Below are 121896 nucleotides of genomic sequence, written 5' to 3'. Positions count from 1 at the left end.
CATAGCTAACTATTCTAAAAATGATGGATATTGCACAATGCCTTCAAGGTGCAGATCAGGGTTGGCAAATACCTCCCAGCTAGAGATGCATCTCAGCCATAACCCAACGCGAAAACATCCCCTGCTCCTAAACCTTACTAAACTTTTAAGATCTCAGTTTTTCAGCTGGCCCCTTAATATCTTGGGTCAAACTAGTAGCCTTGATCTAGCTACACCTGAAGTTTTGATCTGGATTCAAACTTTGTAAGCATTGCTTATCTAGAAAGTTTATCTCTCTCTAAAACTTGTTGCACGCAAAAAGTTCCTTGAAGAATCAAGACCTTTGACCACTCTTAAAACACAGAGGTCATTTTTGGCAAATGGTAATGGCCAAGTACAAAAGGTATAGAGAAGAGGGAAACTGCATTTCTTGGAAAGAGAAGCAGCTAATGAATATTAGAACTGGCATTCAAATGGCTTTTTTGTGCTGCATCTGAATTTTTTTCTGGCTCTCCCTAACCAGGAAACAGCAGGAAGAGATGAGATGTCACATAGCAAAGAATCAACTTCTTGAAGTGATTTTTAGTAAAACGCATGTACACACCCTCATCAGCAAACTCCGCAGGTTTGAGACAGAGTTAACCAGCTAGAAATAGACAAGTATACACATTTTGGAAGGCAGAAAGCTTCCAGACATTTTTTAAAAGTACCAACAAATAATACAGAGCAGACATAAACACTCCATATAGTGATATCTTTACATAGTGTCCTCATGGATACTATATGTTCAGGAAGACATTGCTCATATAGGTGATGATATACCATATTCCAGAGAGTAGAATGCAAGCCCTTTTAGAATATTGAAAGGAGATATGGACATGGCAAGCTCCAGTGCAGAACTAAGCAAAGAGCAGACAGAAATCACTAGATCTGTTTTCATCCCTTTTCTTAGGCTTTTAAGCTGTATAGTTTACAAAGCAAAGAAAGTAATTTATACTTCTTTACAGTATGATTTCTAGTGTCACATAGTGACTGCGGATTTACTGCACTCTCCTGTGAAATTTCAACAGCTGTAACAAAGCTTTATGTTGCAGATGATCAACAGTAAAATATTTAGGAATAATAATAACAAAAACATTTCACTCTCCCCTTCCCACAGGGGACCAATCTGTCTCTTTACAATCAGGAGGTGATTCATCCCCATGCAAACCTGAACAAGGTCTTTTTGTGTGTGGCAGGTGTTTGACTGATGTTTTGCTTAAAGAAAGGGAAAATCCCACTTTCTGCAACATATTGCAAGTACCAGCAAACATATACCTTTGTCCATTGGACCGAACATATAATGATAATACTGTGCAGGTGTTCCAAAGCTGACTCAGCTGTTACATAATCACATTATTCCTGTGATATGCAATCTATCATTACATTTAAAGTGCCTGCTTGATTAATATTCAGTATTTAGTGTCAACACTGAGAAATTAGAATTCACAAGTGTTACACTGCAGGAGCTGCAAATACTGCTGCAGTAGTGATGGCCTTCATTAGTTTTGTGAGATCTGTTATTTCAAGGGGAATTTCACAATTCGAAATTACCAAAAATGTAAGCATGGTGTTAACTACCAGCTGTAACATTGTGGGATAAAAGTCATGTGTTATATTTAAAGAAACTAAATGTTAAATTTCCAAATGGCTATGGTTCTTTCTTCTCTTATATAAGCAGTACTTCTATCCCTAAACAGTGTAACCTTGCCATCCATATTCAAAATAACACTCTAATTGTGGTGTTACAGATATACATGTTATACTATAATTGGGAAGTACTTTGGCTTAGATTGCTTTAAAAGTCTACTTCCCAAGTGCATAGGTTTCATCTCAACAAACTTCTCAAGAAAATAAGAAAAAAAATAGCATGGCATTTTTTTTGTCTTTTTTGGGCTTGTTCCATTTTCTCATTTGAAATGTTTTCAGACAATTTTATCAAACAAATCTGCCTTTTTCTCTACTCTTTACTTAATTGTAACTCTTTTTTTTTTTTTCACCTTTACTTCAGTAGGTCAAGCAATATCCGTTAGAACTACAGTTTGAGATTTAGGAATACTTAATGGCTAACAGACTCTTCCCTGGTGAAGAATGAGGATCCAAAGGAAACATTTGAGATTAATTTTACTTTCATTATTTTTGTTAAAAAAAGTTTGCATCTTGATGTGTCATGAATACCCCTTCTTGATCTTCCTTTGCCTTGTCAGACCTGGCCAGCACAAGCAGCTGAGATCTTTGCTCTATTTTCCCTGCATCTCTGTGCAATGCTTTTTTAAAAAGAGAATATATTATTATTTTTACTAAGCCTTTCAGACTGCTGTAACATGATCAGGATTCTCCTGAATCTCTATGCATTCAATCTCTTCTCGTTCCTTCCTTTTGGCCCGTTTCTTTTTCTTATGGTGCTTTTTGGAAGGTGGGAAAAAGGTTAGAAAGACAGGCAAAATAACAAAACAGTGCAGAAGTGTGCAACTGCCGGCAAGCAGCAAGCATTTAAACAGTGTGAAGGTCAAGTTTGAAGGCACAAAGAGAAGGGGGACCAACCCAATAAGGAAAGAAGAAACGTTCTGCAAAATGGCTGTCCCGTGCTCTTGGAGGGAGTTCTTTATACACTGAGTTCGGGTGTGCTCAGTAGCTAGTACAAATGTATAAAGCAAGGGTGCACAGTGATCTATGGCAAAATTCAAAGTGTAGATAAGGCACAATATAGAAATGCAATCCATGTCTACATTCCATAAAGTCATCAAACCAAGGACACCCAGCTCTATTGAGGTGACACTGAGAATTAACCAGAAATTTCCCAGAGGATGAATAACCAGGAAAAAGGTCAGTATTAACATCAGCAGGATGCCAAAACCAGAAATCAGGACAGGCATAGTTACTGATAAACCGTAATGGTCCATGAAAACAAAAGTAGGATTGAACACAATGAACTTGATGCTCTGTATAAGAGAGAGGGGTCGCAGCTTCTCCAACAATTCTACTGCCTCCCTCTGTGTGTTTTCACTAGTCCTGGCCACAAGGTACAAACGAGAAGCAATTATGTTGTTCTCATCTCCAGCTTTGGAGAAAATAATGTCATTTTTGAAGTGCTGAAATTCTGGCTTTTTTAAAAAGGAGCTCTGAAGAATGCTGATAAAGTCACTTTTATTGGTTGCACTGATGTTACCCACACGAAGGTACTGGTAATACTGTTCAATCCAGGACACTGTATTGAACCCCTGGCTTAGTGTTTTTAGGTCTTCTTGCACAGTGCCATTCCAGTACTCAAGAGGTTCATAAATGTAAAAACCTATCACTGGGCTGTAGTTGCTGAAATACTTTTGCTGTATGAGGGCATAGGAGACGCTTGGAGACTCACTGGCAAGAAGGTTGATAATGTTGGCTCCATCGTTAATCTGTAAGCACCCCATAAAGGAGAAAGAGGCATAGATGAGATAAAGTATCACCACAAATGGCTTGACATATATGTTGGTAATCCACTCATTGTAATGCTCTCGGAGGAAATGCTGGATAAAGTGATGCTGGTACGGGTCAGTCTCATGGTGAGAAGTATGCTGATGGCCATCGTTCATCATGGTCTGGAACCACACAGGTTTTCGGTCCAGGTATTCTGCTGACGGGATTTTGCAGCAGAAGATGCTGTGATAACGGTTCTGCTCCAACTGGCCAGCAAAGACCAGGCAGGAGCCAAAGAAGGAGAAGATATAGAAGTAGTTCAACAGGATGGAGACACACATGTTCTGGCAAAAGATTTTTACAGCTTCGATGTTGGTGAAAGGACTTGCACCCATGCCAAAGGCTATGAAATACAAGGAACTTGTCATTGTGTAGGAGACCATGACATCTGAGTAGGCATCTGCTACTCTGTCCTTGAATGGCAGATTCTCTCTGGTTCGACGCCATCCTGAAAGAAGTTCAAACACTCCCTTGGTTCCATGACCTGGAATGAGAAAACAAAGTACATACATGTACCATATATAAAGGGGGTCCTACCATCCTCCAGATTTTGGCAGGTTTTTCATCCTCCAGGAGTCAAAAAATTTTGTTGGCTAAATTTTGTTATGATTTTGAAACTAGTTAAACAAATGGAAAATTATGAGGTGTCTGTCTAAAGCTAGATATCAGAATTCATATACAGCTGCTTAAACTAATAGCTGATATTCTGAGACTCTCCATGCTCAGAAATAAAATTATGAAATAGCCTTTAAAAGACACTCATTGATTTTAATGGATATTGAATTAGTTCTCATATGCACTGCACGCATAAGACATAAAAGAACATGAAGTTTAGTGCAAGTCTGAGGCTCATTCATGAAATTTCTTGCGGTATTCTACTACATCTTTCAAGAGATTCAATTTCATACACTTGCAAATGCAAGTAACAATAATTTCTTCCAGGGAGTATAAATTGAAGGCATTATCTGAAAAATGAGCAGGTGTGACCAAGAAAGGGGCATCTTGGTTCTTCACGCTAGACAAAGGAAAAGATACACTGCCATTAAGTACAAATAACCAGAATAATTTATGTGATGGTTCTCTACCTGTTGAGTAAAAATGGAACTCCTCAGTGATAGTACACAAGTTTCCATACTCTTTGAAGTTTGACATGCTGGTGGTAAGGATGGAGAGTACAATACTGGCCAAATCATTGGTCTACACTAATTGTCTATAAAACATATCGTTTGGGGTTTTTTTTCATTATTTTGTCTCCATTTGTCTCTCTTTCTCTAAAGTATTCAGAGCTCATTTGGATGAGAAGGAATTCCCTTAGCTCACATGAGAGGACATTCTGAAAAGAGTCAGATGTGATCAGTGCTCCATGACAAGTTCTTACTTTGTATTCCAAACTGAGAAGTATTTTAGGGGTATGATTTTTTAATAAATTAAAGCTTACTACAGACTTACTTTAATTTTACTCATCATAATCACAGTCCTACAGGTATTAAACTTTGGGACAGAATGATAATATTAAAACTAGTCTTACTAGAAAATGTTTAATCAGTAAAGACTATTCATTTATACATTTTAATATAACTTATATGTTGAATATATATACACACAACCATATTCTTTTATTTCCTATCAGAGAATTTCAATTTGGGGGAAAATACAAAAAATAACATTAAAAAACACAGCCAAAAGTATTTGGCTTTCAACTAAAACTCCTGGTAAAAAATGAAAACCACATATTTGGGCTTTGCTGAGAAAGTGGGAAGATCTCTATGATTCTGTCATTCTCTGCACTTTGGATCAAGCCCTGACAAAATTCTGGACAATGTAAGGAAACACAGTATGGAGCAAATAAAGAAGTAGAAGCAGATCACAGATGCCTCTGCCTCTGTGTGCCTTCATTCTCTGCAGTACAAGAAGTGTATGCAACACAGCATGCACAAAGGTAATTTTCTTGTAACATAACCAGAAATATGACAACAGGAGATTTGCAAATAATGAAGCGTATAAGAGTGAACAAAAAGATTGTTGAGCTTGTCTTCTGATTTTAATTCCTTGGATTCCTTCAGCTGCTTCTTTTGCCCAAAGGAGACTCCTGACAGCCATTCTGGACAGGGAAAATTACAGCATAAACTGTCAAGTTCTATGAATATTGCCTGTTTTACTGCAAATCAGTATTCCCAGTGAAAGGCAAGCATACAGTATTACAGAAGTCTTGCAGTTAGCAAAAAGCCTGCTGTCTTATGAATCAGCATGTTGGTTCAGGAGGGACCTTGAACTCCCTGGTAAATTTAGGGTCAGACTGTTCAAATTCTCAAGGCATGACTGTCTTGCACACTGTCACTGTCACACCATCAAGCAGAAAGAATTGGCTCCTTGGGTTGAATAAAGCTGCAGAATCCAGTGATTCGGATGCAGTTTTATATTGTGCTTAAAACAAGTGTGCAAGTATCCTGAGGGGTGCAGACAAGGCTGAGTGGTTACCAACTTCTACTGCCCGTGTCCTGGCATGGTTTAATATAATGGTATAAGAATTATAGAATCAATTAGGTTGGCAAGGACCTTTAAGGTCGTCAAGCCCAACTGCCAAGTCCACCACAAAATCATACCCTAACACCACATATACACAACTTTACCACCAGGGATGGTGACTCAATCACTTTGCTGGACAAAGTGTTCCAGTGCTTGACAACCCTTTTGGTGAAGAAATTTTTCCTAATATCCAATCTAAATGCCCTCAGCCAAATGTCCACCAGCTAGGTGTGTGTTCCTCAGATAAGATGCACATGCTAATTTGCCACCTGGATCTTACCAATAAAATACAAAATAGTTGAGTCCTGCCTTCTACCTCCTAGGTACTAGGAAGCAGATCCTAGATTAGCACTAGGAGGTACTAACCTGGGATTTTTTCTACTGTGTAGACATAAATTTTCACAAAGCTTCCAAGATTGTAGTAGTGTCTGAGATATCTATCCCCATTCTAAATGACACTGAAATGGGTCCATTATTTGCAGGCTGTTGTTATACATGCAAATGTATAGAGAGGACAACTGTCGGAGCCTCTTGTTAGAGATCAAAGCTAAAAATGATTGGCAAACTCAAATAAAAAATAAGAGATTTTGAAAATGTTAAAATAGTGTGGATCATTTTAATGTTTATAGATTGGAAATTTATGAAAATAAGTCCTTTTGCAGAAATGGCTTAAGTTACATTGGACTGTTGTTTTCCAAAGAATCCTTAGGTGAAGCAATGCTCTACCAGCTCTATTATTATTATTATTAATATTAATATTAATATTGTTATCTATACAGTAATATTGACTTTTCTCTTCTTATTCCACAACCTCACTTATCTGCCCACCTGTAAGATTATGTTCATAGTTCCATCTTTGGCATGTTTTTATTGTTATTAATTTATAAGTTTTAGTGAATCACATTCTCAGTGATGAATACTGGGTGCAACTAATTCTATAGTAGGTATGTAATGATTAATACAAAAAAGGTTTTATTGTGAAGATTATTTGTATGCAAAGACTACCCAAGAGTATACATGAATGTGTATACATGAGCTTGTGTTAATACTGAAAATTAAAATGCTGTAATTAAACTCTAGATTTTTTCTAATAGAACACGTTCTTAAAAAAACAAAATTTTGATATTTGTAACTTCTTTGCGGATGAAAATTGACACTGATTTTTTTATGATTGTTATTATTTCACAGATTTAAAATTTCCACTTATCTCCTTTTTACAGATAGCTTCAGCTTTATTACACAAATACAGGAATTAGGAAATACAGAGCAGGAATTCTCTTGCTGCCACAAGAAGAAATGTTTTCCTGACTGGTTTTCCTACATCGTTACTCCAATACCAAGTGTTCCAAACAGTCTTTGTTGTTCTTCCCAGATAAGCAGGTATATTCCCCTTTCCCAACAAGGATACAAATCAATTTTTTTCAGAACATTTTCTGACATTTCTGATGATTCAGACACCACAGACACTCTGTAAAATTCTATTTCTTCAGCTTCATCACTAATGTCACTGACAACATTGAAAGTGGAGTTAAGTTCACTGAGCAGTTCTAGGAAGGTTCATGGGGTCTTTGGCTCTGGGTCAAAACTGCCAATTTCCCTGGTACTAACATGACATGAATGAAGTACAGCAATTTTTTATTTGCCAAACAGGCAATGGCCTATGACTACTTAAGAAGAAAGGAGACAACAGAAATTCTTTTTCTATTACTTGTGAGGTTACAAGAGCAAGTAAGGGAGGCTTCAGAGAAGGTAGAAATATATAATGCTCTTTCTGCTTCACTTTTCAAAACAAAAAGGTAATTATGAGCAGATATTTAAAATAAGTTTGAAGAGGATAGGGACAGAAATGAGAAGAGTGGAAAAACAGATTAAAGACCACTTAATACAGTTAAATTTATTCAAGCTGGAAGAGCCTGGGGAGATGAATGGATTAAAATCTAAGCCAAAGCAATCTCTGAACTATTAACAGTCACCTTAGAGAATGAATGTAGATGGGATGGTCCAAGAACAAGGGAGAACAAGTATAGTATCTATCTTCAAAAAGGAGAAAGAAGATGACTTGCAGAACTTAATATTCACCAGCTTAGTTCTTATCTATCTCAAAAAATAATAGAATACCATCATAGAGAGGATACGAAGGTAGTCAGAAAAAGCTGATATAAACTTATCAAACCAAATAACCTTAAGTCAATCTAATTTCTTGTTTTGAAAAGCAAGTAGTCTAATGGGAATAAGGACAGAAGCTATCTCTTTTAATAAGCCTTCTAATATCTTTCTACTGAACTTAGAAAGTTTTTAATAATATTGTACTTCGTATTCTGACAAGCAAATTAGGGGAATACTGTTTAGAGGAAAACATGGGAAAACATAGGAAATATATATTCAACTGATTGAAAATGTACACATGTAAAGTTCTTTCCAACAGTATATCAATTTTCACAGGGACATTTTCAGAGAGATTACATCAAAGGTCTATCTTGGGCCTGTTTCTTTTTGATATTTTCCACTAACAATATAGAATCATAGAATCATAGAATAGTTAGGGTTGGAAAGGACCTTAAGATCATCTAGTTCCAACCCCCCTGCCATAGGCAGGGACATGGACACTTATGGAACTTGTGTGAGAGGCTATACTAAAGAGGAATTCAAGCCCTCTGTAGACCAGGACTTTAAACTTGGAGAAGTGGCCAGAAAGTGGTAAGATGAAATTTAATGAAGATAAATGCAAGGAACTTTGTGTTAGGAAATCAAATGAAAGAAACGCATAGTAAAAAATAACAAAGGAAGGAGAAGTAAGACAGAAGATTGTTTAGAGGATATGGGGACCTTCAAAGAGAATAAGTAAAATGCATTCTGTTACAACATGTAAGAAGCTGAATTAACAGTAATAACATAAGAATTTACAAGGATGCTGGGGGGGGACTCTTCATCAGGGACTGTAGTGACAGGACAAGGGGTAACGGGTTCAAACTTAAACAGGGGAAGTTTAGATTGGATCTAAGGAAGAAATTCTTTACTGAGAGGGTGGTGAGGCACTGGAATGGGTTGCCCAGGGAGGCTGTGAATGCTCCATCCTTGGCGGTGTTCAAGGCCAGGTTGGATGAGGCCTTGGGTGACATGGTTTAGTGTGAGGTGTCCCTGCCCATGGCGGGGGAGTTGGAACTAGATGATCTTAAGGTCCTTTCCAACCCTAACTATTCTATGATTCTATGATTCTATGAATTTGGAGGCAATAATTTTGCTTACTCTAGTATAATAGAAGCATAAACTGGAGCACTGTTTTAAAATGGGGCATGATATTTTCATAGAACCGTGGTATGATTTGGGTTAAAAGGAACCTTTAAAGATCATCTAGTTCCAGCTCCGTGCTGTGGACAAGGAAATTTGAAAATAAAAATTGGAAAAATTAGAATGAATGCCCTGGGGAATAAAAGCAGCAGAGAATAGCCTGTTTGCATACAAGTATCTTAAGGGTGGGTGTCAAGAGGATGGGGTCAGATATTTCTCAGCGGTGGCCAACAACAGGATAAGGGGCAATGAGCACAAACTGAAAGTTCCATCTGAATATGAGGAAGAACTTCTTTACTTTGAGGGTTGCAGAGCACTGGAGCACGCTGCCTAAAGAGGCTGTGGAGTCTTCCTCCCTGGAAATTTTCAAAATCCACCTGGACTTGTTCCTGTGTAACCAGCTCTATGTGAACCTGCTTCAGCAGGGAGGTTGGACTAGATGGTCCCTTCCAACCTGAACCATTTTGTGAACCATAATGTGATTTTTGCCAGCTTATGGCCGCTCTGCAGGCCTGAACACATCAGTGACATTCAGCTCCCAAGTTTCGGTTCACCCCCATTGCAACATGAACCTCATTAAAAAAGTAACTGCATAATGGGGCACTTCTGTTGAACACACAGACTATTACCAATGCCTTCATGTGTGCGCCAAGAGATGTGCTTGCATGAGCACTTCAAAAGGCCTTTTAAATAATTCTGGGAATTGCTGCTAAGACCAAAATATAAAAGAATTAGTCTTGTTACGGGCTTTTCAGTGCAGCCTGGCAAACAGCAACCCTGTGAGTGTTTGAGGCTGAAAAGCAGTGAGAGAGTGGCAAACATTTGATTCTGTCTGGTGTTTGCTGTATAATGGCATTTCAGGAGAGCTCAGTACCAGCCAGACACTACTCCCATGAAATACTGCCAACTTCTCAAGCACAGCTATAGCTGTGAAAATGCCTCTTTCTTTTCACCTGTTGGAAAGAGAGCTGAGACTCTTAGCCTGGGAGCCTGACTTTTAGACTGCTAAATTAAAAAAGAATAATCATCCATCCGCACATTGTTTTCCTAAATCTTCCCACTGCAGAAAGAAGTCTATACATAAGCCTGTAGAAGAAGAAAATGATGTAGCGATGTAGCAGTCATAGAAGAGTCCCACTGTTAATTTGACTTCTAAGATCCTAAGGAACTGCAATCTGTAAATTACATTATTGCAAGTCTGTTGGAAACACAGATGAAAAGCAATGGTTCACTTGCTCTTTTGGTCTCCTTTCTTTTACATGCTCTCTTCATGTAATGGGGTCCACAGTCCTTGACAGCCCTCTATCTTTACTCTTTCTCATCCACCTCAAAATAATCTTTTTCCCAGGCAAAATAAAAAGCCTAGACATGAGCAAGCAACTAGGGAACTGGGCTAAACTGCATGGTGATCATTTACTTACATGTCACATCCCTTTGGCAGATCCTCAATCTTCCATCAGTTTGTTTTTCATTTTTCAAACTCCAAGGCAAACACTGTTATCCCTGTTTGCACAGAGACCAGTGTAATGGGAACTTGATCTTGATTTGAATTAAGAATAATTAATGCTAATATGAATTTGGCATCTCTGATTTTATATCTTATCGAATTTTGGATCTTTCATATTGACAAGGCCTTTCCAGAGCTTGGCCAGAAGCACCCCTGGGTAGAAGCCCCGGATTAAGCACTGGAGAGAAGCCAAAGGCCTGGTGGTCTAGATGCAAACGTGTTTCTAACTGAACCCTGCTGACACCACTTGAATGCACGTTGTATTCAAGGCTTGTTTGCTACAGTTTATTTCAAGGTCAAATTTTCCAGTTTTTAATGCCTAGAAGCTCCTTTTCTTGTTAGAAGGAACTGAAATATTAAATAGCAGGACCCCTCACCCTATGCATTGAAACAGAGCTGAACACAGAGAATATTTCAATGGATGTCATTAGTCATCAGGCTGCAAACCTCATTATGAGAGATTTATGTTTGAGCTCACATATACTGCTTGCAAATTGTATATAAAGTTGGAATCCTGCTTAGTTTTCTGCTGTGCTTAGCAATGAATTAAAATGCTTTTCACTGTTTCTCATCTAAGCCTTTTAATGAACATTGCAAACAAGGACTGCACACATGGAAATTACTATTCATTGATAGGAGTTAAGTGACATATAGCAGACAAGGAATTAATTTAGATCAAGCTATTAATGAATTGATTATATATTCATTGATGCTAAAAGCATAGGATGGACTTGTGACACTGATCAGAATGCTTTGTTTTTAACCTGGATTTGATAATCCAGTAACATCCAAAGGAAAATCAGATGAATAAGGTACTAGTGAGTCCCAAAAAAAGAAAAACGCTTTTATCAAGTGTGGATTCTGTCATTCAGAAAAAATAATCTATACTTGAATTATTACACAAACAATGAGTTTAGTCATTTGCTGCTTTCTAGCAGAGAGAAACCAACTGTGGATTCTTCACAGAAAACCAATAAAACAGTTAATATTTGGAGGAGAAAATAGAAGTGGAGAAACAAATAAAACGTGTGAAAGCATGTGTGCCTGAAAAATGACTGGTGCATTTGTAAGTCTGAGCAAATGAACACAGCACAAGAGTGTCTGAAGAGAGTGGGACAAGTTTTGAAATAACCCATGATGGAAGCGCACAACATTTTCAGTGGTGGGACCAAGTTATGAAAGGGAAAAACTTTTATCTTGTGGTGAAAAGACACAATTGTCTGCGTAATCTGGGTGCCAGAGTGTAACAAATAATAAGCAGGAAAAAGTTCACCCTTCACTTTGCCAGTGAATCTAGTCATCTGGCCAACCGAACTTCGAGGGCATCTATCTCCCTTTGAAAGGGATATAGTCTGTCTGATATTCCCTGCATATCTCTAAAGCCTAATGAGGCACCATTCTTCCCCAGTGGCTGAAGATCTTGGTTCATGGGGTTTGCACAACTGCTGCATCTTGGCTGAAGCAGCCCATTTTCAATCAGTACCCTAGGGCCAGGTTCTATCTGAGAAAAGCAGGGCTAACTTCTATCTTGATAGTTAATGCACGTCAAATCCATGCCTTCTACAATATTTTCTATCTGGAAATTACTTCAGCTGGTGAGCAGTAAGGTGCAGAGCATAACACGCCTGCTCTTCACACAGCCACTGAGGTTTCCATCTAAACTACATATCTTCATGTAAAACCACGCTTTTTCAGCAATGAAGAGATAGCTCTAGACCAAAGGGAATGGACCCATCTGCTGACACTGTGATATTTTTAAAAGTGCTGTTAATGCAGGACTTGCTGACATCCGTTTACTTCAGAACAGGGGTGGCGAGGCAGAGCAGGAGGCAACATTAGTTTTTGCTTTTGTTAGCTGGGAGTGAAGGAAATAAGGGGGACTCATTCAGCAATTTGAAAAACAGGCATTAAATCTCCTTTTCGTTCCCCAAAAGCCCAGGTTCTGCACTGCACAGGGATGTGGAGGAAGGCTGCTCTGCTGCCCTTGCCAAGCCCAGGAAGGAGGTGTTCTGTGTACTGCAGCGCTGGGCTGCCTGTGCTCCGCTGCAGCACTGCAGCTCTGGTTCAGGTCATCCCACCAGTGGGACTGCTTGAGCTGGGAAGTATCCTCCCTTTCGGCTGCTGCCAAGCAGCTGATGCAGCAACGTGACTGCTGCCCTACGTTGAGATACACAAGCTGTGCTGCTCACTGAGTAATGCTGTGGGGGAGCAACATCCCTTTCCCATATTCCCAGTTTGTCCCTAAAATCTAGCCTGGAGATTGCATGTGGCAGATCCAGGATGTGTAGGTTACATTTATTCCATTTATCAAACAGCAGTGCCAGGGAATGCTGTAGATGCAGATACAATTCAGCCAAGCTGACAAGTGGTTATAATGGTCCTCAGCATGCCTCTGCATGGGCAAAAGGCTATCCTTGGGTCTAAGAGTTTCCTCTCATTAGACAAAGAGTAAAAAGCAATATGAACCAAAGAAAGACGAAATGGCTTATTGAAATGACTGAAATAAACCCCTATTTCTTATGTTTCTTTATGCACCTCTATTAAAACATTAGAACTGAAGCATATTGATGCTGTGCTAGCTGCTCGCAGCTAGACTCGCATGACAATTGTTCAAAGACCTGTAACACTAATATGGACCATTCAGGAGGTTAAGAGGACTTTCATGCATTCATGGAGGAAAACTGCATGGAAAGGGTCATTAAAGTCAGAAGCAACACATTTGGATGAGAGAGCCAGAAAGCCAAGTAGAAAATGGAGCCAAGGGGGATGTTTTGAAAAAGGATGACTTTACAATGTAATTAACCTGTCGAAAGCCTCATTTTTAAAGCACATGCCATTGACTACTACTAGAGATAAGATACTGAAATAGATAAACTCTTTGGCCTGAATCAGTCTGAATGATTTTATGTCCTTCTGTATTATTGGGGCTAACTACATTAAAATCCATATGCATATGAAGAATGAATTAAAACTGTGCAAGTCTTCTGGCCTTTAACTCTCGTACTTGTGGTTTTGACTTTACTAATTTTAATCTTATTGTTATAACATCCAGAAACCTGTCTTTGAACTGATACAAACAATTTTCTCATTCACTGCATGGTCTCAGGTCCTATTTACCCTTATCATTTGTACACAGCACTGATTACAGATTGATTAATTATATTGTCATGGGTCGATATGGCAGTGCCTGCATTCCTTCCTACATCCTCTATGTACACTTATGAATATCATGACCTCTGTGACACTGTTATGGGTATTACACCAATTTTTTTTGCCAGGGAAATCGAGGCAAAAAGAAATCTAGTTTTAAAATATTACTGAGACCCATCAGTGTGCACTTGTCATTGACCAGGCCTTGCTGTTCTCATGTAACCTAGGACTTTTATTGAAATATATACTTAAAGCCTGATATCATCCAATATATGCATATGTCATACTCTGGGGATTCATACCTTGGGCGTTAGACCAAGACACAGAAGTAAACTGTGCAAGCTAATAGGCATCTGTTAAAATATATTGCTTCCCAATTCTGAAGGTAGCATGGCTGCTGCATTTTCTACAAGCCCTAGACTCCTTCCTTTGCTGCTTTTCGGCCTTTTCAAGAGGCAGGACTGTCACCAGAAAAGGCCTCCTTCCCTGCATATCTCCGATTCTCCCTCTGAATCACTGGCCAGGGGACTCCCTGTAGAGCTGGACTTAAACCAACAAGCCCTTTCCTGGTTTTGTGGCGAATGGCCTCATCTTCAAGCAGCTTCTCATAAAACCTGGTGAAATGGTTGAACATAAAGGACAAGATGAGCTTTGTTTTCATGGCAAGACTCCCACAGACATCTGATATGCCCAGTGCTGGCATTAGAAATATGACTGGGCTTGTGCAGGCTTTAAAAAATCGTTTCCCAGTCAGCAGCATTTAGCATCTCATTAATGTATCTGAAACCTGACCTTCAGTAGTCTGTCCCAAGAGGGTATAATTAAGCTTTTCACTTAATTATTACACTGGCTAAACTCACCATAGGCTTAAAACAATACATAAGGAACATTTCGTGTTTTTTCTGGGAGTGTGTTTTTGGCTCAGGAGCAGTGAGCCAGCTGGCTGATCACCCTTTTCCCATTATTATTCTGAATATCCACAATTTCAGATGTAAATAGTTTTGAACATTAAATTGGTTTGCATGTGTATTTTCCTAATGCCTCAAGGAGGGCTGGAGAGGGAGCCCTTTCTCTGATGAACCTTTTGTTGTACAAAGGTTCATACAGAATTCATTGGCGATTCCTAACTTGCATCCATTCTAATGAATTAAATATTTCTAGTATTAATTTTCTGTCACAGAGACCAGCTGGTGTAATCTAAGAATCACCATGGCATTTTACTTTTTTAGCCTCTAAAATAAAATATCCATATCTAAAGCCTAATTTGCCCCTGGGAATTATTTAGGAAAGTGCCATGAACGCAACAAAATCATGATAGTATATCACTAGCGCCAGCTTTAGGATCAAACCCTGTCTGTTCTGAGCCCTTCACTCCCACCTCACTTTCTTGTGTGCATTCACTAATTTCTCTGACCATTAGAAACAAGAGAGTTTTTAATTGTGATAGGAATTGAGGAGATGATCTCTGACTCTCTTGTCCTCTGATATGTTGATTTAGGTATCCTTCATCTTTAAAAAGTCTAACAAACAGAAGATTACCTCTTCTAAGAAGCCCAGTGCTGTGAAAGAAAAAGGAGGAATAAGGAAGCTGCTGAATCAAACTCATTCAAGCTCTCTGTTTCTGGTGATTTTCATACACCTTCAAATGTGGCATTGTCAGCCATTGCAATAGGTGTAAGGCAGAGATAACCTGAATCCAGACTACAGACCACATTTTATTGCTTAGTAGTTATAACTGAGAGAAATCTGGAAAGTGGCATCCTGTTAGTCTGTAACTGAAAGAGGGTTTTGCTTGCTCAGCTCAGAACAAAGTTCTAATCCACACCAGAAGCAAGGTGCTGACTGCTCTCAATGAATCACGGATCTCACAGCATGCTTCTTTTTATTACTTTTATGTCAGCAAAGCTTTGTAAGTAGCACTTCACAATGTGCTCTCAGTACATTGAATTTACTCAGAAAGGCAAATAACGGTAAATGTAAAATGAACAAACTATATCTATATAAATCACTGCAATTTAAACTTGGGACAAAATGCAAAGATATATTTTGTTTTAGAAAGCAATTCTGAGATTGTTTGCCTCCTCCAGCAGCCTATGTATCAGTTTATTTAGATGATTGCTTCTGAGAATGTTGCCCATTCATCCAAACTATGACAATGTGAATTACTGTTTCCACTCAGTTTTAAAGAATTAAAAGTGATTTTAGCAATTGTCATAAGTTATCATTATAAGACTGAGACAGAAACTTGTACAGTTTCTCAAGCTTATAAATGGTGGTTATAATGGTGTTTTCATTCATCAGGCTCCAACTGCACTGTATAAACTTAAAAGATTGCTAAATACAAACCAGATCATTAAGACAAAGTTAAAAATATAACAGCAGGGAGTAGTAAAATGAATTTTCTTACAACATTATCTGTGGCCTGCAAGATGTACCCTGTGTCTTCCAAAGCGTGTTTTTTAAGAGAAGCAGTATATTACTGAAACAGATGTTTACCTATAAAAAAATGACTACATAACCTACTACATAACCATTACCTAGGCAATGTTTAAAAATATTTAATATCTTTTCATTTTAAATGGGAAGATGAAAGCTTCGTGCAGCTGTGCTCTCATTATACATAGAGATCTGCTGCTCTAGCACCTTCTGCAACCCTCTGCTGTTTTCTCAGGGTTTACAGTGGCACCCAGGATTCCTCTACCAGCTCCAGGAGTATGCAAGAATCCTGACCCTCAAATGAGCAACCTGAAGTTTTCTCCAGTTGTAGTCTGCAAAGAAAGCACCCAAATTCTGACATGTGGCTACCAAGAGAGCAGAAAACAGCCACAATATTACTTTCTTTTCCTCTCTTCTCTTCCCCTTTGCCACTCTTAGAAATTTAAAGCCAGTTTCATGGTGAGTTCTGCTACAAAATTTTCAACCTATTCTCATCTTTGCTTCTGCAGCCTGAACAAACACAACTCTCTCACCGTATCGTCATAGGAGAGATGCTCCTGTGAGAACATGCTGATTATTTTTGTGGTCCTCTTCTGGACCCATTCCAACAGGACCATGTCATTCCTGAGCTAAGGATTCCAGAGCTGAATGCAGCATTCCAGGTGGAGTCTCACCAGAATGGAGTAGAGGGGCAGAGTCACCTCTCTCAAGCTGCTGGTCACACTTCTTTGTATGCAGCCCAGGATGATTGGCTTTCTGGGCTGTGAGTGCACACTGCCAGCTGATGTTCAGCTTTTCATCCACCAGGACCCCAAATCCTTCTCCACAGGGTTGCTCCCAATACCTTAAGCCCCCCAACCTGTATTGATATCAGGGATTTCTCAGACCCAAGTGCAAGACTTTGAACTTGTCTGACTGAACTTAATGAAGTTCATACGGGCCCACTTCTCAAGCTTGTCCAGGTCCTTCTGGATGGTATCCCATCCCTCAGGCATGGTCTCTTGCCATCATTTTCTTACACTTGAGGATTAAGGACTTTTGTGCTCTATGGAAAGCATCCTTAAACAGCTGCTAGCTCTGTTCTGCTCTCTTGCCCCTGAAGACAGTTTCCCAGGGGGTGTTATTGACTAACTCCTTAAGCAGCTGGAATTTTGCTTTCTGAAAATTCAGGATCCTGACTTTATTCTTCACCTGACTCATATCCTTTAGGACCGTGAAGTCCGTCATTTCATGATCACTGCAGACCAGGCTGCCTCCAGTCTTGATGTCACCAATTGCGTTTGTGAACATCAGGCCCAGTATAGCATCCCTTCTGGTGGGGCTATTACCTGTCGTAAGAAGTTATCCTCAGTGCATTCCAAGAGTCTCCTTGGATTGCCTACAACTAGCCATGTAACTTTTCAAGTAGATGTCAGGGTGGTTGAAGTCCCACAGCAGGACAAGAGCTGCCAGCACAATGCCTCTTACAGGTGGGGTAAGAAGGTTTCATCAATAGGCTCCCCTTAATCAGCCAGCTTATAGTAGATATCAATCACAGGGTTCTAATTAGTGCCCATAAGCTTTCAAACAACTCATGGCTATTCTTTAGACAGATCTTCACAATCTATCCGTTTCTTGAAGTGGGGCAATCCCTTCACCTCTCCTTCCTCGCCTGTCCTTTCTGAACAGCCTATAGCCATCAATAGCTGAATCCCAGTTGTGGGATTTGTTATATCGAGTTTCAGTAATGGCAACTAGGTTGTAGCTTTTTAGCAGCATGGTGGCTTCCAGCTCCTCCTGTTTGTTGCCTGCTTTGTGTGCATTGGTGTAGAGGCACTTCAGCTGGGTTGTCAATAATGTCACCTTCCTAGAGGAACATTTCTTAATTCCTTTGAAATATTTCACCAGTGTTTTTCTCTTTGCTTCTATTACGCAGGATCCCTGTCTTATCTTTGTAACACTTCAAGTGCTCTCCAGTGTACCCAGCACACCTCAGAGTAACAAGCTGAGGGCCCTTCCTAGCACCCCATCCCACAGCTTGTCATGTTCAGGTCTGCTATTATTCCCCCTCCCCTTCAAGTATAGGATGACCTTGCATGTCTTTCTGGAAATCTACAGGTGTCTGTCTATTTCCATTTACTTAGAGGGAGCTTGAGAAGACAGAGCTTCTCTTGTAGACAACTCAATAATGTCAGGTGGGATGAGTCCAAGTTTGTGTAAATGAAGTTCAAAATTATCTCTTAGGAAGTGGCTCATTTGGTGAGGCACTGGAGTTAAGGAGATGGCTGGAAAAGCTGGATATCCACAACATAAAGTGATCAGGCAGATTGTCACATTTTGGCTGTTATGTGTTGGGGTTGTTTCCACTGAGTATTCTGAGACCTTTTAAAAATATGTGCTGATATGATCTGTTTTATTACTGTTCTGAGATCCGCCTTCTCCATTCCACAAGAGCTAGAAGAGACGACCTTGCATAGTAAAGAGAGCAATATCTGATTAGCAGGGAATAAAACCATGGCGTCAGCAGATCATACAAATGTTATGGTTGCAAACTGCCAAGGATCCTGTTATCAATTAATTTTCTCACAAACCATTCTGCAGAAAACTCTTCTTTGCCTTTGGCATTATCAGGATGATGATGGCAGATTTTATTACTTCTGGAACAGCAAAATGGAAGGTGGTGTGTCCAAGCACACTTGCCAGCAGCCCAGATGAAGGCAGGGTGTGCTCATGTATCTCCTCTCTGTCTGCTTCCTGGGCTTTCAGGTATGAACTAAGTAGAATAGAAAACAAAATACTCATTCTCTTTTTCTTCTTCTCTTTCTTTCAACATAGGTGGTTGAGAGACCTTTTGCGATTGCTTTTTACAGATTTATTTGTTCAGGTGTAACTTCCTTCTTTTCCAGTGTCTATCCACTGGTAGAACGGTGCCCATGTTCCCTGGCACTTGGTGACTTCCACTACAGTGATTCTTGCAGCATGGCAGGAAACCCAGTCCCAGCCTTGCTGTAAATGATTGGACTTTTTCCATGACCCCCACTTTCATCTGTAAATGCAAAAAGCTCAGCCTGAGCTTGCATTAAATAGAAGACAAACCTCTGAGGAAAGTCACAAACTTTTTTCCAAAGGAAGTAATGATGATAAGTTCCTGGGCTACAAGGGTGAAGAACCTAAACTGAAAAACACACATATAAAAGTTAGTTAAGGCAAGGGTCCTATTTTGGCTGCTGTTCCAAGTTTGTTAGCTAGGGAAATTGTTCACACAGTAATTTATCCACAAACATTGTCCTTTGAAGAAGAACCTTGGAGACATATTCTACCCTGCACAAATACAGATTTACTTGAATATCTAGTCGAAGATGCAGTTAATCAAACTAAGTTAGCTGCAAAGCTTTTTATTGTGGCTATACTTGGCAATTTTTATCACTGCTCTTGAAATACCTTATGATGTCTCAATTATCATTTCCATCCATCTCTTACTGTCTTCTAAAGAAAAGGAATTACTTTAGTCTTGTTGGTAAACATTCAGCATCCATAGAAGTGTTTTTAGGCTTATTTGAGAGTAGATTTGGAAAACTGAGGAAACTTGGTGGGAAATTCTTTCTATTGTTATTCTTTCAGGACTGAGTTGTTGTCATTATATCTCACTCTGTTTGTTGTCTTGTACCATAAAGTTTGGTTTTGGCTTGTTATAAATTTACAGAGTACAAATGTAACCAACCAATTTTTTTGGTGATTTTTTTTTTTTAGAAAACATATAGAACTTTCCTCCCCCGTTCTTGCAAGTCAGCTGTAGAAGTGCCCTTTAAATGCATAAACCAAGTGAGGCGAGACAAAATGAGAGAACAGAGAATTTTTTGTTTGGGAATTATGTTACTCATCTGGGACCAAATCCAGTGATACCTGAATTCAGTCACTGATTTAACAAATATTGCCAGGGCAGACTAATGGTGCCTAGACAGGCACTGTCTCACCCCCAGTGCTCCTATTGCGCGGTGATGTGGAGACTGTGCTGGACTGTGAACCGAATGGGCGCTGGTGCTCTCAGGCATACAAGGGAATTAACCCTGAATTCAGCTCTAAAAAAGCGTAAGTGCTTTTTCCATTGGTCTACTGACAGAAAAGAGATACTCTTTATAATTTGTTAATACAGTCTTTTCTGCCTCCTTTTGTTTTTTTCTCAAGGGTCTAAGAAAGTGCTTTGATTTGGTCTGAACTGAACATTTCATGTCAAATCTATTTTTTCCAGCATTTTGGCAAGAAAATGATGGACAGTTAGGTGCAAGTTTTTCAGATTGAGACTCCCCACCTTGAACCTGAGTTTTACAAATCCATGAAGAATTGTCCTATAGAAAATCTTCAGGTGTTTTGATAGACTTCAAAGAAACTTTGAAAATAACTTTGAAGAACTTTTTAGAAGATTGTAAGAAGAACCTAAAAATTTCTCTGTCAGAGAACTAACTTTCATATTAATTTTAGATGCTTTAGTATGTACAGTCCCACTCTAACATGTTACATGCTCAGCTTGTTCACATTCATTTTTCAGTCCATAATTAAGTAAAATGGGAAACAACCATCCCATTGCTCTCTTACTTCCTATCCCTAGGTGTTTTCTCTGCAAGGCTGTACAGGGTATGTCCTGATATTACCTGTTTATTTTTCAAAGACATCAAGACAAAGATAGCCACCTGAGCTTCCCCTTTAGGGAAAAAAAAAAAAAAAAAAAGAAGATTAATTAGATCTTAGAAAAGGTGGGATGGGATGGGTTGTCCTCTCAGGAAACCTGCCTCACATCACTGACTATTGAAGGAGTCTAGAAATCTAATTTTCAGACTGCTAACTGTAAGTGAGCCAACATCGAGATTTTAGGCACTCATAACATTAAAAAGGCAATAAAAAAAGTATGCAGACCTCTAAACTGGCTGATAGATATCTAAATGATTTTTTCAGTTATCTCAAAGGCATTTTTTAAAATCCTGCTATGTATGAATGTGTACACACATTAACATTTGTCATTTTTCCCTTAGACATTTCTGAAATATGAGTTATGCTCAACTTCATGCATGTCACCCTAGCAATTTTCCTGAAAACTATTTTAAACTAAAACATAGCTGAAAAATGTAGACAACCTATATGCAGAGAAAGATAAGTGCACCAAGCTTATTAAGTATTTATACATCTTTCTAGCTGCTGAAATCTTTACTGGAAGCAAACTTACAATTCAGTGCAGGTTTCATGTGATGAAATATGAATAGGAGTCCATTCTAGAAATTCACTGGGTGGGAGGGGGGAAATTTGAACACTATAGACATTTACCTTATAACACCTGTAGCAGAAAAGCATTAAGTAAAGCCTTGGGCTTTCAAAAATTCTAGTCAATAACTTTCATATTAAATCCTAAGGACTTTGAATCTTCATAAGTCATTTTACTGAAACATTTTTGCTCTAAAATGGCTTTTGAATTTAGTTGTTTCTGTAAATCAAGAGCATGATCCATATTCCTTTTACATTACTGTAGTTTAATGATCATGGCATTCTAAGTACCAATGTAAGTATTGGGGAAATCAGGTTGATAACATCAATGAAGCTTGTGATTAACTGAGAAATATTGACCATGGTAGACGTAGATGTAGAACTGTGATTCAAAATGGGGAAACCCCTCAAGGATGTGAGTAATTTCTCATGGTGGCAATACTTCCATCACAAATTCTGGTACATATGCCTTATAGAATTCTTGCCAAGGTATGGCAATTACTGCAGAGTGTCAGTTAACAATATGACATTTTCCTAGCAAATGCATCACGCATTAAACAGAGGCATTTGCTGCATGCAGGATATAAAAAGCACATGAAGAGAGACTAGCAATCTGAAATCCATTATTTAAGGGAAAATGAAAGCAAACAGAAGTATCACTAAAATAAATTGCTTTATATGTCCTTACATTAAACTTTTTGTGTCAACTCCATCAGGGAAAGATAGCAGATTGGTTAGATGTGACCTGTGCTTGACAAATACATGTTAGCTGTTTCTTATCACTGTATCATCCTGTCTTCTTCTCTATCTTTTTGACTTTCACAGTTAGGTTTCCTAGTCTGTAAGTTTCTGTATCCTTCTCTTTTTGACGTCATTTAAAGATAAGTAGTATGTTTCCCTACTCCCACCTTCTGGGGCTTGCCCTGGCTTCTACAATTTCTAACGGAATGATTACTAAAGTTTACAAGATTATTTCAGATAGTTTCTTGAACCTTCAGAAAATAAATTTCATCAGGTTTTGCCACCTTGGAGACATTTATCTTATCTGACAATATACAGTTACCCCGAATCACTAAGGACTCCTCTCAGATGCCTAAATATAGGTGTCAGGACTTGAGTATTCAAGGTACTCAAACATGATTGACTGGATTCATAGTCTTAGAAAATTGAACTGGGTCCTGAAAATGGAATTTATTTGTTGATTCAGACACCCACTGCAAGGGGAAGGATTCAGATACAGATTCAGGAACATAAATATCAGTGTCTGCAGTGTAGGTATTCACCTGGGAGGTAAGTATTAATGATCTCATAGTCAATGGAAGCACATTCAAAAGTCAGTGAAATCTATAAAAATATTCAGCACATCCTGAAGTGGACCAATATAATTGATCAACTGGAAAGCTATCTTTACTATGCTTGTTTACTGGTGATGAAATCCAGTAGCGGAAAAGTAGATATCCACTGACATTTTAGATATTTTTGAGCACCTAACACACAGACAAAGGGAGGGAGAATGACACAGGGTCTCTTCACATCTTAGTGGATTTCTACCTGTGATTTAAGACAAGCATTTGTTTCCCATAGGTCTCTAAAGCAATGTCCCTTAACATGATTCTACTGCTGCCAGCTTTAGACAGCGTTGTTTAAACAATGGAATCAGCTTCTGTGGCAAAAGATATGTAAATAACTATTATTCCTAAGTAAAATAATTTCTTCTTATTTTCTTTTTTCAAATATTGTTTTCACCATATTATTCCTCCATGAAAGCTAATCTTTTGTACTACTCCTGTTGTACCGCTTATTTAAAATTATGGTGATGTTAGGGAAAGCTTGGTGGTTAACTATCTGGGTGTTGTATGTTGTTACCCAAGAGCCCAACCTAGCTTTTAATCACATTTGCACTCTCCTTGAAAGTCTGTGTTTTCAGATTCATCTAGATATCTGTTAGTGTTACGGCTGATGAAGTTTATATTCCACCTGTTCCTACTGAGATCAAGTGTGAGTTGTTTGGACATGCCCACTGTTAGACTAAACCACTCACTTCTCATTTACCAATGTGTAATATTGTGGAACCCCAGATTTGTCCTTTTCTTGACTTAAAAGATAAACTATAAGCTTAACTCTATGTTGTTGTGATTGCTTCATGTCACTATATAAAATGATCAGAAATAAACCATATAGTCATTTTCTATTCTTTTGGTCAACTTAGACTTCAGTTATTTGCCAGTTATCACTTTAATGACCATTTCCCATTGATTGTAAGTCCTATATTCATATATAGTTTGGTTACCCAGCAAATATTCCCCTTTATCGACACCAGCTGTCATTCATTCTCACTGTATTATCACCTTGTTTTGTAGCTTCCAAATTTCTCTTTATATTTTATGCAAAATGGAGACAAGATAATTTGGAGCTGGATCGAGCTGGATCCAGCATGCACTGAGATAATTTTTTGCCACTATCTCTACTGAAGTGTGCTACAGGTTATTGAAGCCCAACTTCTTAAAGCTGTTTTCAGTTGGTACCTCTATATCAGAATGTTAAACAACACCCTGAAACGGGCACTGAAAATCTGTTTACCACATTTATGATTGTTAGAGAGGTCTGTGGCATAAGTTTGGTCTGGGCCAAGTAGCATTCTCACAAGGAGTTCCTAGCAGTTTAGGGTGTAATGTAGGTGACAAACCATTCCCAATAGGAAATTTGGAGATGGCCACTCTCTTCTGAGAGATTTGAAACGTATGAATGTTGTCAGATCATGCCAGCTGGCTTCCAGGAAAAAAAATAACTGTAGCACAATCTTAAGTAAGTGGTATGGATACAGCCATTGCTTCCAGTGTATATCAAATGCATAAATACTTAGGAGAATGGGAATCCAAGCTATAAATAAGTATTTTTTTTTTCTTCCTTGCTACATATAGATTCTACTTAGAATCAAACAGACAAAACGTCTGGAGTGGGGTTCATCTGATCACATGTAAATATGAGCTAGCTGTTTAGACACTCCTTTTAGTCAATGAAAGAGGAATGTGTATAGGGGAAAATTCATTTATTTCTGAGAGGACTTCTAAAGCAGAACGGCCTTTTTCATCCCATTGATTACAAAGGTAACCAGTTCAGACAGCTATATTGTGCATAGCTCACCTTTTACTTCTGGCTTCTGTGAGTTTGAGGATTTCTAAATACATTTTAATTGGATTTTTACAAAGCTTTTGCTGCTCAACTAAAGTTAGTTGGCAACATAATACTGAAACAAGAGACCTAAACTAAATGCTCAAGATTAGTCTGTTGTCTTTATGGATTTCTGTGATAATAATTGTTTTATTCTGTGTAATTGATTTTAGTCTTCACTAGATAAAATATAGTTACATTGTTTCTTTCCTCTTCATCTAGTTTTGCACTTTGCTTAGGAATAATGATCAATGAACAATTTATCTGCTCTCCTTCAGGATTTTCCCTCTAACTTTTTAGCGGTGTAATGATTTTATGATTCAGAGTCTGCCTAACAATTCTAAGGCCCTTCCAAATTATCCTTTTCTGTAAATGGAGACCAAAGAGCTATAATATCCTAATAAACTTCTCCTTGGAGTAGTAAATTCGATCATGTATTAATAAACACTCTCAAGTCACTCCTTTCCTTTTAAGCCTTTGAATATTTCTCCCCTATTAGTCAACTGAGACTCCCAAACTGTCTCAATTCAATTGTTTGTTCAGACTGCCAGAATAAATAGTTAACATAGTTCAGTAATTCTATGCTTTTTCTCCCTGTAACTGATTGGTAGAGGTTTTTTATGAATAAAAAAAGTTTGATCTTTCCTAAATGCACAGTAAATTAACCATCACCTTATCAATGACTGATATCTAAATACTTTTGAGGTTCTGTGTTTTTGTCATATTCAATTATCTTTCCTGGCTTGAGTGTCATTTTCTCTATGACTTGAAGGCCTAGAGAAGATATTTCTTTTATTTATGTGTTTTGATTACATGTTCCTGAATGGACAAACAGGAAACAGCTTTGCAAGCTTAGACATAACTCCTTGGCAGAATTTAAAAAACAGGTGAACTCTTCTGCAGAGAACATTCTGCAATGGACAAACTTGTCCATTATTCTCTAAAATAGAGACAGGGGGATGCAAACCTCTTCTAATAACTGAATTTGCTCTCTCTGGTTCTTTTCCCCCATTTTCTCACTTCCTTCTCCTCCATTGTTGGCCATGATTCTTTTTCAATGTCAAGAAATGGTCTAAGTGATTGCTCTTATACAGCTATTATGGTCTGGCTAGAATGAAATTCTATGTAAATCCTGTTTGGCCATCAAGAATTATTCAAAGAAAGAAAAGCCTTGTTCCAGGAAGATCCCATTTGGAGTATGAGCTTCCTTATCAGGTCTGCCATGACAGACTTGACTGATATAATCTCCACGTACTTACAAAGATGAAAATATGTAAGATGAATATATGACAATGACTAGAGAAAGCTCCAAGAATAGCAGAAGTTAGAGTACATAAGAAGTTATTAATAGTAGTTGTCAAGTAGGAAATAAAGGTAAGTGTGGTTGACTTTTTTGTCTTGTCATGCATTGGTTTATGCCATATTAAACAAATGTGGAGGCAAGAACTAGATATTTTGCTTCCAGAAGACTGGAATAATCCAAAGGCTTACTGGTTTATAGGTACTCTCTGAATATGTTTGGAAATAATTCTCAACATCTCTAGCAGGTACCAAGTTTCCTCAGTGATGTTTCTTTAGTTTATCTACCTATAGGTAGTGTTCCCCACTACTACATGTTTTTCTCTACCATTACAACTGAGGGAAAATTAATATATTTGGCTTATCTTTTTCCTCAAAAGCTAAGAAAGAATGTCTTCCTCCACTTGTTTTTCCCCTGGATCTTGCCCCTCAGCTTTTATAATTAATTATTTACTGCAATACTTTCTTAGAAAAAATAGACTAAGGATAAGCTGTTACTACAAGAAGTTCTTAGTGCAATATGACAATCTCTCAAGATGACTTTTTAAAAAAAGTGTTGTATACCTTATTATAAAGCCATCATCTGTATTAACTAAGACATCTGGAAGTTAAGTTTTTCAATCAATATTCAGCAAGCTTTTTTCTGTGAGGTCAGCAAACATTGGCAGTCTTGCACACATCAAGACCAAAAAGAGTAAATATAAATGGAAAAGTTTAATACATAAAACTCAGGCTTTGCTTGCTTTGTAACTGTGGGAAAGAATAGATCAAACGTGATTTTTCTCCTTCCTATCTTTCCAACGGTCAGGTGGAGATATGAAGGAACACCATTTTTCACATCTGCAATCATTTATCTTGATCTAAATATGTAGTTCAGCTTGGAGACAAATATGCAACATCTTACAGTTGTTGTGTGCTTTAACATGAGTTCAAATCACAAAAAATTCACAGATTTACTAGAGGGGTTGGAGTCTGAGAGAAGGAAAGGTGACAAAGGATGTACTACCAATACTATTGTATTGGTCCTACCTATACATCTTGTATATGTATTGTATGCATTGTGTCACAAGGCAGACAAAGCTTTGCAGCCTCTCTTGTGCTTTTCCCTTTTCCCACTCTACTGGATCAAATTTCCAACATTTTTTAAAAAGATCAGATGAGAAAGCCTCAAAACATTTCTCTTTCAGATATATTACCAACAAGATATATTGCAAGCTTTAATAAAAATGGGTTTGGAAATCACACTTTTTAGATTTAAAAAGCTTTTTATATCTCTGTGTGTTTCTCTTGCAAAAAAAGATCTATTTGTATTGAGCAAGAAAGTGTAAACTTGATACTAAAGCAGGATAGTACTCAATTCATTTTTCTTTCTGATGAGGTTATATTCTTGTACAGTGAAGTGTCCTAAATTCAGAAAGAACTCAAATTATCATGAGATATCATTTTTAACAATGGACCATTAAGTTTGAAAAGCCATTTGGCAGTAAATGTACTTTACTAAAATATTGTCCTGAGACATCTGTTAGGATTAGAAATGAATTAGCATAGGTTCCTTATAACTCGGAAAGTATAATACATGTCATATGAAAGGATTCAAAAGTGGGGGAAGGAAGAAGTTATCTTCTATTACATTAATCTAAACAAAAACCTAATTGCAAAAGTAGCCAAGAACATTCAGCTGCAGTGTTGTGGTAGTGACACCAGTAATGCTATCAGTACAGCAATGTGAGGTTGTAGAGAACACGAAGAGCCTGAAGCGCGAGGAAATATCAGCCCACTTTCTTTTCTTATGCAAGATATCTAAACAGACGTAGGTGAACACAGTAGATACGTTTCTACAAAATTAACCACACACCCATGGCAAATCTAGTTCACACAGCATTTCAAGAAGGTGTGCTTATAAAGAACAGTTCAGAATATCAGAGTCAGTGAGAAAAAACAAGCTATTTTCTACAAAAAAGCTCATCTTTTGGTTAAGCTTTTTCAAGGGATGGCTTAAATTTTTTACTGTTTCCAGTTTCAGGTAGCTGGAACTTTTAACAGGTTTCAGAAACCACCAGATGTTTACCAGTCAAAACATATTGCTTTTTGCATAAAAACAAGTGTTTGCTGAAATGCAGAGTCAATAATTTTCTTTTCCTTTTGTTAAACAAGCATTACCTCAGGAGGAGAGTATCCACTTCCATGGAGAAATTATTTAGCTGAGAATGGTTTCAACAATTTTTTTTCCTGATCAGCTATGCTTTAGAAAGTAAAAGTGAGAAAACATAAATGCAAGTCCTTAAAACTGGCTTGCATGAATGCCATAATTGATGACACATTGTGACTTCCTCAGCTACTGCCTTGTGGCTTCAGAGAATCTAGAAGTGTCTGGAAATGGAGACGCCTTTACTGCGGTAATGGATCAGTCTATAGCGAAGATAACGTTATGGACACCAAGGGTAGTTGGGAGTCATCTGCCCAATCTTTGGTGAAGATAAAAGGAATCTGGTCCAGAATGATCACCTCTGCCCTGTGTTTGGACACTGGAGAGAGAAAGAACACCTTCCAGATGCTTAAGATAGGTACTTCTTTCTACTGAGAAATATTAGGATGTGATTTGATGATCATAATTATGGCTTGTTTATTTTAGAATAATTTCTAAAGACTTAGTCGTGCTAAACAATGCACAGGACATGATGAGATTTTTTCTTTCAAGTTCCTCTTCTTCCTTGTAATGACTGATCTTCTTAAGGAGGTTAGTATTTCAAGAGTCTTTATGAAAACTGCTGGGTGAGCAAAATCCGAAATTTTTAAGTATCACAAATCATGCACTTCAGAGTCTATTGAAAAAGTAAGCATAGGGTGTTTTCCAGAGAAAGCTTTGTCAATGCTTGGATGTGAAACAATAGTGGCTCAACAGTTAACTTTTTTGACTTGTCAGGATTTGCTAACAGAGCTTTGAAATTCCATGTGCATTGCTCATCATATAGTATGTATCACCTGCTTTTCCTTACCATCTTTCATGGTGCTGTCCAGGCCTACTAGGAGTTTGAAACATAATGGTGAAGTAACTGAAGCTCTCTGGAATAAAAATAAGGAACTTATTTTTTTTTTCAGTAGAAAAATAAGTCAAATCAGCCTTAAACACAGAGCCACAAGCCAAGTTTGCATAAAAAACATAAATAAACATCACTATCACTTAGTTTCCCATTCTGGGTGCTCATGAAGTGTGACATTACCTAAATATACTGCACATCATAAAATGTGAACATCACTCCTGACTCTAGGCTGTAATTCAGGAAAGTATTCCATTCAGGAAAATACTTAAGCATGTACTTAAGTGATTGGATTTAAATGCAGGTTTAAAGCTAAGCATGAACAGAGAGGGAGTTATGTCTGTGCTTAAATACTTTTCTGAATTACCATCTCTATTATACTGTCTTAAACCCAAGCACATCTTTTAAAATTTCTTAAATTACTTTGGATTCACTTCTGTAAAATGGAGCTCTATTGGTTTAGCTTCATTTTATTCAAAGTAAATCTCTAGTCATCAAAGAAGTTACACAAAGGATGAGGCTGTCCTGATGGAAATTAAGGAAGGGGTGTTTTTTTATTTTCTATCACAAACTTTAGGAAATCTAAATTCGCTGTATTCGAATTCTGTACAGAATGCATCAAGCATACCTATGGTGGAAACCAGTGGTAAAACATTTATAAAAAACATCCTAGAGGAGACCAAAATGATTTTCAAGCACATTTAAAATGGTTGGTGTTTGTTTTGTTTTAAAGACCCTTGAGAAAAAAAGCTTTCAATATATAGGCTGGCTACTGGGAAAAAGTATCCTTTTGGTTTTTAAATATATTGGATTTAACTTCCTTATGAAATGTTTTTGATGTTCCGTTCTTTTGAGCCCACAGGGATTTTTCAACCTCGTTAAAATGTGCCATCTGTTAGAGGCATCCGTTATAAAACTACAACAACATAAAATTATGGGCCTGTTTTATTCTTAGGAGAAACACCAACACCTTGAAGTTTAAAGAAAGTTGCATGCTTTTACAGACTGCCTTTCTTAATTTTTTTTCATCTATTAAAGCAATATACAAATAAGAGAAGTCCTCACTAGTACAGAAAAGATAGAAAATAATTTCCTTTGTGAAGCCAGTTAGGTGACATGATTAATGCTATAGAATCATAGAATAGTTAAGGTTGGAAAGGACCTTAAGATCATCTAGTTCCAACCCCCCTGACATGGGCAGGGAAACCTCACACTAAACCATGTCTCCCAGGGCTCTGTCCTGCCTGGCCTTCAACACCACCAGGAATGAAGCATTCACAACCTCCCTGGGCAACTCATTCCAGTGCCTCACCACCCTCACAGTAAAGAATTTCTTCCTTAGATCCTATCTAAACTTCCCCTGTTTAAGTTTTAACCCGTTACCCCTTGTCCTATCACTACAGTCCCTAATGAAGAGTCCACCCCCAGCATCCCTATAGCCTCCCTTCATACACTGGAAGGCTGCTCTGAGGTCTCCACGCAGCCTTCTCTTCTCCAGGCTCCACAGCCCCAACTTTCTCAGCCTCTCTCCATACGGGAGGTGCTCCACTCCCCTGATCATCCTCGTGGCCCTCCTCTGGACTTGTTCCAACAGTTCCGTGTCCTTTTTATGTTGAGGACACCAGAACTGCACACAATACTCCAAGTGAGGTCTCACGAGAGCAGAGTAGAGGGGCAGGATCACCTCCTTCGACCTGCTGGTCATGCTCCTTTTGATGCAGCCCAGGATACGGTTGGCTTTCTGGGCTGCGAGCGCACACTGAAGCTGGCTCATGTTAAGTTTCTCATCGACCAGCACCCCTAAGTCCTTCTCTGCAGGGCTGCTCTGAATCTCTTCTCAGGGCTGCTCTATCCCACTTTCCAGTTCAGTAAATGTGAAATTTTTGCTTCGCCCCTTAAAGTATCCAGTGCATCATATTTTTTTTTAATATTTATTTTTTTTATAAAGGAGATTGTAACTTTACTAATATTGTTTTTTGATTATATGATAGTTAAAAGCGTGTGCAATTTTGCACTAAGGAAGACATTTTGCAGAAGCATGGCTCTTACAAAACCACATATGTGTCAACATGTATTTTATTCCATTGCGTTTATACATTCTTCTATGAGACGTAAATAGCACCAGATCCACTGCAGGGTGTTAGACAACATAAGCCTACAGAGTTAACTGGAATATTCCTGTTTGCATCAGTCAAATAGCTAATCCATAGATTTTTCTTTTTTTTATTTTTGGCAAAAACTGACAGCAAAAAAAATAGATTAAACTGATAAATCATGGAATGTTCCCTGGTGGTGGTGAATGACGCTAGTTGCAATTATTACAGAAGTCTTCTGCAAAGCTTAGATGAGATTTTGCTCTCATATTTTAGCCTCTCAGGCTCCAGCTTGATTGCTTACAATTGTACACATGATTCAGCAATTAAGAAGTAAAGCAAGTAAAGTTTTGGAGAGACTGAAGAATAAGACATTATCTTCAGTTTACCAGGAATGGTGGGTGCTTTGCTTCTTTGTAAAGAATATCTGCTCTTTTCAACCTGTTTTACCTTAGCCTGAGCTGATTGTCTCAAAAATGCCATCGACAAAACTCAACAGAATTATTTTCATGGTCAGAAAGAGTCACAATGAAAATTGTTAGGAAAATTACAATCTAATAAAAAAGAGGAAGACAAGATCCAAATACTCATGTGAGTAGTGGTAGAATAAATAGGGATGGTTAATGATGAAAAAGACCAGATAGAGAAGGTGATTTTTGTGTATTGCCTGGTTTAAAGAAAGGTTCATCCACTTTAGGTCAGCAATAGCCTAAGGTATGGGGAAGGTACAATGTCTGCATAGGTTTTTACATGGAATATGGCATTCATTTTTTAGATGCTGCTTTCTGGCTTCATGCCACCTAATTTTTCAAAAATAAGAGATACCTACACTAGCAGTCAGTTGCACTGGCCTTCCTTATAATCACTGGGAAGAGAGGTTGCTAAGATCAGAAACCCCTGCTGGAGATCACTCATTCCCTTTGGTTATTGAGAGTGCCTTGGGAAAGCAGGTATCTTGGATAAGTGCCTGAAGGTAGGAAGAAGCAGAGGGGGCCTCAGGGTGCATTTGTAGGAAACTAATCTTCAGTTGTAGAAAGGGGTCTAATTCAGAAGCAGTTCCTGACAACTTTCTGTCTTCAAGCCCAGTCAAGGAGGAATTTTCTCTTTCATTTTCTGAGGAAAATAAAAAATGAGGCAAAGGCAATATAATAATAAAAAACAGAAGCAACTATATCAGGGAAGCAACTATATCGGGCAATGCCAACTTCACCCTATGGAATTAATGTCACAATTTTCTAACCTGTGCTATAATGGAGTATCTGTTTTAAGAGGGTTTTTTCTGTTTGAGTAAAGACTAGGCAATTATTACAGGAGTGAGGTGCAACACTGTCCCTGTAGGAATGAATGAGAAAAATAAAAAAAAGAAATACACTTCCTAGCAATAACTAGGATGTTATGCATCCTCAGCCATGCTCTCTAGAGTACTGTAAGGGAGATGTTTGTATCAACCGGTGATGAAAGCGGGGAAATATCCAAACAGTGATGACTATCATGGGGTGGGTTTTTTTCAATGTATGGTTCCTTACCAGTTGCTCTTTGCCTATTGCTTGTTTCCCTTGAAGGCATTCTCCTGGAAGACATGCTAAGGCACATGAAAAACAAGGAGGTGGTTGGTGACAGCCAGCATGGCTTCACTAAGGGGAAATCCTGCCTGATCAATTTGGTGGCCTTCTATGATGGGGCTACGGAATGGATGGGCAGGGGTAGAGCAGTTGATGTCATCTACCTGGACTTGTGCAAAACGCTCGACACTGTCCCACACGACATCCTTGTCTCTAAATTGGAGAGACATCAATTTGATGGGTGGACCACTCGGTGGATAAAGAACTGGATGGATGGCTGCACGCAAAGAGTTGTGGTCAATGGCTCAGTGTCCAGCTGGAGACCAGTAACGAGTGGTGTCCCTCAGGGATCGGTGTTGGGACCGGTCTTGTTCAACATCTTTGTCGGTGACATGGACAGTGGGATTGAGTGCGCCCTCAGCAAGTTTGCTGATGACACCAAGCTGTGTGGTTCAGTTGATACACTGGAGGGAAGGGATGCCATCCAGAGGGACCTCGACATGCTTGTGAGGTGGGCTGATGCCAACCTGATGAAGTTTAACCATGCCAAGTGCAAGGTCCTCCACCTGGGTCAGAGCAATCCCAGGCACAAGTACAGGTTGGGCAGAGAAGAGATTCAGAGCAGCCCTGCAGAGAAGGACTTGGGGGTGTTGGTCGATGAGAAAATGAACATGAGCCGGCTTCAGTGTGCGCTCGCAGCCCAGAAAGCCAACCGTATCCTGGGCTGCATCAAAAGGAGCATGACCAGCAGATCGAAGGAGGTGATCCTGCCCCTCTACTCTGCTCTCGTGAGACCTCACTTGGAGTATTGTGTGCAGTTCTGGTGTCCTCAACATAAAAAGGACATGGAACTGTTGGAACAAGTCCAGAGGAGGGCCACGAGGATGATCAGGGGAGTGGAGCACCTCCCGTATGGAGAGAGGCTGAGAAAGTTGGGGCTGTGGAGCCTGGAGAAGAGAAGGCTGCATGGAGACCTCAGAGCAGCCTTCCAGTGTATGAAGGGAGGCTATAGGGATGCTGGGGGTGGACTCTTCATTAGGGACTGTAGTGACAGGACAAGGGGTAATGGGTTAAAACTTAAACAGGGGAAGTTTAGATAGGATCTAAGGAAGAAATTCTTTACTGTGAGGGTGGTGAGGCACTGGAATGGGTTGCCCAGGGAGGTTGTGAATGCTCCATTCCTGGTGGTGTTGAAGGCCAGGCAGGACAGAGCCCTGGGAGACATGGTTTGGTGTGAGGTGTCCCTGCCCATGGCAGGGGGGTTGGAACTAGATGATCTTAAGGTCCTTTCGAACTCTATTCTATGATTCTATGATTCCATGATTCCTTCTGTCTGACCAAAAGCAGTGGTCTTGGGGAATAACAAGATTTCAGCCTACATTTTCAGGTATTTCCACTTATTCTAGGCTACTGTCTTGAGAAAATCTTCTAAGCTTTTCTCAAGGGTCATGAATCTAGGGCTCACACCCAATTCAATGGAGTTAAGGTAAGTAACAGCAGAAGGAGGATGAGAGAACGCTGTCCTTCATTCTTTTCTCCATTTAGTTGGTCCCAAAAATATAAGAATTTCTGTTGTCAGTCCTGGAAGGGAGGTCACATCAGAAAATCACAATGGTCTCCTTTTTTATTCTGTCCTACAAAGAATTTCACTTGAAAACTGCCAATATCAGTTGTTTTTCCTCATGGAGGAAGGATTGACAGACTGAGAGAGCTAGGCTTGCTCAACCTGGAGAAGAAAAGGATCAGGGAGGCCTTGTAACAGTCTTCCAATACCTAAAGGGGCCTACAAGAAATCTGGAGAGGTACTCTTTATAAGGGCATATAGTAGCAGGACAAGTATGAATGGCTTTAAGCAGGCGGAGGGCAGATTTAGATTAAGCATGAGGAAAAAGTCTTCCCTGTGAGGCTAGTGAGGCACTGGCACAGGTTGCCCAGAGAAACTGTGGCTGCCCCATCCCTGGCAGTGTTCAAGGCCAGGTTGCACGGGGCTTTGAGCAACCTGGTCTAGTGGAAGATGTCCCTGCCCATGGCAGGGTATTGGAACTGGATGAGCTTTAAGCTCCCCTCCAACCCAAACCATTATGTGATTCTATGATTCTATCTGTTAACCCAGAGTAATAGAGCAATAAACCCTTCTTAAAAACTCAAGCCTTCAGCAAACCTGAAATAATCCTCTCCCACCTCTTGGGAGTGGAGCATGCACCATTTCTGTCAGGAGAACTTCAACCCTTATTTGCCAAGGCTGTTAAATTAACTTTTTTTTAAACAGCCCAGAAAGAATACTCCTACTTTGTCAGACCTCAGATTCAGCTGCATAAAAAACTGCAAGACTTTCACAAATGAAACAAGACACTTTAATTCTAGCCTTAAAAATACAAACGCATATACTTACTTCTATTTTAAGGTCGTTTTCCAGTCTTATTGGATAGAGTAAGTAAATGCCAGCCTGATTAGGGAATTTAAAATTTTGACATCCAGTTGCACTAAGTGTGCTAGGTTTATGGCAATTAGAAATGAATCACATTATTTTGCTCTCAAGCAGAACTTAAGCTCACGGATGCCTGAACTATTATTCCCAAAGGTGACTTTTGCAGTGATTTTAAGATGCCAGTGAAAGATGTTCTTACCAAAAAAAGAAAAAAAAAAAAAAAAGGAGAGGAAAGGATTTAGGAGATGATTTTCTGTTCCTTTTTGTTCTCATAAATTCGTTTAATGAAAGTAAGTTTCTCAAGTCACCAACTGATTCCTTATAAATTTTGGAACAAACAGGGTTTTATTACCTGTTTTTTCTGTGTAATTTTCCAGCATATTAGTTACAAAATGTAGCCCATCTATATTTCGTTGTCATGCCATCATTCAAATACAGAAACAGTACTGTTATATGTGCTTGTGTCTGTGAGCCTGTGCTGTGTGAAGCAATGGGCACTGCTGGTGCATCGCTCAGGAATGAGAATAATGCTCAGAGAAAAATGCTTGGGTAAAACAGCAGAGTTGAATTCATTGTAAGCTTCATTGGACTGAGAGTGACTTATGCTAGTTCTAAAACACATTTTTGTGCTATTTTGAACTGGAACTTTTAGCCTAATCAAACTGGAAATTTTTATATTTTTCCTTGAGAGAACCAGAATTTAAAATAGGAAGGAGGGTATGGAAACATTGCTGCAGAATTCTGGGTCCCAATGTTGTATTATGTTTTCTATGCTGTGATAATAAAAGTAAGGTTAATACTGAAATCTGTTGGGTTGCATTTTCATTTTTGTCATGATCTAGCCTTACTTAATTGTCTTTCTGACAATTAGGAAATTCGGATCAAAATCTCAAAAGTACCCACAGACAGTTATTGGACTAAGCTCAGGGAGATATTTAGAAAACAGAAGAAGTTGTTGATTACCCTTAGAATGGAGCTGAGACTTTTCTTTTTGCATTACCAGATGGCGTTTTTTCTCCCTTGTACAATGCAAGGGAAACTGAAGCTGCCAGGACATTTTCAGTGAAATCCAGTACTTTTTAAGGCCTGTATTTGGAAGACTTTCTCCCTTATGAATTATGTGCCATCAGGATTACATAGAATGACATGAGAGGATTATCTCATGAGCATGAGAGCTACTCAGATCTCACATTATTCTTAGAGAAGTTGCAGGTGAACAATGGCCTTGTCCACAGCAGGTCATTTAGTCCACACTCTGCCAGAGCTAAAAATCAGAAAAGACACCAGGCAAAAGTATTGAGGAAGGATCTATCCATCCAAACAGGAAAGCATGATAGGGATGTTATCACAAGCACTTTGTAGCTGCCTCTTTCTCCCCACTGACTGTAAAAGCAAGTCTGTATGAGCAGTAGTAGTTCAGACACATACTTGGTGCACTACAACAGCTTTTAATGAGAATGATAGTTTCATCATTCTCCTGTCCTCTGGTGTAATCCAAAATGCCTCAGTTCAGCACAGCCTTTAAGCATGTGCTGGATATATTCTTCTTCAGGATCACAGAATCACAGAATCCCGAGGGTTGGAAGGGACCTCAAAAGATCATCTAGTCCAACTCCCCTGCAAGAGCAGGGTAACCTAGAGTACATCACACAGGAACTTGTCCAGGCAGGCCTTGAATATCTCCAACGTAGGAGACTCCACAACTCCCCTGGGCAACCTGTTCCAGTGCTCTGTCACTCTCACAGTAAAGAAGTTTTTCCTGATGTTCACATGGAAGCTTTTATGCTCCAGTTTACACCCATTACCCCTTGTCCTATCACTGGACATCACTGAGAAAAGCCTAGCTCCATCATCCTGACACTCACCCTTTACATATTTGTAAACATTGATGAGGTCACCGCTCAGTCTCCTCTTCTCCAAGCTAAAGAGACCCAGCTCCCTCAGCCTCTCCTCATAAGGGAGATGTTCCACTCCCTTAATCATCTTTGTGGCTCTGCGCTGGACTCTTTCAAGCAATTCCCTGTCCTTCTTGAACTGAGGGGCCCAGAACTGGACACAATATTCCAGATGTGGCCTCACCAAGGCAGAGTAGAGGGGGAGGAGAACCTCTCTTGACTTACTAACCACATCCTTTCTAATACACCCTAGGATGCCATTGGCCTTCTTGGCCACAAAGGCACAGTGCTGGCTCATGGTCATCCTCCTATCCACCAGGACCCCCAGGTCCCGATCGTTTTACTTTTGTCATATTGAACATCAGTATTAAGTACTTTCATAATCAGACATTTCCTTGGATTATGGCTATTTGGTGCAAATACTAATTGAAGTTAATAGTATTCCTACTGGCTTCCATTGGTATTAAACTGTAGTTTTTTATTTTCAGAAGCCCTTTTAGACAGGTATTATCTTTCAATGGTATATATGTTCAATGTCCAATAAGCTAGAAATTTCATTGTCTTAGCAACTTGTGATTCCATAACTCCCCCTCAGAAACAGATCAAATAAATTAAACCCCTCCCCTTGTCCCCCGGCTTTGAATGGATTGTTGTACAATATCAGGGAAAAATTATGACCTTTGCCTGCTCTAAATGCAATGCAGTTTTAACCTTAGGAGCACATGGAAAATTATCTATCTACTGCACGTGTGAGATTCATCTTTCTAATTTTAGAGATCTGGAAGTTATGCATCTAATATAAACTAGTTGTCAGAGTCCATATACAATCAGTGGAGAGACAGGCACAGATTGCTAAGCAGTAAAATAGGTGGGATTGATACCTTTCTAGGATACCTGCTTGTCACCAGCAATTATAAGAAGTCAAGCAACTGATTAGGCCAGAAGCCTAAGTTTTGAATAGCTAAGATGCAAGGATGAACTTTCAAGTAGGCATCTACCTCTCACTGCTGGGTCCAGAGATAGATAGCCACAGACTTTCTGCCCTGGATAATAAGGACTTCAGACATCAGTTGTTAAACTCCATCTTAGACACAATCGTAAATCACGTGGATAAAACTCCAAATGTATTAAAAATAATGGTGGATGAAAATCAAACATAATTACATTGATTAAATCAAAATCCCATGTAATTTTACATATCTTATTCCCACTGATGGCTTTAAAAACAGAAAACACAGACTTCACCAATTTTGTTTTATAGCACAAACTTTTTCCTCATCACTTTTGGTGACTCAAGACCCAAATTACAGTATTTCAATATATGACCCAGTGTAATTAAGGCAATATATTTTTTTAGCTGGTTGTTACTTATATGCCATTGATGGGAATCCAGAACTAGTAATTTATCTCCAGTGATGACAGTCTGCCCTCTTTTCAGTATTAAATGGCTCATATGTAGCTGTAACTTGAAGCAGCAGAGATTAAAAAACTATAGACTGTTCTTAGGAAAGCTCTTTCCTGCCAAATGCCCTCATTTCTGCAATATCAGATGTTTGCATTTTAAGACTTAGTTTGTTTGATGAGGTTTTGTATTTAATGATACTTCCATTGAGTATGCTTTCAGAAGACCCCAAGGATGAAATGAATATGTCCTATCTTTAGTCATGTATAGTTTTGTGTATGATCTAAATTTGTTGCTCTTGGCTCCCCCTCTTGTCAGCAGAGAGATGAAAAAATCAGTGGGGATTAAAGGTATTTCCCACTCCAACCACAGGATGGGAAGAAGCTTTCCTTGAAGGGACTTTTTGTGTGGCCACCACATGCTCAGCCTGGAAAGCTACCTGGCTTAGAAAAGGTGCTTTGGTTTCAAATAGCTAACGTTAGAGAAGATGCGTTTTCTTAAAGATCATCTTTGCATTGCAAATCAGACCCTCTGCTGCACAGGGTGTAGGCAGGCCTCAGAGAAAATTGAGTAAGTTGTTTCTGATTTTTTTTCTTGAGGCAGAATCTCCTCACAGATATGTGGGGTGCCAAAACATCAAGCACACACTGGCAGGAGTATGGGTAGGTTGAAAAAAAGGCATTCTGATGCAGGGGGACAAAGAAGTGACAGACAAAGTATGGGAAGAAATACCATGGAGCACGGAAGGTGTAATGGAAAAAGAAAGCAAAAGCAGCAGTAGACCTATCACTTTCTGCCTTGATATTGTTGACTCAGCTGTGGCTGGCAGTTTTCAAGTTTATATCTTGCCTCAGAGCAATAATGCAGTGGAATAGGCAGGGAAGAAGGTAAGATGTAGGAAGATATGAGGCACTATACTTCAGTTCCTCCACTCTAGGCCATGGAACAATATTGTGGAACCTCAAGCAGCTTGCTGGTTTGCAAATCTTCTACAGTTACACAACCTTGGCAGTGGAGGAGGAATATTCTTTCCTTCCCCATGTCACAAGCTTGTTTGATCTGTTCCTTAATTGACAAGTTCTCAGTCCAACAGCAGAGAAACATTCGATGATTTGATCTGCAGAGTCAGCACAGCCAACTTCATTACCTTATAAAAAATGGATTGATGCAAAACCTCTCCCCAGTGCTCATCCTAGTATCTATGTGGATGCAAAATATCATGCAAATTAGGTAATTAACTGGGTTTTGCTTCATTAATAGATAAATCAGAGCAATAAGTCTTCCTAAATACTAGCTATGCATTTTTCCAAAAATAAAACATTTAATGTAATTATTTTTATTAGCTCTTTTGTATGTGATCACAGAATAAAAAGTGAATTACAGTTGCATGTTTATTGTTATCAAAGAATCCCCCTAGCCTCTTTATATCATTTGACTCAAAATAGACAGCAGTGTTTCTACTGTAGTTCATTAATTGTCAGACTCATGTTTTAATTGAAAAGTCAGATTCCTACTTTCAGATTGTTCCTAGTTATACTGGAGTATGTTGGGAAGACTGAAAACTAAAGGTAAAATTATATTAAAATATGTATATAGGCAAAGAATCCATGTACTGTATACTAATCTGTATGTTTAAATATTCTACTTAAAACCAATCAGGGAGAGTGAATTGTAGCTTTTAAGCATAGACCCTTCCATGAAGCTGATATGTCAGCTAAAGGAATACCCATTGATATTTTTCAAGATATCTGACTTAAGTTTCATACCAGAACTGCCAGTATAGTATCTGATCACTTCAAAAGTTGCTAGTAATACATTCATAGTTGTACACTTCATCATACAAAACTACTTGTAGAGAGTAATAGCATTTTACTGTAATTTTCAAGATGCTTCTGTATAAAAGTATTTTAGGCTAAAATGCTTTTCTTACCACTTCTATGCCACAAACTGTGCTTTTTAATCATGAAATAGAGAAAAGCATCAATAACTCCTTCAAATAGATGAAATGTCAGTTATGAGAAAATGGATACATGAAAAGTATCTCAAATTTAACTGCAGTTTAGCTATGTTATTGTCTCATCATAGCTACAGTGTAATTGTAGGAGCTGTTCCTGAGAGCATATAACTTATGCCTTTTCTTCTGTCAGAGTAGAAATTTATTTTTATAGAAAGATATTAAAAATATTTTAACTAACACAAAGTAGATACTTAAAGTCATGAAAACATCAGAATAGATAAAAGAGTTGGGATCTGTGTTTGTTTCTTTTGGGGTAAGTTTCTTTTCCCTTTCTTTTTCTTTCTTTTTCTTTTTCTTCTCTCCTGAGCCTAATCTTGAATCTTCATCCATTCAAGGACACCCAATCTTAAATCTCTTCATCCATTCAAGGACACCCTTCAGTCTAAATTGTTTATCTCCATACTTTATACATATTAGATAGATATTCCATTTTTGTACAAGAAGGTATTACTGGTAGAAGACCATAAATGCTTATGGTTGCTTGTTCTGTTCCAGGCTCGGTTCTTAGATCAAAAACCTAGTCAATAATTTTCCAAGTTGTAATCTTCTTATCTTCTTAATAGAATATGTTTAAAGGAGAAAATCTGGCTTTAATCCATATTTTAAGTGGTAACTTTAGTAACTTTAATACTTTTTCTTGCTTAAATACATCACAATGCTGGAGGATGAAATAAGATAAAGCCTTATTGACAGCCTTGCAATGGTGGCTAGTGTTTGTCATCTCAGATGGGCTGGCAGCCACTGAGACAAAAAATAAGACTCTCTTCATAAATCACTACACAATGCAGGAACAGCTGTGCAAGACTGCCTGCTGATGTTCTCTGGGGAGGTAGTGTCTTCTCTTTTGTTAAAGTACATGACAGCTGAACTGGGTATTAAGGAAGAAGACACCAAATCAATAGTATTTTGATAACCGTAGTTAGTTACATAGTTAGTACTTTGGTAACCATGAAAGTATGTACCTGAGCCTCATCCCATTTGTGACTCTGGATGCACTTATTTCTGAGATGCATAAAAAGTTCTCTTACAAAGGCTCAGGCCTCATATCTCACCTTTAGCATAATCATTCCTATAAATGCTCACTTTTGGCTGTGAAATGCCATATGAAAAATTTTTGGTAAGATTTTTGTATGATTTTCCTACTCACATATATAACTATATATTTTTTCAGTGCAAGTCTTTTCAGGATGTGTCTGATCTTACAAACCAGCCAAGGTTAATTATGCTGTGACTTCAGGTAGATACCTGAACAGAAGGATGCTATATGAACTATCAAAATTATTTGCCATTGTTGTTGCTACTTCTCCAGTGAAGCTGACACCTGCAGCGATTCTGCTGGCATTGTGGCTGATACTCTTGCTCTTTACTTTTTGATTGAGCAAAAGAGTTTTCCTCTTTTCTGCTTTATCAGCCAGTGTCTAGTATGACTGAGGTATTTCTAACAAGACTCTGACTTTCCCTATGTCATTATGGCTTTCTTAAGAGGATATGGTTATTATTCTTTACATGTAGTGATTTGGGTGGACATGGCTGGGTGCAGACCAGCAGACGAACAAGCTGCTTCCATTCTTTAACTTAAATGCTAATCTGCACTAAAATAGAGGTCCCAGAGGGTATAGCATGGATATATGTATCATTTCAGCAGCTGTCTCAACCCTATTGATAAAGGTTGGGTGGTCACTCATGGCCAAACATGAAGCAAACACCTATAACCCGGTGCTGCAATGCACCTCCACCTTTTCTGCAATGTCCTTCTTAGCGAAGTAACTCATGGCCCGATTCCAACTGAGTTCAGTTGCATCTATCACAAATCATAGAATCATAGAATAGTTAGGGTTCAAAAGGACCTTAAGATCATCCAGTTCCAACCCCCCTGACATGGGCAGGGAAACCTCACACTAAACCATGTCACCCAGGGCTCTGTCCAACCTGGCCTTGAACACCACCAGGGATGGAGCATTAATAACTTCCTTGAGCAACCCATTCCAGTGCCTTAACACCCTAACAGTAAAGAATTTCTTCCTTATATCCTATCTAAATTTCCCCTGTTTAAGTTTTAAACCATTACTCCTTGTCCTATCACAACAGTCCCTAATGAAGAGTCCATCCCCAGCATCCCTATAGCCTCACTTCAGATACTGGAAGGCTGCTATGTGGTCTCCACACAGCCTTCTCTTCTCCAAGCAGAACAGCAACTTTCTCAGCCTATCTTCATACGGGAGGTGCTCCACTCCCCTGATCATCCTCGTGGCCCTCCTCTGGACATGTTCCAACAGTGCCATGTCCTTTTTATGTTGAGGACACAGAACTGCACACAATACTCCAAGTGAGGTCTCACGAGAGCACAGTAGAGGGGCAGGATCACCCCCTTTGACCTGCTGGTCACGCTCCTCTTGATGCAGCCCAGGATACGGTTGGCTTTCTGGGCTGCGAGTGCACGCTGAAGCTGACTCAAGTTTCTCATCGACCAGCACCCCTAAGTCCTTCTCTGCAGGGCTGCTCTGAATCTCTTCTCTATCCAGCCTATAGCTGTGCCTGGGATTGTTTTATAGTGAGATAAACTATTTTAATCACAAGTATCAAATTAGAAAGTAGTTTGAGTGGCTTGTTCTCTCTTTTCATGTAGTGATGGCAAACTCTGGACATCTTTCCAAGCAGACATTTGGCTTTTTCCATGGAAACTCCCACTTCTGCTTTATATCAGCTGGAGTGGCATGGTCCAAAGTCAGACTATGAAAGGAAGACACGAGGGCCACGTTACTTTTCTAAAACCAGGTCTTTTCTGTAACACTGGTCAAATCTTTCTGTTTTCCTTTCCCTCAGTCTCTGCAGTGAGTTTATGTTGCAGGGTCCTCAGGGCCTAGAATGGATCTCACACAACAGGGCCATGCTACAAGCACAGAAATAATAAAAGTAGAAGCCAAAAGCACATCTGTTGCAAGCTATCCTAGACAAATTAAATTCTGAGGCAATTCCATTGACTTTGATAGACTCATCCTGTGAATTCAGCCATGACAATGAGAAGCCACGTAGAAAAGGGAATGATTTCTGCCATTTCCACACTGATTTACTGAGAAGAGTTTTGGGAAGAGGGAAAATTGAGAAAGAGTGAAGCAGAAAAGCCCCTTCTCTCTGATACACCACGTACATATTTTTGTCTCACTACAAAGCCAACCATTTTTTTTTGTGTGTGTTTGGTTTTTGTTTTTTTGTGGTTTTTTTTTTTTTTTTTTATTTGGTTGGTTTTTTTGGTGGGAGGAGTTGTTTAGGGGTTTTTAGCAGAAAAATACAAACATGTCTTAGTCAAGCATTCTAAAGAATCTGGTACAATGACCTCTCCTGTTTTGATGCTCCTGTTTGTTTGCTCATATCAGGACCAAAACAGCAAGTGCTTGACACAGGCATTTCAGGGCTCTTCAGAGCTCCCTCCAGTCAATGGAAGTTCTTACTCTAGGCACTTGACTGACTCTGATTAAGTAAGATGAGGGTCTGAGAGACAAGTAATACCTAAGAGTTGGACTTGGCCAGAAGGAACGTGAACAGACCCCACTTATGCAATTAGCAACACAGCTACTGTGGATCATGGCAGATTTTCACGCATCAAAATCCAAAAAGTTAATTGCAGACGGACAGTGTAGCCTAGATCATTTTACGAATGCATTTTCTGAAGAGCAATATGATAATTTCAAAACATGTAGGAAAAGCTGCCAGGATGCTGAAAGCCAAGAATCTTCTAATCATTCAGGTCCTTCATTGCTCCTTACTATGGTCCCACTTCCAGCCTCCACAGGAATCTGTGTTTTCCCAGATCCTGGAAGTTGATGTGGGGAGACACTACAAACCAGCACTTGGCTGAGTAGGCAGCACATATTGCAGGGTTGCTAGGATGGGGTTGGAAGCAAATTCCCCTTCTAGCCTTACTTGCTGCTTTGATCCTCTGCCACTACATGCAGATAAGCTGAGGCTTTAGCTGTCACTTGGAAGTTTATTGTGCCTAACTATTAAAAGAAAGGAGTTAGCAAATACGAAGAGGCAACAAGGAGACTGTGCATTATGGTTCAACAGTGTCACATCATCTGAGGATTATTGGCGCCTGCAGCATGCAGCTGGCACAGAGGGATTTACAAGGATGCTGCCCTAAGAAGAAGAGGTAGTGGGAAAACACTGTTATCCTGAATTATTTAGGAATCAAAGAAGAGATTTGCAAAGTGGTTAGATGAGGTTCATGGTCACATGTCATACGCCTGATGCAAATAGGAATCAAATGCTATAACTGGAAACAGAAACAAGAAACACCACAGTTTGATGCTGAAGAGTCAAAGGCGTACAAGGTTATGGGAAGAAAGGATGAAGAAAGAACACTTAATGAACTACATGGACCACCGTAAGTATAGGAGGCAAATATAGACTGGACGAAATATGTATTATTAGATGAATCTGTGGAAACAGGGAACTGATAATGGCAGTGTCTCCAGGAGATGGCCAGCAGCAAGTAAAACTGCCATAACGGGTAAACAGGAAAAAAAAACCAAATCCAAAACCTGCTTCATTTCCATTTCCCTTACAAATTTCTCCCTTTTGCTGTAATTCTAAGCATAGATTGCATAAACCAGCAGTTTCTGATTTCCAGAAAGTGCTAGGTTCCCAAATGGTTTGGATATTGCCTTCATGTATGATACTGGAAATTCAGTATCCAGCACTGATCTGAGGAATGCAAGTTACCAAAAGAAAGCCATAAACAGCTGTTCTGAGAGAAAACTTTAAGTAGTTTATTTTTGCCCTCTGTTACTCTGTGAGACGCTATGGTCTCTACACTGTTGTGAAATCCAGACTGTGATTATCACAGAACCAGATAGTGTGTTAAGAACCGAGCGCTACAACTTGGACCAGGAAGAGCTTGAATTTCAGCTCATACTGAGACTGCTTTTTTCAATGCATTTTATAAAGTCAAAGTACTCTGCCTTCCCATCATACCAGTGTGAAGGGAATGATGGTTGTGACCAGCTTTACTGAATTGCTGCCAATTTGCATTGGAAAGACTTAAAAAAGGATGCCAAAGGACTGAAGACGTGAAGAACTAAACATGATGTAGTACATTATGTAGAGTACAGCAATTGATAACCACGGAAACTAGCTTTCTTGTACAGGCAAAGGAAAGTTAAGCATTAAAGAGGAATACCATTTACAAAGTACCAGATAAGGGAAATAAGTGAAATTAATCTTTGTGCTGAGAGGCAACACACACAGTTTAATAGATATATGAGTGTTTCACTGGCTCTCTGTTGGGACTCCACACTAGCCACAAGGTAGAAGCAGTGGGTGGGTTTATGGAAGAGCAATGTTATTAAGACTAATGCGTAGCTGGAAGTAATAAGAAAACAAAAACTAATAGAAGAGATGCAGTTACGTTTTGCTTAGAGAAAATCCTTGTGATACAACATTTCACACAGTGCTACTAGTATATGAGTACAAGCAAAATGTGATCCAAAGCCAGTGAGCCATAGGAACAATAATAGCTTTCCAGTATATTTTATATATAAATATAATAATATTAATATATAATTATTCATATAATATAATTATTATATATTTATATATATTTATATATATTTTTATATATAATATATATAATATATATAAATATATATAATTATATATATTATATATATTATATATTATATATTATATATTATATAATTATATAATTCTAATTATATAATTTATATATTATAATATATATAATAATTATATATAATATTTAATAATATATAATTAATATATAATATATATAATATAATACATATTTAATAAATATATAATTATATAATATATAATAAATATATATTATATTATATTATATTATATTATATTATATTATATATATTTAATAAATAATATATAATAATTATATAATAATTATATAATTATTATTATATAATTATAATTATAATTAATTAATAATAATTTGAAATTATTGAAATTATAATTAATTAATAATATATATAATATATAATATATATAATATATATAATAATATATAATTAATATAATTATAAAATTATATAATTATATATTATATATTATATATTATATATTATATATATTAATTATATATTATATATTATATATTAATTATATATAATAAATATATATTATATATAATAATATATATAATATATATTATATATAATATATATTATATATATTATATATTTATATATTTATATTAATATTAATATTTATATTTATATTTATATAATATAATTATTAATATATTAATAAATTAATAATAGCTTTCCAGTATATTTTACACATGTTGGACTAACAAGGAAAACGATATGTAGGTCTAGAAGAGTTTGCCTGGTGAGTCACAGCTGCCCTGAAGAGCGTAAAAGCTAGAAATGTTCTAGAACAATTGTAGCAAAAGAGCAAAACATTTATGTACATCAGGTGGGTCAGTGGAGCTTGGGCATTTATTAAAATGTACTAAGAAGAAAGTTTTTGGAAGTGATTTTGGATTTTGGATTTGTTGGTTGTGATATGACAGTCATAAAATACTATTAAATAACACAGTCCTTTTTATTATAAATGTCTTGCAAAATTAAAGGCATGTAACATAAAGATATAAGCATAAGATTATTCTGAGTAATATTTGTAGGAATCTGGTGAATAAAGACAATTATCTGAAGTTCCCTAAAGATGGACATAAAACAGGAAGAGTGTGATAAAGTTGAGAAGGTGGAAATTTAGGGTGAGCAAAAGCAAAACTGATTTGTCGCCCAGACGGAAGACAAAATTTATGTTCTTCTGTAACAGAAACTCCATAGGTTTTAAGATTAGGAATAACTATTGTGATCGCTTGCCAAAACATTGTAACCTATCATTTCTGTATCAAAATCACAGATTTTTGAGGTATAGCCTGTACGCTAAGAAATGCAGTCTTAGTGTGAAAGATTTGAGTCATACAGAGTCCATCAAGACCTGAAAAATTGTCTCAGTGGTTACTTGCTTTCAGTGTAAAAAATGGCACTTTTATTCTGGTATGCATTGTTTTAACTGCATTTTCCAAACATTAGGTCTTGTTAGTTTGTCTCCACCTGCTCTATACAACTGCCTGCTGTTAAAACCAACATGAACACCATATTCATCCCAGCGAAGGACTCCAGTTTTGTGGTGTACCTTAAAATGTACCCCGGGAAGGGCTCAACAGTGCCAAAGTGATATTGCATATGTGATAGACATCTTCATGTTATCAAGTGAATCCCACTCAAAATGCCAATTAACATTTTTCTGAAGTGGTTCACCTAAGTGATGTCACCTTCCTATTTTTTCTCTAGCAGACGTTTGCTAGAGAAAAGGAATTTCATCTTCCCATATTAACAACAGCACACTAGGAATTCACATTCAATGCATTATCTACTGTGATCTCATTGTTTTTGCTTTTGGGGGATGCAATCGCTCATCTTGCAAACATAAGTACATTCTTTGTTTCTAGATGCATAATCTAGCACTTAACTGGGACAAAGCACATGTTGACAAAATGAGCCTTCCTGACGATGTGCTTGGGCTGCATTTTCATTATTTTTATCTGCCAAGCCTTGCATTATCTGAGAATTTTACTGCTGTTGATTTGTTTTTCACTCCAGAACATGGGGAAAGGTGTTTAATGGCTTAGAATAATTTTTTTTTTGCTTGATTATTGATGTCTTCCCAGAAGGAAGAGTGCACGTTTACAAATTAATATTCTGTTATTGCATTTAATATAAGGTACAGTGATTTAATGTAGAACAAATGCAAGTACCTCTCAAAGTGTTGTTCAGGTGTAAATAGAATTACCGTTACCTGAATGTACTACACCAGCATGATTTATTTTCTTGTATAAACTTGAAGAATAATTTTTAAAAAATCAAGTTTATTTAATATGGCCTATTTTCCATGATATCATGGAAATAATTATAGCACCATTTAAAAAAGTAATTTTATGGAATTATATTTACTATTTTTCCCAGATAAATATTTGATGTAGGGTGTTAAACATCTGTTGCTATTATACTTAACATTCAGATTTTCAAAGATAAAGTCATTTGAACTTTTTTACTTAAATCTTTGATCTATTAAAATGGGTTCTTTTTTTTTTTCTTGTGTGTTTAGAATTTAAAATGTAAAAGGAACTCCTGTATATTTTCCTTTATTTCCTCATACCCTGACTTTTTACTTCCCTTTTCTATTTCTTCTTTTTACCTGAGGAAAAATAAAATGAGTTTTAAGAGTGGAAAATAGAGAACTTAAAAATTATGAAAACTAGAAACAGTTATCACTTCTTTTTCTCAGGAAATAAAAAGCTTCCTACATGTGGACCAAAACCTATAATTTTGACAATTTCTTTTCAAAGGCATTTATGAGAAATAACTAACTTTTCTGACTTTTGGTGAAACCTGAACTGAAACTTGAATTGGAAACTTGAAGGTCATTGAATGCATCCAGAGGAAGGCAACAAAGCTGGTGAAAGGGCTGGAAGAAATGTCTTATGATGAGTGGCTAAGGACTTTAGTCTTTTCTAGTTTGAGGGAAAGGAGGAGGAAGGTTAACCCCATTGCTCTCTACAGCTTCCTGAGAAGGGGAAGTGGGGTGGAAGCTACTGAGCTCTTTCGCTTGGGATCCTGAGAAAGGACACATGAATGGTTCAAAGCTGCACCAAAGGAGTTTTCGATTGGACATTAGGAAGCATTTTTTCGCTGAGAGGTTGGTCTGGCACTGGAACAGGCTTCCTAGATGCCCCAAGCCTGAAAGTTTTGTTCTTTCCAAGATATATGCTACCAGGCATTGCCAGAGATAGGCTATTCAGTTGTATGAAACCTTGGCCAGATCTGGCACAGTCATTCTTAGAGTCTTTGTCCTAATGATGTAAGAAATCACCCTAAAGTTTAGAACAGGTGCCCAAATTTTAGGAGGTTAAAGTTAGCTGAAATGATACTTGTCTACTGAGCTTCAGATTTCAGGTATCCTAAGATGAAGATTTTGCAGTCATAAGAATTTGTAACCAATGACCTAAACTTTCTTTTCAATTTCACGTATTACTCAATATGCCAAACTGAGTAGAGGGCTAATAGGCTGAAATGTATCATCCTGAAACATGTCATCTTTGTTTCGTCATGTAAAGTTAAACCAGTACTCTCTATGAGAAGACAAATGTCATTCTTAACTTTGTCACAGACTTGTTGATAATTGACTTCCAATGTGACCTGTGTACTCCATTTGCCTATTTAAGGTATCAGTGGATCAGTGATCTGGTTACACACATTGTTAAGTGAAAAGTCACGAAACAACCTGATCTGAAGGTAAAAAAAAAACCTCTTCATTTTTCAACAATTTCGGTGATGTTTTCTCTTTCTCTTACTAATGTCGGGTCAAACAATCCCTTTTAAAAATTAAAAACCTTGCAATGTTTTGAGTAAAAGTCATTAAATTGAACATTTGTGTCACTGACTAATGAATATAAAGATATCCTCATCTTTTCAAACAAACATTTCAGATAAAACAAGAAGTTTCATAATAAAGGCATCATTTGATATTTTGCAATACAGTGTCAGGTCCTAGGGAAGTGATATGGAAACAAGCAAAGGTCTCCTGGAGCACTGACAGTATTCTTGCAGTTTAAAAGCTGACAAAGAACCTTTTTCATCTTGTGAACAAAAATGCCTATTGGATCAGGTTTAATGATTTCGTTGTTGTGAAAGCTGAACCAAGAGTTCAGTTTACCACATACGCAATTTTTCACTTTTTCTTTTATTCTATATGTAAGAAAAATGAATTGTCATTTTTGCATCCTTTTGCCCAATGTTCTGTGTTTGTATATGCATTTGTGTTTGTCTGCCTGTCTGTGTTTCTCTGACCAAGAACGGTGGCTGAGTAGACAAGATTTCAATTGTAATAAATTTTTATACTTTTTTGAAAAAGACTACGTAAAGAGATTCTATTACGTTATCCTCAGGGAAAGAGTAAGTATATTAGAAGTCAAAATCCACATAATAGACATCTTTTGAGACTTGCTTCACTAACTGCGTTGCTCAGAGCCTGACTTCAAATAGCTTAAGAAAGAGGTAGAACATCTGTATCTATGATTAGCAAATCCTTTTCTCCCTCAATATCCTACCAAGGTTATTCATTTTAAAGCAGGCTAACTGCATGATAAAGTTCTTACAGTTTCTTAACACTGACAGAAGAGATGCTGAAAGCCCACATAAGGAATTACAATAGGCCCTGAGCAGTGCTTCTGCAGAAAGCTGATGACTAGGTGAGTCCAGCAGCTCTCACTCCTAAAAGTAGTGCCTTGAAGTTGACTGAAATGTGGAGGGATATTTGTACTGGATTTTTTTGCCTAATATATTCCTCTCTCGTACAGCCCCAACATTGCACTTTCTGGTAATGCTTTCATTGGTGTAGTTAGCATCAATCCTATGGGGTCAACTTCTCTTTCAGCTACTCCCATGAGAAGATTGTCCATTAGAAAGGTTTTGGCTTTGCTCTTTACTCATTTCCTTTTGCTGTGGTATCTACTCAAAGCACAAACAGGATTTTTTGTTCCCAGGGCTCCCAGTCTAGTTTCAGAAAGTTTAAATTGCCTTAACCAAAAACTTTGTGCTAAACGGTTTCAAGTTCCTCTAGAAGGAAGAAAGTTTTAATTGCTCTGCACTCAGTATGCAGACAATCCCTTTACCTTCAGCTTCTGCAACTCCGTGTACTCCCTGGAGGACCATAATTTCTCAACAGTAATAGTAAAAACATCAGATAGAAACTTAAAGAAACAGAAAACTTCACCTGCTAGGGTCTCACCAGATGTGCAGTAATGCGCTATTTGGCCCTTTAACAGAGGGAGAAAGGTAAGTGCTCTCTCTAAAGGATTATACCTACAGTGCCTGAATTTATGTAAAGTTTGCAAAATTATATAGCACTGATTGGTTTCATGGCCATGCTAGCAAAATAGTTTTCTTTATATGCAGGATATCAACAGCAATGGAGTTCATAACACCAGGAAAAGCTACAGCATTTAAAATTTCTCTGGCAAATTTGCATTAGAATATGCATTGAGATATATGAGTTGGGCAGATATAACTGTCATATGAGGCTGTAAAGTAATGTTTCTTCTTTGGGCTTTAAGAATATAGAGTATGAGAAAAAACTTTCCTACTGCTGAAATGCCACAGATTACTGCAGGAAAAGGCAATGGCAATGTTCCAAGACAGCTACATATTCTCAGGGAATGCAGAATAATTTTAGAGACTGCAGAGTCACATAATTCAATTCACAATCATTGCATTCACCAGTGAAATACAGCCATGTCTGGTTAAAAAACAGCTTTTACTTAAAAGAGCACCACCTGCACACTGCTTTGAGCCAGGCAGTGCTCACCAATACTGTATTTAACCTGCACAGCAAGGGAAATATGATGAAGGTAGAAATGCAATCACCCTAACTGAAATTTAGCCAAGATAGGAGGACAATATGCCCATTCTTTCAGAACAAAAATTAAAGAGCATCTTTAGCGATCCAAAGCTGCAAAGGCCTGAGGTTTTCATCTCATTCTGTTAGTACCATTTGCAGCCCTATGACTGTACCTATTGCTGCTGCAGCTCTCACTACTACTTCCGGCATTCAAAATAGTATGTCCTTCATCTTGCAGTTAGACAAGTGTGAATGAAACATGACCTGCTCTGCCACATCCAGCAGGACTAACACATGGAAACTCACAGCTGGAATACCTGAGTATGCCTTTGAATGCCAGTAACACAGGTCTATGCCAAGGACATGGAAGACACTTCTTGAATAACGTAGGCTGCTGCTGTCATTTGTGATCACTCATTGAGCAGCGAGCCCTGAGCCAGTGTAGCTTCAGTATGCTGTATGTTATTGCAGACAGTTACCCCACCAAAGAGGAGAAGCTACTTCATAGGAAAGAAATGAAGTGAAAAAAAGGATTGGCTCTGGAAGGATAAAACTGAATTATTAAAACCTCAACTGGCTAGTGGTTGCACTAAGGAGGACATATAAATGATAGAATATCAAGTAAGGTTTTTTAGTTGATTTTGTATTTGCAATAGACTCTTTAAGCCTTTGATTCTATGCAAAGTTTTAGATGCTGCAGACCAATATAGTAGATAAATATTGATGTAGGACATTTGGCAAATGGTCTATTGAGTTCAGCATCCTTTACCTAACTCTTTAGGGGAAAATTATCAGGCTCAAAGAGGGCACCTTTGGGAAAATTTCTTGACAAGTGAAATTTCTTTGTACCTATTTTTTGAGCTGGGCTTTTGAACACAGTCGTTATGTTTCTTTCTTACCATAATGTTTTAGCATTGCAGTTTTATTTAAAATAATGAAGATGTTTACCTAGCTGTGCAAAAATCCAACCCTTTCTAAATCAGGTTGAATTTTGAGCCACAATCTTATCTCACAACAATGAGTTCCAGGGCCTATTTGCACCCAAGATGTATTCTAGGAGAAAGGAAATTAATTTTCTGCTTTTAATTTTTGCTTAAAAAACAGAGTCACAACTTTGGATTTCCCTACGGAGGAACACTGTACCTAAGGCAAGGAAGCAGCGTGCTTGACAGAGCATAGGATCATTCACTCTACGCTTCCTCAGGTAGCACAGCCCAACTTTCTTGCCCATCAGAAAAGAAAGGACAATTGAAGATTGTATTTCACCACCACACACCAAAGAGCACAGGACACATGCTCGGACTGCTCCACATCTGTTCTTTCCTGCAGATCCACAGTGCTCCAACAAAGACCAGAAGCCACCATAAATCTTCCTGGTTGTAAGGAGCACACAAGAAAGTGCGAACTACAGTGAAATATCTAGGGAAAGAAAAGATCTGATAGGAAATTATATTCAAGCTGAAGTAAGCACAGGCCTACATAAAAAAATATCCTAAAAGTAAAGTATTTGCAATACATAGATACTGTGAAAAATTACACTCCACAGTCAGGCCAGACAGACTCAGAAGTTATCGGCATAAGCTGTAGCAGTGAAAATATTAAGAAAAACCTTTATAAATGTATGGCTGTTTAAGCACTGGAACAAGCTGTCGAGGCAGGTTATGGAATTGCTAGCAATGGTGCTATTCAAGGCTGGATTTGTCATTGCCCTATTAGGGATGGTATACGTGGAGCTACATCATTTCTGCCATGGTGTAGCTCCTTTCCAGCTGAAATACGCCAAATGTAAATGTAATGTGCATTGATACATAGTAAGTACAAGGAACAAAATTCCTGCTAAAAGAGACCAACACACAGAAAACATCCATCCAATAAAGATCCTGAAATAATACACTCAAAGGTATGAACATTGCCATGAAAGGGTAGAAAAATGAAAGCAAGAGGTGCTCAGACAAATGTGTGAGGCATCAGAAGAGGAAACACCCTTTGCTATCTGAACAGAATTTGTATGTTGATTGAGTACTAAACATACATTTTTAAGTGCAAAAGAAAACCATTCCTTTTAGCCTTTGACTTTTTAGCTCAAAACATGCTCTCTTATCAAACCACTTTTTTCAAAGGATTGTACAAATGGTTGCAGCAAATTTGAAGCAGCTCAAACGACAGTTACCAGTCTGTTAGCTCCAGACAGAGAGCTAAGGAAGCTGTTTTAATAAGAATATAAACAGTAAAAAATCTTCTATATAAAAGGCTTCACATTTGACAAATGGTTTGAGTTCCCACTAGAGTCAGAAGGAGGAGGAGTTTAGTTGACTGTCCTCAAACAACAAACCCAGTCAATGTCTTTAGTATTTGCCCTGTCATTATGGAGGATCTGGTACTGATGGTCTGTGCTTGGGCAATGGTCCAAGGATAAATGCTTCAAACTGATCTGAGCCTCAGAATCACTGACCAGAAGACTTGCAGACCCACCTCCCGGGATTGATCAACTGCTGTAAGGCATAATGATATTTGAGTTGATAAGAGACCTTCTGGTAAGTCTCTCCAGGGAAAGAAGAGCTAGAAATAAATCTGTATGGGATTCAAGTCAGTTTATACTTATATGCGTACATATATATGTATATATATCTGTGAGAGTTTACATATATATAACCTTAGGTGTTAAGGTCTTATGCAGTCTCCCCAGTTTTCTCAAAGATGGATGGGACCTTACAGAGATTAATATAGCTCATCCCAGATATGTGCAAAATGATGATCCAAATGACTTTGGATCTCTCTATTGACTTCAAAAGAAATTGAGATTCTGTCACTTAAGTGAGGACCATTTGGGATACCTGAAATTGAGTGCTACAAACTCTGTTATTAGGACTGGCTGTGTTTCTTCTTACATCTCTGGGCATGCAAATGCTCAAAGGACACAGACAGAAATATCCTCCTCTCGTCTGTTTTGAGGAGGGCAGCCCCAGTCCTGTTGCTTCTTGCTTCTCCCTAATCATGACAGATACCAGGACATAGCTTCAGGGCCAGACTGCATGGTGTAAGGGTATTAGATTATCCAGGAAGACTTTGGTCTTTTACACAAAATCCAGGAAAGACTGTTCTAGGAAGGTTAGCTTTTCCTATGGAAATTTAAAAAAACCAGCCCTCTGCAACTAGAAATAGACTTGCTAGGGTTAACAGGTTATAGGGGAATCAACTTTACAAGCATGGAGAATATCTAAACCAATTCATACTCATATCTGCCCACTCAAACAGGTAATTTTAAATATTTTGTATATCTCCTGCTGCCTCATGGTTTTTTTTGTTATTCCTACTTCCCATTGTAATATTCAAGAATGGACATTTTCTAATTAAGGACAAGGCATTTCCAAGACCTTAATGATCTGCTGCATGGTAGGGACAAGAACTGCTGTAACCTCTAAAATGACAGATCCACTGTATTTGTAAGGCTTGGAGAGGTGAGAATTTATGTCAGTAGGTCTTTATGCTCCAAAGGATCATCCGCTTCTCATACAGATAGAGGATGATCATATAACATGAGATTCATATGGGATTTCCTTTACAGCTGCATCAAAAGGACAAAACCAAAGTCAGAGTCACTCCTGAAATATTTCTAAGTTGCTGTTGTAATCAGACAGTCCATTGCTTGAAGCAAAGGTTAGAAATACTGTGATACTTCATGTACAGGTAAACTAGCGATAGCATGCACTTTAGCACTCATGTTCGTCTTCTGAGGTTTGAAAAAAGGTTTACTTATCTGCACAAGGACTTTTTTTCTGCAATTTCCCACAACTCTACCACTAATGTTAATACTGCCGTCTTAAATTTACTTAAAGGTGATCACCAGCCATTATTTTAACAACTGCCATTGGAAAGAGGTTAGACAGCTTCTGTTTGAAATGCTAATAGCTTCTTGGAGTCTTGCATGCTTTTGCTTTGCTTCCTCCTTCCATTTGAATACCTCAGGAGAAGGAATAACTAGGAATTTTAACACAAAAGTCTGCATTTTAAATAAAGTCTCTGCCATCCATCTTGCACTCTTGCATCAGGCATGAAGTTACTCCTGGAAACAGGTAGTAAGTTTCTTCCTAAAGTTTTTGTATCTCTTTACTACACCGCTAGTAACGGTATTGTTATTGGTAGCAGTAATAACAACAGTACAATGTGTTGTAGGGGATCCATTGATCTTAATGTTCTCTAAAGATTCGAAGACAAACAGCTGTTCTCATGAAGGTCTTCGTGGTCTGGACTTACAAAGGGCAGGAAATATATCTTAAATCCACTGTGAATCCCGCCTTCTAAGAAACACATACACATTATAATACAAAAAGCGTAATTACACTCTAATTACACTGTTTACATTTTTAACACAAGATTTCCACTAATCTATATAATGAAGTACTTCATGGACTGGCCAAAAATAATTACAGTGTAAAATGACATAATTAATGTACCTGTATTTAAAAATACACAGTCAGATCCTCAGCTGAGTTAAATCATTATCTCTCTGATGATATCAGTCTGGCTCCTGTGCATTAAAAAGCAAATCATGGGAGCAATAATACCTCAATTATGTAGTTAACCTTCTGGTTATATTAATTAATGATGATTAGGCATGGGAAACCATAATTATGTCACGTACATAACATCCCTTTGAAACTGCACTGTGAATCCAAACAAAAAAAGCAGATGTGAACATCTAACCGTTTCTGACATCGAAGACAAATCTGAAACTCAATTATTTGACCCTCTATCTCTTGTCTGAAACACATCAGTGGTGATAGCTCTGCTGGTGTCAAACTTGCAGAAAAGACTGCAATTTATATTTGCCCCGGAAAAGAAATGTAAGGTAGAACTGTCCCATATTTTGATTTCACATGGTGGCTACTAAAACCCAACTTAAAAAACCCCCAAACTAAATGTCTAGGTTCAGTTCAGTTGTTAAAGGAGGAAGTCCTGAAACTAAAGAACCTTTTCCCTAACTGGCCACATTTATCCATTTGTATGGGGTACGAACTGCTAAAAATTAACTCCTCTTGCTCCTGTTTGCAGGAGATCCTGGCAGCCAGAGATTTATTTGCACAGGACCTTTCTGAAGAGTTGCTCCTCACTGACTCCAAAAATGCAGTGGTAGATACTGTACTGGAGAAACTGGATTTCCTGAGGCAGGTGTCTGAGAAGACTGTGGTAGTGGGAAGAGGGAGTCAGAACAAGCAGGATTTTCTACCACTGTCCTCATGCCTAACTGAAGACTGAAGTTTTACCCCTTCAGGATAAAGAAGAGAAAAGCCAATGTGAGCTAACACCCAGTATATCAGAGATATACGTTATCCCAGCAAACCATTCCCTCACAGCAGAACTGCAGTAAATACTTAATGTGTAGGTCATTCAGTCCAAATTAATAAAAAAATTAATTATTTCACCTTTATATAGGCTTTTATCACTTACTGAAACCCACAGAATCTTTGCACTTCAAGAGGAATTATGGACCTAAACATTTGTACAATTCAGGGTTATTTCTGTCATTCAGATGGCAGCATCCTGCCATCACTGCAAGAAAAAGGACAAGTGCAGGAGAACATCACAGAATTTGTTTTAAAATTAACCCTTTGAAAAGTGAATGTCAGAGAAAACTATATTTTTGACCAAACAAATATACATTAAATGGACAGTTTGCAAATGTCAGGTTGAAGTGTTCCAAAGCTAGGATCTTCCAGAATTAAGGTTGCCTGTGTATTCTGCGTACATTGCACTTGTAAGCACTTTGTAGCTGTTATTGCCTGGTTTTCCTTTTATTTTTTTTTAGTCCAAGTAACAAGACTTTGAAAGGTTGACTTGCAAGCCTGGCATTTGGAATTCTGGGAAACCCCACTTTGCACACTTTTTAATTTATATTCATTCAATCATTATTTGATGTGTTGTTTGCCTTCTGCTGTGTTAGCAACAAGGTACACTGGTACAATGTGGGCCAGAGTTATGTATTGACTCACAGAATTACAAGCTGTGGGATCTTCATTGGATCTACTCTAAGGTGTCAGATCAGTTCACAGTAAACCAGGTTAAATAGAAATCCCTGCCCTGCAGGGAGCCCAAATCTGTGACGCCCTGGGTATATCACAGGCAGAGCAAGATCTTATTAAGTAGCACAGTCATTTAAGGGACTAAAGACGCATGGAACTTTGCAGAATGTAACCCAGTATGACTTTGGCAAGACATGCTTCCTGGCTTTTAGTTCACCAAACTCTAAAACTGTTGCCTAATATTTACCAGCAGCAGATCCCAGGCATTGCAATCTGTTCTCTAATGATAGCTGGTGGCCAATTTGGTTTGGGATTCCTGACTGAAATTTCTGTAGAAGGGTTACCTAAATGTTTTCTTTTTCAATATATCATTCAATATAATGTTACAGAAGCAATCCTTGCAAATAACTCAGTTCAAGAGAGGTTTTTTGGTTTTTTTCTCTTCTTTTCTTTTGCTTTTGGCAGTGGCTGTGACAAGAATGACAGTGCAAAACACAACAGAAAGTTATAAATATTACTTTTCCTCAGACAGCAAACAAACTCCTGGATTACCACCATCCTAGATGGGAAACTGAGCTATCCTACTTTCAGAAACCCCCAACCTTGTGTCATCCTGGGCTGTAGGGTATAAATAATTTGAGTGCAATATTACTGCCATTGCAATTGATGCTCCTGGCCTGTATGGATTGCATAGGGCTCCCTTGGTTAGTGACATGGATGCATTATCAGCAAACAGACAAAATAGGAAGCAGGATGCGTATATGACAGGAATTTTCTTGAGAGTAAGAGAAAGAATATATAAGGTTTTGGGAAGATGACATTTTTAAGAAAAATATAAGACCCTTCTTCAACCCTTGACTTTAACTTGTGGCTTTGCATTTTCAGTTCTCTCACTGTAAGCACAGGACTTGGGCTTGAGTACTAAAAACATGAATAGAATTTAAGAAAGTAACTGTAAAGATGCAGAGTTCTGTCCACAGGTAAGATTTTCTGCCATCAAAAAGCCAGCATGAAGGGATTTGGGTCTTTGGGCTGCCACTGCTAAGATTTTGCATAGAGTCATTGCTTGGGTTCAGGCTCATGATACGGTGAAACTCTAATAAGCTTGGATGCGATTGCACTGAAAGCGCTGCCTCAGCAAGCTGGTTTGGGCACGTTTTCTTCTTCCTTTCCAACGGACATTCCCAGCAAACTTGTTAACCACACAGATGCACTAAAAGTGCTTGGAACAGAAATATAAACAAAAAGAACAAACCAAATTCTTCTGCTAAAAAAGCTGAAGTTAATGTTTGTTCTTCATCTGCACCTTAACCTGCCCTGCTACAACACATAGAAAATCTCAGCAACTGATCTGAGACTTCACGGACCAAGGAATTATGTGTTACATATACTGACAGCCCCCTCTGCTTACAGCCTGACAAACACTACAACAGTAATCTCATCTCCGAGATAAAGTCCATCAATCTTATTCTTACACCAATCCATTCCCTTCTGCCCCTCTGACAGAGCTGGAAGAGAAGCCCTTCTCAGAAGAGCGCTAAAATCTTTCCTCCTTTGGTACCCTCCTCTTTTAACTTACTCTTTCAGCTGGCCTCCCATCAAAGTCAGGTCAACACGTACCATTTTCTATGCTGAGCTGACTAGTTTTCAATAACAACTTCTCCTTCAATTTGTAAAAGACATCAATAAAACTGCCCCTCTCTCATATTGGCTGAGATTCCAGCAACATCATTTGCTCTTTACTGTTTCTACTGCTTTGCTTTGTTTCCTTTTCCCATTTTTCCCTTTTTTTTTTTTTTTTTTGTTTTGTGTTTTTTTTTTTTTTTTTTTTGTTTTGTTTTTGTTTTTATTTTTTGGCAAGGCACAGAACAATTTAACAAGATGAAAATGACTTAGAATTTCACTCAAGGTAGAATCTGCACTTTATAACCCAGGATGTAATTTATAATCCTGTCATTAAACTCTGTTAATCCTATTATTATGAAGAGAAATAATTACCCATAGCGAAGAAAGGGATTCCCAACAGAGTAGAATTATATTTTCCATCAGTAATGAAAAATATCCCTGCCGCAGTGACACTGGAAATACAGATAGTGAGTACTCCCAAGAGTCCCAGGAAAGGTTTGCTACGCAGGCAGTCCTTCATGGAGCTCGATAGGGTAGCAGTCAGGAGAATCAGCATCAGGCTCACCAAAATCTTGCCCCTGGCCAAGAGACTTGTCTGGTGGAAGTCCTTCCAAAGGCTGAAGGATGCTAGTGAGTAGAGCTGCAGATCTTGGTGATCTAGCTGCATCTTGTGCATCAGTTTACAGAATTCAGTCTCCCACTTCTCCCCAATGAGGTCCTGGGTGACAGAGCCATACGTTTGGAGGTAGTAAGTGATTTGGATGGCTCTGGCTGATTTGACTCTCTGGTCCTTGCTGTTTGGCACTTCCATGACCCCTCCGAGCTGGTGGCCAATAAAACTGCTTCTTCCATCCTGAGAGAGAAAGTGAAAAAGATGAGAAAAGATGAGCATGTGGTTATCCTGCTTGAGATATGATACAGCGATATCGTTTGACTGTACCTTCCTTTCACAGACATGCCAAGAGCTCCACTCAAAGGCCACTGCAGTCAACAGGAGTTGTGCCGTTCACTTCAGTGGGCTTTGGGACACATCCCTGTTCCCTGCCACAGCTCTGTTCCCTACTCATTATAGGTTCACTTGCAATTCTGTGCTGCAGTTCAATGACTGCTCAGACACGCACTGCTGTCCCAGATGTTCAGAAACTGAAATGCAGCATGCAAGCTCCTCACCTGCAGGAGAGGATTGCTTTTCCACCTTTTAATTCTGACAGAAAACAACAAATCTCCAGTTACCGAAGTATGAAATGTTTGAAATGAAGATCAGTTTCTGGAAGGTTTGTGATTTCCTGACACTTTGGAAATGCTTTTAAGAAGTTGGAAATGTACAGAAAATGAGGCCCGGTTCCTCAGGATACAGATGTAAATTTAGACAGATCCAAAAAATTTAATTTCTATTCTGGCTCTATAAAAATGCAATGAAAATCAGACTTTTTGAAGTGTTTATTTGAGATTTCATGGATTTATGTCAGTAGCACAGAGAAAAGAATCCATCTTACATCTCAATTAAGCCAGGATTTGTTTTTTATATTTCAAGAATATAAATCTTGCTCTGGTCTCACTTATTTCAGTGTGTGTTAGGACATAAATGACTCCACTACAACCAGGAAATACCAGGTGCAGGCAGAATCAGCTCCATCTATTTACAAGACCAGACTTTTTTTTTTAGAGTTCTGATACGATTTAGATGATGCTTTTTCTTTTTGTAAGAAAGGTTTAGTAAGAAAAGTCCTATAAGGAGAGTCCTTGCTTTTAATCCACTGGTTATTCAATTTCTCTAGGAGAACTGTGATGTGCCCCTTGCAAGACAGGGAAAGCTTGGTGGCTTAGAAGATCAAACCCAGCTGCAAACTAAGGAAGAAAACTCAGTAGATCTGATAAGAATGTCCTAGCACAAGTAATCTCTTTGATCAGAAGTTTAAACCCATTGATTAAATATTTGTTGCACACCAAGTAACATTTTGCCTTTTTCTTCCCTGTAAATTGTTCTATAAGTTTGCAGATTTCTTTCCTCTTGTAATTAATAAAACCATATAATTCTCAAGCCAGTTACTGTACAAAACATACTGCAGCCTCAAGTTCACAGGAGATCATACTCTTTGCCTAGATGTGTTATGGGAATGAGCTGACTGACAGCTTGAATTTGGGAGATGCTCTGCCCTACACACACACACAGAAATAGTCATCTGTAAAAGGCTAGAAGCATTTGGGGGAGACTCTTTTAACATCTATTATATTCAACATTAACCATTTCTAGAAATACCTATGCTGCACGCAGGCCATTATCTGAAAATGCCAGACCTGTTCATTGCAATGATTCCCATCCTAAGGAAAAATCAATGAAGCAAGGTAGCAGGCTTTATGAAACATAGACGTCTTAAGGCATGTCTGCTCATAGAGCAAATAAACATTAGAAACTGATAGAGAGTGCTGAAAATGTTTTGTATACTCACTTTTTCTTGCCTCTATATGTAAAGGAGGTAATCCTCCCACTGAAAATTTTCTGTCTATGCCTGCTTTCATGGCAGGTGCTCACTGTTTTCAGCCCAGGGAATGTGACAAAGTGTTTTTCAGAAGTTCATTTTTTCCCTATTCCCAGTTGTTATTTCCCACTGAAATAATGGTTTCTGGCAAGGTATCCTGGCACGAGCTGACATGAAAGGTGATTTGTAGTCTAATGCCAACTTCTCAAATCACCTGAAGCCTCATCGCAAATGTCATATAAGCAGAGACAGCTAGCACAGAGGGGCAGCTGGTGCTGTTTGGACTCCAAAAATTCCTTGTGTCTGGTATTTCAGCTTAGAATCCTGTTTGATTTCATTATTTTTATTTTTTTTTTCTTTTTCCTAAGGAGAGGTCACACCTCACACTCACATACTCACAAAAGGTACATTTCTGAGCTGGTAATTAAGGTCTGAGCAATGCAGTTGCTGCTCACACTTCACAGTTAAAAACCCTTTTGGCACTGCTTTGAAATTTTAGGGAGAAATGTCATATTTCCTCAGTAGAGATGCACTGTTGACATTCAAATGTTTTCAGCCACTGCAGGATACTTTAGCAGCACAGCTCCAAACTCTGATAGTGGACTGTAACTCAGGTTTCCTTGATTCACTACGCAGCACTCACAGCAAGGTTATGGGAAACTCTGCGATGACCATCTGCTTTCCTCTACAAAAGGTGCACTGAATGGAGGCAGCATTTCACAAGAGGCACCAGAGCAGGCACAAATAAATCATGTTCTGCTGTAGCTCTCATGAAACAGAAGATAACGGCTATTTGTTACACTGATGTACAATAGGACACCCAGCTCATATGTCAGCAAAATAGAGAGCAAGCTTTCAGATGGAATTTGAGGAAATCACAGATGCTGAATTGCTTTGAGGTCATTTTGTCCATCCTTTGCTTCCCAAAGTCAGATTGCTTCCTATCTATGCAAAGGTTTTGCCTTTGCTACTTCTAGAGCATGCAAACATGAACCTGGTTCGGTGGCATCGGGGAAAATGGGGCTCTTTTCTAATACATCTTGTAGGTTGTCTTTGCCATATACTTTAAGAAAGATAAAGGTGCTAGGCAGTGCTGTCACTGCAATGGTTGCAATCTTAGCAAGGAAGACAGAAAAAAGATGGGGAAAAATATTGCCTTTCATCTCATTTTACAGCTGGAGACCAAAGCGTGGGAAAATGAAGACCCAGTGCTGCAAACATAATTCCCAGCATCTCCTAAGGGCACCTAACCCAGGGACATAACTACCTCTTGGTGTACTTTATGTGCACTTTAGGGAAGTTATCCACCATCCCAAGTTCTCTGTTGTCCTCCAGGACCACATTGGTGAAAGGAGATATGAATGGCTAAGCTCCTGGGCTAACTCTGAGGTTTAGGAATGAGGCCACAGTGACTTGTATAAATGAGATCTGAAGACCAGGAAGGTTTTGAACAAGATCCCTCATTCTGCTTAGTTCCTCAACTAAAAAAAACATGTGCTGTTAACTAACACATCTTTCCTGGTATATGCCTACATGATGATACTTTCAATTTCATAACAATTTCATGTTTCAGACTACAGATTCCTTACATATTTTACTTATATATGTTGCTACTCTGATACAATACACAAAAAAGCAAAGTAAAAACCAGAGTAACAATAATAGTTATTGGTTGTACACCATTTTAAACCCATGTACCTCCGGAGGATCAACAACACAACAACTGTCTTTAGCAAGGTCACTATACGACTGGAGCCTGAGTTTCAATTCCCAGGCTCTATCTATGTGTTTTTCTTTTCCTTTTTTTTTTAATATCTAATGAAAACTTCACAGTGTCTGCTCTCCCAGAGGACAGAAAAGGTCACCGTCCATTCTGATGGCAGCTAATTCTCTCCGGATCTGAGCATCTTTAAAAATGGCATGAAATATAGATCACTTGCTGCGCCATCTGATATTTGATCTGAACAGGGGCCAAGCAAAAATCTTTGCTTTGGTAGAAAACATTAAATTGTTTTTTTGTGTACTCCCTTCTCTTTTCCTATATGCCCTAAGGCTATTTGGTAAATTTAGACTTGGAAAGGAGGAGGATGAGAGCTAAGACTCTCAGAAGAATGAGAGATATGGGGACAACACTGTCCTCCTTTTTCCTTTGTCACCTGAGTTTATGCAGACCTGGCCTTGCATGTGGCTGAAAATCCAAACTCCTTGTCCATTTAACAGTAAAAATCACTAATGGTGAATGGATGGATACAGAATAAACTTGTCCCATATTTCAGGCTACAAACTCTTTAGGATGTTTGGACTCTCCATATCCTAGAAAGATGTGTAAATGACATGGGGTTGTTTGGTTTTCTCCACAGCAGGAACTCTCAGGTTAAACAAAACCAGTTGCCCCTAATGAGCTAAATATTTTTGCTGGTGTTAATGTAGGCATAGATCCTCTCTGCATGCAGCCCAGAGGGATACTAGCAATACTCCTTTACTACTAAATTAGCTGGGACCTTTTTATTTCCTTAATAATTTCAGTGGGGCTGTTTCACCCCCATCTCCCATCCCGGGGCTTCTGTGTGGTCACTGCTCAACTCTCACACCATCCCTGGGCAAGATGCCTTCTCCTCCCTGCTTTGAATGGCACCAGCCTCCACTGACTTCCCTCTCATGGCAAAACCAGAGGGTTTAAGGTATTTTTGAGCTTGCATGGCTCCTGCCTTCCCAGCACCCTGCTCAGGGGAGGTTATAACTGGTGAAGGGTTTATAAGTAATTTCAGATTCTTGGCAAGGAGGAGAGAAGCCCTTGTATCCTATGGCCAGATCACTCTCATTCAAGTACATTTGCAGATCCTTTGTGAGCAAATTTATCTCTATTTTTATTTTTCTCAACTGCTACCTCTTATCAACTGGAGTGATGGATCACCATCAAGCTGCACTATAGAAATGTGAGGATAAAGCATTCAATCCTGGTTAAACTCTATTTTATCTCAAAAATGTTAAAGTGTTCAACAGAGGGCAAACAGGAATATCTGTCAAAATACGTTGTGTGATAAAGATCCTAATGAGATCAATGCAGTTGTTTATCCCTGTGATAAGGACATTCCTACTCTATCAAATGTAGGTCTTAGAAAGTATTACTCTAAAATCTACAGAGGTTAGGGTGCCGTCAGTTGTTTTAGTTCACCTCAAATGTTCAAGGTAAAACAACATTAAAAATTGAAATCCCCTTTCCTTTAAGGTTTAATACATCGAGTTGTGCCTGCCCCCCTTCAGCTTCACAGTAAAACTTCAAAGGGAGATTGTTTTCTCCCCAACTGAACCAATTTCTCTGTGCCTGACCCTCCCGTAGTTATACATGGAGACCTTATACCAGTCAATCCCTATTACACAGCCACCAATTACGAAAAATTCCTGAAGCATCTCTTTCAAATAGTCACACATGACAGCATAGCAGTTTTCCTGCCCTCCGAGATGCATAGGCGCTCTTGCATGCACATTGGACTGTTTGCTGTGCTTGTCCCTATGCAGCTATTCTGTATGGGTCAGCAATGGAGAGAGAATCTGGAACAAATGAGCCCCAGGGGCAACACATTTGAGGTGAAAGTTCACCTCAGCTCTCTGGGAGCAGTGACACAGCAATGGTCATTTGGGCTGTTCACTCAGCAAAAATAAAATGTATGAAAGTGGTCATGAGAAGTATAGAATAGTTAGGGCTCAAAAGGACATTAAGATCATCTAGCTCCAACCCCCGGCCATGGGCAGGGACACCTCACACTAAACCATGTCACCCAAGGCCTCATCCAACCTGACCTTGAACACTGCCAAGGATGGAGCATTCACAACCTCCCTGGGCAACCCATTCCAGTGCCTCACCACCCTCTCAGTAAAGAATTTCTTCCTTAGATCCAATCTAAACTTCCCCTGTTTAAGTTTGAACCCGTTACCCCTTGTCCTGTCACTACAGTCCCTGATGAATAGTCCCTCCCCAGCATCCTTATAGGCCCCCTTCAGATACTGGAAGGCTGCTCTGAGGTCTCCACGCAGCCTTCTCTTCTCCAGGCTCCACAGCCCCAACTTTCTCAGCCTCTCTCCATATGGGAGGTGCTCCAGTCCCCTGATCATCCTCGTGGCCCTCTTCTGGACTTGTTCCAACACTTCCATGTCCTTTTTATGTTGAGGACACCAGAACTGCACACAATACTCCAAGTGAGGTCTCACGAGAGCAGAGTAGAGGGGCAGGATCACCTCCTTCGACCTGCTGGTCACACTCCTCTTGATGCAGCCCAGGATATGGTTGGCTTTCTGGGCTGCGAGCGCACACTGAAGCTGGCTCATGTTAATTTTCTCATTGACCAACACCCCCAAGTCCTTCTCTGCAGGGCTGCTCTGAATCTCTTCTCTGCCCAACCTGTACTTGTGCCTGGGATTGCTCCGACCCAGGTGGAGGACCTTGCACTTGGCATGGTGAAACTTCATCAGGTTGGCATCAGCCCACCTCACAAGCATGTCGAGGTCCCTCTGGATGGCATCCCTTCCCTCTGGCGTATCAACCGAACCACACAGCCTGGTGTCATTGGCAAACTTGCTGAGGGCGCACTCAATCCCACTGTCCATGTCACCGACAAAGATGTTGAACAAGACCGGTCCCAACACCGATCCCTGAGGGACACCACTCGTTACTGGTCTCCAGGTGGACATCGAGCCATTGACCACAACTCTTTGCGTGCGGCCATCCAGCCAGTTCTTTATCCACCGAGTGCTCCACCCATCAAATTGATGTCTTTCCAATTTAGAGACAAGGATGTTTTGCGGGACAGTGTTGAATGCTTTGCATTTCCCATTTCAAGAGACTTATGTAATCTATGATTAATAACAGCGAATAAGAGAAATGCTCTTAACACAGATCTATTCCTTCCAAATAAATCAAATTATGGAGGAATCCATAAGAGTGCAACAGCAAATTGTGATTTCTATTAGAGTGCTCTTCTCTGTGAAGGAGCTGAGTATGCTGTCTTTCTGAGTGTTCCTCCCCACTTTGTTCCTTCATTATTAACCCCTCAGGTTTTCATAAAATCACAGAATGGTTTGGGTTGGAAGGGACCTTTAAACTCCCATCCAACCTGGCCTTGAACACTTCAAGGAATGGGGCTTCTACCACCTTTCTGAGCTCCCTTTCTGGAATAGATTTACTGCCCAGTCCACTCCCAGCACAGCTTTATTCCCAGCTGCCCTAAATGACACCCGAGCACCCAAGGACACAGAGGTATCGTTGAAGCTGCAGAGTAATACCTGTGTTAGCTGTGATTAAACACCTCCCCTGGGTGGGGAAGGGTATTACTGGAAGATAGGGGGGTTACAGACAGCACAAAGAGAGACACTGGGAGGTACGGTTGGGGCACAGCTGGTTCTTCTATCCCTTCTATCAGGAGCAAGGTCACAGGCACAGCAGTAAAATAGCTTTGGCACTGACAGTTCAGGCAGGTGAATTGGTGGCTGCACCCTGCCCTGTGAGATGGGTCCCAGAAAGCAGTTTGCTTCGATGGTTTACTCAGGAGGAGGGGAAGGTGGGTGGCTCAATACAACTTGCTGTTGGTGACACAAGCTCCACAGGAGATTTGTGTCAGCAGGACCTTTCAAGTTGTAGGTAAGCCTGGGTGTATAAATCTGCCAGGTTAGGTTTTAAAATATTGCTGTCCTCTTGTTTCTTGCAGGCACAGAGCTACAGCTCCCTCTCCACCATATATTGTCCTTAGAGTTTGTGCTCTGCCATGTCCAGGATCAAAAGCCCTCAAGGCAGCCACCTTGGCTCAGCCTTTCGCTTTTCACAGCCTGTCCCTGCCAGTAGACATTCCCTGGTTTTCTAGAGCAGAATTTCAGTCAGCATCTAGCCCCTAAATCCTCCAGGATGAAGGACAACAGTGAAAATAGTCACTGAAGACCAGAACAGTTTCCTCTGCCCATCCATGAATGGGCTCCTGTGCAAGGGATGGATGTGGCCAAACTAAGCAAGAAGAAAGTGTACTTTGTGGGGGGATTTGTGTAGCAAGAAAGTAGTCAGTGATGCAAAAGAAGTGAAGTCCGTTGTAACTGTAAAATAAAAATGGGGTTATTGGATGCAGTGCCCTGAAGAGACTGGCGGTGGGGAAAGGAGGGAGGGAGGAGGGAGAAAATACAGGATGAGAGGGAATGAAGCAGCAGTTCTCATTGCACCCTGACCACCCAGAAAGAGGGCAGAAGGCAGGTGGAAGCAAAGTTGCTTTGACATCGTGCTGCAGAGAGCAGACCTGTGTCTCTCACGCCCTGTGCTGCCTTGCCGGTGGCAGCAGACGAGCACAGCCCTGCTCAGGAGTCGCTGCACTGCAGTCCCTGCTTCAGCGGTCACTGCCTTCCCATCCCCCTCCAGCATCCCTCCTTCCCACCTCACTGCAGGACCCCAGGCCATACAGTAGCACTGAGCAGAGCTGCAGTAACTCAACCCTAAAGTGACCTTTCCCTCGACACCCCAGCAGAAGAACAGGAAATTTCAAGCATTTTCACCTCAAAAAGTGACACTTCAGGCTGGGTAACATATGTGCTATTTCATCCTGCTGGTGTCTACCTACTCCTGGGCATCTGTTTTTTAATCTCTGCATGCTGTAATGTGCTGCCCTACCCCTGTGTGTAGGGGACCATGCAGCACAGGAGGGTTCAAACCCCATTCCCAACTCTGGGGTATCCCCAGTGCCCTGTAACAGGTCAACACGTTACAGCAGTGAGGGAAAAGGGAGAGGGTTGCACAAATAACTCCAGCTCTGTCTCTTATCTAGAAAGGAGCAGGAAATTGACTTATGGGTCAGTGGCTTCCTCTCACCATGCCCTGATTATGGGAAATTTTTGAATGGGGCCATGTTCCCTCACTTGCACTGTTTGCAAAGCCAGCTCCAGATCATGGTGGGTTGATTCAGCTAACCAGGAGCTTTGCACAGAGGTGTGGAAATTTCCTCAAAAACACTTTTTCTACTCCAGGACCTGCACACTTCACATCACCAAGCAGGACAGGATTCATATTTTTCATATATTCAAATCCTGCATTAAACAGATTTTAACAAGGAGGTGCCACATACATAGCTTTAGAAGGGGAAATCCAGGCTCCTGCATTGCATGGTACAGATATGGCCCTCCACCTATGCAAACTGGGACAACATCATGGCCTCTGCCAGGCACTAAGCCATGAAGAATACCTAAGTCCCATTAAAATACAGCTGTGCTTGTCTCTGTGGTCTTGCGTACAGCTACTGATCATCCCAAATGATTTTGTTTGTGCCAAGCAGAAATGTAGGAAGGTATCACTAAGGAGACAGCAATGTCTCAAGGAGATGCACCAATATTTGGATATATAACACCAATACTTGGATATATAAAGTTAAACACTCACACTCACGTATGCAGGCATGTGCATGAAGAACACATTTACCATCTCTCATTTTTTGTAAATTCTAGGGATCTATAGCATAAACACTTTCTATTAATGAATACTCCATATTAATTCTGATTTCATCCACAGCTCAAACTGAGTGTTAAAAATGTTCAAAGGAAAGGAATAAAATTACAAGGAACGTGAAAAGACAAGAAATGCTTTTTTAGTGCAGGCCAGTGGCCCATTTAACCCAATTTTCCGTCTCTGTGCATTTCTGCACCACAACACACCAACAGAGTGTCTGTCTTCTGTGACATGGCTGGAAGATGCTTTTGAAAGACTCATAGTTATTGTGGATTTTCCAGTTCTTCAATAAAGAAAAAAGTGAAATGAGCTGCAGGGAAGGGGGAGAAAGAATGCAACTGTTCATTTTTTAACAAAGAAATCCTTCTCAGAAATGTAAGGATTAGAATGAAATTAACAACAAAAAGCAAGAAAGATTAATGAATTAAAGCTATCTTGCACCCCCGTGAAAACCAAGGGAGTTTTGTTATCTCAAGAAGGTCACAGCTTTCTCTAAATGTGAGTAAACAGAACAATATTCCAGCCAAATGCTTTCTCTTTTTTGAGGCATCCAATCCTAAAGCCTTTTTTTGAAGACCATGAAGTCGTAGGCTAAACAAGACCAAAGCCGTAAAGTAAAAAAGACTTCTTTCCATACAACAAAATACATAAATAAATAAGCAAACATAAATAAAGGCAGAAAAGCAGAAAATTGTTTGCAAAACTTCACCACACACTTCTTATGCCCAAGCTGAAGTGCTTTCGAAGTGAGAATGGGATCCAATAATTGTCCCTAAAAGGAGATTCTAAAAACGAGCCGCAGGTTTTCACTGGGAGATCTGTAGGCCTTCTTGCTTTGTCTGCATCCCACTGTGTACCTCTTCTAATTGTTTTCTTTACACTGCTTGAAGTCCAATAAACACAAAAATTACAAAGAAAACCTGTCAGGAAGAAAAAGGAGTTGGATTTGTCTGGTTTTATTACTCCATCTAAAGGAAATGTTAAAAAAAAAAAAAAGCAGAGAATAAAAAGTGAGGAGTAAAGTATATCCACAAGAATCATTTAAGCTCTTACAATCTGAAATTTCAATAATGACACAGGAAAGGGTGCTTTTTTCTTTTTAAATTATACTCCATGTTGGCAAACATCTCTTTAATTTTCTGCCTCTGCTCTTCCTGGTTTCTCTGGGGATCAGCAGATAAAGTACTAAAATGCTGCAATAATGTTTTATCAAAGGCAAGAAGAAAAGAAATAATGGAGAATCAGACAAGGAGCCAAGCACAATGTGTCAAGATTTAGGGGCTAGTGTGGTTTAGAGGCTAACCTCCAGCTAAGCAGTTTGCAGGTTAACTAAGCTCAGCCTTCAGATGCAAGGCACTGCTGTGCTGTTACCAAAGTCCTATCAGGAGCTTCCACTCTCACGATGCTCAATGAGATAAAGCAAGTCAGTGCACAAAACCTATACAGTTAAGAACACTTAACACTTCCAGCTGAATATTTCTCCTTTTAAAGACATAATTAGTCAGTTTTTCTTCTTTTTTTTTTTTTTAATTGCAAATTTGGCATTGTCAAGCAATTTCTCTACCCTAAAGCATCACCTTCTTCCCTCCAGCACACACCGGTTTTTAATGAGTTTGGCCATTTGTAAGCTGGAGAGAGCCAGAAAAATGTCTAGCTTCAGATGGTTTTTTCCTCTTTTTTTTTTTTTTCTTTAATAATATTGAATAAGAATTTGGAAAGGGGGAGTGGGAATGAGGCATTTAAGTAGGCCTGTATTTATGCATTAAAACATAAGAGAAGCTGGGGTTCTGGATCTGCATAAGAGATAGCTGACTCCTACCCAAGGTATTTTGGAATTCAGTATGTTCAAAGAGATTTTTCACCCTCGTATATGAACACCAGCAGGTAGTTTTTATATTCGTAAAATCTATCAAGATCACCTTGTAACACATGCTCTTCATGATAAAATTTTATGTTCTTAGTAGCCCACAGAGATGAAGGTGCTGTCATGTGTGATTCTCTAACATGTTTTCTTTATTTCTTATCCCAGTCAGAAAAGTAAAGTTCATGGTATCATCTCCACTTTGGGCTTCTCATTGCCTCTTGTCACTGGAGAGCTCTCCCGCTGGAAATTGGATAACACTGCAAAGGCCAGCTTTGCTTCTTTAACCAGACTCTGGAGAGGGTGCCTCGTGCTGTCTCTGTCTGCACAGATCATGTTTGCAATGGTAAATAAATGTTAAACAGTGCACAACAACCTTAAAATTTTGCATCAGCCCAAAACCTTCATCTAGAGATTATGGGAATTGCTAGCAACTGCTACTGATCAAGCTCCACATGCTGGAGACAATTCATCTTGATGCTGTCTTTGTGGTGCAGAAGCCTGGGAGGATCCACACCAGGTAGAGCAGATACTGAGGTCTCAGTCCACACCATAATCACTGGTCAGCAGGGCAGTTCTGGCATGGCCCAGAACACTGCTGTGCAAAGTGCTGTGCAAACGCACAGCTGGAAAAACTGCTTGTGCTCCAAAGATCTTCCCATCTGACACTAGAGTTTCTTTAGTCACTATATTTCACAATATGAACTGGTGATGCTGACAAAGGAGAGGTCTCCTTCTTGAGCCTGCACCTCCTCCCTCTCAAGCTTGGGAGCAGCAGTTCCTGTGGCATGTGGTGAAATGGATCGGAAAATAATCCAGGTTTATGCAAACTCAATGGAAACGAAAAAAGAAAAAGAGAACGATTTAATCCCCTCCTTGCTGCCAGCTGGCAGAGGGTTTCTTTGATTCCTGTGCTCCAACCCCAAAGTCTGGCGGTGGTGTCAGCTACGTAACGCCTGAATAGCTTCATCCTCAAAGTGGCTGTATTTCATGGCTGAGTATTTGTCCTGTTCTGGAAGTATGGTAGCTCTTAACTTCAAGCAGAATTTCTGACTTGGATGTGCCTTTTCAGCCAGAATAAGACACAAACCACGAAAAGTCAGAATTTAGGCTCTAAGGTCCTGAGTCAGGATGCTTAAGCAAACCCTCAAGGTTAAATATGCCAGGACTACCAGTCTGCTTTCTCAAGGAGAAAAAAAAAATGGGCACTTCCTGAAAGTGATTTTGATCTTAAGTACAATGAATCTCATTCTTACTGTTTTCAGTTCTCCTAAATCCTACAATGTCCCAAACCGTAACTTAAGTATCTTCATTAAATGCTTAAGGTTGGGTTATATGTGTTTCTAGATTTATATATTAATGTAGTGCTATTGTTACGAATGAGTTCAAGATATCAAGATGAATATTTAGTTACTGTGTATAAACACTTCTGGAGAAATGTAGTGTATTAATTGTAAATAATAGTAATAACAATAACAGCCACTTTTTCAGCTTATCTGAGACTTTTCGCTGTGAGACAGCAAAACTTTTTTTCCCAGATAGGTATCTTATAGTTACTTTAATATAGTACATATTTTTTAAAAAGGCTTTTCAAAGTCCCCTGAGTGTGAAGTGATTTTTCAATTTTTATTATTATAAACTATTTGGAAAGGGTTTGGTTCTGGCAGAAAAGGAAAGATTGGACTTTTAATTTTGAAATAAAAGTGCTGCAGATGGTGGGACCTCATGGTATCTAGCCACGTTTGGCTTTCAAACAAATAAATACTAGGGAAAAACTCTGATAAAGTAAGCCAAAGAGTAATCAGATGGCAAAGCATTTCCAGATGATAAAACCACAGCATTTGTTTTCTGAGCACTCTGCAAAATCTCAGTCTCACTGCTGCAATAAACTGCCAATATCTGGCAATCTATTTTGCAGGAGGATGGCATTTAATTCCGGTTCTTTCAGTGGAAGCTAATTCCTTATTCAGATGAATGTATTTTAGTTCTTTTGCAACTATCTAGTAATAATTTGTAAAAATTCAGGAATTCAGTGTGAGGCAAAGCTGCAAAGGACTTGAGAAGAAGCCTTGATTTTCCCCATGAAATTATTCTGGAGTTTTTTCTCATGTCAGTTCAAATGCAGATTATTCCCTAGGTCATTTAGAAATGCTTCACATGACATAAGTCTTTTCTATAAATATTTCCGTACTTAGCATATTGCCATGCTTATGGAAATTTCATGGAACTAGGGTTTTGTTAGCATGTAATTTGAAATAAATGTATGGTGGGTTTCATTTTACCTAATTTTAACCTAGTCTGAAATGTAAATGCATAATATGAACATTCTTTCTCTGGTCCATGATGTCTCTGAAAGGTGAGTTCACCCCCTCCTAATGTAGTTGTTTACAAAAAGCGAAATGCATTGCTTCTGGAGGTTCACCCTTCTCTCATTGCGCATTTGGCCCGGTTTCGATGAGGTGCTGAATATATGAGGACCCAAATTAGAAGAAATCTACCCCATCTTTTGGATGAGTATTCCCATTGTGAATTTCTGTATAAGCATCCACAACTGCTACATCAAGGACCCTCAGTGGCAGGGCAGGGCTACAGACTGACTCTGAAGACCAGACTAGGAAACATCCATTGCAGCAAATACCCTGATGCTGTGGATGTCTGCCAAGAAGAGAAGGAAAAATGGGCTGACTCCACAACCCATTTTGCAAACATCGCCAACCTGTTCCTAGAGAATTGGTCTGCAATCACACTCAGGTTTGACTGAAAATAGTAGAAATGATCCAGCTGAATACTTTGTAACTATCCTGCTCAACTGAGTTTAAGACTGCCTGCTATGGGAATTTTTCCCTGGCACAACCAGAATATAATTAGCGAATGACAGTACTCAACAGGGATAAAATGGAGTGAATCTGTGAAATTAGGGGTCTGAAGATGTTCGAATTTGAAGTGCTGGGAAGCAATTAGATGATGCACAACATGGCAAAACACCTTCAAGGTTGACCCATTCAAAATCCATACAGCACAAAGCTCCAGAAGCTGACTGATTTAATTCTAGAAAGATAACAGAAGTACCAAGCCAAAACTATAATCTATCAAGGCTTCACTGATTATTTATCACATCATTTACAGCCTCCAAAGCACTGTTCAAGCTCAACGTATGGTGCTGTCTTTGACCTGCAGAACTCAATCTGCAAGAAGGTGAAGGATGAAGGACAACACCAAGTACTGAAATGTCCATTCTTGCAAAGCAGTGTCAGAGTCAGAAGTAAAACTTCTAAAAAAGACCTTTCTGTCGGGGATGCAAAATCTCAGCTTTAACATCAACTTTTCTTTGACTTTGGACATATCATTTAAGTACTGCATCTTTAATTTGACATTCACAAAACTCAGCTAACAGGAACCTGTCTCAAGGGATGACACTAGACTGCCCTTTGAGGACCAGATTGTAACCAAAACTCTTCAGAAAATGGTTTTATTTTCTGTTCAGGTTTCTAGCTGCTCAGGTGCTGTCTGTGTAAATTCTCTGACTCAGCTGCTGCTGACATGTCCTCCTTGTTTAATATTGTCTGTGAATTTCATTACTGTGCAATTCAATTCCACTTCCCGATAATTAATAGAGATGTTAGATGAGACCAGACCTAACACAAATTCTCCAGATACCCTGCAAGATACCTTCCATAAACTTGTTACATTATCATTTATCATGGTTCTTCATTTACAATCTTTCAGCAGTTTCCAGCCCACATGACTGATTGCCAATCCAAGCCAATCTGAATTAATTTTTCTATTAGGATTTCCTCAGAATCCTGCATAGGCCAAAGAATGGGTTTAGACTGACCTTATAAACCTTTTATGTCTTTGACCTCTTGATGTTATGTGGAAGAGGCATGAGATTGCCCATAAAACTCCAACAGCTCTCTGACTGAATTTCTCCAGCAGCACCACAGCACTCCTTCATGATGGGAAAATCATTGTAGGGAAAAGAAAGATCTGAGGTAGAGCAGAACATGAATTCTTGAGTATTCTTGAATGTATGTAGTCCTGCCCAAAATCACCATCCCACACCCCAATCTGCTCCTTCACAGAACAGCATCTGAGATGTTGTCCTTTCTGTCTGTTGTATCTTAGTTGAAGAAGCTATAGGAAAACCCAGTTGAAATGGTTTAAGAGTGCAGTAGACTTTCTTTGAGTTTCATTCTGGGCTATTCTCTGTCCTGGTTACCTTTTATTTAGCTGTTCTAAAGGAAGTGATAAATGTCTTATTTTTTCTCTCCTGAAGAAGTTTGTCATCTGATTCCAGAAGTCTATGTGGTGCAATCTCTTTTGGAGGATGCTTTGTATTTATTTGAGAATAAAAACTCATTCAGTAGGACAGGAGTCAAGAACTTCCTTAATCCTTACCTCAAACTGGTCTATGATTCTATGATTCTAACATGAGCAAACCGTAGTGTAGATTTTCAGGAATATGTCTACGTTTCATCTGCTCAGTACTGAAGTTGTTAATGCATTTTTCTTAATGAATCAAAATCTACTGTAAGAAACCATCCTGGAAAATAGTTAGGAAAAGAGTGATTTATATTTGAGTCACAGGTCCTATCACACAAGAGATTGCATTACATAATGAAGTACTGCTAACAGCATCTTTCTTCTTAATGAATTGCAAATTTGTCTGCAAACTAAACCTGCCTGGAAAACTGGAAGAGAAGGATCAACTGGAAGAGAGGATCCTGATGAAATCTGTCTGCGGGTACTAAAGGAGCTGGAGAATGAAGTTGCTAAGCCACTGTCCATCATATTTGAAAAGCCACAGCAGTCAGGTGAACCTCCCAATGACTGGAAAAAGGGAAATATAACCCCTATTTTCAAGAAGGGGAAAATGGATGACACGGGGAACAACAGACCAGTCAGTCTTACCTCTGTGCCTGGCAAAATATTGGAGCAGATTCTCCTGGAAGGCATGCACATGAAAGCACATGAAAAACAAGGAGGTGGCTGGTGACAGCCAGCATGGCTTCACTAAGGGGAAATCCTGCCTGACCAATTTGGTGGCTTTCTATGATGGGGCTACGGAATGGATGGGCAGGGGTAGAGCAGTTGATGTCATCTACCTGGACTTGTGCAAAACGTTTGACACTGTCCCACAAAACATCCTTGTCTCTAAATTGGAGAGACATCAATTTGATGGGTGGACCACTCGGTGGATAAAGAACTGGCTGGATGGCCGCATGCAAAGAGTTGTGGTCAATGGCTCTGTCCAGCTGGAGACCAGTAACGAGTGGTGTCCCTCAGGGATCGGTGTTGGGACCGGTCTTGTTCAACATCTTTGTCGGTGACATGGACAGTGGGATTGAGTGTGCCCTCGGCAAGTTTGCCGATGACACCAAGCTGTGTGGTTCAGTTGATACGCCGGAGGGAAGGGATGCCAACCAGAGGGACCTCGAGACGCTTGTGAGGTGGGCTGATGCCAACCTGATGAAGTTTAACCATGCCAAGTGCAAGGTCCTCCACCTGGGTCAGAGCAATCCCAGGCACAAGTACAGGTTGGGCAGAGAAGAGATTCAGAGCAGCCCTGCAGAGAAGGACTTGGGGGTGTTGGTCGATGAGAAAATGAACATGAGCCGGCTTCAGTGTGCGCTCGCAGCCCAGAAAGCCAACCGTATCCTGGGCTGCATCAAGAGGAGCGTGACCAGCAGGTCGAAGGAGGTGATCCTGCCCCTCTACTCTGCCTTTGTGAGACCTCACTTGGAGTATTGTGTGCAGTTCTGGTGTCCTCAACATAAAAAGGACATGGAACTGTTGGAACAAGTCCAGAGGAGGGCCACGAGGATGATCAGGGGACTGGAGCACCTCCCATATGGAGAGAGGCTGAGAAAGTTGGGGCTGTTCAGTCTGTAGAAGAGAAGGTTGCATGGAGACCTCATAGCAGCCTTCCAGTATTTGAAGGGGGCCTATAGGAATGCTGGGAATGCATTATTCATTAGGGACTGTAGTGATAGGAAAAGTGGTAATGGGTTAAAACTTAAACAGGGGAAGTTTAGGTAACATATAAGGAAGAAGTTCTTTACTGTGAGGGTTGTGAGGTGCTGGAATGGGTTGCCCAAGTAAGTTGTGAATGCTCCATCCCTGGTGGTGTTCAAGGCCAGGTTGGATGAGGCCTTGGGTGACATGGTTTAGTGTGAGGTGTCCCTGCCCATGGCAGGGGGGTTGGAACTTGATGGCCTTAAGGTCCTTTCCAACCCTAACTATTCTATGATTCTATGATTTGGTCCAGCAACACTTGGCCCATTGTCTGCAATGAAAAATGGTATTACCAAGAGCACCCTGTGCGGGAATATATTTGTGTTCACAGCATTTGGGCTGGGTCCTCAGCCATGCAGGATCCTGCCAGGCAGAGCTGGTGAGGTGACTTCATTTCTATGTGATTTTCAGAGTGATGTTTCCTTCTTCAAAGTTTGAACACGGGAAAACATTTACTTTTCAAGTAACATTTTGGTTTTCTCCTTTATTTTCTAATCTAAAGTATAATGTAAGATCAAAATATTTTGCAAATAATTCTGAAATAATACTTTGAAAGAAATATTATTTCAAATAAATTAAAAAATCAAAACATTCAAATAAAAAATAAAGAAAAGAATAATTTTGCTAGGGGTATGCCAAAATGAAACTGCCTTTCTCTTTTTTTCCTCCAAGACAAAATTAAGGGCAAAGCAGACATTGCTTCACAGATGTTTTTGATTTCAAGAGTACTGTAACTTCTGATAGAAAAAGATTCAGCTGAAATTTTGTGGGCTGGCACTACATGCAGCATAGGTAAGTGCATGACTTAGCACAGACAATATGTGATTTAGCACAGAAGCAGCAAAATATTCCATGGCCACTTTGGACTCATAGCACCCATAAAGGGTGAAGCAGTCGACACGTGAAAAATTACTCCATGTGTGTGGTAAGAATAACACCTCCCCATCAGACTGACAACATTTGTATAATGCTGGTGGAAACAACTATGCAAGGTGTAAGAAAAGCAAAACCCTGTTTTACACAACGGCAACTTTTCTGTCTTGCTTAGGTACCTAACTTGGGCACACTTAAGTGTCCAATGAGCCGGTCCTATAGATGCTGTTTATGTTCCCTATATGTTGTGGGACGATACACATTAGGTGTTCAGGATCCCCTGTGGAGATATTCAGTGCCACCTCCCACATCTCCCACCAACTGCACAAGGAAATTAGTTGTGGTAGTCTGGCCCATTATGAGCTTGATCTTTAATCCCAGCTGTGTGCCCTACATAGGTGGGCTGCAATAAACCTAAATTCTCTGCAATGTGCTTTGCTTTCAAAGGCACGGGACACGTAGGCAGGACTGCTCTTTGCCTTCTCAGACAAGCAGGTTTTAGGCCTTGTGCAATTGGTATTTTTTAAAGAAGAATTATTCTGATAGAAACCAAAGCATTTGCCATTATACATCTTCAGGAAACACTATACACTTCTGGTGCTGACTGACTTTTTCCAGCTTAGTTATAGGTCATTATCAGACCAAAACTTTTCTGCATTAGCCAGGTAGTCACATGCCAGTCCCACAACTCACGATCCCCCCTGCAGCTCCCTGGCTGTGGTCACAGCAAGAGTAGGTTGGAGAAGGGCACATTTGGTGCCAAAACATAAAACCAAGGAGATAAGTTGATCTGGTAGACTCAGAGCTGTGGGAGGGCTGCCCATGTCTTGCCAAGCTGCTGCTGGGCATGCAGAACTAGCATTGTGCAAGGATTACCCACTGCCGTGTGAGCATGGTTAAGGACTAAAAAGTGCTTCAGCAGAATTTCTGTGCCTTAAGAGAGCTGCCCACCAACGAATTATGCTCAGCTTGTCTTTGATCTGTAATTCTTTTTAGCTGGAAATCCTCCTTTTCTGTCACCAGATCACACTTGATAGTGCCTTCAAAGATCTCCAAGCACTTCACCCAAAGCTCCTGTTCCCAAATGGCCCAACCAGTGTAAAAGTAAGGCTAATTCACACCCAGTGAATCTCTGGCAATGATATGTGCCACTGCAAGTGATCATTTCTGAAATGCTCAGATGCCCTGTCACTCCTCACTCCCTTTGTAGGATGCTTCACAGCCCCACTAACAAGAACTTCCTTTACTATCTATTCTTTGCATGGGAATCTTGCACATTGGTAGATAGGAAAACAGAGAACAGGGATAATACAGTGAGCAACAGAGGTATAATAGATTTTACAGCTTTTGTTTTCTGCTCACATTGTCTTTCCCTCTCTTTTACATCACACCCAGCACCTGCTTTCCTACATTTTGAAGACTTTGTTTCATCTGTATTTAAAGCTGTTTTTCAGCTCAAGTCTCAGCCATGCACAGTATGTCTCACTGTTTGAACTAGGAGTGTGCAAGGTCTAGGGGCTGCATAAATTTAAAGCTTTCTCTAGAAATGCAAGATCACGATTTTGCCAGCTCAATTCACTCTTCTTGGAAAACCAATCAGCAGGTTTTTTCACCGTGAATTCTGTAATAACAACTGTGCAAAGCTCTGCATAAGGATATCTTATGTTTTAATGACTTAAAAGATTTAATGGAGATTTTATTCTTAGCTTACTTTTTTCAAATGGCACAACCTCACCTACATCATTGTTTAAGAAAGATATGTATGTAATATACGTAAAGGACACTACATATTTTTTGACATATTTATTAATCTAATTTTGTCCTTAAAAAGTTCCTCCCACTTCTACCACAGAATATATATTTTACCAGTTAATGTTGGCTAAGGATCATCCCTCCTCTCCTTTTCTTTTCTCTTCTCTATTCTCTTCTGTATAAAAGCATCTTTCTCTGGCTGAGAGTATGGCACGTCTTTTCTAAGGCTCATCATTCTCTTGCCTTGCTAGCACGCGTATCTGTATTTAGTTTTTGTTAGAGGTAGCAAGATTACCCAACAATTGTAAAACCAGAGGGAGAAGTTCAGAGCCCTCCAACAGCTCACACAGCCAGTAGTGAGGGGCTTCAAAGACAGTTTGAAAAGACGTAAGTATGGCTGAGGTTAGAAGATGCTCGCACAGAAGCACTGCCATACTGAGTATTTAGTAAAGGAAATAAGGTTTGGTTTGTGGTTTCTTTTTGGTTTTGTTTTTGGTGTTTGTTTTTTTTTTTTCCTGGCCACAGAAGAGTAGCTGTTGTAGGAAAATTACAAAGTGCTACTGGACTTCCTGCATTTGGCAAGTGGTTGACATCTATCCCAGATCCACAGTGATGAGAAGTCATTACTAACTGAAGGGGCTAGCAACTGCATCTTGCTTTTCTCTCTATCCAACCAAACTTGCATTTGTTTCTTTATTGTTACATCATGGCAAGTTCTCCAGAAGGCCTGGCACAGCAAAAAAAGGTCATGTCCCCTGGCAAGTGCTGACAAAACTAAAAAGTGGAAGAGCTGGGAGGGAAAGGCATGGAGTGGCTGACCAAGGTCATCTGGGAGATCAGTGGAGAACATTCTCTTTGAAGTCTTTGACATGGCCACTGCTTTCAATTGCCAGATGGGATGGAATGAGCCTCACACACAAGGAACCCGATGTCTGGTGGTGTGAAGGTGGAATTTACTGCAAAGACTAATGAGGAAATATAAGTTCATAACTGAAGAACAGCAATGCAACAAGAGCACCTTAAACCCCACCCCTGCTTTGATGAGTTTCTGCTTTCTGCTGTTTATGTTGGGATAGCTAGTCCTGGTACAGGTTAAGCTGTTTTTGTGTTCCTGCTATGGTCAGGGCTCATAGTCTAGCCTTCTTTTTAGGCAAGAGGTCATCTTGGTCTATCAGGGATAAGAAAAAGATCTTTCTTAATGTATCCTAAGCAGAGGAAAGAGTGGAGAATTTTTCTTAAAAATGCAAGGAGACACTTCACTTCTTGCCCACGTGGAGCAGGCAGGCTGTCTGATCAGGTCCTCAAGAGCTAATAGCTGCAAGGACATCTAGCAAGGTCACAGCTAACTTGCCACAGACACTAGCTCCACCAGCCTCTCCAGGCCCTTTCTGGTCCTGCAGGACAGTACAAAAACACAGCTGAAAGAACAAGAGGGTCTTTTTTCTTTTTATTTTCTTTTTTTTTTTTTCCAAATAAGTTTTCCAACCTGTGAGCCAGAAGAAGATCTTTGCCTTCAGATATTTTCCACTTGCTTTCATGCTACTGAGCAGCTACTCCGAGCTCAGCCTGCCGAAGTCTGTCTTGATCTGAAAGGCTGAGATGAAAACTATCTGCAGCTTCCAGCCTTCCTCTTCTGATCTTCTCCTGGCTCATGTTTTATCAGTTTGCTTTTATTTAGCAGCTTTTGCTTGCCACAGAGCACTTCACAGGATCGTGAGCCACAGATCTGCATTAGGACATGTGGTACCACAAAAGGGTACAGAGCCATATTGCCTTCAAGGAAACATCTGGTCCTTGAAGCCAGAGTAATCTTATACTTGAACCAACTTTACTGAAGGAATGATCAGTTTCCAGATAATTCTGTTACTCAGATGCCTACCACGTTACAGGTGGACTCTGTTTTTATATCCTCTCCGTTCCATAGGGGTGGCCCAATCCTCACAGTCATCTAAGGAGGGATTAATCTTAGAGCAGTGGGAAAGAATCTCCATGAAAGAAAACAGAGCAAGACTCATTTAAAAGTATAGGTATTAGTGTGAGAGAAAAACTGAGAATCTGGCCAGTAGCATATCTGTAACTACAGGTTTCAAACTGCTAAGTGGATGCAAGTAACTTTTCTGCTTAAGAAAGAATTTAATATCCAGCTGATGTGTTTATCACAAATGTGGTAACAGAGATGTCTGTTTTATTGGCTTCTGTTTAGACAAGCGTTCATAAATGACTGATACTTAATTAATTGAAGGCAGTATTACAAAAACTAATCTACTTACAAAGTCTTCCTTTAACCAGCAGTTGTCATATTTGTTCTGATCTCAGAAAAATAAGTTGTAACTTATTATCCTTTCTCAGACAAACTAAGCGAATAAACATGAAACAGCAGAAAGGTGAAATACCTGAAAAAAATGTTTTCATGCTTTTTTTTTTTTTCCCCTCTAGCTAAGGGCTGGGTTCAGAAAGCGTTTTCAAGCTTTGTTGTGATTTTTTTTTCTTTTTTCCTGATAAGGACAGGGTTTTTTGCTGGGGTTCTTGGCAAATCAGGGTCAAAACCCAACCTCCTTCCTCATATCAGATAGTACACAAGAAGTAATCCCCATGTAATCAATAATTCTGTCTATATGAATAAATAACATGTGCCTCAGACCATATTCCAGCCCTGGGGGCAGGGTACAACATCTTCAAGCAGATGCACACTGCTATTCCCAGAACGGAGTAGATACACTCTGCAATGGACCCTTTCCCATGCTATCTCCCAGGTCATGCCCAGGCACAGTCCTAGAAGACTTAATTGATAAAAATGATGATGGAATTTGTCAAAACTTGCAGTTTCACAGTTAGATGACTGATGGTCGGTGCTTAGTGTAGACTTGCCCAGACTACATGGTTAGGGCACAATCCAGACCCCAAGCACATGCATACTGTTTCTGTGGCCCAGGCTGAGGAAACCATGAGCAGTCTTGCTCCAGAACCTACCTCAAAAGTCTTCATCAACACTTTGTACATCCAGCTTTGTTTTCCTTCTCCGCCACGGTCTATCTGCATGACCTTGGGCAAGTCACTCTTCTGGCTGGGCTGCAGACTGCAGCGTAGCATAGCAGTAACCATGAAAAGGCTAGACAGAGTCCCCAGAGCAGTGGGAGCAGGTATTTTCCTACAGCCTGGTTTACCTGGCCTTTCAGAAGAGTAAACTAAACTACAGTGACTTCTTTGTTGCCAGAGTGGATTTTAAACTCATCTCAGGCATCTGAAATCACACTGCAGTCTGCACTCTGGACGTAACTGCAATCTCTCTGCTCCTCTGGTGAGTGGAGAGACCAAGACTTCCCGACTTACAGAGGGGGAGTGAAGACAGATGTATTCAAGTCTATAAGATCCTGCAACACTACAGTAAGTAATGATTAAACAATCATTACCCTTCACAGCCAGATTTTCTTAGGAAAAGCCAAGCAGTTTCATTAGATTTTGCAGCCAATATCAGCTGTTTCAAAACCACAGCAGTTTGCTGAAAGCTGCATACAGCTCCCATGAAGTTCCTGTGAAAGATCTAGCAAGAGCTCATCCATAGCCAGCCACACCTGAGAGAATCCAAGTAATTTGGCTTCCAGCAGGAGATGAGAAGAGGGACAAAGTGAAAGTTCCTCACAAAGCTTGATGGAAAGAAAAAACTACAAGATGTTTTTGCAGCTTCCATATGGAGCAGGAGAGGGGTTGGAGCAGCTCAGCATTGTCATTGTGATTCTGAAACCAGTACAGTTTGACACTTGACCCATGTCAGATGCAAACTGAGCACCTCTGGGACACTTTCACACTTTGTAAACCCACCATAGTGTTCTTAGAAGAATTTTATTCAATCTGAGGCCATTATTAAAATAATACATTAAAGCAAAATCTACCACTATTAACCAACGAACTTGTCCTTTGAGAAAGTAAGGCAACCTAGAAGACCTTGGCAGGTCCTTATACTGCAGGAACATTCAGCTGAGAAAGATCCCAAGGACATGGACTGGTGAACGGTCCACGCTGAATAAGGAAAGGCAGATTTGGCCCTCTTGTTTTCATACCCATAAGGTTTAACCACAAACATTTCTTTATGTCACAACTCAAGTAAAAAGAAATCCTCATAGCTACAGCCACAGAGGTTGTTGCCCTTTGCTGAACATCCAGAGACTGCTCTAGCCCAGTGCCTGCAGCATCCAAGATATTTTTTGTTAAAGACATCTAGATACCTCAAAGGAAGCAACACAGGCCTGGGTTCCTACAGCCTTTTCTCAGAGGTACAGGGGGAGGGAGGTCAGTAAATATCCTGGGAGCCTGAATTAAACCAAGATTTTGGCTATGGCTTGAAGAATAGCAAGAAACGTTCGCCCACAGCTTCCTAACTCTTGGTAGTTGACCTAGTGAGTCTATACAAAGCAGTAATTTATCCCCAGCAGCTGGAGCCAAGAAGACCAGAGGAGGTGAGTGTCTGAGGACACACCACAACTTAAGGCCAGCCCATGTTCAGGGCTCACCCTGGTCCCATAAAAGACTCCTTACCGTATCAGAAAAGAAAAACTGTGTTAAAGTATGTTTCTCAGTAACACCAGGGACTCTCTCTAGCTGCAGGAATGGGTCATAATTGTTAACTTTTTTTCCAAAGTGCACTCACAGATTTTGATGGCTTTACTTCCCTTCACTGAGAAGTGGGTAGAAAGCTGCCTGCTCTGTCCAGCTTCAAATCTAGATACTTAAATGCATTTATTCCTTCATCCAGAAGATGATACATAACTACTTGGGGAACTGGAGGTGGCAGGCTGGTATTCAGCAGTGCTCAGTCAGATATCAATGCTTTGTTAAAACCTTTCTCTGTGTGAATTATCTACTGATTACTTTTATTCAAATAAATCACAAATCTAGACAATGTTATTTTTTCATTTGCTTTTATATTTAAAAAAGGAGGAGTTGTATGCATGCTCCTAGTAGGAACTCCCACATTACAAGTGATCCCATAGTAGTTTTGTGAAGCTCAGTCAGGGTGTCTCTACACAAGAAGATTAATCTGGATTGAGAGAGTAGAATGACGATTTCTGCAAAAAGCTGGTTTATAATGATGTTAGTCTAGATTATCAGTGTTGTCCACTGAACTGGCTTAATCTTGACTTTAAAAATAAGCAAAATGTAAAAAAACCACTTTAATTCTTCAATAGCAGGGTTGTCTTCAGAGCAAGTTAAAAAACAAAATTTGTTCAGGTATATTTAACCCAGAATAACTTGTGTTTCTGAGCACTCCTTGCACTCATGACTTTCCTGCAGCAGCAAGGACACCTTTTCATTTCCACATATTCAACTCAAACAGTCACAACTCTGCACAAAGCAATTACTGTAACATCTAGAGCAATGGGACCAAATCCCAGCCGTCCCACCTGGCCCTTTTACTGAATTAAAGAGACAGTAAAATTGATCTATGTCTCGGCTTTGGCTTTTGGGGCAGGGACTGGCTTTACTTTTTTTCTTGGTATATGAACAGTAAGAAAAAAAACCCCAACACTTTAGGATCTGGCCAGTACTTGTAAGAGCACTACCTTCCTCATCGCTGAGGAACGCTTGGGAAAAAAGGGGACAGGAGACCCTAAAGAGCCCCTCTGCTCCAAGAAGGACCATATCCTCTTCCTTGTGACCTGAGCTATGAGTTACTAGTGTGCTAAGGAGTCTGTTAGACTCTGTTAAATAAATCCTGCCTCTTGTGCATGGTATACTGTAATTCATAGAAACTTCTTTTAGCAGCCACCTGCAAACTTTGCACCTTATCTGCTCAACAGCAGGTTAGTCCTGGTGATCTGGTTTGCTCCAGATGAAAGGGGAAGCAGATTGGCGCTTGTGTCCCAGAGAAATATTCCTGAGATCATTTGTGCCAAATTATTTATTCTTTTAATTGTAAGGACTGAAACTTCTTTCACCTTTTACCTTGTTTCGCTTTCACTGGAAGCCTCTAGCTGATGTGCTCCATCCCAAAACTCCAGCCCATCCATCACTGCCAGAGTTAATTATTATCACACTGAGAGAAAAAATTCCTTCTCCCTTCCCCTTCTTGGCATGCAGGTAAAGAAAAAGAAGGCAGGACACCTGAAACCACTTCTGGCCCAAGTCTCCTGCCGCTCCTACAGCACTCGCAGAGGCAGGAGCTAACTGTGCATTTGAGGAAAGCCTTTTCTGGCCACATGAAAGAGAAATTATCCCAACCCAACAGTGGGGCTGGAAAAGGTGATATCAAGCCCCCAGTTCTCACACACACAGAGACCTCCTGTCCCCTTTCCCCGATGTATTAACCCTTAAAGGCATTGCGAGCTCTCCCGGTTCCGAGGCTGTTCTCCACTCCGTGCTTCTCCTGGATGGTTAGCGTACAGTCCCCACTCCCTCCCTCCTCGGACAGAACAATAGCAAGGCACCAGTTTCAGCTGCTTCCCGAAGAAAGCCCAGATCACACACATTTAGAGATAGAGAGATAGATATGATTATATTTCTCTTTGCTGTTTAGGACAAGAAATGAAGTGCTGCCTCTTTAATTGGCAAAAGCATGCAGTAAGAGCATACCTTTAATTTAGTGTTGGGATAGCTCACTTGCACCCTGGCTGTTGTCTTATTGGAGAGGGCAGCCTGCCTCAGATCCTCTAGCACTGAAATAATATCATCCAGCACGCATTTCTTATCCTGATTTCTCAATACACACAGATGGGAAAAAGTATAATTATAGCCTTTGTAGTTCACCTTCATTTCCAGCACGGCTCGGTGGATCTGCAGGATCACATCAGCCTGGTGCAAAATATTGCCTCCGGGTTTGGAGAGGAGAATCACCCTGCCATACCTCCCCGGGGTGTGTAAGTCCGAATAGAGCTGGCTTTTGGATTGATCGAGGGAGAAAAGGCTGCTGGCTAAGCTCCTCTCGATCTTGGCCAGGCTGTGGCTGGGGGCTACCAGGCTCTCCAGGTCAGTGTCAGGCTGGAAGCGGTTGAGCAGGCTGAAGCCGAAGATGATGGTCAGGACTGCGGGCACAGTGAGGAAAAACACCGGATGCCTGCTCACGAATAAGCCCAGCTTGTAGAAAAACGACTGGAGCCCTCTGTGTATCACCTGCCGCAGCATCCTCCACCAGATCCAGCCTGCAGATGCTCCTGGCCGTCTTAGAAAGCACATGTGACATGTGTAGCTCCTTACCCCTTCCTGTCAGTTCCCCTTTCTCTCTCCCTCTCTCTCTACTACTCCTTTAAAAGACTGCAGCAAGTTGCAGCAAGACAGCCAAATATTGATCAATGGGGTGTGTGTGTGCGGGCGTGTGTGTGTGTGCCGGGGCTGGAAGGGATCGGGCAGAGGAGGGAGGAGGGTGTGGGGGGTCCTTGCCTTTTTTTCTTTCTCTTTTTTTCTTTCTCTTTTTTTCTCCCCCTCTCTCCTCCCTCCCCCCCCAGCCAACTAGCATCGTCCCCCCTCCCCGCCCGGGTGCCCCCCTTTCTTCGGAGAGGCTCGGGCGTAGCACCCGGAGCGCTGCCGGCTCTGCAGTGTCCGCTCCGCGCCCGCCGCCGCTCCGCTCAGCCCCGCGGCCGGCTCCGCGTCTCGGGGCTGTGCGGCGATCGCCGGCAGCGCACCCCTCCCTCCCTATCCCCCGCCGCAAAGCACCGCTGCTCGCTTTCCTCCCTACACACACACGCACGCAGGGCATTTGCCGGGCGGGAGGATGATGCTGCATTTTAACGTCCTCCAAGCCCCCCTCCCGCGCCCCTCCCTCGCCCGGCCGCAGCAGCGTGGCCGCCCCGGGTGCTCCTGCTACCCGCTGGCTGCTGGGGAGGGACTGAGCGATAAAGGGAGACTTCGTCAAGCGCTTTCCCAAAGCGGCAGCATCCGCGGCCGTCAAGCCCCGGTCCCACGGCTGCTGCATGCCCCCGCCGCACCCAGCCCCTGCCCCTGTGGCTCCTGGGTTCACGCAGGCACCACCCCAGGCAAAGCTCCCAGCCCGAACTGCCACCTCCCCCTTTCCCCCATTTGCAGCCCGAGGTCGCAAAGGCGGAACTGCCTCCCTGCTCCTTCGAGAGACTCCGGGAGAGCCTTGGGTCAACGGGAGGAAAGGGGAGTGAGCTGCTCCCTTCTGCCCAGCACCACTCTCCCTCCTCCAGCCGCTCCCTGAGCAGTGACTCAAGAAAGGCAGGACGGGGTTCCTGACACCTTTCAGCTGAAAAAAAGGTTTTCCAAGCAAAGACACCAGCAGACCATTACATAAGTGGAGAAAAATTCTGCAGCTCCGCGGACCAAAGGCGAGCAGCAGACAAATGCATGCATTTGCAGTAGGAGAGCTGCCCACCAACTCTCCAGGTAGCAAGCTATGCTCCCCCAAGGGCTTCAGCCAGGACTGCTTGGGACAGCAAATCCAGCCCTTGCAGACCTGACAGCCCCTTGCAGGCAAGGCAGGAAAAAAGGCAGCCTTGCTTTGCAGGATCTTTATACTTAACCCATAAGCTTAAATTACAAACTTGTAATTATAAAACAAAACCCCAAGAATGCAGATCTCTGCTTGGTGTCTCCCCTTCCACCAAATTCTTGCTGTATTTTAGTTAATTTTGTCAAACAGAAATTGATTTATTTTTGGGATGGGACCAAGGACGCTGTTCAAAGCCTGAGAGAGTGAGGTTCTTCCATAATAAACCCTTACTGAAACAGAAGGAGGTAGAGTGGGAATGGGAGCTTGAGACTGTCAGCAGACTGCCTGATCCAGGAGTAAGACTAACAGCGGGCTATGCTCAGCTTGAAGTAATTATCAGTGTTTCAGAGAAAAGCAGCATATTCAGACACGCTACCACACACACTTCTCTGTGGATGAACAGGACATGCAAAGCAGGACCCCATCTTTGAGGACTTTGGAGGGTTCATGTTAGGCCTGAGAGACAGTAATTCAGACTAGAAGCCCGAGGTCCTGCAGAAGCTTGGAAACATTAAATTCTTCCGTGGGATGCAACAGAAAGGCTGGGAGTATTGGATCGGAAACTTACCTAACAGAAATAAGTGGCTAAGATTCACAACTACCTTGGTAAAACTAGCTTAATTTTTAGATATTTCACTGCGTGCTGCATGCACATCATGCCTTTCAAATTCAGGCTGCTTTTATTTGGTGGCCTAGATACTGCTGAACTGGAGAGCTTGTAAATGTGGCCTGGAAGTCTTAGAGGCAACAAGAAGGAGCAGCTGAAGATGGGAAATTCTGTAGAAAAGACCTTATTAGCCTCCTATTTCCTTATCTTAAAGCATTTCCCATGATGGAAATCTGCCTCAACAACCCCAGGAAATGCTAGGCTCCATTGGTACAAATTACGGCTCTTTGTCTATTTTATGACGCAGTTATGTTCAAGGTTGAGTGCTCCCAGTGAATGAAGTCTAAATGCAAAGGCTTTATCGAGCCTTTGTGCCCACACACATTAAGTGAGACCTTGAATAGGAAGTCAGAACTACACATGCAGGCTTGTAATAGCTTTTGACAGAGTATGTCACCATATCCAAGCCACAGGCGCTATAGGCAGAGATACCTTAGCAGTATGGGCTTCAACACAGGTGGCAGAAAGTCTTCCTGGAGCCTTTGGATCATTGATACTCACTGCTTTTGTGGTTTATATGGAGTTGGTACCTAGTCTGGCAAGGAAAAAGCCGTAATCACTTCTCTTTATTACTGTGGCCTCTACACCCCTAATCACTTCTCTTTATTACTGTGACCTCTACAGACCTGGTCATTGCTCAGGAGGTTGGCCAGACTTTCCTATTGACCATCAGAAGAGTTCAGGAACACGGTACAAGCAGTCTGGACCATCTTAGGAGGAGCAGGTCTCCCTAGTGCCTAAATAACATATGGCAAAGGATGTTTTTCTGCAGCCTCTCCTAGTCTTGGATAACTTTATTCTGACAGGACACTGCAGTGGAGCATTCAGACACAGCATTGCTGAAGCACAGACCATGCAAAAAAGGGGCAGAGAAATATGTGCAGTGAAAGGTGCAACTGAGCACATGCTGCTTCCTTCTTGAGCAGGAAAATAAAGCAATATTGTCAAAGGGCACTGGCAGTAGGCCTTGCCTGTCCCTGGCAGTACACAATAACAAAGTGTAATTCGGTATTAGTGCTGGTAAAACTGGCTTAATTTTTAGATATTTGAATGGGTGCTGCAAGCACATCATGCCTTTCAAATTCAGCCTGTTTTTATATAGTGGCCTAGATACTGCTGATCTGGAGGTGCTTGCAAATGTCACCCCTCAGGTAACAGGGATGATAAAGTGACCAATGCATTGTGTTGGTCATCTCAAATGGCAAAATCCATGGAGGATCTAAAAAGTCAATTTGAAGTACATCTCAGAAACAAGCAGGGCATCAGCACCTTTTCTGAGAACAGAGTCGGGATATGCTGATATTTATATCCTCCCTGGTGTCATCCAATGAATCCTTTTTAAAGGGGAATAACCGACATGTCAGGGATGCTGCTGGGGGAACTGAATGATGATTCACAGAGTCCGGAGCCCAGAGAAGTAACAAACCACAGACATTCAAAAGACTTGGAAACATCTGAAACAAGATTCAGCTTGGAAAACATGTGATTGTATCTGGGGTAAATAATTGGAGTTGCCTACTCCCAGAGAGGAGACAACTTTGGGAATAAATGATTCAGCATGAAAAAATATAAAAGGGTTTACAGCACAAAGCAAGGTAAAGATGGTGTTGGGAAAAAACCAAAACATTGCATAGCAGAAAATCAAAGCAATACAAATTTACTTTCAGAGATATCCTAAAGCAGGAAGGGAACAGTCCCTCTGTATGACTCTGATGTGGCTGCACTGAGGGGACTGTGTTCAGCTCGGTGGGTTACTGAGAGTAAACTTGTTAATAATTTAAATAAGAATTATTAACAGGCTCAAGGGGTTGACATAGGTGCACTGATTAGGTACTCAAGAAGGAAAATTTTTGTGTTCTAGAGCCAGATTGCCAAATGTTGATTCACAAGCAAGTAGAGCTAGAAACAGACCTATTGACACAGTGATTTTAAGTTGTTATGATTTAGCAGCAGGGTGGATATAGTAAAAATTGACTGTACAAGAAGACAGTGAACAGTGAAAAACAAAAGAATTGTTAGAATAGCCCCAGAAGCTGTGTATATGAGTAAATAAAACAGAATTCAGACCAGCTAGCAGTTCATGTTCCTACGCTTATGTGATTTTCTACCTCAAACTGGGAAAGAAAAGCTCTGGTGTATTGAGTTCAGTTTTAGAAATGAGGTTTTAAGAGAAAATCCCCGAGCAATTCTCATTTAATACTGAACTTCCTTGAACTGCAGGGCCAGCAGTACTCAGAAGCCAGGCAGGAAGGGCAGGAGTGGGAAGGGGGACACATTGGGGGTCTTTGCATAATAAGTAAAGAATTTGAAAAAGATTGGGCACAAACCGACTGTTTTATTCTACATTTAGCAGATTGCTTTGTCTGTCCTATAACAGACAAGTTCTTTTAGTTTTGAAAAGCAAAACCAGTCAATTCAGAAATCAAGCTATTGAGAATAAATTTTAAATAATTTTTTTCTGATTAATTTTGCAAATATTTTTGAATTTCATTTTTTTTCACCAAAAATTTGAAACTTTCTTGGAAATTTATTATAAAGAAATAAACAAGTTTTGCTCCTGTTTCTGTTTGTTTGGTTTTTTGTTTTGCAAAAATATGCTTGTTATTTTCTAAGCAACTATGGCTAATTCACACTGTTACCTGATAAAAGCCTCTGGTGTTAGCAAGGAGCTGTGAGATCTGTGACAAGTAAGAGCATCATAAAATGCATAATACTAATGTATTATATTTCTTGATAGGACTGAAAAATCAAAATGCTGAAAGAAGACTGCTTGCAAAGATAGCTGGGAGCAGCAGGCAGTTAAGTAATATTTTTCCTGTGGGTGGGGAGGTTAAGTTCTGGTTTTATTTTCTTTTGCGGGAGAGAAAATATTGATTCAGCTGGAGAAAATGGAAATTGGCTGAGGAAGCTACTTCATATGAGCGAAAAAATCAAACAAATGCACACCTACATGTGTTTCTCCTTATCACTTCTGCAAAAATTAAGCCACATCTCTTCAGATCTTGTTATTGTGCTTCCTACTATCATAAAAGGCTAACAATGAATATTCATTTCTTCCATCACCATATGTCTTTATTTTCATGTTCCTGCCTGTTTGGAAAAGTACTTTGAAAACAAAGGTGTCTGTTATAACCCATCTCTGGATGGAGATCTGTGTAACTGTAAATTATACCTGCTACCCACGTCCTCCTGTAGGGCTTTATACAGAGACCCCGTCTATCCTGTGGGCTTTCAAGCTGACTGAGGAAGATACTGCAATGTATTTTTAATGCTAAAGATCTAAGGGAAGCTGGAAAAGACATTCCTAAGCACAGGAACCCCAATAAGAAAATAGATGGTATTAATTCTTCTCTGACAACATACTGGATTCTTGCCTTGCATTATTTCACCTCCTCACTGAGAATGGAGGTTACTGTTGTATATTATCGCACCCAAATCAGAGGGTGGTTTGATACAGCAGTGTTATTTTCTGTTTTCAAAGGTGGGATCAGAGTGAAAAGGCAATACTATAGGTCTTGTAGAAGAGACCACCTTCCTAAAACATCCTCCTAAGAGGCTTCCTGCTTCTCCTTTATTGCAAGCTACCTCTGCTGATTTTGTCAGCCTCTGCCTGCCTTTTTGGAGATGGCCTGAGATGGCCTTTGCTGTGAGTCCTGCGAGGACAGGGCTGAATGAAGTAAGAGAAGCTGCTACAGAAACTTATGAGAAGGAGCAAAGTCAGTCAACTTGAGGATGTTATTTCTTTAGACTGACATGAAGTCAAGAGGATATACAATAAAACTCGTGGTGGTTGTGTTGACTATTTAATGAAACAAAGGTGGTTTCAACAAGATGTAAAAAGGAGCATGAAAACTAATGAACTTATTACCTGACAATACAGTCTCAAAATAAAGTATTTTATTATTTCTAAAAGCTACACTTAAGATAACTATAGCAGGGAAGCAGAGAACATGTTTTACATAGAACAAATCTACATGGTCATGAGTCCATGCAAAATGACTCAGTCTGGCTTCTTTCTTACTGCCTTTAAAGACTAATGCAGATATTAAAAAAAAAAAAAGCAACAAAAAAACCCAAACAAAACCCTAAAAAAAACCAACAACAACAACAAAAAACCCAAACCTCACAAGAAAAAAACAACTCCAAACACAACCCATCTAAGAAAAAAAAACCCAAACACAAATACCCGAACAGAAACAAAACCTAAAGAAACAAACCAAAACCAGTGGGGCAGTGACTGCAGGAGTGTGAAGCACTTGAATGCTGCCTGCAGGAAATCTGGTCTTGTTCCTGCCTCTGCCACATTATTCCTATGGGATGATACTCAAATGGCTTAGTCCCAGCAGGGCTGCAAGTCTACTGTCAACTTAGGATCACCAGGTCTGTTTTGGCGAACTGCTGAACGTTTTCAGCCACAGTTGTGATGGGTGTTGAGCTGTGGATATGACTGTCCTAGTAAACTAAACAGTGCCAGGGACCATTTTCTAGCCCTAGGGCCAGCTGGCACAGCCTGACTGTGTCTATAGCATTAAAGTATCTCAGTCTACAGAACAGGGTAAATGCATCCAAACTGACAGCTCACAGCAGTCCCTAGCTGGTGCTGGATCCTGGCCCACACTCAGGAATGTGATGGGAAAGTGCTGGTTGTTTTGGGTCAAAATCATTCCAGGCACCATTCTAAAAATTGGAGAACATAGATGATTGCATTCCAGCGCTCGGGAATGTTCCCTGGCATTGTTCAGTCTACTGACAGAGGTAATTATAGGGTGGGATTTGCCTAATGAAACGTAGATGCCTACATCTGAGACAGTTGTCTGGGTCTACCCCAGACAATGGGTAGTCAATGTAGAAAAACACTTGGGCATAATTTCTGTCATCATATGAGGTCTACTTATCATTAAGTGGGTGTCTAATAATGGTCACATGGATTACACCATAAAAGCTGTATAACACTGATTATAAGAGAAAACCAGAAAGACTAGGTCACTACATTATGAAAAACATAGATCAATACAGACAACACAGGGTAATTATACTCCATATGTAGATATTTGTTGACAACGCTAGAAGCAAAACTGGGCAAAAATCTGTGGCAGAATAAAGATTCAGTCTTAAACTTGCAAACCTGAATGATCTTTTCCTATATTTTATTAAACTTCTGTCTTCCTACGCTCCCTCAGGTTTTATCTTGTGGTTGCTTTTGCAAGATGTGACTAACTCTGTGTATATCTGAATATATGGGGCCTGATTCTGTTTGCAGGTCTCTTGACAGCAATGTAAGAGCAATCATAACAATTTGCATTTATACACTTCCTTCCACCTGATAGTCTCAGAATGCTTTACAAATACTGATTGATTATGTTTCACATTACTCCTGTGGGATGGCTATAAAATACAAAAATAGAAGAGTGGATTATCAATGTCTGGAACTGAGAGATAGTCAAAGAGAAAAGTATAGCATTAGAAAAAGGAAGGACTATTATTTCTCCATAAACCCAGGAATTCAGTGATCTTGTTACCATTTACATCAGCTGGAAATTCAATTTTCATGCCTTAAATTCCTGACAAAGCATGAATTTAATTTAGGATGTATCATGGCCTTAATGAAAACTCTGGATGCTTTTCACTTTCGACACAGTCTTTGCACTGTATGGTGTATGGTATCAGTTTTTTGTTGCACTGGACTAGTTTAATGAACTTAATAGCAAGAGAGGCTGTTTAGCCAATACCTGTGAGTGAACAATACAAATTCCCCTGTCAGTAGAGACTGTAGATTTATATAGGCCAAGTGGCTTAACAGGGAATGTGATCCAGTTTATCTATCTGACTCAGTGTCAAGTTTCTCCCAAAAGAAGAGCTCAAATTCCTGACAGTAGAGGTAGGCAGGGTGCTCTGGAGGCCTCCAAGGAGAGATCTTGCCTGCCTAAATTTAATCACCTAAATTAGATAAAATGGATCTTCCTTTCAAAGACTCCAGGGCATCTGTCATCACTGCTTGCCTGAGAACTTAGGTACTTACTGTAGGACTGCTCTGATAAGAGCCAAAAATGCAGGTGCTGCTTAGAAAGTCAACCAAGGCAAACTGGATCCCTCCTAAGGAAAAGATGCATTAGAAAAACCACATGCAAGTTCTGGGGTAACAGCAAAACCAAAAAGTATGTCCTTCATCAAGAACTCACCTCCCCACCCTGTTTGCCAGCTTGCTCTCTGCACAGGTTGCAGGCCCTTTCCTGACACACCATGGCTCATGGTGACTGATTCACATGGTAAGCCCTGAGAATCCTCCTCCGTAGTCCTTATCATTGCCTACATAACCTTGCCTGGGATCAACTCGCTGAGTGATGTGTATTTTTTGTGCACTGTTGCTCCATTCTCTGCATTATTTAACACTCTGACAGCCTTTGTGTTATCTGCAAATATTACCAACAGTGATTGCAAGCTGCCTTCCAGAAATATGGGATAGCAACAGACCTAGCAACAGTTTATGCAGAACCCTACTAAAAGCATCCTCTCTCCATCATGGTTTCCCATTGACAAAGCCTTTTGCAGTTTTTTTGAACTCCCCTGTTCTTAATCTCCTTAACGTGTGCCTTATTGATATTACGTGGAGATAATTTTTTAATCAAACTATTACACAGCAAAAAGTCAAACACCAAACAGAAGTCTAAATAGATTGCATCTTTGTTGTTACCTTAATTAGCCAGCATTGGAAAATCATCGAATATTTAATGTGCATTTATTTTGAGAGACATATTTTCTATAAAAAAATTAATGACTAGTATTAATTAATTTTATTCCCTATTACTTGTTTATTCTTTATTAATTTTTTATTAATTAATTTATTTTTTCCTCTATCGGTTCTGTTTTGATGTTACACTGGCTTTCCCAGATCTCATCCATCATTTGTTATTACTGACACACTTCAGCACCTTTGGAACATCCCCTGGATTCTGTTCTTTAGGAAAATGCTCTTCTAGAAACTTTCAGGCATGAAAGTTGTCTCAGCCTGCAAATTTTCATGTGGTTTCAGTACTTTGCCTCTCTAGTTCTTTTGTGATTGTATTGAACAGCTGTGTCAAAACCAGGACGGTCATTTCAGACAACTTCTATGGAAGATGAGGAAGGAATACAGAGGAAAGGAGAGAGGTAGCAACTGCAGAAAAAAAAACCTCTCCACTCTGATAAGCCTGTTAGTTTTGAAATGTGAGAATTAATACAGAGAGCTGGAACAGTGAGAAGATTCATAGCCAATTATTACCTGACACAAACTGCACTTATACGTGGAAAATTTAACACTGTCACTTCAGTCTCAGACCACCCTGCTACACATCCAGTGATGCAAGAATCTGGTGCTGTTCTTGACCAGGAGACAGGAAATCTCTGATGGTTTAGATCATCCTATGAGGAAAGGAACACTGCTGTACATCAAACACATTGTTTTCTTAGACTGGATAATCTTGATCCTTCAGCAAGATGGTTACTTTAATAAACCGCTTTTCTCTCTTACTTGTTAGAAGACTTAAGAAGGTTTGAATATTTTATAGTATTTTTGCTTCCATTTTAAAGCAAGAGGGTCAGGTATAAATAAATCAGATGGCTAAAGTAGTGAATGCCAAAACAAAAGAAGAATAAAAATCAAAGTAGAACAAAAATAGAAGAGGTTGTAGAAAACAGTTAAATTAATTTAAATTGGTTTCTCAGATAAATTATGGAAAAATATCTTGGTGTTATAATCAGGTGTCAGTGAATTCTCAGAAGTCAGGTGAAGTCCTATAAGATACAAAACAGCAAATAAAGTGTGCATTTCTAAAAAAGGAAGAGGAAGAATACGAGGCCAAAAGATACTGACCAGCCAGCCAACCAGATGTAATGCAACAATAACGGTCAGAAAGCTCACAGAGAAAAATAAGCAGTAATGAGGTTTTGTTATGAAAAAAGAAGTGTCAATTTCTTCTACAGCAGGCTTCAGGACAGGTCAGCATAAGTAGTTAAATACTTGACTTTAGGATGTCTACTGACATTGTTTCACATTATTTTCTCACAAACAAACTGGAGGAATATGTTCTTCATAAAACTAAAGTAAGGTGGGTGAAAAATTGGTTAGAGAATCACTGCCTGAAAGTAATTATGATGGGTCATTTTCCAAAGTTTCTCAAGACTCTGGTCAGGTATTACCAAATATTTTTAATTATGCTGATGATCAGACAGGGAGTATAAGTATTACACTTGCACGTGGGATTAAATGGGGTGAGGGCTGAAAGAACTGGAGAATGGAAGTGGGTGAAAAAAACATGCATTTGATTCAACCAAATGCACATTTCTGCACTCAGATAATAATGGCTTTAAGATAGGGTACGGAATGTCTGGATTAATAGGCATTTTTTGACGAAAGGACTTTTTTTACAGAATCACAATTGCATGTTTCAGCAAAATCAGGCAGTTTCCAAAATAGCCAAACATCATATGGGAAGTGTCTCTAGGACATGTCACGTAACCCTTCTGCTTACACTTTAAGGCCCGATACAGTTTAACTTCAGTGTTGCCGGAAGTTGTATAGAAGTGAACCAGTAATATACTTCATTTGGCGAATGTAAACTGTGGCCCAGACTTGAAGTTTTGATTTTGAGGACACAACTCAAGGACCAGACGCTGTTTGAAAGACCCTATCTCAGTGATGTTTCATGATAGCCGGTCTATTCTGAGCTTTAATTTCTACCTGTTGGGCAAAAATAGTCACCTCTGTTTCATTTGTTGAAGGGCTGTTTCCATTGCTTATACATAAGAAACTGAAAGGAGACAAGATAGTTGGGTGTTTGTGTAATGTGACAGTCACTCTTCCCCCACCCCAAAAGAGACATAAATCAGTACTGCCTCTATACTTCCCTCAAGTTGTAGAAATCTCTGTCATTGCAACAGTGCCTGCCCTCTTCTTCTCTCCCTTGCAAATTCATGTCTGTATGATAGCAAGTTTTGCAAATCAATGCCCACTTCTGTCACACCATTTACCGCAGAAACAGCCGCAAAATGTGTCAGACTGACTTCACTAGGTTCTATGCATGGTGTGGGATATCATACTTCAACGAACCAGGAATGGGTGCTTCAGTCAATACTTTTTCTCTGATATTTTTTGCTGAATTTAATTATTGGGTTTGACTTCAAGATTCTGCCATCATCAGCATGAAAAAGATTGCCTGAGTAACTCACTGCAGCAGTAACCTTACCATTTGATATCAATGGCTTTAATTAAATTGCAATAAAAGATAAACCAACATTTTCAAAAGCAAATGTTCTCTGGTGAAGTATTTCTGGTTCTATCTCCTGTGAAGTCAAGTTGCCCAGCTGAAATTTCAATGGAGATATATATATATATATGTAGGTGCCTTTTTCACCTTTGCTGAGCTGATTCCAGTTACATACTGTCCCATGGTGAGGGAGTATGAAGTAGAATTTCAGTAAACTAGTTGCACGGGGCTCTGCTATAAGCTGACCTGATTGCCCTCTCTTTACTGTGAATGGCCCCATCTTGCCAAAAGGAGAAAATTGCTTTGTCTTTTAGGACATTGTGGCATTTCACAACACGGAGTCAAGTTAATGCAGACTCAAATCCTCGTTTATTGTTACAAAGCCCTTTTTATCCCCTTGTTTGGTACTTTCCAACCTGTACATACATACCATGTTCAATCTCATTTGCCCCCGTGAAACCCTCCAGGTAAATAGACCAATCACAATGTTACAGAGCCTCTCAAAACCCCCACATCCTCTAGCCTCCATCTGAGATTCCTGCCACAACTACATCCGGGCCCATCCTCCCAAGGCTTCCTCTTCGACCTTCCCTGTCCTTCAACAGCCCAGCTCATCGCCCCAGGGCTTGTCAAGCACTAAGGCCTCAGAGCTCACTCCCAGACTGTTCGCCTTCCCTCCCTACAGGACATCATATTTGAGTAAACATGGCAGTCATGTGAAGCTCCCAATGACTGGAAAAAGGGAAATATAACCCCCATTTTCAAGAAGGGGAAAATGGATGACACGGGGAACAACAGACCAGTCAGTCTTACCTCTGTGCCCGGCAAAATATTGGAGCAGATACTCCCAGAAGGCATGCTAAGGCACATGAAAACCAAAAAAGTGCTTGGTGGCAGCCAGCATGGCTTCACTAAGGGGAAATCCTGCCTCACCCGTGGTGGCCTTCTATGATGGGGCTACGGAACTGATGGACATGGGTAGAGCAATTGATGTCATCTACCTGGACTTGTGCAAAGCCTTCGACACTGTCCCACATGACATCCTTGTCTCTAAATTGGAGAGACATCAATTTGATGGGTGGACCACTCGGTGGATAAAGAACTGGCTGGATGGCCGCATGCAAAGAGTTGTGGTCAATGGCTCTGTCCAGCTGGAGACCAGTAACGAGTGGTGTCCCTCAGGGATCGGTGTTGGGACCGGTCTTGTTCAACATCTTTGTCGGTGACATGGACAGTGGGATTGAGTGCGCTCTCAGCAAGTTTGCGATGACACCAAAATGTGTGGTTCAGTTGATATGCCGGAGGGAAGGGATGCCATCCAGAGGGACCTCGACATGCTTGTGAGGTGGGCTGATGCCAACCTGATGAAGTTTAACCATGCCAAGTGCAAGGTCCTACACCTGGGTTGGAGCAATCCCAGGCACAGCTACAGGTTGGGCAGAGAAGAGATTCAGAGCAGCCCTGCAGAGAAGGACTTGGGGGTGTTGGTCGATGAGAAAATGAACATGAGCCGGCTTCAGTGTGCGCTCACAGCCCAGAAAGTCAACCATATCCTGGGCTGCATCAAAAGGAGCGTGACCAGCAGGTCGAAGGAGGTGATCCTGCCCCTCTACTCTGCTCTCGTGAGACCTCCCTTGAAGTACTGTGTGCAGTTCTGTGTCCTCAACATAAAAAGGACATGAAACTGTTGGAACACGTCCAGTGGAGGGCCACGAGGATGATCAGGGGACTGGAGCACCTCCCATATGGAGACAGGCTGAGAAAGTTGGGGCTGTTCAGCCTGGAGAAGAGAAGGCTGCCTCATAGCAGCCTTCCAGTATCTGAATGGGGCCTATAGAGATTCTGGGGACGGACTCTTCATTAGGAACTGTAGTGACAGGACAAGGGGTAACGGGTTAAAACTTAAACAGGGGAAGTTTAGATAGGATATAAAGAAGAAATTCTTTACTGAGAGTGTGGTGAGGCACTGGAATGGGTTGCCCAAGGAAGCTGTGAATCATAGAATCATAGAATAGTTAGGGTTGGAAAGGACCTTAAGATCATCTAGCTCCAACCCCCCTGCCATGGGACACCTCACACTAAACCACGTCATGAATGCTCTGTCCCTGACAGTGTTGAAGGCCAGGTTGGACAGAGCCTTGGGTGACATGGTTTAGTGTGAGGTGTCCCTGCCCAGGGCAAAGGGGTTGGAACTTGATGGTCTTAAGGTTTTTTCAAACCCTAACTATTCTATGACTCTATGATTCTATGAATGCCATGCCAAAATCAGGAACTTTGCATATTAGGACCAACTTACTGAATCTGATATGACATTCTGAAAATATCACACTCCTTCCCCTTCTCAAGTATTTATGAGATTTTTCCCTAATCAGAAACCTTCCCTCTGCAAACTTCTCAATCTTTCATTCTTTACCTATTTTCTTTCCTCTTGAGACTGCACTGCTGCTCCCTTTTAAGAAAAACATTTCTTGCAGTATGCATGTGCAAAGGCAAGGAACAAAGCGGACATGGTGGTCTTTTTCAAATGTACAGAAAGCAGATATAAAAGGAAGAATTACTGTGTTTTGTATGCCCTTGGTAACTACAATAATGAACAATAAACTTCAGCAATCAAGTGGCTGGATATTGCACCAAAACCTTGTAACACAACAGAACAGGTAAGTACTAGGGCTGACTGCCTAGAGAAGTGGTCCAGTCTCTAACACTGGAACATTTTATGAGTCCGTTAAGAGTTTTCTATCAGTCCTTGTCTTGAAATCCCTCCTAATGGAGGAGTATGTGTTAAAATTCATCATCAGATCATATTTCTCCAATCTCGCCCTCTTCAGGGATAAAAGAAAAGGAAACCTGAATGGCGCCTTTTTTTTTTTTTTTTTCCCCTAAAACAAGAAGAGAAAGAAAAAAGCAACATTTGTAATATCTATATGTGTTCTTATGTTCATCTTTTACAAGGGCATGTAGCGACAGGACAAGGGGGAATGGCTTTAAACTGAAAGGGGGTAGATTTAGATTAGATATTAGGAATAAGTTCTTCCCTAATAGGGAAGTGAGGCACTGTCACAGGTTGCCCAGAGAAGCTGTGGCTGCCCCATCACTGGCAGTGTTCAAGGTTAGGTTGCAGATGGGGCTTGGAGCAATCTCTTGTGGAAGGTGTCCCTGCCCATGGCAGAAGGACTGGGACTAGATGGTATTTAAATTCTTTTCCAGCCCAGACGTTTTTGTGATTCCATGACTCTACGATTTTCAGTTGTTGGCAGAATATTGGATAATATCTATCTAATGTATAATAAAATTCACAGAAGAACCCTGAATAACCTTATTTAGGGTCTTCACTTTTTAATTTCTGTTTTGCTGAAAAAGTGTGATGACAAAATTCTTATTTTCTAAAGATGTATTCAACTTCCCTTCCTCCCTACATACTAAGTGCCAAATAGCTTTCACAAGGATCCAAGAACTGAAGTACAGAAAACAATGCTTTTAAAAATCATTTTTATTAGTTAAATAAAATTATCTTAAATGTTCTAGATGCATAAGCAGTGTTGGAGAACTTTTAACATCTGGGCTGTTTTGCATCTAGGGTAAATTTAAACCATAATCTGTACCAATGAATTAAACGTATTGCTTCTACCATAGCATAACAATAGCAGATCTCATCCTTCCAGACACGAATAAAAATTTTTCCCACTTCTTTGATTCTTAGTTGATTTCTTCCCTTTGAGCATGATAGTACGTAAGCAAGTTGAATGTATCAGTGGTATAAACAGAAAATACTCTGCATGAGACAGAGCTTAGTGACACTGGCATTAATTTAGCTCTTTAACAGATTCCTCTTCCTGCTACTTTCTCAGTGCTTTTTACAGGTTAAATAGTTTCACATTTTTATAACTTTGGTAAGAACTCTGAAGTGCTTGAAGTTCTTTCAATTTCAATGATTTATATAAATTGCAGTAACCATATATCTCAGTTCTAGCTTTTATTAAGTAGATTAACGGAAGTGTCAGAATTTAAAATTAAATTTTAAGGACACTTATTATTGAAGTAAAAACATGATTGAAAATCCCATAATTTCATCTGTTATAATTGATTTTTAGCATTTTATTATCTATCCATTAGTCCTGTGATTTCAGTTTAGACAGTGTATTTTCTATTACAATATTGAAATAATATGCAATAAGAAGTCACATGGGGTGGGTTACAACTCACTAAACATTAGATGTTTAAAAATTAAGCGCCTAGTCTCATCTAGTTAAGTAGGTTCCTTATAATCAAAAAGTCATCTTTACCAGGACATTCATCTTAGACCCATCTTCGAACTTTTTGTTAGATGTGGATGAAATAGCCTTTGGACATGACTGTCTGTCTCCAGGGACTATTGATGGCTCTTTGATGTTTAGTTCAGACCAGATACCTAACCTGCAGACGACTGAAGTCAGGTAAGATGAAAGTACTCTTAGCGACTATGAGGGTCACTTGCGTTGAGCTACCATCATTCATCCAGATGATCTACCAAAAACACTCCTTGCAATGATGATGAAAAACCTGTCAGAAAGCGCATAGAAATTACCCTCAGGGCAGAAATTGTGGAATGTTTTAGTAAGTCTGTCCCCCTTCTGTATCACTGTTAATTAATGTGGCTCTGTGGACAGATGCAATAATAATTCACAGCAAACACAAAGGATTGCATCTACCATGAGATAATCCTGAAATAGACTTATCACAACAGTCTGGCACTTACCCTCAGTGCTTGGATCAATCTTCCCCCTGGAGGTGCAATTTTTACACGCTGACCGTTGGGTGTTTAGGCATCCCTAAGCAGCATGTGAGTTAATGTCTAGGATGCTGTCCAGGCAATATTAGGGCTCATCTCCAGATGAACACTCCTCTGTGGAGTGTTTCTATCTTAGGTGCTTTTCTTCCAGTCATAAAAAATGTTAATGCCCTGCCATTCCCGCAAGAGAAGTTGGATCAGTGAAGGAGGAGAAAGGGACCAGAAGGAAGTCTGAATGTTAATACTGTGCCCTTGGCATTCTCTGCGTATGAAAGCTGCCAAGAGTTTACTTTGTCCTGCTGCTTTTTCTGAAAGCCTTATGACTTCACTTAGTTGGTGAATAGAAAACTGCACACAAAATAAATAATGTTTGTGATACCAAATGTCACCACAGCATTCTTCTCGCATGATGGTCTTTACTTCTCAGTGTTTTTTTCTCCAGAAACACTCTTTTTATCTATTTCAGACACTCCTGCTTGCTTTCGTTTAGGTCTATTGTCCATACCCACGTCAGCATGACCTGTTCATGATATCTTGCTTACTACAATAGCTCTGAATTTTCTGTATGCAGCAACAAACAAAAGCACTAACAGCTCCTTTTCCACTTCCCTATTTTATTCAGCAACATACAAGATTTCTTTCATTTCCAGACTGTGTCATCTTTTGAGGAAAGACAATTTTTACCAGTACGTTCCATCGAACACATACTTATTGTCAAATAATGATTACAATGTTAATAATGATAGCAACAGCAGCAACAACAAAAGATGAGTTAATGGTGCAAAATGCTCATCTGAAGAAACATATGTCATGATAAAGGATGACATTTATATTTATTTAATGTCCATATTAACAATGTGGACATAAATGAAGATACCCGTTATCTCCTAGAAGCTTGTAACCATTGTACCTGCACAAATATATACCTGTTTGACTCTGCCCACAGCACACATTTAAAGACCCATTTAATGCTCATCTCTGCCAAGATGGTACATATGCCAGTAATGTAATGCAGGGACAAATGTTTTCGCTTTATTTCTTCCATGTGTGCCCCTCTCCGCTGAAGTGATTTAACAATGAGAACTTTATGGTCAGCAGGTAAACACCTACTGGAAGAGATAGAGTGATTTCTGCTCATCTGAAGCTCATGTGTCAGTGATTCAGAGCAATACAGTTTCTCAAGACATGGGTTGATGTGAGCTAATGTGCTACTGGAGTTGTCAGGATGAATGAGCTTGTGATTGGCCTGTGGGATATCTCATTCCTTACTATTCTTTATTAATTCAGTATAATGGAAATAAAGAAATGGAAAGAGGAAGGTCTGACAGGATAATAAGCTTGAGATGCTTTGAAAATCAACATCTACCTCTTTCTTGACATTTACTATGTATAACTGTATGGCTTCTTTTTGGCAGTTTTATTATGTCAGGAGACCATTATCCTGTCACAGAACCATTTTGCAAGACATTATCTCTTAGGCAAATTTTGGTATTGAATTTACTTCTGGACATACAGTGTACAGCCTTTCATTGCTGAAGGCTCAAAGCAAGGTAGGCAGGTCCCTGAACACACAGGTGATGTGACTGCACTAAGCTTCATGGGATGGACCAGCTTAGGTACCTGGTAAAGAAATCTTGTCAATCAGATAGACAGGAGGCCTATTTCCTTCCTTGCACTGGAGCAGGCTTGTTACAAAACAAAGAGCATGGGACAAACTATCATCACAGAATCACAGCCTCTCAGTTGATGCTAATAATTATTTTAGTGTACTTGGAAACAAAGTAAGAGAATAATCTTGTAATACCATGCATCTTATGGGGCATTATCATCCTCAGCATGTGCCTAGTAATGAAATTTTGAAATAGAATGTAAACAAAAACCAGTGTTAATTTGCTTCCATTTACCTTTGCATGAAGATAAAAGGTTCTAAGACTGGCCAGATACCATTGCTGACAAAATCCCAAAGTAACATGAAAATTGTGTTCGTTCTGCCATAATGTTTTGTCATGGTTGCAGTGTCAAACAACAGAAAAAAAATCTTTTGAATGCACTTATTAAATTGTGGATCCAGTGAAAAGCCACTCTTTATAATCTCCTAACACCTCAAAAAGTACGTGCTTCCTGGAAGAAACTACAGAGACAGCTTCTCAATATCTCAAAGCTGTTTTAGGGGAACTGATAACTCCTCTATCCAGAGACCTATAAGAACCATCCTTCTTGTTAGCCTAACTAATGATTTCTCACATTGTAATAAAAAGAAACCCATGAAAAGCAGCAAGCATAGACTTTTGCAGCCAATTAATGTAATTTACAGACTTAGTCCCCAGGATAAAGAGCTATTAAAATCTTCCAATGCTGAAAATCTGTAGCAGCATTTTGACCACCTAGTTCAATTTTACCTATAAAATGCATTATAGCTCTTATACAGTAATGCCTAACCCCTTCATAACCTGACATCTAGCTTTGCAGGGCTGTTTCTTCTCTCATTCAACCACTTTTATTTATGCTCTACCTGTAGCATAAGTTTCCTTCTTCTGTTACTCTTCATAATCCAAGCATAGAGGTTTCCTGTGAGCCTTCACCTGGAGAATAGAAGCCCTCCCTTTGGCATTTTGGTGTTCATTATACGCAAAAACAGTATTTTAATTCTATTAAGAAGGTTTAAATTCCTACTGAGACTGATTTTCTAGCATATGATATACAACTGTGGTAAGGAGGCTATAGATATTAATTTGGCAGCTTTACAGTCTCTTCCCTCTAGAGTTCCATGCTATTTTCAATTTGCAAAGATGACAATCTTGCCATGCTGGCCTCTATCATTTCTAATTTGAAATACTTCAGGTTTTGTTTGACCACCTCCAAATTGTTTATCTGTTGCTCCAGAGGGGAAAGCTTGACACTAAGGGCTTTGTGGTAGTGCCTAGCTCTGACAAATATGCACAGTTCTTAGTGGATATCAGATAACACTTACATATAGACACCATATAACAGACATAAAAATATGTCCTGTTTTTCAGGGACAAGGTAAACATCTAATTTCCATTTTTTCCTTATCTCCAGTTCTAAGTGCATAAGCTTTCTACACCACATACCTGTCATTTCCTAAGTTTGGGATTGGAAGAGCTTGTGAATGTTAGACTCATGGAATTGTCTTTTAAAAAATAGGCATTACTTATAAAAATATTCTTTTTTTTTTTTTTCCCCAAGCTGTAGTGTCCTATCTTTAGTAGCATTCCTGTTTTTAATAGAGTATTCCTTCTATTTTCAGCCATTTTCTCTTCTGAAGCACATGAAGGAGTCATTCTTAGGTAGGAGTCAGATATCAAAGAAAGTCCCATGCCAAGGGAAGAAAATGATCCAAAACTTACTTCCATGGAGAAGATATAATGATACATGACCATGGTGCTCAAGGCTTGTATACACATTTGTGTGTATTTCATCCGCAGAAATCTCAGGCATTTTATTAATTTTCAGTGCCAGTGGTTTTCTGTCATTATTAGTTAATTAATTAATTTATTTATTATGGGGTTTTTTTTGTTTTTGTTTTTTTTTTCCAGCTAGAAATTTTACCCCAGGAAATAAACCCATCACCATCCTTTGTCCACCAAGAAGCTACTGGATCAAGTAGCACATCTGTAATGATTAGGAATCAATTTGATTGACATGTTAACCTTCCACAAACATTTGCTAGAGCCCTCTTGTTACAAGATGTTTTTATTTTGTACAGCAATTCAGAGGTCTAATCTGAATTGGTTTTTCTGGACTCCCTCTGTGGTCAGTAGAGAATCAAGTGGCCCATAGGGGAGCATGGCTTATTTTGTCTCAAAATCAACAGGATAAATTTCTCTTCAGAGGTACCATTTTTCTCTCCATGACTGGAAACAGCGTCATGATGCTGAGTGTAGCAAAAGTCAAATCGCTTTACAGGTTGCTTGACAGCATCGACGTTCATTGACATGAACGTAAGGCAATTTAAACACTTTCATGAATCCACCTAGATGTGAGTGCCAACATGTAGACGTTGAAGCTGAAGCTGAATTACAGCCTCTATGACAAGCTCAGTGAAGAGGCCTGATAATTAAGGAGCAAAAGTTAGGTAAGGCTAATCCTGCTCTGTACAGCAAACCTGACTTGATATTTGGTCTTTTTGAGGCTAAGACTTTTGTCTTCAGTGGGCTGCTGAGCATTATGCAATCCCTCATAATTTAATTTATTGTTCTTAGTCCAAAATAACAGATTGTCTGCAACTGTTTCCATCAGCCAAAATCCTCCAAGATCAGGAAGCTTATGACAAATATGTTTGCCTCACTGAAACAGCTTGGAGTTTTGCCAAGGATTTCAATGGAATCAGGCTTTCACTTCTAAAATTGTTGGTAGTTTTGAATATGCTGAGGAAATTGTTGTACGTTTGTTTTGGGCTTTTGTGATTTCTTTTCCTTTTCCTTTTTTCCTTAGTAAACACCTAAATACAAAAGAAGATTTTGAAAACTTCCCTCTTGCTTTCTTAAGTCAGACCTGTCAAAAAAGCTTTGGCTGTTATCCAACGCTGAAACACATTCCCTCTTATTCCTCCTTAACTTTCCAGTGACATTAAAAATTATGCGCATTAAAAAAGTGCCTAACACACAGTGTAAAACACAGCTGGTGGAGCAGGGTGTGGAAGAAAGCAATTTAGCTTTAGGCTACTAATCTCTGTTTTCTTCTAAAGTTTTTGGCATGACAGATGCATTGACACCATGTCTCACAGATCAATATATGTCAAAAAACATGAGATGCAAAATTATGTGAGTATTTTAGCTAAAAATATAAATCATGATATGTTCTCATGTCTTGGTGGTGAGCATAACTGTAACAAATCAATCACATGAATTAGTCTTGTAATGGCAACGAAGAGCAGGAAGATGCAAGATAGAAAAAAAAACTGAGGAAAGAGAACATCACTGCTTGAAATAATTATTGGAGAAAGTCTCAAAAAGTATGAAATATATTTTTTCTTTGCATCTAAAAAAATAGCTTAATAAACTACTATTACAATTAACAGTTTAACCTGAAAGACATCCAGAAATTAAAAGAAAAGAAGACTTCTACAGCTGTTACCAAAGCTGGTCAATATTTTTGACTGGGAACAATTTTTTCTTTTGAATATGTGGCTTTGTTAAAATTAACATATAATCAAATTGAATCAGTGTTGATACAGACTGTCATAGGAATCCATTTCAGTGAAGAAACTAATTCTTTGCTGAAAACTGCATTCTCTTGAAGAACTTAGATGGCTTCTAAATTGCTGAGGAAAAGATGAGTTTCCTTTACAGGAGGATGAACTGAAAGATAGTCAAGCCTACAGTTTCCTTCCTAAGAAGAATCCTTCCTAGGAAGGAAGGAATTTATAGAGCCTATGAACACTGCAATGGTAACTGCAGAATAGTTCTGATGACAAAGGTGGCTGAGCGTACATACTCTGCACACCTCTCAGATTAAAGTTAATATGAGTTTCTCAAGTACATTAGTTTATAGCTTCAATCTCATTGAAAGGCCTCTCTGTAACACTAAGGAAAACATAGTTTGCACATATTTAATCTTCGTGATTGGTAACCTACCTCCTGCATGCCAAGGTTTGATTTTAATGGCTAGAATTAATACAATTACTGCTTCACAGAATAAAGTACACTCACAGGAGATACCTTCATCAGGGATATAGGCTGAGTCCCTGAATGATGGACATGAGTTATTGCAAGAGCAAGAAGCAAGATATGTGGGGAAGGTGAAGATTTGTTGCAGGTATTCACTGAGCCTGGAGCAAGACCTTTAGCCAAGTAAGAACAGTTTCCCTTTTCTTTTTTGGAGGTCAGTCTTTGCAAGTATTTGTACATAGCATTTGTGGAGCCTGCAACCAAATAGCGAAGGTGAGGTTCCATCCTGAGAGAAATACTGAGATTTACAGATTTGGAAACTATTTTCCCAAATGTTTTCACCCTAAACTAGCATGAAAGATTTAAACAAATTGTCTTGTAAAGCTGATAACTTTTTCAATTTGGAATTGTTACTTCACTGAGAAATGAAGTGACAATTTTTTCTTTTTCTTTTCATTTCTGTTTGCATAATGAGGGCCCACATTCCACTGCACCTCTGTCTTCTCAGTTGTTTATAAATTTTATTCTAATGCTATTAACAGTTCCTTATACTGGCAGGGGTGAGGGAAAGCTTGAATCCTGTGTGAGTGTATTTTAAAGGTTTATTTCTTCCAGCAGAGACTCAATCTCCATATAGAGCCACCTTTATGTGTTCTCATGATAAAATATTAAGGAATAATGGTAACATATGTATGCTAATGCATTCAAATGAAGTTCACACTAAATCATGTCTTAATGAGGGATAAGTAAGGGCAGATTTTCTGAGCATCTTGAGACCATGTGTTGACCCTGATGGGCTGTGCCTGCATAAGGAACTTCAACAACAGAGGTTTTGTGCTTCCAACAGAGGCAAGTATCCTATCTGGTTTTGAGCTCTACTAATGACATGGGGTTGTTCTTCCAGAGCCTTTCAAAGGATGAGACTTGAATGACTAAGGTTGAAATATTTGCTCTTATTTTGTTGCTAAGGGTCAATACTGATGGAAGAAAATGTGCTGTAGCAACTTCTGTGGGCAGACCTGATCTCATTCAGTGTTCATACTTTAAACTGACAGAAGCCGCATAGTCTCGATCAGCAAGTAACCAGCTCTGATGCTATATGGAGAAAAAAGATATCACAATTCAAAGTCAGTGTCATGTTGCCATCATTAATAGCCTCTAGCCATTGTAGATTGTAGGCTGAATGAACCCATACCAGCCTTCAAAAGGCCATGAAATCAGCTACAGAACAAGCAGATTGCAAGTAGATTAATTGCGTATATCTGCAATCCAATGTATTTAAAGTAAAACTCCTAGGAACTCCAGTGATATTTGGATTAATCCCTAAAGAGTATATTACTTTTCTAATGATGGCTACTGATAATATTTCAGATGAGCAACAAACAACCTAATATTGGGAATATCATGGACTATTTAAGGTAGATGAGCCCCGACATTAAGATGTGAGTTCAACTCTGATACAAAAGGTCTCCATAAACTCGACAAATCCAGACATCATCTTTTAATTGTGTTCTGACTGCTTTCCCCTGAAGCATAGATCTCTTTTAGGCTGGTGATTTGAACACTGTCTTGTGCTTCAGAAATATGCCTGAAACCCAAACTTTACTGTCAGAACTTAATCCAAAGAAAAATAAAGTCATTAGGAAAGCTTGGATTGTGCCCTTCGGACTGAGCAAAGGAGTCAACTAATAATGTTGCTCTAACTTTTTGAATATTCTTTTATTCATCTTCTTTGGACAAATGTTAGAATAATCAAGTTTTGTGACAGCAATTTTACTCGGGAAAAAAAAAAGAGCTTGGGGGAAATAGAAAATATTTTCAAAAACAAATTCATAAGTGTGTAAACATGCAAATTCACTTAAATTCTTCTCAGATACCATGCGAAGGATCCATCCACCTAAAGAGTATAAGAAGTCCACTCTGTATAAAACTGGCATAATTCCTATCCTAGACAAAAAAGCATAGAGGTCACATTCAGTTTTGCAAAGCCAAAGTTGTACCAAAAAGCCATTCAGTTATTAACAGTGATCAGTATAATGTATCACACAGAAAAAGCTAATAATACAAAATGTTGCCCTACCATTGATTTGTTTGATCGAGCACAGCAAATGGGGGAGAAACCAATGAAAAATGTAACAATGCATGTAATCATTTTCTGTGAAATTAAGAAACAGGCACTGAGATTAAGCCTGTCTGAGGAGCAACCAACCTGTGAAGAAAATGAGAGCTTTGTGAATACAAAAATTCAGAGCAAAACCTTGAGTTATGATCCAGAAAAACAAAGGGTATTTGCTGAAGCTCCCAGAAGTGAGCTCACCAAACTTGCTCTATTTATTATGAGGCCCTTGTTGTGGTTTTGGCTGTGAGCAAGTAAGCATGAAACTTAGTTGTCAGAGGGGGTTAAACCACAACAGCCCTTCACATTGGGGAGATGCAAAAGACCTTCTACCCACAGCCCTTTGAAACCCCACTAAATGGTCTCATCCTATGTTTCTCCCCACTAGGCACCTTAAAATCTCCTCCTATGCCTCTTCATTCACTCCATGCCTTTGGAACCTCATAAAGTGTTCTAAAGTCTTCCCAGTCATTAACCTCAGATCTCACAAACCCTTACTGGCCACCTCCAGCCCACTCTGCCATCCCTGGGACCATCTAACAACTGTCAAGATGCCCAGAGCCAGCCAGGCATTAGCTTGCACTGATCACAAAAGCATTGTAACTGCTTCATCCACCCACTTTTTCGTGTGTCCTGAGACTGGCTTCATTTCACCCTGAGGCAAGGAATGAAAGTTGATTTTGTTCTATCAAAAGTGAGGACTGGAGGGTGCTGCAAGACTGAGGACTGGATGACAAAGCAAAAGAGGCAATAAAAGGACAGAGAGAAGGAAAAAATATCGTTGCAGTCACCTTAACAAAGTGAAGACAATTCTGGAATAATATGGGAAATACACAAAAAACATGAACTTGCTTACAGGGAATTAAGTACTGAAATATGCAAAGCAATAACTGTGTGAATGCATTCACCAGTAAAATGAATTACACAATGAAGAAGCTATTATAGCAAGAAAATCCAATGATCAACAAATAGCAAGATTCTAGGCAAAGAATGGGGGCTTACAATAAAGTACATTTAGTTCAATTGCTGCCTTATGACTATCTAAGCTATGTTTTCAGCGTAGATGGACTTACATGAAACTTCAGGAGGTTTTGTCTTTTCATTTCCTTCAGATCATTTCATAAGACCAGAAAACACGGCAACTTAATATACGGGGGGAGAAACTACTTCAGTTTGAAAACAAACACTTAGTTTCAAATAAACATCAACATTTGTAGCTAAAAATTGCTCTCCAAATAGTATGCAGACTTTCAAACAGCTCTGGAGACTTTGTTCAAGGCATTTAAAATTCACGGAAAAATGTCACCCAGTTCTTCTAAGGTACAAATGTGTGATGCTGAGGGAAGGCAATGAATTATTGGTAATGGACGAAAGAATAGGAAAAGAGTCATAGAATCATAGAATAGGTTGGCTTAGAAGGGATCTTAAAGATCCCACCACCCCACCCCCCGTGTCACAGTGCTCAGATTCAGCTGATTCAGTGCACCTAGGCTGCCTCTAGATCTTGCTTATCCTTGCCATTCAGCCGTTGAATAACCAACCCACCACATGGAAACACCTACAGCCTTGAAGATATTTGAACTTAATTTTGTTCTACATCATCTATGCAATCCCTAATGATATCAGTGGAGTAGAAACAGGGGTAATTGGAAACAGAATGTAAGCAATTATCTGCAATTTCAGTCCAAAATGTGAATAATGGAAAACCCCCACCTCTGAGTTTGTCTTCACTGCAGGGTACTTTTTCAAATTCTATTTGAGATTTATTTTACTGACTTAAGGGAAGAAAAAATGCCTATTGGAAGAATGCATCTGGTACATGGACACCAGCCGAGAAACTGTAACTGCTTCCCTGAAAAAAGATTACTAGCCAGTGAAGAAAGTCATCAATATTTGATCTTCTGCATTCTACCTGATACATAGGTCTAATTGGGAAGGAACATTCAAGCTTTTGAATGTGACCTTGTATGTTAATTAGGTTACTCCCCCAGCAGTAGAATTTCATCATTTATCCCAGCTATTTAAAGAGAACACTCTGCATAATGTGGAACATCCAGGTATGTAATAGAATGCAGCTGCCTGAGGGGTCACTGGGAAAAATATAGGCATAGCAGTACTGCTGCATGTACAAGCAGTAGTCAGAGAACCTCAAAAAGGATCTTTTCTCTGTTATCTGGAGGGAAATGCAATCCTAAAATGAGAGAACTGCTGCATGCAGCAGTACATGCCATACCGCCCATGCAAATTATACCTGAACAGAACAGCTGCCCCTTCAGGAGCAGAGCATATGGGAAGTATGCAGGTAAGTCAATAGAAAAGCTGGTGAAGGCACTCTGCTTCTAACTAGGTATATAGCAAGACCTGATTTATATATATGCTAATACCATATAGTCTTTCTTGCATAGATAAGTCTATATTAAATTAAATTAAATTACACTACACATTTAATATATAATTTGTATATATATAATATAGCTATATTAGCTATACTTATATATAGATAATTTGGGTGCTATGGCATAGCTGGGCCTGCCACTTTAATTGCTGATGTTTACATGTATTTCCTTCACTTCACAGAGGAGCTTTGGTAGGTTTTATATGCAGCACATTGGCCATGATAAGCACCAGGGAGTGTTACTACTGATTTAAACTCAGGGGTGTGATAAACTGTGTAATCAAACATTGTCTCTGCGTGTTAAATCTGATCTCTCAGGTAAGATAACTCAGAACAGATCACTTTGCCTGCAAGGAAAATTACTGTTAATGGGTCAGTCCTTTTTAGCATCTTCTCTCTGAGAATTGTGACAAACCTAGATCCTCCTCTAGGAACATTTCTTGTGTGAACCAAAGCTGGGAACCTAACTGCTCAAAGCCTAACAGTTGTGACAGTTTTGTTCATAGGTAAGAAGCGACACTGTGAAATCCATTGGTACAAGAGAAGTATGTGCTAAAATCTTACCCAGTCTAAGTCATGGCAGTTTTTTCTAGAAAAGACTGGTTGTGTTTGATGGAACAAGCTCTGAATGGGTGCAAACATCCTCCCAGAAGCCAGCTGAGAACAACCCATCATCCAACGTACCATTGACTTTACAGCCGGGATGGTTCCGGTTTAGTCAGGCATAAGAAATTGCTCTTATGCATCACCACAGGACACTCAGATAAGACTGCTTTAAAATCGTTCTCCTGTTTTATTTGCTACATGAGTTAATATTAAAAGTAGCTTGTGATAGAGTAGAACTCAGGCCAAGCTTCAGCACAATATCCACTTCATTTTGCTTGAGAATCCATGACTCTCCTCCCAGTGTTTGGCAACTCAGAATTTAATTAACAAAAAGTCTTGAAAAATTATTATGTACATTCACCCCGTTCCCATGATTCCCACTTCAAATAAATGTCACTAAGTAAGCCAATGTAAGCCTGAGCAATAAGCCTGAATGCAGATGCAGTGGTGTTGCACAGGGTGTTGGGAATGGGAAAGGTAACTCAACAGAGGAGTTTCTTCGTGTCATAAGACTGGTATCCTACACCATGCCAGGCTGTGCAGTTTGGAAATACACCAAAAGAAATATTATTATTATAAATTTATCCATATCTATCACTTCCTAACTCAAGTTATGTACTTCAAAGTGGAGCTGCATGCTGTTTTTAGCTCTACTTCAATCTCTGCTAAGATTTTCTATGTGGAGCTTATGGTTCATCCAGTCTGACTTCAGCTATCACATGATGGATGTATCGTCTGTAATGCTCATGGTCACCAGGGAGAGATGGCCACCTCCTGAAACAGGTTCATTCCATCCAAAGGCAGGTGACAAAACAAGTTTGGTAAATCCATTCCCAAAGGTAAGCTGACAGCAGTAGGAATTGAAATAATCACCTTAGACTATCTGACTAACTGTTAGACAACAGAAGTTTAGTAAAATGAGTCATACCCTGAAAGCATATACTCTGGGCTCTGGGTGACACGTCATCCCTCTTATTCTAGTTACAAAGCGCTAAACAAGGAAACTGAAACTAAACAAACCAAAAACCATTGGTAGCTGGCTATACTTAGTAAGAACTTCTTCCTCTGAAGGGAGTTTTATTGTCTTCCTGAAGGTTTGGTTTGGTTCAGGTATCAGTTCTGGTCATCTTCTGCTGGGTTCACCCCTGGTGGGTTGTTATCACATTCATCCTCAGGTTCTACACATGTAAATTCAGAAATAAGGTCCTTGAGGTTGATTTTTCACCTTTTCAGTCTGACAGGAAAGACCTCTGAAGTGATGTAAGGGTTTATTTTCAAGCTCAGTCCCAGTTCACAAACATCTGCAAGTATATGAGAAATACAAAGTGAATGAAGGCGTGTTTCTAAAATACAGCCTCCAGGTTATTCAGACTGGTCTGTATCCACCCTTAGGAGCTATTTCTGTAGCTCATCTGATAGGGTCATGTGCTTTCAGTGTGTGACCCCCACTTATATCAATTTTCTGTGTCAGCAGTAAGATCTTATTAGATAAAAATCATGTGCTCAGTTTCCTTGTTATTTCCTTTTTTTTTTTTTTTTTGGGGGGGGGGGAGCAGGAATCATTTCTCCAAATTTTATATGTCTAACATGTCATTAGTTTAGTCTGATCAATTAGATGCAAACATCTTCAAGGCATGTCCAGAGATCTTTTCATTCTCTGTGTCTCAAGAGTTACTGTGAGTCAGTGATTTTAACATAGTCTAGACAACTCAAACAGTATTCCAGTCTAGATTCACAACTACAGGTGTCTACAAGAATGTGTACGTATGATCCAGGGACTCAACACAGCTGCTTATGCAACAGGCTTTAATGTCTTTAGAGATGCATTAGAGCCTCTGAAACATCCACCTGGCCCTGGCAGACGTGACAGGGATCCCATGGGACACTGGTGCCTTTCTGCGCCTCCCTCCTGGAGGGATCCAAAGGTCCTCATTCAGTTGTCCCTGACTGATTAGTTCTGACACAGGATCACAATAACACAACCTGGAACAGCAGTGAGACTGCAGGTGTTTTCTACCAGGACAACTCTATTTTACTGACAACTGAATTATAGCAAATACAACTGGTCACTAGGTTGCAACTGAAACTAAAATCACAAAAAATTACATTTACTAGAGCAACCTGTGCAGGTTCTCATTAGTAGTAAGTTATGTTCTTCAAGCTACACACTCACAATTCAACAAATAGCGATAAATATTGCACTGACAGCCACCAATACTTTACTTATTCATTTATGTAAAATTCATGTAAACATGTTCAAGTAGCTCAGTATTCTGTGAAAACCAGTATTAGAAGGCATTAGTTTCATTTTGTAGAGTAACCAAGCCGGAATAAAATAAATGATCAGTTCATTAAATATGAGGGGCAAACACTGATCCTTTTAAAATGTGTGCTTGGAGCCTTATAGAGAAGGATGACTCCAGATGTTTTCAGACTTACCTTTGTTTGAAGGTCATTATCTTCAATAAAGTTAGGAATGGTTCTCAAAAGATTACTCTGATATTTGGCTAGAATTGAACTGGTTGTTTCAAAGCTTTTTTTTTTTTTTTTTTATTAAGCTCTTTACTTTTAGAAATGTTTTGAGTAATTTGGTATAAATATACAAGCTATCTTTAAAACATATATATTACTGCAGTTCCTACAGCTACTGTACAAATATAAAAGGAAAAGTGATTCTTTCTTCAAAACTCCTTAAGCACGTAATTTCTCGCAGGTGAGCAAATAAGGCAATCGTAAAGAAACCTACGATCTTACAAGCAGTAATTTTCAGGACTCACCCAATCTGAGTGTACTCAAGTTTTTACAGACACCATGGTAATGAAGAGAGTAAAAAAATTTTAAGAAGAAAGAAAGCAAAACCTTGAAAATCATTGCAGATGATGCTAACTGGTTATTTTAAGTGATAGGACAAGAGAAAATGGCCTCAAGTTTGACAGAGGAGGTTTAGATTGGATATTAACAAAAATGTCTACACTGTTGGTGGTGGTTTTCCTATGGCAGATTTCCTGTGAAAGATCTCCAAAGCCTTCTGAGAAACAGGAAACCACTACACGCATTTTAGGCTAAAAGTCTGGGGAGAAAAACTTCATTCTGGGGTTTTGGCTTTAGATTTATCCATTAAAGAACTTCCCCACTTCCACATACACAAATAGAGCAGCAGAGGAAACAGTTCTCAGACGGTGATGATTTTATAGGATTTTAAGTGTCAACTAGTCATCCCTTGTAGCCCTTTTATTTAAACAACCCATTTCAGCGAGCACAAGAAAAATCCTACCTTAGCCTGCTTAGAAAGCAGCCATCTACTGCAAGACTTGGATTCACTGCCATAAGTTCCAGCATTCACTAAATATGATGAAGATCAGGAAAAAAAGAAAAATATGCTTTTGGCTATGACTGTTATATAAAAGGAAAGAATATAAAGCAATTTCGATAGTCAACAAAGGCAGAAAAAAAAGTAAACACTAACTTAGAATATTTTATTCATTTACCCCTATCAGCTGCTGTAAAATTCTGACAAAACACAGAGCTCATCTTTCCTCCCTATCTAATCACAGAAGAGACAGTCTCTATTTTTCATGTAATGTAATAGAACACACTGCAACTATGGGACAATAAAAGAAGATACCTTAATGGCTCCTCTTTTAAGAGCACACATTTTTGTTGTTGTCAGAGACTAGTCATGTAGGAGTAAATTGAATACAGCTGAAGGTAATACATAATTCTGAAAAATCACCTAGCAGGCAACACAAAGGAACACTGGATTTAGGAAATATTGAAGAATCATCACTGTATTAGTCCAACAGCTCCAACCCCCTCTAATTCAACATAAAGCTTTAGTCAAGATCCTTCTTTAGATTAATCCCCAGAACTTTTCTGGGCTTTCCTTTAGGTGATATTTAACAGTGTAGTATGTTTGCCATTTCCAAATAATCTGATATCAGCATTACTGTTTATATAAGTAATTGAACAGCTAATTTCAGTCAGCTAACTGAGCATCCATTACAGTCAGCAACTGTAGACCAGACTCAGCATCTTAGGGCATCCCAGATAGCACTGGACACTTATTTTTAGACAACTGATTTGTGTTCGACTGATGCTGTGCATTGCCTAACCCGTGTCTCATGTAAGATGGCAACTCAGAACACCTTTGCTCTTGGCTTACTGTCCCTTACAGAGCTTTTGACCTTGATTGGTTTTAGGGTATTTTTTCCACTCAGATTTGCTTAGCAACATCAGGTGGCTTTTTCAACTATTATGTGAAATAGCAACTTGCAGAGCACTCAGAACAGCAGGTAAAGGAGAATGGATCCTGCACTTAATGGTTCATCCTTCCAGATAGCTGTGTCAGCACTTCATGGAAGTGAGTTTTCAATTTTTGTTTAAAATATGGATCCAGTAACTCTGCCAACTTACATTTATCTTCGCCATGGAGCTTGTCAGCCACAGCAGGCAAGGACACAATTCAACAGCTACTTCACTGGTGTTTCAGCTGTGGATCCCTTTACACAAAACTACTGTTTATTTCAGCAAATGGTAACAAAGCAATAGCAGAAACGTTTCACTGAGGGGAGCAGTCTTCCATATTTCCCACTCAGTGATCTCTGTTTTCCTTAGTTAAGCATTGAAAGGGATTTCTTATTAATGGCCCCGCAGAAAGTCCCTGTAAGGCTTTATCTAGAATACTGTCCTAGCCGTGCATCACCAAGGAAGAGAAATTACAAATGTCCACAAGGAAGATTAGAGGAAGAGGGTGTCCCTGTTAAGAAAGTAGAGGATCTTGGTCTATTCAGTATAATAAATCAAACTGTGGAAAGAGCTGGATGAGAATCCATTGAGGCAAAAAATAAATGTAGAGAGTGAGAACTTTAACATAATGTTAATTATGTCACCTAAATGGTAACCACGATTTTAAAGTCAGCTGTGGAAAATGTAAGCATCAGAGATATGAGGAGCTGTGATCTTTTCCTTTAGGCAATGCTTCGTTGTTGTGACCTGGGTGCATTACAGCTTAGGCTGTATTCCAAGTTACCACTTGGACATGTTTTACAGAGTTCCAGTGTCATGGATTTCATACAGCCACTCTGCATCAAGGTCAGTTTGTGCCAAAGTTTTCAAGGTCTTATGCAAGTTGAATTCTACTTCTGACAGCATAGAGGCCAATATCTATCATGCAAATTGCATGTTGTATGATCTGATATAAACCATACAGCCTTACTTAGGAAGGATAAGAGGAACACATTGGTAAAAGGAAACAGGGGGTGGAGGCAAGACATAGGATGCATCTCATCTAATGAATTGTACTGCTGTAAGAGCTAGCAGTCTTTATACTTAAAGAGAAACAGGCATTTAAGATTTGATTCACCTGCTCAATTTTAAACACTAATATTAGGATAAGAAACAGCAAGCAAGCAACTATTCAGTGTCACTGAAATCTTCCTTGGGAAGTTTTGAAGGAAATTAGATACAGCACGTTTCTTCATGGAATAGAGAGTGGGAAGTTGCAAGATTTTGCTTTAGGCACATGTATATCGATTAAGAAAACCTGGCTGAGATTTAGTCAAGATTATATTTATATATATATATACACACATACGTATTTGGAGAAAATTTCTGAAAGATATGAGGTAGCTAGTAAATTTTACTTTCACTGAGAAATGGGGGTTTTGTATAAACATGAGCTCATTTCAAGGTTGGTGTGTGCAAGTAATTATATTTTATGGAGATAACAGATTAAACTCGCAACACCCATATCCAGTCAGCTGCAGTATAAGAGCTAATAATAACTGTCCTTGGGAAGATTCAAAGTAGCATCCAGGAAAAGCATAAAAGGCCAGCAATGACATTCCTGAAATAGCCAAGAAAAAATAATTTCTATGTATAAACAAACAAAAAGAAAGAATATCTTTGTACACCAGAAAGAGACAAAGTGAAAGTCCAATTAAAAATAAAAATCCTATATAGGTCACCTTAGAAAGGAACAGCTCACAGTCATCTGTACAATATAAAATGCAGTAAGGGGGAAAAAGTTTGAACTATAAACTACAAATGAAAACTGCTAAGTTAGAAAAAGAGAAATAATTGCTTTGCATGAGCTTCCAGGCTTTAATGTCCAAAGAGGGGAGTGTAATGGTAGCAGAAATTGATAAGATAATCTTATAAATTCACAGATCACTTGAATATGTTTGAAGATGAAAATTCAAAGTGATAGAGAAGTTTCTTGCATAACATTTACACAAAGAAATAAATTATATTGACAATACTTTGCTGAAGACAGAGCTTTGTTAGAGACAAACAAAATAAGAAAGCACAGAGCGTTTTGACTGATTACTTTTTCTTAACAAAAACTTCCTAAATCTGATCAGAAATTAGTGCTGGCTGTTGTCTGTGACAGTTGAGGAACTTAACATTAACAAATTCATGGATTTTCCTCTTGGTATAAAAATATAAATATCAAAACTTTATTTAGCTGTCACACGCCAAGGAGACTCTTTTGCTTGAAGAAAAACTATCCTCAAATCCAATCAGGTTTGCTGATAACTATATGCCTCCAAGTCATCATACTTTGGTGACTTTATGCACTGGATATAAAAATTGGTAAGGAATAGGTATATGGGACTAAACGAAAATGTTTGTGTCTTGTATAGACAAAGCTACAGAGGACTTTAAGCCTCTTCTGCCAGCATCACTTTAATGACAGAGAAATCAGATCTTGTATAGCAAAAGTAGAATGTAAGCCTACATACAGATGTAATTTCTAAAATGTTTGTCTTGCCTTCCCAAGAGTGGTTAACAGAAAGACAGAGGCATTTCTCCACGCTTCTTGATCTGTGCTGGAAACTCTGCTGCATATCATCTGTCTCCCTACTGATCCCATAAACACGCTGCACAGTACTTGCTGACAACGGCAACAAATCCTCAAGAAACCAGGAGGAGATTCTCCCACCTGTCTTTAGAAGTTTACTGTGCAGGTACCTGCATCTCTGCTACCAGCACTCTCTTAATTACTGTCTTCATTTGTGGGGAGAAATAAGTTCATTTAAGAAATTAGTCATGTATTGTCTGTTTTAGGATGAAATGCATTTCAGCTCACAAGCACCTAATCCTTTCTAAGTTGTTATAAAGGGAATCCAGAGAGATGTGTCACATATAAAAATCATCATTACTGTCAACTATATTTGCCTTAATGCCCCAGCAGAGGCCTGACCCCAAGATTGCACAGATTACCTTGTCGGGTGCAAAAAGTCACATGTTCTCCCCTGTCATGCTCAAAGGCAAATTAAAAGACACCATTTCCTTAGCAGCCTGACATCTACAAGCTTCTAGCATGGAAGGCAGAGGAGGACTTTGGTGGTGGCTGATATTCTACATCTGGGGCAGTGTAGCACATAGAGAGGATGCTCAAGAGCTGAAGATGCTTGTGAATCTAAGGAGCATTACATTTTGTAGCCAGTATCACCTCAGGATGTGAAATTAGCACATCACTCCATGCTGACACTTTGTTTGCTCTTTGAATTAACACAGATGTGTTTCAGGGTTCTAACATGGTGGTCTACCAGTAATTAAGATTAAGGCACATTCTTTGTTGACAATTCACTGATGAATTATCTTGTCTTTGCACTCACTCTGAATTCAGAGTTTGCTTCATTCATTAGCTAGGACAGAATCCTTGTTATGATTTATTGCAATCCTTATTATGATTAATAGAGCTCTACATTGTTCATCTCCTGGGCAATGAATGCAGGTTGCCTATTCAGCCTAAGGAGAACCACGTGGTCTTACTTTCAAATCAACCAGCCTGGTTGCGGACTTTCACATAAGGTATTTGTGAAATTGTTTCTCACTGAAGGAGATCAGCAGAGTAGTTTTGTGCTTTTGTTCTGTGTTCTTTAAATGCTCATAACTATATTTCACAGGACAACTTCTGTCGATTTTCTAAAGCATCTGAGATGTATCAAGCCTATCATTTAAACA

General features: G+C 39.6%; 1 protein-coding gene across 2 annotated transcripts; it reads right to left on the bottom strand.

The window, feature by feature from the left end:
* Positions 1 to 2327: 2327 nt before the first annotated feature.
* On the bottom strand, positions 2328 to 87228 carry PTCHD4 (patched domain containing 4; the record flags this gene model as incomplete). 2 transcript variants are annotated; one of them, XM_080616080.1, is made up of 3 exons in its annotated part: positions 2328 to 3961; positions 59982 to 60462; positions 86629 to 87228. In XM_080616080.1, 3 exons carry the CDS (start codon positions 87226 to 87228, stop codon positions 2328 to 2330), a joined length of 2715 nt encoding a protein of 904 aa, XP_080472206.1. The 2 variants fall into 2 exon arrangements, with proteins under 2 accessions (XP_080472206.1, XP_080472207.1); XM_080616081.1 differs by having other exon boundaries at positions 86803 to 87228.
* Between the last annotated feature and the right edge of the window lie 34668 nt (positions 87229 to 121896).

This window comes from Psittacula echo (genome assembly GCF_963264785.1).
Source record: "Psittacula echo genome assembly, chromosome: 4".
Classification (NCBI taxonomy): domain Eukaryota; kingdom Metazoa; phylum Chordata; class Aves; order Psittaciformes; family Psittacidae; genus Psittacula; species Psittacula echo.
The sequence above is the reverse complement of the archived record's forward strand: the minus strand, read 5'-3'. Positions and strand labels throughout refer to the sequence as shown.